The sequence below is a fragment of the Malus sylvestris genome, chromosome 9 (genome assembly GCF_916048215.2).
Source record: "Malus sylvestris chromosome 9, drMalSylv7.2, whole genome shotgun sequence".
NCBI classification, from domain to species: domain Eukaryota; kingdom Viridiplantae; phylum Streptophyta; class Magnoliopsida; order Rosales; family Rosaceae; genus Malus; species Malus sylvestris.
The window spans coordinates 14,824,793-14,958,931 of NC_062268.1; the positions used below are offsets into that span (position 1 = coordinate 14,824,793).

Sequence of the window (134,139 nt, forward strand, 5' to 3'; positions counted from 1 at the left end):
TGCCTTGCTAATTAGAACCTAAAAGATTGTTCACCAATACACTATTGTAGTGAGTAACTAATGGATGATGGAAATAATTAATTGGATTAATTAAGTGTTGTGATTAATTTAGAAAGTCTAAAGAAATCATAAAAAGCGATAAAGATCGTTTTGGGCTTAAAGAAACGTTCGGGTTTAATTGGGCCCATTGGGCCTAAACCCATTGGGCTTTTATTCAAGCATTGGATGACTTGAAATAAATGAAAGCCCAAAGCCCAAACAACACAAAGAGGGCTGGCCATTTTAGGTGTGGAAAGGGTGAGATATTTAGTCAAGTTGTTGGCTAGGTTTCTTATGTCTATATAAGAAACTTTATAGTGATATTGTTCATAAGGGTTTTTGTGTGGTTAAAAACAACAAAGAGGCAAAAGAATATCTCTCTAAAAACTACACAAAGGCCGGCCACCTTGGGGTGATTTTACTAACATATCTTTCACCCTTTGGTTATTCCTTCATCCTTCTCACTACTCTAGTGAGTGAGGATCTTTAGAGGTTTCCTACTTTGGAAACTTGAAGAGAACCTAGGAGCACTCATTCTATCAAAGTGGAGGAGGCAAGGAGGGAAGCTAGGCTCAAGGAGTTCAAGGAACAAAGGGCTTGGAGGTGGTCCATCCTTGGTCTCAAGTCTAGATCAAGAGGTATAAGACTAAACCTTCACTTTGTTCTTTTCTCTAAAATTTTATTTGATGCATTATATATATAACCTATGAACCTTGAAGGGGATTTGCATGACTATAGCTTTGTTAATATGTTATAAATGCTTCCGCTGCTTTCGTATATTAAATTTTGATTTGTATATGCATGATAGTCATTTAGAAATCCCATCCATGAATCTCATAGATTTCCCTTCATTAAGTAGTCAAATTTATCCTTTACATAAAAATCATAGTTCAAATTGAAAAGATTTACAAGCATGCTACTAAAACAATGTGTACCTTAGCAATCCTTGATTAACCTTCGTGGATCTAATACTTTCCATCAACAAGTCTCATGAGGAGACATAAAATACATCATGATGCAACCGATTTCCATGCCTTAAAACCAGAACCTATAATGGGGCTCATACTAGAAATATTTGTAACAGAAGACATGGAACTTAATCTGCAATAAACTCCATGAAATTAGATTAATTTATACTTGTGGGCAAGAAAATTACCTAGTATCTAGTACTAGATTAAATGTCACAAGAGGACCTTCATTAAAAACTTCAACACTTGTGGGCAGATGAAGCTTTCATAACTCCTATGAAATAAAACTCATACTTTGCCATCTTAATTAAACTAAAAGCAACAATCCACACCTTAAAACAAGAACATTATTCCTTTTATTCTAATTAAGATGCAACTTTGATAGAAATAACTCAAAAACACAGTCTCATCATCAACTAAGCCATTGCGGCTTGCTTAGTTGAAAGGACATTGATCAACTCCGCCTTGAAACAAAAGGTAACAAGGATTAATTAGCCGTAAGTGACAAAATTATGATAACCTGATTCAAGCTTCGAATCTTGCCAACAAATGGCATTAATTCCTTCATGACTCCCATTGACATTCAATTAATCTCAAGAAGCCTAACAACATATTTGAAAGAGATTAATCACATATAGAACAAGTTGTTTAAGAATCGTAATTATCACACTTACACTACAATAATGTCAATAATTACAAGAGAACATGATGGAGCTAATTGCTTCGGAATAGAAACACTTTACGTAATGTGAAAGAATAATACATTTGCTTTAATTCAAAAATCAATTTGTGATATCACCTAAATGCTTTCTTAAGTCAAACGAGTTCCTTTTCTTTTGTACGTTTCTTTCCATAGTACAAAACTACTAACAGTATTAATTAGCATTAAAAGCATGCATTAGTTTGGTAAATACCAAATTAAATAAAGGAACAACCAAAATTCTTTTCTTCAAAAGAAAACATCTCCAATACATGTCATACATTAGTCTTGAATAATTTCTTTTCCTCTTCAATTATGGCACATAAAATTTTGACTGATCAAGCATTGTTTAAATCCTTTAGGCATTAGGAAAAACTAACAAACTATAATACAAGTTTGGAAGCTCATGCTTATTAATCTGTTAGGTTGTTAGTTTTTCCTAATGCCTAAAGGATTTAAACAATGCCTTTTGCATTCATATTTTCAACACTAGCTTTGGATTAGTATTCACTAAAGAAGACCTTTTTATGTCTAAATAAAAGAGTTATTGCACTAGCTTTGAAGAAGAGCAAAACAGTAAGTTGTATGCTACTCAAGGAGTTAAAGTGAGAGAATATAATAAGGACAAAGTCTATGTGAGAAAAAATAAAAGAGATAATAGTTTAATTTTTGTTCTTTCAGGTCTTCATCAAGTACTAATCCTAGAGGCTTGGCAAGATAATTTATTGTACTCATTATTGAAATAGTGAAAGTTTGTTGTTGCTGCCCCGTAGACATAGGCACGTAGCTAAACCATGTAAATTCTTGGTGTTATCTGTCTTGGTTATTTGTTTTCGGTTTTTGAGTTTGTTTAGTTTTTTCCATTCTTGAAGGCAATATTCACAACAAGTGGTATCAAAGCCTCGTTTGGCTGATATCTAGTTTAGAATGGAGGGTGCGATTAGCCCTGTGATAAAACCCACCCGCTCTAACTAGTTGATGTGGAAATCAATAATGGATGACATGCTTTATTGTAAAGAACTCCATGAGCCAATTGAAGGTGTTAAGAACAAGCCAGCAAGTATGTCTAATACCGACTGGAGCAAGATGAATTGTAAAGCTAATGGTAGGATTTGATAATGGTGGATGAGAGCATCTATCCCCATGTACCTAAAGATTGATGTGCAATCTCTTTGGAAAAAGTTAGAATCTCTCTTTGAGAAGAAGACCACCGCCAAGAAAGTATTCCTTATCAAGAGCTTGTCAACGTGAAGTATGTAGAAGATGTTAGTATGATCGAGCCCTTGAACAACTTTCAGAGCATGACCTATTAGTTGGCCATTATGGGTTTGAATATTGAGATATAATATTTAGCACTATTGTTGCTAGGATCCTTGCCAGATGGTTAGGAAACCTTCATTGTAAATGTAAACAATCTAGCTTATAATGGTGTACTATATATGGACAATGTTAAGGATAACATGTTCAATGAAGAAACAAGGAGAAAAGCTTCAAGTGCAAACATTGGACAAATCTTTATCACGGAGAAAAAGAAAAACATTTTGGTGAGACAATGTTCGGTGGTGACTACTACTATTGTGGGTAAAAGGGTCGATGAAGAAGCATTGTCGTAAATGGAAAATGAACAAAAGGATGGGACATATCGTTGGTGTTGTGACTTACGAATGAGAGCTTCTTTAATGTCAATGAGCGATGGTTTCTGGCAAAGAAATCTATAATTGCCTTTGCCGAATGAAGATGAGAGTTATGGTCAGCAGGAGCCTGGTCAAGAGAAGTCTAATTAAGAGGAACTTGGTCAAGAGAAGTTCAATCAGGAGAAGTCTGGCCATGAGTAGTTTGATCAACGGGAGCTTGGTTATGAAGTTCGATCAATGAGAGTTTGGTCAATAGGTGCAATCCTACTTTCGTATACCTTCCTCATGGTTATCTTTTATTCATATTTTTTTCCATCAAGAATGTTTTATAAAACTCTTTGACTCCTAAATTTGGAGTATCCTACTTTCACGCAATTCACATTTACAAGGTTCAACAAGTAATCGATATTTCACCATAAAGGGTGTAGTACTATTTGTAGTAGTTGTCCTTATATATCGTATTAACAATCAAAAGATGGTCGAAAGAAAAAATCTCTAATTGACAGTGCTTCTTCCTATACCTATAAAAGGAGATTGTTGGATTTTTCCACCCATGATGAGTTTTCCTAAGTCTATTAGGAATCATAGTCTTCGAGAATTAAATTGTTTACCCAATTGGAGTTGGTTTCTATATTGGAAAACTATTGATAACTAGATTCTTTAAAGAAGTAATCCTTATTGAAGAAGACATTTATTATTTTTATATAAGGGAGCTATTGCACTAGTCTTGAAGGGGAGCAAATCAATAAGTTGTGGACCACTCAAAGAGTTAGAGTGAGAGAATATTGCAAGGACAAAATGTATGCAAGAGAAACGAAAAGAGATAAGAGTGTATTTCTTGTTCTTATTCTTTCAAATTTTTCATCAAGTACTATTGCTAGAGGCTTGGCAAGATAATTTGTTGTACTCACTATTGAAATTAAATAGAAAGTTTGTTGTTGCTACCCTGTGGACGTAGGCACGTAGCCAAACTACATCATTCTTGGTGTTATTTATCTCGGTTATTTATTTTCAGTTTTTCCAAGTGATTTTGTTTTTTCAATTCTTAAACGCTATATTCACAACAATAGCAGCCCGTGTTTCAGGTACATTGCAAAATCTCTCAAATTATGATTTCAAATTATCCCCCGAAAATAGTAAAAAAATACAAAATAAGAGATTTCATGTTAATAGGTTTTAGAACGTACAGACACAAGTTCACCATGCCCTTTTTTTATCCAAAAACACAAACCACATATTGCACGCGAGTTGGCAACACGGTATTTAGAAAACCTTTGCCAACCCATGGCCAGTTGCTTGTAAATAACGGTTGTCTCCATATTACTTAACACGGTTTTCTACACAATGTTCTAACCAACATTGTTTGAACCAGAGTACGAAATCTCCAACGCTCCAGGTCCCTTGAAATCCGGAGGTGGAAGAAGGTTCTCGGTAAGCAAAGGAGATCTGTTAACCAACTCTAATCATTGTTACAATATAAATCCCCTCGCTCTCCTCTCCTTAAACCCATCCTTCACTTCTCTGCCTCTCAAACCCTAAATAGTAAATACCATCTTCCTCACACACACAACTAAACCCTAAACCTTCCCTCTGACTCTCTTTCCCTATAATGGCTCACTCCACCGGCCTTGTTCTTGTTCTAATGGCTGCTCTTTTGGTGGCCTCAACAGGGGCACAATCCCCAGCATCGTCACCGTCTAAGTCCCCTGCGGATTCTCCTTTGAGGAGTCCACCATCGGCTCTTCCTTCTCCATCATCAGCTGTTCCTTCTCCATCAAGCAATCCACGTAAGGCTGCACCTTCTCCATCTCCATTGACCACTCCACCTGCTGCCACTCCTTCTCCATCGAGCACCCTACCAACAACCGCTCCCTCTCCATTTAGCACTTCACCAGCGGATGCTCCCTCTACTGCCCCTGCCGCTGACTCTCCACCTTCTCCTCCCTCATCTTCCCCTGTGCTATCTCCGGAGATTTCTCCCTCTTCAATATCTGGAGATGCTCCTGCACCCTCCCCTAACGGTGCCGTTTTGAATAAGTTCACCTTCTCTGGATTTCTGGCCGTTGGGGTTTGGGCTGCTTCTGTCTTGGTTATGTAGAGGACAGTCAGACTATGATTAACAATACAATGGTTATGTAGACGATATGTAACATGTACTCACAAAGAGCACTACTTGACTCCTTAACGGATCATTCCTTCCTCCCTGCAAATTTAACTCCAACATATATTATAACATTTCAAATTTGTTTGGAATTGCAGCCCATTGATTCTAGAAAACACTATTTGTCCCTGTATAAAGATTCATTTTCCTTGTATGATTCCAATTTCAATTGGTATGTTTTTTATTACATTACTAATTCATTTTCAATAATCATATGACCAGAAACGTACGATAATGAGGGAGGCTTTGAACAATAAAGTGGAAAACAAATACAAGACAGTACTTTAATGTGCTATACCACAATGTTCAACCAAGTGACAAACAATCTAATAATGAATATGTATCATACTTAGGGCTGCAAGTTAGAATGGTATTTTCGATTCCAACATAAAAATTTCTGAATCTGAATATTTCTAAAAATTTGAAATGGAAATTGGAATACATTCAAAGATTTTGAGAATTCCGAATTTTCACTTTGAAATTTTCTGAACTGTTTGAACTTAATTATTACGATAAAAAATCCGAATTTTTAATGTTATTTACTAAAATTATGTATTTTGTAAATATATTTGTATTTTATTGTTAGTTTTAGACACATTTTATTCAGGATAAGCATACTAGTATATCACAAAATTAAATGTATCTGTACACAAGCATATATCAAATACATTAAGAAAAAACAATAAAGTGCATGTACGAAAATTCAAGAATATTAAAACATGTAAAATATATGAATTTTCGACCTATGTTCTGATCTGATCCGATTTTGAAATTTGGAAAGAAAAGTAGAAACGTTGTTTCCTATCCGACCAGTTCTAAAATCACCCCTAATCATATTTTTACTTGCTAACCAATCAAATGGGGAGAAAATAGGAAAAAATAATGGCAAACTTTGTTCTTATTTCATTGACAATAAGACTTGTAACTCATTGAGACAGACATGCAGATTCCGAAGCTAGACAGGTTCATATGCCGAAGCTAGACAAACAAATTCAGATCATATACCGAATCTAGACAAACAAATTCAGACGCCAAAGGCAGACATAGAGATTCAAAAGTTGAAGACATACATACGGCAGACATAGAGATTCAAAAGTTGAAGGCATACATACAAAATTAGATTTCGAAGTCAGATGCAGACTTCATATACAAAGCCAAATGAAGATATCAAATGAGGAAGCCAATACTATTGCACCATCGTCACTATGTGAACATGATCCCCATGTTCATGTACTAATTGTTTTTGGTATAGTAAATACTTCAGTTGGCAGGGTATAATAATGGTATTCCCATTTTGATATTGGGCTATTTTATTTGGTCTCAGATATTTTTATGATGAGGTTTGGTAAGTCTCATATTGCCGATTAATTTTATAATAAAAGTTCAATTTTTTTCACTTCTAATATCATCCTTGAAATTATTGTCAGCACTAATTTTTCTTTTGTTGTATACATGATATTTGAGACTATAATTTTGTCTCTGAAACTATTTATGATCTAATTACATTGTCATAATTTTGACGAGTGTGGACAAGACATTTAAAAATACGAAAACGTCTTATCTAAAAGATGATGCACATCAGCAATTGTAGAAAAGACAGCAAAGGTCAGAGAAGGTAATTTGGCTCAATCACTCCATACCTTGGAGGGTGCATTATCATTGGTTTAAATAGTGTACAATGACTTGATTTACAAGTATAATTAATATACATATAATACATAAAGGGAATGTTTTAATAATACAGGAAATCGAGAAATAATGATGAAATAGGAAACAATCTCAAGAGATCAAGAAGATATCATCTTTCACGCCCTCGCAAGCTGAGAGTACGATTGAGTACCAGAAGCTTGGAAACCAAAAATCTAAAACGAGGAAGAGAAAGACCCTTGGTGAAGATATCAACGATTTGGTCATGAGTGGAAAGATAGCTAACATCAAGCTTCTTGCGAACAACCTTCTCACGAATATAATGGTAATCCACCTCAACGTGCCGAGTATGAGCATGAAGCACCGAGTTGGAAGCAAGGGAGATGGCACTGATATTGTCACAAAACAGAGTGGGGCAATGGAAAGGTAACTGAAGGTCACGAACCAACATACGAAACCAGGAAATGGTGGCAGCGGCAAAGGGCAAGTTGACGATACTCAGCTTCAATGTTAGAACGAGAGACCCCATTTTGCTTCTTTGCACTCCATGAGACAAGATTGGAACTCAGAAACAAACAATAGCCTCCGGTTAAACGCCGATCATCGAGATCCCTAGCATAATCGGCATTGAAAAAGGCCGTAAGACGAAGTGAACTGGGCTTGTAGGTAATACAGTGATTAGCAGTGCCAACAAGGTAACGAAGAATTCATTTGACGGCAGCGCAATGAGTGGAAATCAGCTGGTGAAGAAATTGGCATACTTGATTGACCGCAAAGTTGATGTCGGGACGAGTGAGAGTCAAGTATTGGAGGGCACCAACAACACTATGGTATTCGGTAGGATCCGGCAGAGGGTCACCATCATGAATGTTGAGTCGTCGCCCACTGACAGCAGGGGTAAGGATCGACTGGGCACCAAGCATTTTGGTGCGATGAAGGAGGTCAATGATATATTTGTGTTGGGAAAGAGAGACCAGATGGAGTATGGACCACCTCCATGCCTAAAAAATAATGGATCGGCCCAAGGTCCTTTATAGAAAACCATAGACCCAAATTCTTAATGAGTGACAATGTGAGAGGGATTATTCCCCGTGACCAAAATATCATCAACATAAATTAATAAATAAAATGTGAGTAGCGCCATGAATATAAGTAAAAAGCAAGTGATCCATTGTAGATGAATGAAAACTCAAATCTTCCAAATGAGTGGAAAAACACTGGAACCAGGCACGGGGCGCCTACTTGAGGCCATATAAAGAATGACGGAGGCGGCACACATGATTAGGAAACTTTGGATCGATAAAGCCATGAGGTTGGTGCATATAGACCTCCTCAGATAAAGAACCGTGGAGAATAGCATTTTAAACATCCAACTGGCGAATAGGCCATTTAAATTGAACTGAAAGAGCCAAAATTAACTGAATAATAGAGTGATTTACAACAGGACTAAAAGTTTCACCATAATCATGGCCGGGTTGCTGATGAAAGCCATTGACGACCAAACGAGCCTTATACCACTGAACAGAGCCATTGAAATTTTGTTTAATACGAAACACCCATTTGTTTGCCAAATATTCATAGAAGCAATACAAGGAACAAGAGTCCAAGTACCTGCATGCTAAAGTGCATTAAATTCATTGGCCATCATAGTATGTCATTCCGTGAATTTATTAGCCTAACTAAAACATGTAGGCTTAATGGGTCCATTAGAAGATTTAATTGCAGTAGAAAAAACATATTTGTGAGGCTTATAGGAAGCCATTTTGGACCTGGTCAGCATACCATGAGAATTAGAAGGAGCTGCAGATATAGCAGCAGCAAATAGGGCCTCTGGAAGCGCAGCAGATGGGGCTGCAAGGCTAACTGCAGGCATGGGCGTATGAGCTACAAGTTGGGCTGCAACTTGTGCAAAAGAGAGAACCCGTCAGTGAGGATCACGCCAATAGACCTGCAGGGCCTACTGTGGTGAGCTGGGTTGATGAGTCTCCAAAGCAGGAGACACAACCACCGGTTGGCTGCTGGATTGTCAGGGCACTCGGGAAAGGCCCAATGATTTATAAAGCAGGAAGAGGAGATGGGGCCTGTGAGGATTGGGCAAGAGAGCCAGAGATCTCCTTGAAAGAAAAAAAAACCTTCATCAAACACAACATGGTATGATAAAAAGATGTTATTGGTAGAGATGTCTAAGCACTGACAACCTTGATGATTGAGATAGTAACCAATAACAACCTTGATGTTATTGGCCATCATAGTATGTCATTCCGTGAATTTATTATTATTATAGGGCCTAAGGTAGGGAAAACGGGCACACCCAAAGGTCTTCAAAAAACTATAATTAGGTTCCTTATGAAACAATAAAACCAAGTACCTAATAGGGGAGCCGATTGATAAGATAAACCATGATGTGCATGTCCTCAGCCTAATAGGCAAGAGGCATCGACATGTGGGCCATTAAAGTAAGCCCAGTGTCAACAATGTGATGGTGTTTCCGTTCTGCCAAACCATTTTGCTCGGGATGGTGAGGGCATGTTAAGTACAATTAATTACTAAGCTTAATTAGAGAAATGTATATATATTGAGTTGTATTCCTTACACATTAAGAAAGAAATAATACAGACTTCTTTCTTTACATGGTATCACCGCCTCTCTGCTTCACCGTCTCCCTATCCTTCTTTCATTGCGATTCCTTCTTCAATCTTTGCTTCTCCGATCCTCACTTCTCGGAACTTTGATCTTTGGCTATGACGTCTTCAACTTCGTCTCCTGTGCAACCTGAAGTTGTTGCCCCTAATCCTGCAATTTCTTCTCCCAATTTTGCAGCGATGAACCCTAATCCTTGAAATTCTCTGATCTCGTCGATTTCTTCCATAACTGTTCAGAATATCAGTTGTATGATTCCTACGAACCTCAAGCATGACAATTATCTCATTTGGAAAGCTATCTTCGCTCCGATTTTTCGACAATACAAACTTACCAGCATTGTTAATGGCTCTTAAGTTTGCCTGCCACCTTATGTTCTTGATGAATTTGGTCAAATTACTAGAATTTCAAACCCTGCTTTCGAGATTTGGTATGAAAAAGATCAAAATATACTAATATGGTTAAATTCAACTCTCTCTAAAGACTTTATTTCCTTCACCGTTGGTGTCACATCGTCTCGAGATCTCTGGTTAAATCTTAAGCATCTATTTAGTGGCATTTCTGTAGCTCACGTTCATCAGCTCCATTCTTGTCTCCATTATGTGCATAAAGGCGATCTTTCTATCTCAAATTATTTACAGAGAATTGAAGGCATTGCTGATTCATTAATGGCTACTGAAGCTCCTATCTCTAATCATGATTTGATTACTGTTACTCTAAATGGATTACCTGATGAGTATAAGTCTTTCATTAACTCTACCATGCTCAGGATCTCTACCATAACACTGGATGAACTTCATGGACTGTTGATAAACAAGGAAGTTTTCATGAATCGTAAGAAGAAATGTGTGGCCTCTTCCACTTCTGAGCTTTTTGAGGCCTTTGTTGTGCAGTCTTAACCCCCTCTCCTTCCTACTACAATTTTCCTCAAGCTTATGCTACTCACCAGTCACCCTACAATGCTCCACCAAAGTTTCACAACAATAATCGTGGTCGAGGATCCTTTCAACGCAATAATCGTGGTAATTTTCATAAGAACTTCAATAATTCTTGTGGTAATTTTCACAATTATAGTGGAACTCATGGCTTGCAATAATTTTGGGGGAAATCATAACAATTCTGGTGGAAGAACTCCCTAGCAAATTTGTAACTCTTTTGATCATGAAGCTATTGATTGTTATGAGCGAATGAATCATGCTTTTGCTAGAAAAATTCCTCCTGCAAAGTTAGCTTCTGTGTGTGCTCACACCAGTTCTAAGCAATCTTCTCCCACTTGTTTGATGGACTCGGGTGACACATCCCATATTACTAATGACATATCTGCCATTCAATCTCCACATTCATACTCTGGCGAAGAAAGTGTGTATGTTTGTGATGGACAAGGTATGGCTATCCATCACACTAGTAATTCTACAGTTTTAACACCACTTGCTTCTTTCATATTAAGTAATATTATTCATGTTCCACGGATGAAATTCAATTTACTCTCTGCCTATCAATTCTTGAAAGATAACTATTATTCTTTGACCCTTGATTCTGATGGTTCTAAAATCAAGGATTGTTCTTCGGGGATGACGTTTTTTTAAGGGCCAGTTAGAAAAGGATTTTATCCCTTTCAAGGTCTCTCCAATGTCTTTTCTTCACATTCTACTCTTATCAGCACTAAAGCATCGTTGAAGACATGGCATAAAAGGCTCGGTTATCCTTCATCTGCTATGTTTAGGACAATATTAAATAAGCATAGTCTTGATCACAGTGGTGACAAGCTTGTATCTTTCTTTTGCACAAATTGTGCCATAGGTAAAAATCATAAGTTGATACATTGTGATGTTTAGGGTCCATCTCCAGTCACTTTTATTAGTGGTTACAAGTTCTACTTGCTAATTGTGGATGAGTTTACTAAATACACCTAGTTGTTTCCTATGAAAGCTAAGTCTGAGGTTTTCTCTATGTTTGTATCCTTCAAAGCTTATGTAGAAAACATGATTGGAAATAAAATAAAAGTCTTGAGATCAGATTCAAAGGGTGAGTTCACTAGTTCTGTGTTAAATTCTTTTCTCTCAAGTAATGGAATCTCTCATCAATATAATTGTCATCACACTCCAAAAAAAAATATATGTGTTGAAAGGAAGCACAGTCATCTTATAGAGATTGCAAGGACTTTTTTGGTTTCTTCTCAGGATCCTCACAAGTTCTGGGTTGAAGCCTTTTCAACTGCTCTTTATCTCATCAACAGATTGCCAATTTCTAAACTAGACAAATCTCCTTGGGAACTTCTATTTAGGAAACCTCCAGATTATTCCAAATTAAAGGTGTTTGGATGCAGCTGCTACCCTTGGCTTAAACCACATATTTCATCAAAATTGGATGGTAAAAGCAAGCATTGTGTCTTTCTTGGTTATAGCCTTCAACACAAAGGATATCGTTGTTTAGATCTTCAATCTCAAAGATTGTATATTTCAAGGCATGTTCTGTTCAATGAAGTTCATTTTCCTTTTCACTATGAACACTATGAACAGAAGCTTCACTTCTCATCACTGCCATATTACACAGTGTCTGCATCTACTCTAGCATTTACTCTTCGATTTCCAACCTCTCATAGTACTCCAGTAGCATCTCTATCCCCTACAACATCTCAGCAATCATCATCTCAACAAGTACCATCTCAGTCATCATTTTCACAACTCAGTCACTCATTACCTTTACAGTTAAGACTCGCATCTCATATTCAACCATCTATTCCTGCTAATTCTCATCTTATGATTAAAAGGTCCAAAGCAGGTATCTTTAAACCAAAAGCTCTCTCTGCAACAAAACATCCCATTAATATTGATACTTTCGTGCCTACCACTTATCTGCAAGCATCCAAGCATGCTCATTGGAATCAAGCAATGTTAGAAGAATTTCAGGCTCTAAAAAACACAAGTACTTGGACCTTAGTACCATCCTTTACACATCAAAACATTGTAGGTTGTAAATGGGTGTTTCGGATTAAACGAAAACCCGATGGTACAGTTTACAGATACAAGGATCACCTTGTGGTAAAAAGGTTTCACCAGCAAGATCATTGATTTTAAGAAAACCTTCAGTCCTATTGCTAAACCAGTGACCATTCACATCTTATTAACTCTTGCTGTCCAAAATGATTGGTTCTTAAATCAATTGGATATTAGCAATGCGTTTCTTCATATATCACTAAAAGAAAAGGTGTTTATGCAACAACCTCCTGGTTTTGTTGACGTTTCTCAGCCTTTATTTGTTTGCGAGCTTAATCGGTCTCTTTATAGCTTAAAGCAAGCCCATCGAGCTTGGTATGATAAACTTGGTCATATTTTACTCTCTCTTGGTTTTGCTAATTCGCAATCAGATTGCTCCTTATTTGTGCATACATCTCCTTCCCTTGTGATAGTATTAGTGTATGTTGATACATCCTAGTCACCGGTCCAAATGCCTCTCATTGTCAAGCTTTATTCACAATCTCAGTTATTTGTTTCCTGTCAAAGATCTAAAGCCTCTTCACTATTTCCTTGGTTTTGAAGTACATCGATCCTCTGAAGGTATCAAGCAAATATGCCATGGATCCTCTAGTTAAGACAAAAATGGAAGGATGTAAACCTTGTGCCACTCGTCTTGTCACTGCTAAATTGGATCACATTGGAGCTTTGTTGTCTGATCTAAATGAGTACACGTCCATCGTTGGTGTTCTTCAATACTTAACATGGACAATGCCAGATCTTTCCCTTACTGTGAACCAAGTTTGTCAATTTCTTCACTGTCCTCGAGATACATAATTTCAGGCAGTTAAACTTATTCTCCGGTTTCTCAAATGTTCAGTTGATTAATGACTCCGGTTTAAAAATGGTTTTATGCAACTTACAGCCTTTTTGGATGCTGATTGGGCTGGATGTGTTATTGATAGAAGATCTACCTCTGGTTATTGTGTTTACTTGGGACCAATCTTATAAGTTGGAGTGCTAAAAAGCAGCCCATTATTCCAATGACTTCAACCGAAGCTGAGTATCGATCTCCTGCTTTCACTGTTGCAAAAATCACATGGATCTGTAAGATTTTCAAAGACATCACTTTTCCTCTTCCTCATACTCCTACATTATGGTGTGACAATGTTTCTACCATCAATTTGGCTTCAAATCATGTGTTCCATGCGAGTACCAAGCATATCGAGGTTGATTATCACTATATCTGGGAACTTGTTCTTGCAGATTTAGTCAAAGTTTTGTATGTTAACATTGAAAACCAAATTGCAGATATTCATACAAAGTCGTTGTCCAAGGCATGGTTCAAGTATCTTCAATCCAAGCTTTCTCTGGGTTCTCCTCCATTTAGCTTAAGGGAGTGTAAAAGGATAACTCATAGCTAACAGCTTGTATAGTTGTCTTTTACAATTGTAACAGTTTTGTAACTAATCTATGTGTTTGAGATTTAATTAAGTACAATTAGTTACTAAGCTTAATTAGAGAAATGTATATATACTGAGTTGTACTCCTTACACATTAAGAAGGAAATAATACATACTTCTTTCTTTACAGTTCAAGTTATTGGCAATGTGCGTGGTGGCTCATCCACGCTGGACTTAGTTGCTGATGATATCAAAATTAGGCTACAAGGCTTCATTATATCTCAAATATGTCATTGGTAGATCCACCAATATGTGGCGCATAGATTGGCCAAAGTTGGCCTTATGTTCATATGTTGACTCTTGTTAGTGTGATGAGCCTTTAGATGTATTCCAGAATGCACTCCTTGAAGGTTGTATGTTTCCATTTACATGTCCAAACAACATGCACAAAGAACACTAAAATTGTTATAAAAATAAAAATAAAAATAAAAATAAAAAAAGCATACTATTAAACCCAAATAAAAATTTCCAACTAGAACAATTTTTAGTCTTAGGTCACTAACTAATAACTATAGTTGGTTTTCTTGGAGTCGTCCTAATCCATTATATCGTCTTCAATATCAAAATAGTCTGCCAAAGTAGCATAGTCATACTTTCTCTTGTTCAGCTTCTGAGAAAGAAGTGAATGGATATACAGACTTCTTAAACACCTTGGTAGTCAAACTATCATCCGGTTTTTCCACTTCTGCCAGCTCTGCTCAGAAGCACTTCTGGTAGGTCCTGAGACTTTCAACTTTAGACTGAGGGACCATCTACGCAAACGTCAAAGTACACTGAGTAGGTGTTTTTGAATATCTCAGCCAAAGTTTCAAAATAGTCGATGGATCTGGATGGCACCTCCGAATGCTATCACATCGCTGGTCCCCTTAAAGTAGATGATAACATTTTGCACATATAAGTATCGTTGTTGTTGCATAGCGCCATGGCATTCCGGTAATGCATGATGTGGTAGTCGAGGTTAGAATCGACGCGAAATGATTTGAACCTTGATTGAGAAAACTTTTCCGCTATGGGTATTTCTTTGATTATCATTGAAAGTGGTGTTCTAACCCGGACTGTTGCCTTGCCTGGGGTTTGAGGTTGGCTATCCATGACTAGGCTCGCATAATTTTCTCTATCCAGGATGTGTCATCGTTCTTAATCTCCAGAAAATTCAGGCTCGTCAAACCTCAGACGAAGAGGTTTTGCCCTTCGTGCTATTGTTGTACCTTGAAGAGGATTATGTAGATTTTTTTGTTATTCTCCAGTAACCATGTTTGTGACCTACTCATTTCTTATTGGGCCTCTTCTTGGATTGATGGCAATCGCTGGCGCTGAAACAGCATGAAACATTATGGGGTCCTCTTCAAGGGTATGGTACTTATGTTTCCATATTCGTAAACAGGGATCTGGGTTGAATGGGTCATCCCACTTAAATTCTTTAGGTTTTTCCTTCGCTTCTCCATGTCTACGAAGTTGGAATGGCTTTCTGCTTGAACAGCACATACAATCTGGCTCTTTTGCAACTTCTCGACATAAACGTTGATCTTCGTCAAGGTTTCTCAAATTTGATCCATGGAAGGAGATGGTCTGTTGACTGGGTCTTCATCATTTTCGAGCGTGGCCGTCACTCTTTATGGGCTGTTACTTGCCTCTGGAGTTGGTTCTTAGGCAACGGGCGATTCACTCCTGAAATAACGGACCCATCAAAAGGTAGGTTATCTCCACCGATGGGGTTAACGTTGGCATTGACCAAGCTTTCCTCAGCATACATGTCAATCAGCAGAGTGATCTGGTTGGAGGAATAAAAGTTCGCTCTTAATGAAAGTACCAATTGTTATAACCAAACTTGCGTACCTCCGTGAACGATGTTTGAGCACAAATTCGAGCAACTTGCAAAACAGTAAACAAACGTTAGCAAGCCTAGGACTAGAGAGGTGTGTCGACCAAAGGTTTTCCGACTGCTAAGTTAGGGAGTGATTAGACTCTAGTAGTGGTCAAGAGAATTGAAGTGTTTTGATTGCGTTACCCGAGATAAACCCTAGATGAGTGTATTTATAACGTGGAGAGATAGACCTTTTTAGGATGGAATCCTAGCTCTAAGCCCATAGAATCCTAAAGGATATTGAAAGGTAGATATTGCTTCTTCTTAGGAGTTATGATTACTTGCAGCACACACCATTTCCTAGATTTTAGAAATTCCAAGACTTATAGGACCTAATTGTGTCCGTATCTGAATCAAATCGCGTCTTACGAAACAAGTATGGTCATCTGGCGAAGTAGCTAGGACTCTGCCTTATGCCCTAGAGTGGAATGATACACCATCTGATACAGCTCCGCCCAAAACTAGTGAGTCTATGACTGAACTTTTGAGGTAACTGTATTCAGATCAGTCTTACTCCACTCCTGGAAAATCATGGTCCCACAATAACTTCTCATGTTTCTCCTTAGTCAATGAGTTTTTATCCCACATTGGGTTTTACCATAGCAAGATTTTGTGAGTTTTACCTTTTTATGCATTCTTCTGTTGATTTGAGACTCACATTTGCTTATTGTGCCGACGACTTCATCAACCGAACTTACTTCATCACCAAAGACCTAATGCACCATTTACTTGAGTATTTACACTCTAAGGGAGGAGTGTTGCGGTCCTAATTAGGTTAGGAATGTGATTGTGTAAATCAAAGGGGATTCTATAGTATCTTTTAGTTAGTATTTAAGTTGTAATACCTAAAGGGTAAGGGATTTATCTTCCCTACTACTATAAATAAAGGCACAATGAGGTGAGAAATCACACCTCATAATTCACACAATTCTCTCCATGCTTTGCCGCACCCTCTCTCTTAGTCTCTCTATACTTCTTTAATCAAATAGGCCTACAACGTATTCTTCATTGTGCGTGAATTTCTCTCTCTCTCTCTCTCTCTCTCTCTCTCTCTCTCTCTCTCTCTCTCTCTCTATATATATATATATATATGCATATGCATATTACATACCTATGTATGTACTATAGGTATGAGCTGAGACATTTTGTACCAAAACCTATGTACTGATACATTCACACTGAAATTTATGTACCTATACATCGTACCGAAACTTATGTACTGATGCAATCGTATCAAAACTTATGTACCAATACTTCCATACCTACAAGTTTTTATTTTTAAATACATTGTTTTTGTATTGCTGTTGAATTTTTTTTATTAAGAAATTGAATTTGAATAATGCTTTATCTATTAATATGATTGAAGCCCAAAAAATACACATTAATGATGGATGGGTAAAGAACTTTGGATGGTAAGTTTATAAATAATAAATGTGCCACAAATAATTAAATATGGTAAGTTTTTTTTTTTTTTGTCAAAAAATAGATTTTGTTACTGGGAAGTTCTCATGTGAGTTCCCATAAACAAAACCATGAGGGCGTGGTCGGGGCCCAAAGCCGACAATATCGTGCTACAACGGAGTTGAGCCCGAGATGTGACAAAATATGCTACAAATACTTAAATATGGTAAGTTTTTCTTTTTGTCAAAAACATAGATTTTGTTAGATTAGCCACCGACGAGGTTTGAACTCACGTCATCATGCAAGGGCTCAACTTTTTTCCATCACTGTGGTAAAAGACCACTTGCAAATATGGTAAGTTTTAATAATATGAAATTAAATTAGATTTATAAACCTTCCAGGTTAAAATCTAAAAAGAATCTTATTTAAGTCCTAAAGCCTAAAAACCCTTAAAATATATGATTCTTTCTACTAGTCTTCCAATCCTTTGAAGGGGTAGCTTAGTTGTAATGTACAAGCCTTTCTGTACGCGCTCATGCGCGTGCGAAAGGTTTTTTTTACATCACGGCGAGCTACGCGTGGCATGTGGAGTTATTTTTTCATTTTACATTTGTTCACACATAAAGACATTCTTATAGTTACCATGCACTAAGCGCAATGTGCAATGTTTAATTTTAATATTTGTACTTGTCAAGAGACATTCTTTCATTTTAATTTTTTTAGCTAAAAGTTTGTATGGACTTTTGCACCGTTAGATTTAAATTAAGAACCTGCAAGCCTCTCACCTTGAAACGAGAAAAGCACATAAATGAAATGAAGCTAAACATGATGATCCTGATCAATCTCTCATATTACAAATGCCACAAAAAATGAAACTTTATGTGATTGCAAAAAAATTTCAAACATTCAATTACCCGAAAAACAGATTATACAAATTAAAAAATTTCAAACATTCAATTACCCAGAAAACAACAATGAAAATCTTATTAAATTAATTAAAATAAACTCATTAGCCAAGTTAAAAAATTTCAAACATTCAATTACCCAGAAAACAACAATGAAAATTTTATTAAATTAATTAAAATAAACTCTTTAGCAAAAGGAACATAAAAATGCAAAATTCTACTAAATTAATTAAAATAAACTAATTAATGCGCAGGAGGAACATAAACAACCTTTTGAATTAATCTAAAGAGATACAAACTAAAAATATTAAGATTGACAGGAGGAAATGATTGAAATTGATAATTGAGAATAAAAGATTAAGATTGAGAGTTGAGAAGTTGTACCGAGGAAGACTCTTTGTTGATTTGGCTCTCTGTTTCATCCTCTGCCTCGCCCTCATTCTCTTCTCCTTGATTTCTGCAATGAACGGAGAAACAATTTGCTATAAAATATATTTGTGTAATCAAATAATATGTAGCCAACCTGGTTAAGAAGACATTTGGAATTTCGTAAGATGGAGACTCTGTGCATGTTCTTCCTTTCTGATTCTTGAATTTAAATGAGATTTGTATAAGTATATATTGGCAATTCATCTTGATAGAAACTACATTTTGATGAATGTGGGTGCAATTTTTCAATTTTCACATTCTATTTTTTATTTGAGGGTTTTAGCATGTCTCTTTTTTATTTGTTTTTCTTTTCATTTTTTTTCCAATAAAACGATTTTTTACAAAATCATCATGTGTTTTGTTTTGAGCCAGAATGGTTATTCAATATTTTGGCGGCTGATGTAAACGTTTCCGTTCGTATTTAATGAAATTTCTATTGTTGAAAAAAAATATATATGTTCAGTATTTAATGACTATGGTTTAAAAATGGTTCTATGCAACTTACAGCCTTCTTGGATGCTGATTGGGCTAGATGTGTTATTGATAGAAGATCTACCTCTGGTTATTGTGTTTACTTGCAACCCAATCTTATAAGTTGGAATGCTAAAAAATAGCCCACTGTTGCAAGGTCTTCAACCGAAGCTGAGTATCGATCTCTTGCTCTCACTACTGCAGAAATCACATGGATCTGTAAGATTTTCAAAGACATCATTTTTCCTCTTCCTCATACTCCTACATTATGTTGTGACAATGTTTCTGCCATATATTTGGCTTTAAATCCTGTGTTCCATGAGCGTACCAAGCATGTCGAGGTTGATTATCACTATATATGGGAGCTTATTCTTGCAGATTTAGTCAAAGTTTTGTATGTTAACATTGAAAACCAGATTGCAGATATTCATACAAAGTCGATGTCCAAGGCATGGTTCAAGTATCTTCAATCCAAGCTTTCTCTAGGTTCTCCTCTGATTAGCTTGAGGAAGTGTAAAGGGATAACTCATAGCTAACAGCTTGTACAGCTGTCTTTTACAGTTGTAACAGTTTTGTAACTAATTACTGTGTTAGAGATTTAATTAAGTACAATTAGTTACTAAGCTTAATTAGAGAAATGTATATATACTAAGTTGTATTCCTTACACATTAACAAAGAAATAATACAAACTTCTTTCTTTACAGTTCAAGCTATTGGCAACGTGCGTGGTGGCTCATCCACGCTAGACTTAGTTGCTGATTATATCTCAAATATGTCATTGGTAGATCCACCAATATGTGGCGCATAGATTGGCCAAATTTGGCCTTATGTTCATATTTTGACTCTTGTTAGTGTGAGAAGCCTCCAGATATATTCTAGGATACACTCCTTGAAGGTTGTATGTTTCCATTTACATGTCCAAACAACAAGCACAAAGAATACTAAAATTTTAAAAATAAAAAAATATAAAATATAAAAATAAAAAAGGCATACTATTAAACCTAAATAAAAATTGCCAACTAGAACAATTTTTAGTCTTAGGTCACTAACTAATAACTATAGTCGATTTTCTTGGAGTAATCTGGTTTGGTTGTTGTTCTCATGCTCTTGTCGTCCCAATCCATTAGATCGTCTTCAATATCAAAATAGTCCGCCAAAGTAGCATAGTCATACTTTCTCTTGTTCAGCTTCTGAGAAAAAGGTGAATGGACATACAGACCTCTTAAACACCTTGGTAGCCAAACTATCATCCGATTTTTCCACTTCTGCTAGCTCTACTCGGAAACACTTCAGGTAAGTTCTAAGACTTTTATATTTAGACTGAATGACCATTTACGCAAATGTCACGATACACTAAGTAGGTGTTTGTGAATATCTTAGCCAAAGTTTCAAAACAGTCGATGGATATGGCTGGCACCTCCGAATACTATCTCATCGCTGGTCCCCCTAGAGTAGGTGAGAACATTTTGCACATATAAGCATTGTTGTTGCTGTATAACGTCATGGCATTCCGATAATGCATGATGTGGTAGTCAAGGTTAGAATAGATGCAAAATGATTTGAACCTCAATTGAGAAAACTTCTCCGGTATGGGTATTTCTTCGATTACCATTGAAGGTGATGTTCTAACCTGGATCATCGCCCTACCTAGGGGTGCAAGGTTGGCTGCCTATGACTAAGCTCACATGATTTTCTCTATCTATGAGGTGTCATCGTTCTTAATCTCCAGAAAATTCAGGCTTGTTAAACCTCAAACGATAAGGTTTCGCCTTCAGTGCTATTGCTGTACCTTGAGGAGGATTACGTAGATTTTTTGGTTATTCTCCAATAACCACATTTGTGACCTACTCACTTCTTATTGGGCCCTTTCTTGGATTGATGGCAATCGCTAGTGCCAGAACAACATGAAACAGTATGGGGTCCCCTTCAAGGGTATGGTACTTATGTTTTCATATCCATAAATAGAGATCTGGGTTGAAGGGGTCATCCCATTCAAATTCTTTAGGTTATTCCTTCGCTTTTCTATGTTTACGAAGTTGGAGCAGCTTTCTACTTGAGCGGTACATACAATCTGGCTCTTTTGCAACTTCTTGACATAAATGTTTATCTTCGTCAGGGTTTCTCAAATTTGATCCATGGAGGGAGGTGGTCTATTGACTGGGTCTCCATCATTTTCGAGGGTGGCCATCACTCCTTATGGGCTGTTACTTACCTCTGGAGTTAGTTCTGAGGCAGCGAGCTATTCGCTCCTGAAATAACGAACACATCAAAAAGCAGGTTATCTACACCTGTGGGGTTAACGTTGGCGTTGACCGAGCTTTCCTTGGCATACATGTCAATCGGCAAAGTGATCTAGTTCAGAGGAATAAGAGTTTGTTCTCAATGAAAGTACCAATTGTTAGAACCAAATTTGCGCACCTTCATGAACGGTAGTTGAGCACAAATTCGAGCAACTTGCAAAATGGTAAACAAATGTTAGCAAGCCTAGGACCGGATGGGTGTGTCGACCAAAGGCTCTCCGCCTGTCAAGTTAGTGAATGATTAGACTCTAGCAGTGGTCAAAAGAATTGAAGTATTTAGATTGTGTTACCATAGATGAACCCTAAATGAATGTATTTATAACATGGGGAGACATACCTTTTTAGGATGGAATCTTAGCTCTAAGCCTAGAGAATCCTAGAGGATATCAAGAGGTAGATATTGCATCTTCTTAGGAGTTATGATTACTTGCAGTACACGCCATTTCCTAGATTGTAGGAATTCCAAGACTTAAAAGACTTGATTGTGTCTATATCCGAATCAAATCGCATGTCTTACGAAACAAGCATGGTCATCTAGCGGAGTAGCTAGGACTCTGCCTTATGCCCTAGAATGGAGTGATGGTGGCACCGCTACTCCATCTGATACAGCTCTGCTCAAAGCTAGTGAGTCTATGACTGAACTTTTGAGGTAACTGTATTCAGATTAGTCTTGCTCTGCTCCCAGAAAATCATGGTCCCACAACAACTTCTCATGTTTCTCCTTAGTCAATGGGTTTTTATCCCACATTGGGTTTCACCATAGCAAGATTTTGTGAGTTTTACCTTTTTATGCATTTTTCTTTTTATTTGAGACTCACATTTTGCTTATTGTGCCGACAACTTCATCAACCGAACTTATTTCATCACCAAAAACCTAATGCGCCATTTACAATGAAGTGACAAATCACACCTTAGAATTCACACAATTCTCTCTATGCTTTGCCACACCCTCTCTCTTAGTCTCTCTATACTTCTTTAATCAAATAGGCCTACAACATATTCTTCATTGTGCGTGAATTTCTCTATATATATGCATATGCATATTACATACCTATGTATGTACTATAGGTATGAGCCGAGACATTTTATACCAAAACTTATGTACTGATACATTCGCACCGAAATTTATGTACCTATACATCATACCGAAACTTATGTACTGATGTAATCGTATCAAAACTTACGTACCAATACTTTCGTACCTATGAGTTTTTTATTTTTATTTTTAAATACATTGTTTTTGTATTGTTGTTGAATTTTTTTATTAAGAAATTGAATTTGAATAATGCTTTATCTATTAATATGATTGAAGCACAAAAAATACACATTAATGATGGATGGGTAAACAATTTCGGATGGCAAGTTTATAAATAATAAATATGTAACATCCCACATCGTCCAGGGGAGTGGATCCTATAAGCCTTATATGTATATTCCTATCTCTACCTAGCACGAGGCTTTTTGGGAACTCACTGGCTTCGGGTTCCATTGGAACTCCGAAGTTAACCGAGTTTGCGCGAGAGCAATCCTAGGATGGGTGACCTACTGGGAAGTTCTCATGTGAGTTCCCATAAACAAAACCATGAGGGCGTGGTCGGGGCCCAAAGCCGACAATATCGTGCTACAACGGAGTTGAGCCCGAGATGTGACAAAATATGCTACAAATACTTAAATATGGTAAGTTTTTCTTTTTGTCAAAAACATAGATTTTGTTAGATTAGCCACCGACGAGGTTTGAACTCACGTCATCATGCAATGGCTCAACTTTTTTCCATCACTGTGGTAAAAGACCACTTGCAAATATGGTAAGTTTTAATAATATGAAATTAAATTAGATTTATAAACCTTCCAGGTTAAAATCTAAAAAGAATCTTATTTAAGTCCTAAAGCCTAAAAACCCTTAAAATATATGATTCTTTCTACTAGTCTTCCAGTCCTTTGATAAGGTAGCTTAGTTGTAATGTACAAGCCTTTCTGTACGCACTCGCACACGTGCGAAAGACTTTTTCTACATCATGGCGAGCTACGCGCGGCGTGTGGAGTTATTTTTTTCATTTTACATTTGTTCACGCATAAAGACATTCTTATAGTTACCATGCACTAAGCATGATGTGCAATGTTCAATTTTAATATTTGTACTTGTCAAGAGACATTTTTCATTTTAATTTTTTTAGCTAAAAGTTTGTATGGACTTATGCACCGTTAGATTTAAATTAAGATATCGCAAGCCTCTCACCTTGAAAAGAGAAAAGCACATAAACGAAATGAAGGTAAACATGATGATCATGATCAATCTCTCATATTACAAATGCCACAAAATATGAAACTTTATGTCCAAATGATAGCAAAAAAATTTCAAACATTCAATTACCTAAAAAACTAATTATACAAATTAAAAAATTTCAAACATTCAATTACCCAGAAAACAACAATGAAAATTTTATTAAATTAATTAAAATAAATTCATTAGCAAAATCAAAAATTTTCAAACATTCAATTACCTAGAAAACAACAATGAAAATTTTATTAAATTAATTAAAATAAACTCATTAGTAAAAGGAACATAAAAATGAAAATTTCTTCTAAATTAATTAAAATAAACTAATTAATGTGCAGGAGGAACATAAACAACCTTTTGAATTAATCTAAAGAGATACAAACTAAAAATATTAAGATTGACAGGAGGAAATGATTGAAATTGATAATTGAGAATAAAAGATTAAGATTGAGAGTTGAGAAGTTGTACCAAGGAAGACTCTTTGTTGATTTGGCTCTCTGTTTCATCCTCCGCCTCGCCCTTGTTCTCTTCTCTTTGATTTCTGAATTGAACGGAGAAACAATTTGCTATAAAATATATTTGTGTAATCAAATAATATGTAACCAACTTGGTTGAGAAGACATTTGGAATTTCGTAAGATGGAGACTCTGTGCACGTTTCTCCTTTCTGATTCTTGAATTTAAATGAGATTTGTATAAGATATTGGCAGTTCAATTTGATAGAAACTACATTTTGTTGAACGTGGGTGTAGTTTTTCAATTTTCACGTTCTATTTTTTAATTGAGTGTTTTAGCACGTCTCTTTTTATTTGTTTTTCCAATAAAACGAGTTTTTACAAAATCATCCTGTGTTTTGTTATTGTATTTTTTTTATGTATTAAATATGGTCAGTTTTAGATTTTTTTTTTTTTTTTTTTTGTATTAGGGATATTTTAATTCAATTATTTTGTGTGTGAAGTCTTGAGACACCAAAATTGACTTTTGACTTTCTGATATTAGAGAATAAAACGAATTTTAAATTGGTTTTTTTTTTTTTTACAAAATTACCCTTGTGCTTTTTTATGTATTTAGTCCCATTAATCTTGACTCTACCATGATCCAGGGGTGTGATCTTTTGGAGTGTTGGAATTGGTTAATTAGTCTAAGGAGATTATTCGGTGGGTGGTGTTTGGTTTGTGGAGATTATGGAAATGTAGGAATTGTATGGTTTTTAAGAAACGGTTGATACATCCAATGGAAGCACTAAATTTGCTTCACCAACAAGAATTGGAGTTAAGGGAGATGGAGCAGTGGGCTGCGGCAAAGGTGGATGAGCAGCGGAAGCTTTCAAAGTCACCTGCCGTGAAAAGGACATGGGAACGCCCTCCTTTTCGTGTGGTGAAGTTTAACTGCTATGGCGCTTGGAGTAAGGGGATGGGAGGTTTTGGATGGGTTGCAAGGGACTTCACTGGGATTCTTAAGGCAGCAGGTGGTGTCGGCAAGTACCCATGTGTGTCCAGCTTAGTGGAGGAGGCGGAGGCGGAGGCAGAGGCAGTTAGAGCCGCAGTAGGGGTGTGCGTGGAGCATGGCTTCCGGGACGTGCATAGAGTCGGATTCTAAAAATCTTATTGCGATGATAAATAGTAATTTGCAGAGTGCGGTAATGATAGAAGGCATCCTTTTCGATATTCGAATTCTGCGGCGGCAATTGAGGTCTATTGAGTTTCGTTATATTTGGCGTGATTGTAATAAGGTTGCCCATTTAGTGGCATCGTTTGTGTCTAAGGAGGGTGACTCTCATATTCGGTTTGAGTTTGAGCCAGAGTGGTTATTCAATACTTGGACGGTTGATGTAGGGATGTGATATCCAAATACTATTTTTTACTTCTCCCACACCCTTTGGGTTTTCGACCGTTGGATTGGATGAATTGAAGAAGATCAACGGACAGAAAGTAACAAAGGGTGTGTGAGAAGTAAAAAGGGGTGTGTGGATAACACACCCCTTGATGTAAACGTTTATGTTCTTATTTAATGAATTTACTATTGTTGAAAAAAATATATATGTTCAGTTTTAGATTTTTTTTTTTTTTAAGGAATATTTTAGTCCAATTAATTTTTAGGAAAACTAATGAAAAGGGTTTGAAAACTTTGAATTTTAATGATAAGGACAAAATAAAGGGTAAAGTGAATAGTACCATATTTGACTTTTTAGTGTAAAAATGTGGTTTTTCGTTAAAGTGAACAGTACCGTGGGCTTTTCGTTAAAACTCCCTTAATTTTTTGTGAAGCCTTTAGACACCAAAATTGACTTCTAGCTTTCTCATATTAGAGATAATCAAGTTGTGTGACTGGAATCCAGATCCTCGCCGTTCCGTGAATCGTGTCTCTTAATTGTACATCGTACGGTCATAAATTATTTTAAATATTTTTATAAAATATTTAAAATTAAAGAAAAACAGTATATGACAAAAACTAACTGCACGATGTACATGGACACAATTCACGAATCCCCATATCCTCATCAAAAGGATCCGGAGAATATCCTGTTGGGTGTGACTGAGTCTCAGAGTTCAGACCTCTCATGCTCAGCATATATTTGGAGGGAACCAATTTTCCATAAGCTCGATTCATCATGGCAAGTCTTAGATGCATCGTATACGTGTTAGTCATGAGCCTTTTCAACCCAATTAGCTGCCTTCTTAATTATGATCATTCAAACTCCAAGCCTGCATATGAGCCACAACAAAAGGCCTTGTTTGTGTTTGGGGCCTCACTATTTGATCCCGGCAACGATCAATACCTTAATTTGAGCGTCGCTGCAATGAACTGGCCATATGGGGAAACCTTCTTCCGCCATCCCACTGGAAGATTTTCCGACGGACGCTTAGTCCCTGATTTCATTGGTAAGAGGAATTTTTATTTTATTTTTTTATTTTGTTGCATTGGCAGGATCGAATTTTGACTCATCCTGATTCAGTTCTTCAGTCTCCTTGTCACTAAGATGTTAGCTGTGTTAGTAGATTAGTAACAATATTGGCATATTCAAGCATATATTGATACAAATTCTAGCGGAAGTTACAAATTTAGTGTCACCTAATGTTGCTTTGCAGCTAATTTTGCAAAATTGCCTATGCTTCCACCATACCTGCAATCGGGTCCGCATGTATTGACTGATGGCGCCAACTTTGCTTCAGCTGGATCTGGAGTTCTAGTTGAAACTCGTCCAGGAACTGTGAGTACTCGTCTTTCTCTGCAAATTAATCAAGCATTTTATAAATGAAATGGGGAATGATGGAGAATATTGAATCCCACGCCAGAAACTTCGACGTATTAACGGGTCATTTTCTGTTTCTTTGATTTTTCTCTTTATTTATGATGTACTATTTGTTTCTCAGCTAAGTTTTCCAAAGCAGTTGAGCTATTTTAAGAAGGCGACGAAGTTGCTGGAACAGCAACTGGGTCATGTAGAAACTAAGAGTTTGTTGAAAAGATCTGTTTACTTGATCAACATGGGAACGAATGATTATTCTACCTTCTACAATACTAATCCAAATGCCACTGAGTCCCACCGGCAGGAATTCGTAGCAACTGTGATCGGAAACTTGACAAGTGTGCTCCAAGTACGAAATAGTACTTTTAGACCAATATTTGACATGATATGTTGTTAGACTGTTGTGTTTAATCACGTAATTTCTCTATTTTGTAGGAACTGTATAATTTAGGAGGAAGGAAAATTGCATTTCAGAATGTAGGACCTCTAGGCTGCAGACCTGCAGATAAGCAAGGCTACCCTCAAGCTGATGGTGGGTGTGTTGAAGGACTCTCAGCTCTGGCCAGGTTACATAATAAAGCTCTAGCTAATATCCTCAAAAATTTGGAGAGCCAGAAACCAGGATTCAAATATTCAATATTTGAATATTATGATGCAATTGATGACAGGGTGAATAATCCTTCAAAATATGGTACGTCGCCTTATCAACTGGCTCTGACCGTTACAATATACATACAGGAATGATTTTACATGGGCCAAAACATATATTGGTTGAATTGCTCTTTGTTTCATTATTGTGAAAGGCTTCTACAATAGTACGGATGCCTGTTGTGGTACTGGAGCATATCGGGGATCAAATTGCGGCGGAAAAAATGGAACGGAAACATATGAACTGTGCAGCAACCCTGGAGATTATGTGTGGTTTGATGGTGTGCATACGACTGAAAGGTTAAACCTCCAATTAGCAGACCTAATATGGAGTGGAACACCAAATGTCACGGGGCCTTATAATGTCCAACAGCTATTTGAATTGGATTAGTTACCGTTCTTGAATCGTGTGCATATTTGAACAATTTGAGATTCCTTTGACATTAATTCATGAGTCCTTTTTTTTGGTAATAAAAGCTTTTGTTGTAATGGTTTTCGACGTTTAGAGAGCTAGCTAAGCTCCCTTCTTTACTAAGCGATTGTTGAGTAAAGAGGCAAATACGAAAACAAAGCAGAGAAAAGAAGAGCAACCTTCTCCTCCGCAGTGGTTGAAAATTAATGTCGACGGAGCTTTCTGTGCTGCCACTGACATTGGGGGTACTGGTGTAGTATTTCGCAACAAAGCCAGTAGCTATTGTTTGGGCAAAGATTTTTCTAGAGAAGGCTCCTTGGACCTCAGCACAGCTTCCGGCACTTTGGATGTGTATATTTGGTAGTCGGGCTCTTGCTTGCCTTGTGTGCTGCAGTAAGAGCTTAAAGTTAGTTCTGAAAGTTGCTATAGGCCTTGAGGCTCGCAATCAAAACTAACTAAATGTTTAAATGTGCCACTACTATCTCAGTATAGTAGATGTAGAACAAGAGTGTTTTAAGTTGATTGCTGGTGTCCCAAGTTACTCAAACTTCTTATTATCAAAGTATTGTCGTGGATGGGTTAAGTACACATTAATTTCTTTTTCTTGCCTTGTAAACAAGGACTTCTAGTTCATGATCTTGTATGTTCGAATGGAGGGAATCCAGAACCCCTTAAATCATTTGTTTAGTTCCAAATTGCTCTTAATGAAAACATATCTATCAAGTTAACTAGATCCATATGCAAATGGGACTCTCAAAATAGAAAAACTGGTGGAAATGACTTGAATACATACTGAAAAGTACATTAAGCAATAGATCTACTAATTTAGAGAACAAACAAAGAGACTCGGGTAAGATTTCACCTTGTATGGCTAGGTTAAACCTCTTGCAACCACTTCTCTTTGAGTTTACAGAGGTTGTATGCTAAAAAGGGATGGATGGTAAATAAGTTTACACGAGGGAATCGATACTACACCACTAAGGGAGGTAGTAGAGCTTTTATACTAGACAAGAATGTCTTTTGTAAGGAACTATCACTAAAAGGACTGAATCTAGGCTAATTTCAGCTTTTAGATGCAAATCTGGCTTGAGAGCAGAGTTTATAAGTTTGTTTGTTTGATTGGTTGAGAGTCTCTTGTCTCTATTGTTTCTTCTTCCTTTTATAGGCGATTTGGCTTAGCTGTTGTAGCTTTTGCTCTTGCCCTAAAGCACTGGGAGGGTAGTGAGTCATCAACTTTTTACTTGTAATGCCATTGGAATGTATTCTTTTGTTGATAGTAGGTTAATCTTCATCACTTGTCACTTCAGTTACTGACACGTAGCTTATGTCTTGGCTGAGAAGGCTTTAGTTTGCCTTTGGGCTCAATGCTACGCTTCGGGGGCAAGTCTCCCTCTTAGTTGGCATCCTTTGAGCTTTCCCTTATTTAAGCTCAATATTCAAATATTATATTAACCCAAATAGCTATGCTGCAGGTTTTGTTCACAAAGTATCTCATGTGACAGGTCCCGATGCGGTAGAGGTCTTAGCTGATAGGGAGAGGGTCCAGTTGGTGATCTAGAACGACAGCGGACTCAGGTCGCGCTCGAGAGTGATGCCCTCCAGTTTGTTCAAGCTACTGGCAGCCTGCGTGGTGGGTCATCCTAGCTGGACTTGGCTGCTGATGATATCAAAACTGGGCTACAATGCTTCGTTACATCTCAAGTATGTCATGTTGGTAGATCTACCAATTATAAGGAGGCGCAAAGATTGGCCAAAATCCTCCTTATCTTCATGTTTTGAGTCTTGTTAGTTTGAGGAGCCTCCATATATATTCTAGGATGCACTCCTTGAAGATTGACAAATTTTTAGTTTAAGGTCATGAACTAATAATCACGGTTACTTTAAGCAATTATTCTTTCAAATTGGACTACCATCAGCACCCATATCCCAGTAAGGACACAATAAGGTGCCATTTTCTCCGAAAGATTTCTCTTACTTGTGTCCAAATACATGATCAAACTGTAAGGGAAAATCATCTAATAGAAAATCATTCTCCTCCGTTGTACTGGGTTCAAACTTTACACATATTTGGCCTTCCTAAACTGAAAAATAAAAATTAAAAATTTTAAAAAACAAAATTTTAAAAATCACCGAGTCTTCAACGTCTATTGATAAGTTCTACATTTCGGAATTATGAGCAATCATGTCCCACTAACATGGATGCATGCCATGATCTCAAAATCTTTGACTTTGCAGTCCGCATTCAATTAACATGAAAGATTACACTAAGGCAACAACCTTACAAACTGAAGTATCAACATACATGATACAGGCACCACGAGGAAAGGCATCTCATATTTATTTTCTTTGTATTGGTAATAAGAGGAATTGAATTGCATTTGTAATGAAAGGAAATGAAAAGACAATGTTTTAAATCAATAATAAAAAGGATTTAATAGTTAATTAAAAATTATTTGAAGATGCTGTCAAATTTGATAGCAACCATCTTTGCTGTCATTCCACGTCATGTCACATATGAATTAACATTTCAGTTAGAAAACACTAGTGTTGTATTGATTTACTATTATTGTCGATGTGAACTTTATGAAATCTCATTTGGAGATGCTCTTTGTGTTGGGAGTGGTTATGTAAGAGGTTTTTGCCTCTAATTTTTTTTCCATAAAAATTGGGTATGGTTATTGGCATTTCACAAATGTCATCATACACTCCTCTCAAACAATTTTTTTTCTTTTATTTTTATAAACTTGGGGTGTATGATAACTTTTTTGAAATGTCAGTAACAACTTAAAGAAAATTACGAGGGAGGATTTTTTTATGAAGTTTCAATAACAACTTAAAAATACCTTGGGGTGTTATTTTAAAAACGATTTTAGTTCTATTTCTTTAAAAATACCTCGACAATGTAATATAACATCCACAACAAAAACACCAACTTATTGCAGTAACAATAATGCTTAATTTTAATTATTAGCTATAACTTTTAATTATTATTAATATATAACTCTGGACTGTAAACTTTAGTGATAATTACATTTCTCGTAATTGGAATATTGAATATTAACATCACACGTAGCACCATTAAACATGAAAGTATGGCACCCAAAAGTAACAACGATAATGGTCAATTCTAATACCTTTGTTTCAAAGGATACAGTAGAATTTTCCTAATTAAAAAGTAAAAATTAAATAGTCATGTGGTACAATGGTTTTGAATTTTTTTTTTTTAAATAAGAGATTTTAGATTCGATTCTTGTAGATGGTAAATTAAATATCAAATTATTATAACTAGTCTATTGTGTGACTCTGACTAATTTTACTTATTTGTATAAATATATGGTTGTATTATAAAAGCAGCTAATCATTAAGCTATAATGTTGATTAAGTGCTTCACAACCTCTGAAGGCTTGAACCTTACACATCCTACATGAAAGAGTTATTTTGTCTGTATGCATATAAAAAAAAGACTGGAGAAGATGTAGATGGGAAAATGAACTGGCAAAAGTGTTATGCCGCAAATGAAAAGATAAAAAGATTGATCATATGTAGAGAGAGAGAGAGAGAGAGAGAGTTTTAGAAGGTAAACACACACATATATATATACACACACACTTCACTTTTTGGAAAATACAGTCAGAAAACCATCTCCATGTTGTTTGTGTTTGTGCATAAAAAGTTGGGTGCTAAAATGCACAGGTGGAGATTAATCCAAACAACTCAAATCCACATCACAAATTCCAGATTGATCAGAACCATTAGAAAGAAAGGCTTTTCTCACAATTTAAGCAAACCACCTCTCTCTCTCTCAATTATTGTTATCTCTCTCTCTCTCTCTCTCTAATCTCTATCTCTCTGAGGTCTTTTTCCAAGGGACAGGCACAGACCCACCACGTGCATATGCTAGTCTCATTTAAGAAAACAACTCCCTGCCTAATTAGAGAACAGATGTGGTTTGCAGACAGAACCGGACGGAACGGAATAGAACCGGACGGAACGGAGAGGGTGCAAATATGTTATCGGATGGAAACAAGGAGGAAGAAGAAAGAGACGGAGAGGTTATAATTTTGTGTTCCACGAATGTGGAACGAGTTGTTTCAAGGGATGAGACGGAACGAAAATTCACCAAAAACTCGTTCCATGGAACATCGCGTTCCACTCGTTTTAGGCACACTAAATGTGGGACGGAACGCTTTGTCTCATTCCGTTTCGTCCTGTCCCACGTACCAAACTGTACCTTAGATCACTTCTAAATCTCAATTCCCCATCAAATCTTTTTATGGTAAGTAGAACAAAACTTGTCATATCTTTCTTCAAAAGTAAATGTCAAATTTTGTGGATTGTCCAAGTAATTCGGGTTTTTTTTTTTTAATTTACTGCTTTTCAAGTTCAAACAATTTCTTCTCTTATTAGCTTAGGAGAATAATATTGTTGTAAGAAGAATAAATGTAAACCCCCCAAACATATTCATCCAATTTTATTTTTACCTACACCAAAACAACCTAAGAATTTGTATACTAATTCATGCGGTAATTTTAATTTGTTTAATACTTGGTCCCATGCATCTTAAACTGGGTAAGTAAGAAATCATCGTGTAAACATGTTTAGGAGTTCCTAACAACAAAAAATCATGTTTAAAATGTTAAAATATTATTTACATTAGTTTGTGGAAGGAGGCAAAAGCGAGAACGAAAAATGGGATGAAGTGTCTGCGAGTATTGACAAAACACCCTATCGGATCCGCCAATCTGCGAATGATTGGTTTAACACGCTAGACACGTCGTGTCGCTGCCGAAATAAAATAAAATTCACGTGGAGGATATGAAAGCTCCACGTTATGCCACGGCATCTAGACGATATGGATGGGGCGACGTTGAAAAGTATTTCCCACTTGATCTTACCATATTTCCTCACAACCGTACTCATATTTAATTAAAATAATCCTTTGTTTATTTTTTTTCTTTAACAAACGATATTATGTACACTAAAAGAAAATATATGAATTTAACCTCACAATTGGTCACTAATAACGTGGTTCAAATTCGTATTTGATAATAATCGAACCTAAAATCTCGTTTACAAATAAAAAAGAATATCACTAAATTGCAATACTAAGTAACAAATAGATTCAGATAAGAGATAATGATAGATGAGACGGTGAATCGGTGAGGAAATATAAATTGACGTGTGGATGGAGGATACAGCTAACCATGTTGAATAGGTTGCCCACTTCAACTCAATTGAGTCATTTCTTATGTTTGGCAGGTTGAATTACACATCTAATCAATCTTTCTGTGCACATCCTATATATCAAACCATCATTGCTCCATGTAATTGACCAAAAAAAAGAATTTCCTTCTATTTTTTCTTTATATATGTAAAATAATATTCATAGATAAAATTCAACCATACATAAAAAAAATGACTATAAAACATCAAACACACCAGTAGTTAAAACTACCCCAAAAAAGAGAAGTAGAATGTGGCCAAACCGCATAACTATGGAAGACATCGCACTGATAACCACGTAGCTCATATCACCAATGTTGAGCCTAACTAATAGCCAAGCTCAGACAACCCATAAAAATTCAAAACCCTAAACCTATCACTCTAAACTGTGACTGCCACCAAAGATCGAAGATGCACTACCATTGAATATATCATATAAGTCCATGAAGAACCTGTTGATTAATTTATGGATCTATAGATTTGAACTCCAATGATCTAACTGCGCATAAAAAAAATAATAGTCGTTTTGAAAAAGAATGCCAAAAACATGACTATGTCATAGCAAAGCAATTCAAAAGGAAGATCGAAGTTTAGAGAAAATAGAAAATCAATGAGATAGGAATTGGGAGTAGAATTGGAATAAGGGAGGAATAGAAAAATAGTGATATATAGGGTACTCATATATGATCATGGCACAAGTAAAAGCAGGTGATTTGTTACACAATTCGTTAACTCGACACGGAACAATACGAAGATAATAGGTTTTGGTTCAACTCATTAACTAGTCGGGTTGTTATCGAGTCATCCGTTAACGGTTTTGGTTGTTATCGGGTCACATGTGGAGAGCCCGTTAGGATAAGGGGTATGACACGTAAACGACACAAACACGACCTATTGGTCAGGTCTAGACATTAGGCATGTCAATTTATTACATGCCTATTAACTCGACACGAATTGTTAACGAGTGGGGTCATTATGGGTCACTTGCAATGATGGAGCTAGAATTTTATAACAATGGATGTGACAAAGAAGTTCAAATATTGATTGTTCACGCATACTTTAGGTCATGCGCATAGCTAACATAGATATAACTTTAATCTCAAATTTAGTTTCTTATGTATCTTAGATCTTTTGAAACTTCTGTATCCTGTCTAATTTTGAAAAAGTTCTCGAATTCGAATCCCAGCCTCCATGGTCGAAAACAAAGTCTTTGTGCTCCATAGTCTTCTTCCAAAGCCAAATATGAACTAAACAAGTATGTTTATTTTAGAGAGCTGTTATTGACACTCCTAAAATCTCAATCCATACTCCTTCTATATTTCTGATTTATTTATTTTAATTCTTGTAATGTAATTTCCGATTTTACCCCTATATTACTTTTAATGTCTACAATCTTGAAAACCTTATTAAGTATGATGACATAAATATGGGTTGTTGATGTACAAAACCGGAGGGGTCTTGGGACAACGTAAATCCGACTGTGAATCTGCAAGAAAGTAAATAACACAAGATGTATCGTGGTTCACCCCAATGTTTGGGTTACGTTCACACTGATATTGTATTTCTCTAACTGCATGTATGGAATACAAGGGTGAGGGGGAGTCCCCCAGAGAAAGAGAGAGTTTGAGAGGGTTCTCTATTTGTGAGTATGAGAGCTTGAGAGAGATGAGCTTTGTGAGGGTAAGAGGGCATGAGGATTGTGAGGGTGAGGAGGCCCTTTTATAGAATAAGGGCTCCTCCCCTTTTTACATATTTGCCCCTTTACTTATTACATAATTACATTTGAGTCCCCCGAGTATTTATACGAGATCTAAATACGGAGGCCCTAAGTATGGTACAAACATGGGTAAATATTTATAGGGAGTTGTAAAGACCTTTTGTGCTCTAGAAGCAAGTAATCTTTTACTCTCGAGTCTGAGCATATATGCAAAAGACTCTAGCTCCATACAGAATCGGTGGTTGCTTTATCAAGTCAGCCATTTCTTCGTCCTCACCTCTTAGTTTGAGCAAAATTCTTCAATTTTTTTTCCGGGTAATTCATGGATGAACAACCATATATGAACCCGATACTACTGGAAAGTTTTGACGAAATTTACAATGGTGAAATGGAAGAAGTGTCAAACTTGAGTAATCCTTCTAACTCTCTTGAATCAAAATTTCATGGTATGTCTTCTCATGACTTTTTTTTCTTTTTATTTACTCGTTTAATTATTTTTATTATTATAGGCGTTTCATTATGAGTTTGAACATATTTGTATTTCAATCTCAATAACATGAATTAGATATTCAATTTCATGGATTAGAATTGGGGTTTTCCGGTAGACAAATTTATTTATTGGTGCAATGAAATTTCATGAATAAGTTTTTTTGTTGCTACCCTTTGAATGCTTGTTTTTTTTTTTACCCTGATTTGCTTTTCATGTAATTAGTTCTACCCCCCTTATCAATTGACTTCTCATTCGACCAACTTCTTTTGTTTTATTAACTAGTATGATAGCTTCCATTGTTAGTAAGTTATTGTAGATTTATGTTGAAATGAATGGTTCACATGCTATAAAACTAGGTTTATTTTTATCTAGGGAGTCAAGTAGAGATCAATGAACATGACACAATGCTTTCTTTGACTGAAAAAGAACTTTCAAAGTCGGGAAGACCTCTTTGGTATTGTTCGTGAAATTGTATTAAAGTAAGGGTATGCAACTGTTATTCAGAGATTGAAGGCTGATAAATATGTTATCATTGGTTGTGTTAGAGGTGGTAATTATCGAAATACCAATCTTTCGTTAGAGGACAAGAAAAGGAAAATAGCATCTCGATTGATAAATTGTCCTTTTGAAATTTGGGGAAAGAAGAAACAAGAAGGATTTTGGAAGGTGGACACAAAAAATTTGTCACATAACCATGATCCTTCAGCTGACATGTCTGGGCATTCCTATTGTCGTCAATTTTTAGAAGATGAAAACTTGGGCATTAAACAAATGAATATGGCTGGTATACCACCTTGCCAGATTCTTTCTTCACTTCGTCAAAGTAATCCTAATCTTCAAGCAATTTTTCAAAGTGTGTATAATGAAAGGTATAAGATTATGGAGCAGAGTTTAGGAGGACGTACGGTTGTTCAAGCCTTGTTGGATGAACTTGGTCAAGGTGGTTTCACTTATAACATTGAGTATGATCAGAATGGTCATTTAACTCATTTGTTATTTGCCCATCCCATTTCACTTGCACTGACTAAGAGCTACTCAAATGTTTTTGTGATGGATTGCACCTATAAGACTAATAAGTACAAGATGCCATTGTTGGATATCATTGGGGTCTCAAGTTTCAACACATCATTTTATTCTTGTTTTGCCTTCATGCAAAAGGAGGAGGAAGAGGATTATGTATGGGCACTGACAATGTTTAGTAAACTCTAGGGAATTGATAATCATCCAGTGGCGATTATATCAGATAGAGAATTGGCATTGATGAAAGCCATAGAAAATGTCTTCCCTAGAACTACAAATATTTTATGTGTTTGGCATATTGAGAAAAACATTCTTACAAATTGTAAGTCTCATTTTGAAAACGAAGATGATTAGGTTAATTTCATATCCACTTGGACTAGTTTAATATGGTCTCCTAATGAATCATCATTCCACGAAGCTTAGAGTTGTTTTGAAGTAAAATACAAGGACAAGTACAATAATTCTGTTCTTAAATATATTACAGCTACATGGCTACCTTTCAAAGAAAAATTTGTAAGTGCATGGACTGAGCAGGTTATGCACTTTGGTAATCGTGTTGGTTCAAGAGTAGAAGGTGCACATGCAATGTTAAAGAAGTATCTTCAAGTTTCAACTAGAGGCCTTCGTGAGGTGCAAGAAAAGATTTTTCTTGCTATTGAAAATCAATTTCAAGAAATCAAAGTTCGAGTCTCAAGTGAGAAGATTCGTGTGTCACATAGACTTCAAATTCCCTTCTTTAAAGAACTTGTTACTCATGTATATATGTTTGCACTGGATGAGTTACATAAGCAATATGGATTAGCAAAATCCAATGATGTTTTATCTCAGTGTAAAGGCCATTTTTTTTAAACAATGGGCCTTCCTTGTGCACACATGATTAGAGGAATGAGAAGTGAATTGCAATTGAAGGACGTACATGAGCAATGGAAGATTGATACAAGATTGTTTAGTGATGTTTGTGATGTTAACTTGGATGGTGATAGAGATGAAATAAGTGATCTTCTAGTAGATTTTAAATCGAAGTACGAAAAAAAATGCCCATTTCCGAAAAAGAAGGTACCAAAAGGTAGCTATCCCAATTTCTTTGTGCTTCTTTTCCTTTAATTCTTGAGCCTACTATTCAATCTCATAAAGGTCGTCCATCAAAGTCGAAGAAGAGAAAGGAATCTAACTCTACGTAGTGTGAGCCTTCCTCGTTTAAGATAGTTGAGAACTCTCGAAAATGTAGCATTTGTAACGGTGTTGGCCACAACCGTCGGACCTGTGAACTCAACGAGAGAGCTGCATGATTTATGTGGTATGATTGCAGATTTTGAACAGAGACATACTTGTAAGTTCTCTTTTTATACTTACTCTTTAAATCATGTTCATCTTGGTTGGGACTTGAAATTAATTTGTGTTCCCTCAATTGAAATTTCTCTTGTATGTGTAACAACTAAAGTCTACAAATAAACTACACCTTTAATCATTAGTATTTTAATGTGAGTTTGAATATATAGGACATATTTATATATCTTTTCTAATTGTTTTGGTATATTTTATTATGATATACAGGTTTTGCACTTTGCTGATACATATTTGTGTGTTTGATTGAGATGTGGAGGCAATTGAAGATTAGAGTTTGATTATCAAGGAAATGGAAACAGGCTTCAAGCTTGGTTTGAGATGTGGTGGCAATTGCTGATATATATGTTTGGATGCTATGTTTAGAATTATTTAACTTTGCATTGACATAGTTAAAATTCCAGAAAAAGAACATGAGATTATTTCTTGCTATGTTATTCAAGATATGAATTGTGATAGCCACAACTATTATGTCGTATTTTAGAAGGATTGCTTGTTGCCTTTAGCAACAATTTTATTTTGTTGAAAAGAAGAAAGAAAGATGCTATTTGTGACATTTGCTATGCTATTTGTTTCATATGAAATCTAGAAAGAAAACAAATCTACCAGAAATTCCTCCAATTTTTTTCGTCAGCAAAATCAATTCCAAATGAAAAACTAATGAGGCTTTCATCCACGAATTGCCCAAAAAAAATGAAGAATTTTGCTCAGACTAAGAGGAAAAAAATCTGAGGACGAAGAAATTAATGGCTGACTTGATAAAGCAGCCATCGATGTTGTATAGAGCTAGAGTCTTTTGCATATATGCTCAGACTCGAGAGTAAAAGATTACTTGCTTCTAGATCACAAAAGGTCTTTACGACTCTCTATAAATATTTACCCATATTTATGTCATCATACTTAATGAGGTTTTCAAGATTGTAGACATTAAAAGTAATATAGAGGTAAAATCGGAAATTACATTAAAAGAATTAAAATAAATAAATTAGAAATAGAGGAGTGTGGATTGAGATTTTTGAAGTGCCAATAACAGCTCCCTTATTTTATTGTAGTTACATATCAAATACTCTAATCAATGCACGTTAATTTATACTGGTCTTAGTGTATATCATGTTTGTCCTTAATTATTTGCAAAAAATAGTATCAAATACACATGAGCTTTATTATCTATGTATGAATTCCTTGGCCAAATACTAAAATTTAGTGATAACAAAGGCATGTTGTTGGAGCTAGAGGCATGCATTCCCCCCACGCTGCCTCCGGTAGTGGTCACTTGTCAAGAACCCTTTAAGATAAGAGGTTTGAATTGAGACAATTCGTTAAGATAATGAATATGATACGAAAACAATACGAACACGACAAACACAACTCATTTGTTAGGTCTAGCTCAAATGAAGTCATCATAATGAATAATATTATTCATTACGAACGAGGAGCGTGAAACTTAAACGAAGAAGAAAAGAGAAAATGAAAGAAAGAAGGGAGTTCTAATTTTTCTTTTTCTTTTTAGTCTATTCTTTGATCATCTCATTTATTTGTTAAATGATAATGTTCATTAAGTGTACATTCATGAATTCCTACGACAAAGTGGATCAAACAGTCATTTAATGGACTTTCAATCATTTCATTCACACGTTTTATGTTAAACAAAAGTTTATTGACAATGTCATCGATATAGTATTATGGAGACTTAAAAATTGCTGGAGTTAATTACATTTGATTTTGTACATGCAGCACGTTGAGCTCACGAATGTTAATTAATAAAAAAACAAATGAAATATCGAATGCTTTGACGAAGTTGATTGAGTCGTAAAATATACGATTCCTCCTACTAGTCTTCCACTCCTCCTATAGGGTAGCTTAGTTGTAAGGAATGGGTTTGCTTGAGAAGGGTTGTAATTTTTATTTATTTAGCAAAGAGAAGATTTTAATCTTTTCCCTTAATTTTCCTTCACCAATTACCCCATTTATTGCTTGTCCTCTTATTTATTTACATCTTTTTTATTAAACAAACGATAAAAATTTTAATATACGTGGCGATATGTTTTCTTACTTAAAATAAGGTATAAGTTATGCATAAAGAAAGACGTAAACATAAGAGAGAAAGAATATGATTTCTTTAAAAAGATGATAATGGATTAGACGAGTCGAGTTATACACAAATAAAACAAAAATCCCACCACAAACTACCTGGATGATCAATTCCATAATTGGCTAAGGCACATCATCAAGTCGAGCCGAAAGAAAATGAACTACAAGAGAAGAATTACATTCCATCCATAAAAGTGCAAACCCTTGTCCCAAGCAAGATTATACTGTCCGATAAACATCATGACCAATAACCATCAGGACTAGGAGCAGCATCTGGGGATCGATGGAGAAAACAGTAAGTCGAACCTCATCAAAAGATGGAATAGCTAAAAGCGAAGAATTATGATCATCATTCACCAAGTGAGGAATTTAACGTGAGACCAAACATGTGTCAGTAGTAAACCCATCATCACGAAAGATATTTGAGAAATAATCAACTACATGCATGGGATCGAAGAGTTTTAACATTACTAACAAAATCCGTCCCAATTTTCAGAAAGAAAATCTACACTAAGGGGATGAGGAAGTGAACTAAATCTTACAATGGATTTACCATAATAATATGGTTCAACTTCGCCTTTGGCGAAAATTGAACTTAAAACCTCTTACTTACAAGTGAAGATGAGTACTACTAGACCGTTGTACTAAGTGATATGTATAGGTTGAGCTTTTGCCATAAAAAGTACTCAGTGTTACGATCACCATCCTTTAGCCATTTCACACAAATTTTTGCCATAGAGTACAATTGTTTTGATTGAGAAGTTAGACCAAAGCGCAAACCATAACACAAGTCTAAACACATTTTGTCTATTGACAGCCTCCAATAATAGCAAGTCTATTCTCTTTTTCTCTCGAGTCATTCTGTGGCATTGAGAGTAAAAACAACACTTAGGACAAATTCGATGTTCAACCCATTCAAACTCTATCCGAGTTTTGACACCAACACATTGTTTATGGATGAATTAATGATCGATGAAGAAGCACTAGAACAAAGTGATGATCATAAAAAAGAAAATTAAATTCAATATTAATAAGTTAATTATCTTGAAATGAATGATTAAACATGATGTTAACGTGGCAGTTGCATGCAGCAGCAATGGGTCGGACTAACTACCAGAGTCTGAATTTCTCTTGTTGCATTTGCTTTCCATTGATGGGAACATGGAGCGAGTGTTCTCACCTCTCCGACCACTTTGCCCAATCATATAAATAACAATTACCTTGGGGTCAACTAGACCTGTAAACGGGTCGGGTTTATTGGGTTTGGGTCGAGTTCAACCCGACCCGTTAAGTTAACGGGTCACCCAAACCCAACCCGTTAAGCTAACAGGTCACCCGAACCCGACCCGTTAAGCTAACGGGTCACCCGTTTCACCCGTTATCACCCGTTAACAATTATTATTATTTTTTTTTTGCATAAAGTTTATTTTTTGTTATCAAGACTTTACTAAAATTACTAAAATATCCTCAACTAACGGGTGTTAACGGGTCCTAACGGGTCTAACGGGTCTAACGGGTTGACCCAAAGTGACCCGTTATTTAACGGGTTGTTAACGGGTTCACCCGTTAGCGACCCGACCCGTTAAACATCCACCCAAATACAAATATTAACGGGTCGGGTCGGGTCGGGTTAACGGGTTGGGTCCAAAATGCCAGGCCTAGGGTCAACTATGCATGGGTGCTTTAATCACTTATCATTAATTGGTTTTTTATTCTCCAAAATATTTGTTAGGCCAATTTCTTAACCAAATAATTAACCAAAGTAAAGATCTCTAGAGATGCATGTGGCAATGACTTGGGAGGGGGCCAATCAAATTGGTCAATTGAAGCTAATTGTTTATGTAAAACTTCTCTAGATTACAATTATTATCAATTTTTTTTGCTTAATTCAAACATTTATTTCTTTCAAACAAGTTGATTTTGGGAGGCGAGTGCTTGTTTTATAGGTTTTCTTTTAATATAACGATATCTTTACACTAAAGTGTGAAGAAATATATTTGCATCGAATTACTATTTATGAGTTTCGAACATAAGATCTATCATTAGTTCAAAATCAAAGTAAGAGATAAACAAAAGAAATACAAAACTTTATTAATAAAAAAAACTGTCAAGAAAGCTACATAATTCGAAGAGACTACATCTTGACCGACTTATTTTCAAGTGAATAACACAACACCCCATTTATAATAAACTAACTTTGATTCTATTGGCAAAGCCCGAAACCCAAATAAAAAAAATAAACCTAATTATTAATATTTTTCAACATCACATACAAGTGGAGAATAATCAGACCATACTAATAGGTGGCAAATAGGTTAAGTTTTACACCAACTAATTTTTGATTTAGTAATATTTGCCTCTACTTAGTTGGAAGATATATTATGTTCAACTCATATAAATGGCCTATCATAATATTTATTTATGATGAGTTCGATCTAGTGGTGGTGGTACTTTTATTATGGCGCCTAGCCCGGCCATTACGGTTCCTTTTTCTTGTTGGGGAAAGGCCACTACGGTTTGAATCGGCTAGTTCTGTCGGATTAATGCCTACTCTAAATTACATTATACGTGAAAAGATAACATAGTTTTATATACGTGAAAAAGGTAACATGTCACAACATTTTTCTGTGTTTGAAAAAAAGAAAAAACAACTAAGAGTATATTAAAAGAAGATGTTAAAATTAGGGGTGGGTTCGGTTTAAATCGGTTCGGTTTTTTACCAAAACCGAAACCAAACCGAAATTTCGGTTTGGTTCGGTTCGGTTCAATTTTTTTTCGGTTTTTTTCGGTTCGGTTTTTTCCGGTTCGGTTTCGGTTTTTTGTTTTTATTTTTTTTCAAAAAATGAAAAACATTGAAATTTTAAATTTTAACATATCCAACACAATTATAACATAAACATTCTAACTAGAATCAAAGACAATGAAAATAAACATTTATAGTTGAACTAAAATCATCAATCAAGTCTTTCAAAGTCCAAACTAACAACCTCACAACACAAAAATCACACAAAAATCGTACAAATGACTTAGAAAAGTTAAATTGTATGATGTTGTTCAAAGATCAGTGTTGTTTGCTTGTAACTGCATGTTGACAACTTGATTAGTAAAGGTAATGCGTGGGTGGATTTATTTAGTGTGTGTTGGATTCTTTTCCATCACAAATTACCCAAGTAATCTACCCGAAATAAATGTTTATGGATTATGTTACATGTTATATGAGAGTAGATTTGGAAAAGAAAGCTGGCGCAGAAGTAGACAGTGCTATGGAGATGGATGTAGGTACTTCGGGAAGAGGTTTGGTTCCGGAACCTTATATGGGGGAGAAATAATAGGTTAGGGTTTAGAGTTTTTATAGGCCTTTTTTTAATATTTTGAGCTTAAAGTTTGGCAACACATTGGGTTAGCACATTTTAACTTACAAATTGGGTTTAGAAAATAATAACCAAAACAAATAATTAAATAAAAAAATTAATTTAATTAATTCGGTTCGGTTTCTAGATCACTAAAACCGAACCGAACCAAAAGAATTCGGTTCGGTTCGGTTTTTTCAATTCGGTTTGGTTTTTTCGTTTGGTTCGGTTTTTTTGGTTTCTGTTCGGTTTGGTTTTCGGTTTTTTTCGGTTTTCGGTTTTTTGAACCCACCCCTAGTTAAAATGTTCAAATCAATACTATAGTAAAAAAAAAAAAAGTAGCAACTATGTTTTCCAGCCGAAAATCCAAATTTGATGTGGCATGACATGGATTCACATCACTCAAACTTGCCGTGAAAATTGACAGCATCTTCAAATCTTTTAAAATTGATTCTTAAATTCATTATATTAATTGATTATTATTAATTTTTTTTTATAATAAGTTAATGAAATAAAATAATAATTTAATTTGACATATCCAATAAATATATTTTTTTAAAATAGCAAAATTACAACATAAACTGTTAAATAATAATTTTTTTTTTTAAATTTAACATATTCCTTAAAGATGCTTTAAGAAGTAAAGTAATACAACAACACGCCGTATTGTGTAGAAGTATACTTTTGGTTTTGAGTTTTTGAAGTGGGAAAGGGATCCTCTTCGGATTCCGTCCATCAAATCCATCAATCCGGACCCTTGAAATTTGATCCAACGACTAAAGTTATTATAGCTTTTAAAAGGGACTCGTGTTTTTAGTCGTTGGATCAAATTTCAAGGACCACAATTGGTGGATTTCATAAGAATGATCTAGAGATAATCCCTTTCCTTAGAAGTGTATTAATTGTGCGGCTCTGCATCAGTACTAAGATGGCCAAGAGATTCAAGAGAATGTAATTTGCTTATTTGTCGGCAGACCCGAAAAATGAAGGTAAAAATTGAACCCTAAATTTGAACATCCTGAGTTTAATAAATTTGAGTACTTTTCTTTTTTAATTGGGTATAGATATTTTGTCAAAAGTAAATAATTCATTCATATTTGACCATAAACATTTACATTCGAAACTTAAATATTAAAAACTCATTCAAGTTCAAATGCGCACTAATTTGATATTCACGTGCCTAGAAACATATGCCGAGATTGCATGAGCCGTTTTATTACATACTCTAGATGCATAATGAAAACTCATCGATCCAAACTGAATCACTCTCACAGGATATAATGGACTAAAAATAACGACAAAGTATAAATTGTTTTATTATATATAATTCCGTAATTTGTAGAGAAAGAGACTAGTTGAGCAAAACAAAGTATATCTCTATTTTAGTGTCGTCATGAGCATAAGTTCTTTTACAAACATAAAATACACAAACTTAAATATTTCATTAAAAAAGCTTTTGTTAGTGTTTTCTTGATCTCGTAAATTGACATTTTTAATTTGAGCTCTTACAAAAACAAAATACAAAAATTTGAGATTTATGAAAAATACAAAAATTTGGAAAGTAAGTATTTCAGTACAAATTGATATGTAATTCCCCATTCACAAGAAGGAGACCAACTTGAGAATAGGCAGCATATTATTGTTAGCATATTCTCTCAAGTCACACCCCATAATATATCATCTTAATATTTTTCTTTTTTTCCTAATTTAATATTGTTTTCCTTTTAAAAGTGAATAATTATTGGAAATATACGTCCCTCCACCCCCACCCAAGTGAAAATAAAAAATGCAAACCATAGGCCAAAAAGACAAAATTCCTCAAACACTGGAAATTAAATAATTTCTTCCCCTTTTTTATATTCACAATAATTACCATATAAAAATTCCAAAATAAAAATGGTAAATCATGTGTTGACTCGTCGGGTCACGAATTTTTTGAGAAAATTAAAACAAAAAATAAAAAAAGAAGAGAAATTTCAAAATCAGCAAGAGAAATCAGATTTTCTTTATTTAAATATAAAATAAATGTGTATCTATATATAAACAGATGAGGCATTATTATCAATTATTGTTAATATTGTTTTTTTTTTGTGTGGATACAGAAGCGGAAGCTGTCATTGCCTTTCTCTGTGTTTCCTGAGAATCTGAGAAAGACTCTTTCTCCCTCTGTCTGCTTTGCTTGATAAACAAAACACAAAGTCAGAGACTTTCAGAGAGAGAGAGAGAGAGAGAGAGAGAGAGAGAGAGAGGAGAGAGAAAGATAGTTTCTTTGTTCTTCCAGCATCTTAGCTTTTTTGTTTGTAATTCTAGTTTCCCTTTTGCTCTTTCAAAACGTTGTTGTACTCTGAATTTCAGAAACATATATGTACATACATATATATAATTATTGACTCTCCGTCTCTCATTGTGTACGTTTATATATATATATATATATGTATATGTATATGTGCTGTGTGTACAAAATTTGAGGTTTTTGGAGCTTTTGAGCAGTGAAGGGGGTTGGGTTTTGAAATTCAAGTGCTAAACAGGTTTTGAAAGCAAGAAGCTTTTTTGCCCGTGCTTTTTGAGGCTCGGGTTGATCCGAAATCATGAACTCCGGGACAGGGCAACTCCCTCCTAATCGGGTCGACCCGGAACAACCCAGTTCCTGCTTTTTGCAGAAGTTCAAGCTCTACGAAACCCGCTCGGTACTAGATTTTTGCTAAATATAATGTTTTCTGTATATGCTTTGAATTGAACGTGTCTTGTTTTTTAAGGTTTGATCTGCTTTTGATTTTAAGGAATGCATAACATGAATCCTGTTAAATTGCTAATGTTAGTTTTGTGAAGCTGGAGACTTGAAGGACAAATATTTGAGATGTGAACAGTTTTCAAGTTTTGATTTTGATTGTTCAGAACTTAACTTTAGTCAACTTTATGATTTGGGTTTATGAGTATTATTTAGTTTGAGTTCGTATTCATCAAATTTTGTTGATGCGGATTTCTTGATGTGTTTTGGTATTGAATCTGCTAGTTTTTTTGTGCTGCTTCAGGAGTCTTTGTAAATCTTGACCCACTGTCAATCTAATTTGATTCGTTATTGAAAATTCCGGCATTGAAGCTTGAATATATTGCTAATGATATCTTTCCATTCCTGTTTGATTCCGGAATCTCATGTATTTTCAAATCTTTCGGATAGAAACTGGATGTTGATGGATTTGGTTGTTGAAAGCTGTCTGTTTTGTTGCTCTCATTTTAGGAATATAGAAAAAGTAGTGTAAATTCGTTGCTTAGTTTCTTTGTTTCACCTCTTTGTTGTGCCAATTGTTGAGACTACCGATTATTAATGACGTTTTGTATGCAACAGAATTTTTATTTGATAGGAAGAGACAAATGCAGAACCTTTTGGAGGGTTCTAAAGATTGACAGATTGGATCCATCTGAGTTAAACATTCTTGAAGATCCTGCAACATACTCGGATAATGAGTGCTACGACCTCCTGAAACGGATAGATGAAGGAAACAAGTCAATGGGTGGACTTAAACTTATCACCATTTGTTATGGAATTGTTGGTAGGACTTCTTTGCATGGTTTTATACCTTTTCACATCTTTTGGTTTTAATTTAAATTTGAAGATATTTTCTTCTGATTTTAGGGTTCGTGAAATTTCTGGGACCTTATTACATGATAATTATTACAAAAAGAAGGAAAATTGGCACTATTTGTGGCCATACGATCTATGCAATTTCCAAGAGCGAGATGATTCCAGTTCCAAATCCCACCGTGCGGTCAAAATTGGCCAATTCTAAGAATGATGAGAACAGGTCTTTTGTCCATTTTGCATGTAAATGTAATATGTACTTGGTACTTTTAAAGCGATTTAAGGGAGTAGTATTCGGAGTTTTAAATTGCCAATTTGTATTTCTATAAGAATTGTGCCATGGTGTTACATTATTTAGGTTTCAATTAACTTGGCTAGTATAGTAGTAGAAAGTTCTTCACTGTGGAGGTAATCTCTGTGCTCCATTGTTAATAGTTCATACACCCTTCAATGCGATATTAATGGTGTGGAACTTCTCAATTCAGACCTGGCTCCTGTTCTTCTGCTACCTTAGTTTGTCTTTTGCTAAGATAAGGCAAATAATGAATCTTGTGGACTATTAATTTGGCATATACGAAATCTTCGTTGTTAGATCCTTCATTGTTAATACTGCTTTTTAGGGGCTATTTCCACTTGCCTTTCCAGTCCATTTCCTGCAAATATGCAGGGGCAAACTTCATTGCCATTGTGATGTAAATGTAATGAGGCAAGGTATCATCAGGTTTTCACGGGGAAAACCGCTTTCTTTCCTTTTCTCCTTTTTTCCCCCTTTCTGGTTAATATCTTTACTTCAAATATTTGTTTCATCAGTATATTTTCGCTTTTTATTTATTTTTTTTATTTTTTTATTTATTTTAAATTATAAAGTTAATTATCGATATACATTATTCCTCATTTTCCTTTTCTTGTTGAAATAGATACAAGAAGCTCCTATGCACGGTGGACCTCACAAAGGACTTCTTTTTCAGCTATTCATACAATATTATGTCTAGTCTTCAAAAGAATATATGTGACAGGAAGACAGGATCGTCCCTTTATGAAACAATGTTTGTTTGGAATGAGTATTTGACACATGGAATCCGATATTGTCTGAAGAATACTCTCTGGACAGTTGCTTTAGTGTATGGATTCTTTAAACAGGTAAGAACGCCAAATCCATCGTTGGCACTGCTTCAAACTAGAAATTTAATGATCGCTTGCTGGAATTTTGTTTTGCATTTAGTTCTAAGCTTTTATTCCTTTATGTGATGTGGCTTTTCTAACTGTTCAAAGTAATCTTGGTTGCTGTTATGATATGTAGTGATTAATGCAAAATTTCTTCCTTAATAGTTTTTCTTAAAAAAACTTTATGCGCATTGTTTGGTATATTTTTTGGTAATATTTTTGGCTTCGTGCTTTGGTATCCAGGTCAATCTTTCTGTATCTGGCAGGGATTTCAAGTTGACCCTCATTGCCAGACGTTCACGTCACTTTGCTGGCACCAGGTTTGGACACTGCTATTGCCTGTTTTCTGTATTAATTAATGGTTACTGCTAAGTTCCTTACAAATATACATTTGCATTCCCGTGTGTGCAGATATCTAAAGCGAGGTGTAAATGAGAAAGGTAAAGTAGCTAATGATGTTGAGACAGAGCAGCTTGTTATTGAAGGTGCTCCTGAAGGACACCCAGTACGAATAAGTTCTGTTGTGCAGCACCGAGGATCAATTCCCCTTTTCTGGTCCCAGGAAACCTCTCGACTAAATATCAAACCTGACATAATACGTATGACTCCGGCGAACCCACTTGTTTTATTCTCTGTGGTGGTTCTCATATATTAGCCGACCCCACTTAGTGGGAAAAGGCTTTGTTGTTGTTGTTGTTGTTGTTGGTTCTCATATATTCCACTGATGTTTTATCTTTTGCCAGTATCAAGGAAGGATCATAACTACGAGGCCACAAGACTTCATTTTGAAAATCTTGTCCAGAGATATGGAGACCCAATAATTATTTTGAATCTGATTAAGGTAGCACTTGTTTGTTTTACAGGCATCGATGCTTCTAGTCTTGCTATCCTTGTATATAAATTTTAAACTAAATCTGATCATCCTTCCAACTCTATTCTCATATTTTCTCCTCTAATTGATCGTTCTTTTCAGACAAATGAGAAGAAGCCTCGAGAAACAATTCTCCATGCAGAGTTTTCACATGCCATCAGATTTATCAATAGGAGTTTACCAAAAGAGAGTCGCCTGAGGTTTCTCCATTGGGATCTGCACAAACATGCCAGAAGGTACTTGACTTTCCCTTTTCCTATTATAGGTAGAGAGAACGTCTTTAGTTAAAAGTATGGTTGGGATTAATTGAACTATATCATTTACAGCAAAGCTACCAATGTATTGGGACATCTCGGAAAAGTTGCTACGTATGCATTGGGATTAACCAGAATCTTCTATTGTCAAGTAAACCCCAATTTAAGGCCTGAGGGATTACCTGGCTTTGAGTAAGTTCTTATCAAGACTCAAGATATTGCTTTTTCAGCTTGGTATTCCTTGTTATAGGCTTTGTTGTTCAGTTTTATATATCATTATATACAATAGTAGGCATTTTGAAGTATTGTGTGCACAAAAGCAATTGCAAGCTATTTACAATGCTGACAATTTTGATGCGATGCAGGAAAAATGATGATGCCAATGACTGCTTGTCACATAGCTGTTCAAGTAAAGATGAGGATGCTGATAGCCGAGAAACAGAAATTAGCAATGGTAGTGATGGTGACGATGCAAGCATGAATTGCAATATCACAACCAGGATGTTTCAGAAAGGAGTCCTGAGGACCAATTGCATAGACTGTTTAGATCGCACAAATGTGGCCCAATATTCTTATGGGCTAGTTGCTCTTGGACATCAGCTGCATGCTTTAGGATTTATAGAATCTCCGGATATTGATCTGGATAACCCTCTGGCTGAGGACTTGATGAGAGTTTATGAGTCAATGGGTGACATACTTGCACTACAATATGGCGGTTCTCCAGCACATAATAAGGTAACTTAAAATACATGATTCTAGATCTCAACTTCCACTGCAGGTATCCGGTAAATAAAAGTAACGTAATGGATTAAAACTGGGAAGATGGAAGTAGTAAATTTAACTAAATTACCTTGAAATCATTTATGTATCTTATATTTGTTTATTGGTGGATCCTCCCCTGTGATATTCTGGTTACACGTTCCAGGGTTTTAAGGTTGCTATGCCTTTTCCCAATACCTTGGCCCTATAAATGGTCATATTGTGTTGGTTGATTTTTATGTTTTTTGTTGATCTGAAACAGATATTCTCTGAGACTAGAGGCCAGTGGAAGGCAGCAACACAGTCCCAGGAGTTCTTTAGAACTATACAGCGGTTCTACAGTAATGCTTACGTGGATGGTGTGAAACAAGATGCTATTAATGTGTAAGTCAAATGATGCCACTCTTATACTTGGTCCATCTGCATTTGAGTAATGTAAGCTAACAGGAGCACTATTTCACTGTATAATTCTGCAGATTCCTAGGTTACTTTCAACCACAACCGGGTAAACCACAACTGTGGGAATTGAATTCGGATCAGCAATACAATGTTGGGAGGTATGACCCTAATTTTGCTAATGACAATGCTATGTGTTTGTTCTTTGCAGTTGAAATAGGGAGACCACCATTGTAAAAAGAAAATATACACACACGTATCCATATGTCAATGTTTTTCTTTTGTTGGAGAATAGTGTTCCACATGGGTGGGAGAAGGAGGTTAGTTGGGGCAATACTGGTATTTTGGTGGTGGGTTATGATGGGCCTAAAACGTTTTTCACTTTTAAGTTCAAGATATCTGATATCTCGGTGGATGATATTTAGGGTGACAATAATTTTCAGCTTATGACTCTATTAGAAAGATGAGTAGATTAATATTATGGTTTCTTATTAGCAGAAAAGAAGAAGAAAAAGAAAAAGAAAAAAATCAATATTGTGGTTTCTGTTTGTTTGATATTATCACAAGGAATAAATAGCCTATGACTTGACTTGATCTACATATGACATTCAAGATGACTTTCTATGTATTTAGGTCGTTTATCAAAAGGTCACTATCCGAGGGCCATATTCTCGGTGAAAGTGATTCACCTATGGCAAGCACAGATGTTGGGTACAATCAACCTTTGTCTGAAATCGCACAAGGAAGTAACAGAGCAATTTCAGAGTCAGCACCAGCAATCTCAACTTGCGAAAGTGAGATATCCTATTGCAGGTATGCTTGCATTGCAATTCATATACTCGTTTACCAATAAAAGCTGTTGTAACAATATCAGGTTTCTAATGGCCAAAGAAAAACATTCTAGTTTTTCTAAGCCAATAAATTTGATGGTTGTTCTATCTTTAGGCCTACAATAATTCCTTTCTTCCGGTCTAATAATCGCTGTTGTAGGTTTACCCCCTCAATGCCTTGCAAGCAGCTTTTTGGTGGGTTGCAAGAAGACGAATGTCTCCAGAGTGATCATATCATTTATGATGAACACGATGATGATTGCAACTTGTCAAATTTTCTGGATGTGGATTGGTTGTCCACATCAGGAAATTCCTGTGAAGAAGAATGTGGAAGGTACTTATTCCTACCCTCTAAAAAATGCATGCAGATTAGACTTGGCAATATATCATGTGAACTTTCTAGTTATGAGAACTGACAATTGATTCGCAATAGGTCTATGACCAGCCTTTCCTCGGAGAATCTTGTGAATGGACCAAAGATTGAAACGAGCACATCTGCAAGTGAATCTGGATCCACGAGAAAGGTAAACTACTTGCTGGGATTGGCACGAAATATTGAAATAGTGAAAAAGTGTACCATTTGCTTTAATATAAAAAAGATTAACAGATTTCCTGATGAAAAGACGGAAGATTAGTTGGTTATACCATTCTACTGCCCTTACATAAGTAGAACTCTGTCGTAGCATCTTTTTCTCAGTAGTGACCAAGTGGCGATGGCTAGTTTGCTTAATAAAGTTGGAGGAAAAGAGTTGGACCTTGGACTTTATCCATTGACGTTGCGTATTATTCAAATTTTAGTGTTAATTGGTTTCTATCGCTGCAGAACTGTTGCCTTCATAAGATGTTTTATAGACTTCCATATCCTGTTAGACTTGTCATCTTTGTACTCCCTATGTTAGAGCAGTAAACCAAATTGTTTAACGTCTTTTATTTTTCGTGATTTATTAGGGAAAAGAGCAATACGAATCAGAGGTCAGTCGTGATAATGTGACACCCACATATTCAGAGAGCTTCATGGACTGGGTAGCTAATGGGGAGTTGCTGTTTCTTTGAAGCTAACTAAAAGGTTTTGCCTCATAACTTTAACTCAACCCGTCCGAAGGATTTGGGTTCTTGTACAGAAAATAAATGGTAAGAATGTCACCAACCAAAAGAACATAGTACTGGGATTTGCTGAGAAATTGATTCTTCAAGGTGAAAACTAATTCTTGGGTAGACTTTACAGTTTACCTTGTCATATGATCCATTGTCATGATAGGGGAAGTAGCAATAAGCAACCCGTATAGTTCTCAACTCCGCCGCTTCTTGTAGGTTCTAATATCTCTAAAAATGATATACTTGTGAATTTTATTAGATAGCAACAGATTTCCTCCTCTCAATTCAATATGCAGGTTCAGATTTGGTTTCATTTCATTTTCTTTCTCATGTTTATTTATCGAGCAAACTTTGTATTACCCATCTGTGCACGTCAGCGCTGATGTTCATATCATGTAGTGTCAGGGAAGTGATTTTCACACACCCCATTTTCTCCCTACGCACTTTCTTTAATTCTGCTCAATTCATTCATTCTAAAGGCGAGGGAAAAGGAAGGAAGATGCGTAGAAGGAGAAATGGATGTCTGAAATCATTTTCCAATATTTATCTCCTTGAAAAGTAAAATGCTATTGGACTGCATCTACACTTGTATGCGAATGTCAAGTAAAGTTACAGGGCATCGGTTGGAAATGTTAAGAAAAGCAAATAGAGTTTCGAAGCAAGCGAAGTGAAGCTGAAACGTTGATCGGATTGGATAGCTCTTCGTCGACCTACTCCCGCGCATCAAATTCCGACCAACAACTTGGAGGTATAGTTGTGTGGCATTGGTTTGCTAAGTTGGCACACTAGCAGATTGTGTCCCGGTTGAACCCCATTTCCGAGTAGTCTGCAACATTTGAGAGTGCTTCTTTCTGTTCATTTTTTTTTTTTTTTTTTTTTTTTTTTTTTTTTTGTTAGAAGGGGATGGTCGTTTCATGACCCTGCTGCATTACGTTCACTTGTACGGGTTGGGCACGTTGCAAGGTTAACCCGATCCTAATCATCATTTACGGGTCGGGTTAAACTCAACCCAACCTGTGGGTGAACTTGGGTTAAACTTGGGGTTGCCCAATTTTATCACAGGGTGGATAATAAATGGATTCAACACAATCGTGATAATTGGGGTTAACCTCCTTCCAAAAAGGATGGCTCATCCAAAACTAAGGGCTCGTTTGGAAGTATATTAAAATAGTTAAAAACGTTTTTGATGAAATGGTTTTGGGATAAACACTTGAAGTGCTTTAGAAACTCAAAAATATTTTCTTTAAAAACTATTTCAGTAATTTTAAAAGCATTTCTAAAGAAACCCTAACAAACTGAACAAGTTATAAAATGATGAGTCACTAACTACCTTGAAGAGTTGCAATTGAGAAAAAAGGAACGCGAAAAAAGAAAAAAAAGAAAAGATAAAGAGTCCTGCAACCTAACCCAAATTGCTGCTCATAAACATGTTGTAGTAAGAAAAAAATTGGATAATTCACAAAGTCCTGCAACCTAACACATTGCTAAATATTACCCAAGTCTCGTATTAAGCAAACGACACGCATGAAGAGTTTTTCACCATAAAATTAACTGGCAATACAGAGATGTTCAACATCAATCCACACTTAAAATGCATGCAAGGTCCTTTGTTTTTCCGACGTGACATTCATGCCCTCGACAAAAACATTGAGCAAGACAATCCACAGTTTTGAGTGTCCTTTCATGACAGGGAAACCAACTCTTATGCAAAGAGACGTTTACGCAGGCAAACGGCGACGGTAGCGGGTGCAGTAGTGGTGCAATAGCAAGGGAGTGACCGTCGAAAAATCACATATAAAATGCTTAAACAAGGTTGGCGCAGATAGCACAGTTGATTATTATTTGCAACAATATAAGATGGTTAAGAAAGCATATATATTAATACGGATAACAATGTCAACATCTCCAACAAAACTCAATTCTACAGCTTAACAGTCTAAAAACCAATCCATTTTTCAGAAATGGAATCTTAATCCCTTTTCTAAACCCAAAAAAGAAGAAATCTAGCCGATTACAAAATGATTCAACACATTGTGGTGACCAAAATTTCCTTATTCCCCCCAGCCGGTAGGAGCGGGAACTCCACCTTCAACAATGGGGGCAGTAGCCAGAGCCTGTGGTGGTGGAACAGCCGAATCCCATCCATCTGCTACTATTGGTACTGCAAAACATAAACGGGATAAGTCAGAATAGGTACACGGGCGAACAAAGAAGTTCAAGGAAATCCCAGGTAGCAAGCATAAATATTTCTAACATCCAGCAAAGTCCGCAGGGAAATGAGCCTAACCACAGCAAATGGATAATTTTCTTAGAGCGTGGCAAAACAATAACAGTTTAGAAAAAATAAGCAGCAAAAACAGGGGTAGATAATACAAACTCAAGCGCAACAATTTAAGCACAAACTTTTAATAATAAAAAGGTTTGAGAAGTGAAACCTGCTTCTACGGTCCAGCCAGGAGCTGCAGGGATGGGTGCAGATGCATCCGTTGGCCACTGAGCATCAGATATTTGGGCAGACCAATCACCGCCAACAGGTGCAGAGAAATCGTTTCCATACTCGATTGCTGCAGTTTCTTCTTCCTTTTCCTTGGCCTCCTCAGGGTCTCTATAGAAGAATAGATCAACCTACAAAAAGAAGTTTGGGCGAAGATGAAGCTTAGAGACAATTCTAAATAAGCTCAATTACAAAATAATGCTCAAATATTGTTCAGCAGTGGTATTGTGTGCTTACCATAACATCCCACTTGTGTCCAGGAAGGAGTGAACCACGCATTTGCAAGACCATCCTTGCTAGGAGCCAGAAAAGACATCCTATGCTGTGCTTGCCCTTGTTATTGGCTGGGATGCCAATATCAACATAACGCATAGGAGAATCGGTGTCACAAAAAGCAATGGTGGGAATGTTTCCGAGAGCAGCTTCTTTAATAGGCTGCCAATACATAAAGAATATTAGTACACATTGAAAAAAAAAGCAGAACAGAAGTGGGGAATAAAAGAACTACATAGTATCACATACATGATCACAAATAAATTACAATTCAAACTAATTGACGGTTGCAACTGTCTACAAATGAACATCTACAAAACACGCAAAACCACGAGAAATGAAAGAAGATCATCACCTGGCTGTCAGTTCGTGGATCGGTCAAAATGAGAAGACGGGGTTCATTGAACGATGTCTGGAGCTGATTGGTAAAAGTACCAGGAGTGTGCCTGCCAGCAATTGCATTGGCACCAGTGTGCTGAGCAAATTTCAGTACAGCCCTCTGACCGTATGGCCTTGCGGATTGCACAATGATATCCTTTGGGTTTTCAATCGCAACAATCACTCTGGCTGCCAGCTGCAGCTTGTCCCATGTTTTCCCAAGATTAATGATATAGATTCCTGAAAATGACCAAATAAGTGATTGAGAACTAAATCAGTAATAAGACACTAAGTTCGTATAACAATCAACCGCTTAAAAACAACAGGGAATAACACATACGGCGTATCATCGCACTTCACAACTAAATCATGACCACACAACCCAAATCATACAGTTCCTTGCTCGTGCAGCTTGACAACAAACCCGTGCAATCGAAATATAAAAAGATAACCTTTACAGCAACGAATCGATATTACATACACAGCCATTTTCTAAAATCAATTACTACAGTGAACACAATGAAGCTGCTTAAATAGGGAAAAATGAATTCTAATTCAAAGAAAAAGAAGAGCAACAAAATATACCAACAAGAACAAATGACACTCTAGCTATAATACCAATATACCAGATCTAGCAAAAACATATTCAGCATAGATTAGAAAATACCCCCATTTCGAACACCACAAAACAAACAAAACATATTCAAAAATCTGAAATTTCATATTATATTACAAAAAATAAGCATAAATATAAGTAAATATGAGGGAGATTAAGGAGGAGATATGATGCATACCATCGTTGCGTCTCTTGAAGACGTATCTTTCCATCTGAAAGTCGCAGTTTTTGGTGCCCAGATGGACTTCGGCGGCCAACATCATCTGAATGTCAGCCTCCTTCTGAGAGAGCTGACGCGGTGCTGCGGCGGTGGTAGCCATCGTCGAGACTTCAACAGATAGAGGGGGAAGATGAGCCTCCGGCCGGTTTTCTATGCGAAAGTGAGACGAGGCCGCGAGAGTTGGGGGCTGTGCGGGTTTGCTCGCTTTATCTACGGGAGTCTGCGAGCGAAAAACCCTAGGAGGAGAACTAAGATTTCTACTTCCGTACTATCTCAGCCGTTGGATAACACCAACGTCTAGATTTGTAGACGTCAATGATCTACCGGTCTAGAGTTTTTCACCTTTGTTTTTTAAATTTAAAGAATTGGTGATGTTTCTAAACATATTAGTGAATCACTACTACGTGGTATTCCTTTTTATCTACCTGTAAATGAAAGGTTTTAAGTTCGAATCTTATAGATGACAAATTTGATACCAAATTAGGCTGCATCATAAGCGGAAAACAATCACATTTATACACTCTAATAAGAATCGTTCACTTTTCCTTCCTCAATATTTCACAAAACATATAATAAGTATCTAAAACTCCTTCATTTTTCAATGTTATTTTAAATTGATCTTAATATTTTTAAACATTTTAAATAAGTACTTCTTATTAAAAAAGTCGCATCTGGCATCTATTAAGCTAGAAAATATATTCCTAGGCCCACAATGGCCTAGCCCATCAGATTGTGGTCCACTTTTAAATTTACCCGGATCCAAATCAAAAGCCCATTTTCTTAAACCCTACAACCATCCCCGACCCTTCCGTCTGTTTTTTCTGGTAAGGCTTCATTCCACAGCCAGCCATGGCGGATTCTAAATCAAAGAAATCCGCTAGCAACCCAGAAGACATAGAGCACCTCCGGTCCGACGTAGCCTCCTTCGCTTCCTCTCTCGGTCTCGCAACCTCTCTCCCTTCCTCCGGCTTCAACGATGTCGATTTTCGCAATCCCGGTCCCAAAAAACCCCAAAGGAAGTCCAAACCAGCTCCAATCCCAAACCCCACCAAAAACCAGAAGTCAAACAAGCCGAATTTCAAACCCAATGAAAACCAGAAGCCGAAACTCACACTTTCTTCACTGGAGGAAAACAGCAGCAAGGACAAAGCGAGAAACTTCGAGAAGTTCAAGAACCTCCCGAAGCTGCCATTGATGTCGGCGAACAAATTGGGGGTGTGGTATGAGGAAGCTGAGGAATTGGAAGGCAAAGTGCTTGTGGGTGGGAAGAAAGTGGAGGTGAAGAATGCGGAGGAGTGGAAGGTTGTGGTGGCAAAGAAGAGGGAGCTTGGAGAGAGGTTAATGGCGCAGTACGTAGCGGACTACGAGTCATCGAAAGGGAAGAGTGGGGATATTAAGCTTTTGCTTACCACACAGAGGTCCGGAACTGCATCGGATAAGATATCGGCATTTTCGGTGTTGGTTGGGGATAATCCCATTGCCAACATGAGGTCCCTTGACGCACTTATAGGTAATATTTCAGTTTGCAATTAGTAGAATGTGTTTGAAAAAAAAGAATATGAAAGTTAATGACTGCTTTAAATCAAGCATTTCCCAACTTGAATTGTGTTTTTGTTGATATATGCCGGAAAATATTTGTTGAATCTTAGAATTTTAGATTGTTCGTTTTGGGACTGTTTGTTTTAGCAAGAAAAGAAATGCTAATAATGATTCAATGAATGTTTCCAAGTTATTTTCTACCTATACCTATGTTCCATTTGATTCGAGGCTAATGTACTAGAATCAACATAGAATTCTAAATTTTATTCATGTCGCTGTGTATATACAGTTCTTGATGAACTTTGATAGATTTTTGGGATTAAAAAAAAGTATTCATATCAATTTATCAATCTGACCAAGAGCTTTGGTTCTGTTGGAAGCTGGGTGTGGATTCGATCTTTCTATTTGAACCTTGATTGGCCTTATTCTGTTGAATCTTACTTTTATTGGGACTTGTATTTGTTGTAGGAATGGTGACATCCAAAGTGGGAAAGCGATATGCATTTGCAGGTTTTGAAGCATTGAGAGAATTGTTTCTTACAAGGTTATCTCTCTCTCTCTCAATCCTTGTGTGTGCGCACACATTATTAGTCTTGAAACCTTGGAAATGACTAACCAGTCTTTGATCCCTCCATGGTCACTCAAGCCACGGGGGATTAAAGGTGTGAGGTCTGCTACAGAACTACTTTTTTTTAAAAGAACGACAGAACTCCACTGACAAACAACACATGAAAGCTCATGAATCTCACCAAACCAGAAAGAACAGTTGTAATACTAAACAAGCCTGTCCGAAACTACTATCAATCTATGACCTTGCTGCAAAAATTGAAAATAGTCCAATGCCTCATTATAGAAATGATCATGTTTTATGGTATACTAAATTTATTGCCCTCCTTTGCTCCATGAAGTAAGTGAATTGTTGGTTTTCTAGTTTGGCGTGTTTCATGATGAATGGTCTAGCACTTCTACAGAAATTTGATGCTCCTGTAGGGTTTAGTAAGAAGCCATTTTCCTTGTGATTAATAATGATCAATGGCATTTGTTTGTCCACTTGAGTTTGTTTTAGAACTTTGACTTCGTATTTGTGAGTTTTTGCTCCTTACTTTGCTCTGATCTGCATATATGTCTCTGTTGCCAGCTTATTACCTGATCGCAAGCTTAAGAACCTCATGCAGCGGCCATTAAATCATGTTCCTGAAACAAAAGATGGTTATTCTCTTCTTCTTCTATGGTATTGGGAGGAGTGCTTGAAACAAAGGTATTTGTTTTTAATCTTTGTTCCTTTTGCTCCACAACCTTATTGTGTGCATCTATTTTAAATATAATGTCTCTCTCAGGTATGAACGCTATGCTTTTGCTCTTGAGGAAGCATCAAAAGATATGTTACCTGAACTTAAAAACAAGGCATTGAAGGTTGGGTTCTCTCTATTTTTCTCTTATTGTTAATTTGCTGCCTGTTTAAAACCCCCCTTTATGACTATTAATTTTCGATTGTTCCTGAAGCTACAAAGTTCCAATATTCATTTTTCTCCAGTGAAACAGGTTTTTTTTTTAATTTTTTTTAATTTTTTATTGGGGGTAAGGCTAGCCGACATTCACCTCTCCCAGACCCTGCGTAAAGCGGGAGCCTTGTGCACTGGGTACGACCTTTTTTTTATTTTTTTAATAAAGTTCATGCCTCCTCTTTAAACCAACAGTCAAATTGGAATTTGAGCAGCATTTTTGTTAAAAGTTCGCATAGATTTTCATTTGTAAGCATGTTACTATTTCAGATATTGATTTGCTGTATGTAAAGTTTAAGGCTTGGGTGACAACCGGTATGTAGGTTGATTGTTGTAAGAATATACACATAAGAGATTAGTATTTTCTGTTCTCTGTTCGCTCAATGTTATTGATATAAAAACAACAGTGGAAACGCATGGTGTAACTCATGTGGTTTTCTGAAGTTTCACATTTTGCTTAAAACAACATTGAAGTGACCACAAACTGAAAAGACTAAACCACACTTTCCTATCTTTTTTTTTAAGTTTATTTTTTTATTTGAAAAAATTATACAAAATTGAAGTTACCACAAACTGAAAAAAGGCATGATATAACTTGTATGATTTTCCGAGGTGTAACTCATATCTTTTTTAAATTTAATTTTTTTAGTTATAACGCACGTGAAGTTGTCTGTAACATCTATAATATGCTGATGTGAGAATTTTGATCCATACTCTCCTATCCAAATAAATGCTTCCAGACTATATACGTGCTGCTAAAGAATAAATCAGAGCAGGAGCGTAGATTACTGTCTGCGCTAGTTAACAAAGTAAGTTTAACCTGGTTTTTTACCTCACTTACCTTCATATACCATTTTTTCCCCTTACAATTGTCAACTCGCTTCATTGTCTGCTTTCTTCCTTTTGGTTGCTTACAGCTGGGAGATCCTAAAAATAAGGGGGCATCTGATGCTGATTTTCACTTATCAAACCTTTTGTCCGATCATCCAAACATGAAGGTATATCCATTGAGCTTAGCTAAATCTAATTTGTGGATCTGAGTAGTCCTCCCAGTGCCTTTGCATCCCATCTTATACTAAGAACTCCTTTGAACAGGCAGTGGTGATCGATGAGGTGGACTCTTTTCTCTTTCGCCCACGTTTGACTCCACAAGCAAAATATCATGCAGTATGTCCCATTATGAACACTACTATTAATTTAATCGCTACCATAATCTGGACTAAGCTAGTAGCATTACTACTTGTTTCAGCTTCCACATAACATTTTGTTTGATTGTTTGCCCATAAATGTTATTGAAATATTAAAGTTTTAGTATTTATGATGGTGGATCTTTAAACCATATGCAAGGGCTAAAGCTGTCTTACCAAAGTAATCAGACAGTGAGAGGAATAGGCTGCATCTGACAATAAAATCATGAAGCATAGAAACATCTCTAGATGAGATCATGAGACACTAATATGTTTCCTCTTAACATAATTACATATGAGCATGCATGTCTTTGTCGGAGATCCTATGCTATGACCAAAGTGCATCAGTATTTAATGATTCTGCTCATTGACATACTGTCTGAAGCGTGTTTACATGTTGAGGACCTATTAGTCTGAATTTTCATATAGCAAATAGCAATTTTCTTCTTGTTCTTGATCATGCCCATCTTGCTTGTTTTTGTATTTAATTCTTAGTACTTGAGGAGCCATGGATTTGAACTCAAAGTCAATGTACTACCTACAACAACAACAACAACAACAAAGCCTTTTCCCACTAAGTGGGGTCGGCTATATGAATCCTAGAACGCCATTGCGCTCGGTTTTGTGTCATGTCCTCCGTTAGATCCAAGTACTCTAAGTCTTTTCTTAGAGTCTCTTCCAAAGTTTTCCTAGGTCTTCCTCTACCCCTTCGGCCCTGAACCTCTGTCCCGTAGTCACATCTTCGAACCGGAGCGTCAGTCGGCCTTCTTTGCACATGTCCAAATCACCGGAGCCAATTTTCTCTCATCTTTCCTACAATTTCGGCTACTCCTACTTTACCTCGGATATCCTCATTCCCAATCTTATCCTTTCTCGTGTGCCCACACATCACATGAAGCATCCTCATCTCCGCTACACCCATTTTGTGTACGTGTTGATGCTTCACCACCCAACATTCTGTGCCATACAACATCGCTGGCCTTATTGCCGTCCTATAAAATTTTCCCTTGAGCTTCAGTGGCCTACGACGGTCACACAACACGCCGGATGCACTCTTTCCATCCAGCTTGTATTCTATGGTTGAGATCTCCATCTAATTCTCCGTTCTCTTGCAAGATAGATCCTAAGTAGCGAAAACGGTCGCTTTTTGTGATCTTCGCTAGATTGCTCCGGTCATTAGTGTGGATAAGTATATAAATGGATAGAGATAGGAAAGCAAACACAAGATGTACGTGGTTCACCCAGATTGGCTACGTCCACGGAATAGAAGAGTTCTCATTAATTGTGAAGGGTTTACACAAGTACATAGGTTCAAGCTCTCCTTTAGTGATTACAAGTGAATGATTTAGTACAAATGACATTAGGAAATATTGTGGGAGAATGATCTCGTAATCACGAAACTTCTAAGTATCGGAGTGTGGTGTCGTCTTGACTTGCCTTATCTGTCTCATAGGTAGATGTGGCATCTTCTCTGGAAGTACTCTTCCTCCATCCAAGGGTGGTATCTTTAACTGGTGGAGATGCACAAGGTAATGTATCAATTTCACTTGAAGCTTACTTGTAGTTTCAGGCTTGGTCAAGCGCGATACAAACCATGTAGTAGGAGTCCCCCAAGTCGCCGAGCTAGGGGGTCTGCTGAAAGAGGTGACAGACAAGGTAAGCAATCAGAGCTCCGACTGATTGTTCACCTTCTCCCCATCTTGAAGCAGCATGAAGGATAAAGAGAAGAAAAATGAGAAGAGATGATATGAGATACTTTTGCTTTTGAAGAAGTAACTTTCCACAGGCTTATTCTTGAACTGAGCTGGAGGGTTTTCTGGTTTCCTCCAGAGTATAAGGCCGACTGAAGAATTTGAGGGTCAAAACAAGTCCATCAAATCTAGAGTACGTTCCACCCTGCTGATATGGGATACTTTTGCTTTTGACAGAGTAATGGATGTATCGGCACGTGTGCTGTTACGCTTGTCTCCACATGCTTCCTTGTATCCTTCGCACTTGCCCTATCTGTTCCTCAAGCAGATGCGGAATCTTCCCTGGGAACATAAGATGTTGAAGATGAGTACTCGAGAGCAATGTCAGGTAAGTAATCAGGTAAGGGGTTCCAGGCAGTCAGTTCCTGGCTGGAAGCTTGATTCCAAGTGCTGACTGATTGCTCTCTTTCTCCTTGTCTTGCACGTAAAAACAAGGCCAAAAGAAAAGACAGGGAAAAAGCATGATATGGGATACTCTTGCTTTTAACCCTGATGATATGAGATATTCTTGCTTTAGTATAGCTTGTTTGCAGAGGTATTATCGGGGGGAAAGAAAGCTGAATATTTCGAAAGGCTTCGTTGGGAGTGCCCTCTCAGATATGATGAAGGGTTGAGCATTTTTGCAGGTCTGCCTGTCCGTTGGGGATGGAGGTCGACATATATAGGAGTCTCCCTAACAACAAGTAGTAATGCTATTCCTTTACCCTGCTTGGTCATAGCACGGTAGTGGGAGCTGCCAGTTTCACATGTTTTAACTCTGTCAGAGCACTTTGAAAAAGTGGTCTGTGGTATCTGGCTCTCGAGATTCGGAGAACGATGCCTCTTCGATTTTTGAGAAAGCAATCATGCTGGGGGTCTGACTCTCGAGATTCGGGGAGCAGTGTCTCTTCGATTTTTGAGGAAGTAATCATGTTGGGAGTCTGGCTCTCGAGATTCGGAGGGCGGTGCCTCTTCGATTTTGGAGCAAGCAAACTTGTTGGGAGTGTTGTCTCGAATGTGAGTAAAGGTTGGGCATGTTTGCTAGTCTACCTTGCCACGAAGCACAAAGGTAGTGGGAGCTGAGCTGCAAGCTTCACGTGCTCAACTTTGGCAGAGAACTTTGGCAAAGTTATCTGTGGTACCCATGAGCTATTGTTGCGTGTGGGAAGTGGGTGATTGAACAGTAAGATTCATGTGCTTTCTACTTCACCAGAAGTCTTCGACAGAATGCCCATAATTTCTGCAAAGCTGAGTGTGCGTGTGACAGGTGCTGACAAGGCTAGAAAAGTAGGTGCCTCTTCGAATTCTGAGATCGGCCCTCGTGGTCTCTGAGCAGCCCAGCTTTTGAGAAAGCGAGCGCCTCTTCGATTGATTCGGAGAACGATGCCTCATCGATTTTTGAGAAAGCAATCATGCTGGGGGTCTGGCTCTCGAGATTCGGGGAGCAGTGTCTCTTCGATTTTTGAGAAAGTAATCATGTTGGGAGTCTGGCTCTCGAGATTCGGAGGGCGGTGCCTCTTCGATTTTTGAGCAAACAATCTTGTTGGGAGTGTTTTCTCGAATGTGAGTAAAGGTTGGGCATGTTTGTTAGTCTACCTTGCCACGAAGCACAGAGGTTGACACACAGGGACTTTCCAATTATCCAGCAATGGTACTGTTCCTTTACCCTCTCTTCGATTTTTAAGAAAGTAGTCATGTTGGGAGTCTGGCTCTTGAGATTCGGAGGACGGTGCCTCTTCGATTTTGGAGCAAGCAATCTTATTGGGAGTGTTTTCTCGAATGTGAGTAAAGGTTGGACATGTTTGCTAGTCTACCTTGCCACGAAGCACAGAGGTTGACACACAGGGACTTTCCAATTATCCAGCAGTGGTACTGTTCCTTTACCCTTGTGGGTAATAATATGGTAGCTAGACCTTCAAAATTTATGGGTCTAAACTTTGTTAGTGCTGTTTCTTTGCTATTCTTTTACCCTTCTTGGTCAGAGCGATGTAGTGGGAGCTGCAAGCTTCACGTGCTCAACTTTGGCAGAGAACTTTGGCAAAGTTATCTGTGGTACCCATGAGCTATTGTTGCGTGTGGGAAGTGGGTGATTGAACAGTAAGATTCATGTGTTTTCTACTTCCCCAGAAGTCTTTGACAGAATGCCCATAATTTCCGCAAAGCTGAGTGTGCGTGTGACAGGTGCTGACAAGGCTGGAAAAGTAGGTGCCTCTTCGATTTCTGAGATCGGCCCTCGTGGTCTCTGGGGAGCCCAGCTTTTGAGAAAGCGAGCGCCTCTTCGATTTCTGAGATCGGCCTTCGTGGTCTTTGAGCAGCCCAACTTTTGAGAAAGCAAACGCCTCTTCGATTTCTGAGATCAACCCTCGTGATCTCTAAGCAGCCCAGCTTTTGAGAAAGCAAACGCCTCTTCGATTTCTGAAGCTCCGTCGAGTGCCTATTTTTATAGGGGCTGGCATTAAGTTCCAAAGCACACTTGAATCTCCACCAGTAGAAGCTTCATTCTTGCACTTCTAAGATCTTGATTTGTCCGACCTCTTCTCTCTTCAACACCTTTGAAATGTCTGGCCCCTCCGACCGTCGTTTTGACTTGAACCTTGTTGAAGAGGCAGCCCCGCCTTCTCCAGACAACATATGGCGCCCATCCTTCGTCTCCCCTACTGGTCCTCTTACCGTTGGGGATTCCGTGATGAAGAATGATATGACCGCTGCGGTGGTGGCCAGGAACCTTCTCACTCCCAAAGATAACAGACTACTTTCCAAACGGTCTGATGAGTTAGCTGTTAAGGATTCGCTGGCTCTCAGTGTTCAGTGTGCAGGTTCTGTGTCTAATATGGCCCAACGCCTATTTGCTCGAACCCGCCAAGTTGAATCATTGGCGGCTGAAGTGATGAGTCTCAAACAGGAGATTAGGGGGCTCAAGCATGAGAATAAACAGTTGCACCGGCTCGCACATGACTATGCTACAAACATGAAGAGGAAGCTTGACCAGATGAAGGAAACTGATGGTCAGGTTTTACTTGATCATCAGAGATTTGTGGGTTTGTTCCAAAGGCATTTATTGCCTTCGTCTTCTGGGGCTGTACCGCGTAATGAAACTCCAAATGATCAACCTCTGATGCCTCCTCCTTCTAGGGTTCTGTCTAGTACTGAGGCTCCAAATGATCCCCCTCCGGTGCCTTCTCTTTCTGGGGCTCTACTTACTGCTGAGACTTCTCCTAAGCAACCTTTGTGAAGGCTCCCTCTTGTGTGTTTATTTTGACTCATGTATATGTACATATTTGTAGCTTATCGGGGATATCAATAAATAAGTTTTCCTTCATTTCAACGTATTGTGTTAAATACACCAAAGCCTTCTTCGCTAAGTTCTTTGAATTTTCTTTTGTTGAAGCTTGTATGTTGAAGCTTTCTGAGTGGAGCATGTAGGTTGGGGTAGTGTTCCCTTAATTTCCCGAGTGAGGAAAACTTCTCGGTTGGAGACTTGGAAAATCCAAGTCACTGAGTGGGATCGGCTATATGAATCTTAGAACGCCATTGTGCTCGATCCTGTGTCATGTCCTTCGTTAGATCCAAGTACTCTAAGTCTTTTCTTAGAGTCTCTTCCAAAGTTTTCCTAGGTCTTCCTCTACCCCTTCGGCCCTGAACCTCTGTCTCATAGTCGCATCTTCTAATCGGAGCGTCAGTAGGCCTTCTTTGCACATGTCCAAACCACCGTAACCGATTTTCTCTCATCTTTCCTTCAATTTCGGCTACTCCTACTTTACCGCGGATATCCTCATTCCTAATCTTATCATTTCTCGTGTGCCCACACATCCAACGAAGCATCCTCATCTCCGCTACACCCATTTTGTGTACGTGTTGATGTTTCACCGCCCAACATTCTGTGCCATACAGCATCGCCGGCCTTATTGCCGTCCTATAAAATTTTCCTTTGAGCTTCAATGGCATACGGCGGTCACATAACACGCCAGATGCACTCTTCCACTTCATCCATCCAGCTTGTATTCTATGGTTGAGATCTCCATCTAATTCTCCGTTCTTTTGCAAGATAGATCCTAGGTAACGAAAACGGTCGCTCTTTGGTATTTCTTGATCTCCGATCCTCACCCCTAACTCGTTTTGGCCTCCATTTGCACTGAACTTGCACTCCATATATTCTGTCTTTGATCGGCTTAGGCGAAGACCTTTAGATTCCAACACTTCTCTCCAAAGGTTAAGCTTTGCATTTACCCCTTCCTGAGTTTCATCTATCAACACTATATCGTCTGCGAAAAGCATACACCAAGGAATATCATCTTGAATATGTCCTGTTAACTCATCCATTACCAACGCAAAAAGGTAAGGACTTAAGGATGAGCCTTGATGTAATCCTACAGTTATGGGAAAGCTTTCGGTTTGTCCTTCATGAGTTCTTACGGCAGTCTTTGCTCCTTCATACATATCCTTTATAGCTTGGATATATGCTACTCGTACTCCTTTCTTCTCTAAAATCCTCCAAAGAATGTCTCTTGGGACCCTATCATACGCTTTTTCCAAATCTATAAAGACCATGTGTAAATCCTTTTTCCCATCTCTATATCTTTCCATCAATCTTCGTAAGAGATAGATTGCCTCCATGGTTGAGCGCCCTGGCATGAACCCGAATTGGTTGTCCGAAACCCGTGTCTCTTGCCTCAATCTATGCTCAATGACTCTCTCCCAGAGCTTCATTGTATGACTCATTAGCTTAATACCCCTATAGTTCATGCAATTTTGTACGTCGCCCTTATTCTTGTAGATAGGCACCAAAGTGCTCGTTCGCCACTCATTTGGCATCTTCTTCGTTTTCAAAATCCTATTGAAAAGGTCAGTGAGCCATGTTATACCTGTCTCTCCCAAAAGTTTCCACACTTCGATTGGTATATCGTCTGGGCCTATTGCTTTTTTATGCTTCATCTTCTTCAAAGCTACAACCACTTCTTCCTTCCGGATTCGACGATAAAAAGAGTAGTTTCTACACTCTTCTGAGTTACTTAACTCCCCTAAAGAAGCACTCATTTCATGTCCTTCATTGAAAAGATTATGAAAATAACCTCTCCATCTGTCTTTAACCGCGTTCTCTGTAGCAAGAACCTTTCCATCCTCATCCTTGATGCACCTCACTTGGTTTAGGTCCCTTGTCTTCTTTTCCCTTGCTCTAGATAGTTTATAGATATCCAACTCTCCTTCTTTGGTATCTAGTCGTTTATACATATCGTCGTAAGCCGCTAACTTAGCTTCTCTGACAGCTTTCTTCGCCTCTTGCTTCGCTTTTCTATACCTTTCACCATTTTCATCGGTCCTCTCCTTGTATAAGGCTTTACAACATTCCTTCTTAGCCTTCACCTTTGTTTGTACCTCCTCATTCCACCACCAAGATTCCTTTTGGTGTGGGGCAAAGCCCTTGGACTCTCCTAATACCTCTTTTGCTACTTTTCGGATACAACTAGCCATGGAATCCCACATTTGGCTAGCTTCCCCCTCTCTATCCCACACACATTGGGTGATTACCTTCTCTTTGAAAATGGCTTGTTTTTCTTCTTTTAGATTCCACCATCTAGTCCTTGGGCACTTCCAAGTCTTGTTCTTTTGTCTTACTCTTTTGATATGTACATCCATCACCAACAAGCGATGTTGATTAGCCACGCTCTCTCCTGGTATAACTTTGCAATCCTTACAAGTTATACGATCCCCTTTCCTCATTAGAAGAAAATCTATTTGTGTTTTTGACGACCCACTCTTGTAGGTGATCACATGTTCTTCTCTCTTCTTAAAGAAGGTGTTGGCTAAGAAGAGATCATATGCCATTGCAAAATCCAAGATAGCTTCCCCATCCTCGTTTCTCTCCCCAAAACCATGGCCACCATGAAAACCTCCATAGTTGCCTGTCTCCCTGCCCACGTGTCCATTTAAATCTCCTCCTATAAATAACTTCTCCGTCTGAGCAATTCCTTGCACCAAGTCTCCAAGATCTTCCCAAAATTTCTCCTTCGAACTCGTATCCAACCCTACTTGAGGTGCGTACGCACTAATCACATTGATAAGTTCTTGTCCTATTACAATCTTGATTGCCATGATTCTATCTCCTACCCTCTTGACATCTACAACATCTTGTACCAAGGTCTTGTCCACGATGATGCCAACACCGTTTCTCGTTCTATTTGTGCCCGAATACCAAAGTTTAAACCCTGAGTTTTCTAGATCCTTTGCCTTACTACCAACCCACTTAGTTTCTTGTAGGCACATAATATTTATCCTTCTCCTCACCATAACTTCCACTACTTCCATAGATTTTCCCGTTAAGGTTCCTATATTCCACGTTCCTAAACGCATTTTGCTCTCTTGAACTCTACCCTTCTGTCCTAGCTTCTTCACCCTCCCCCGTCTAATAGGATCAAAGTACTTCTTTTGTGTGTCCCGGGTAAAGTTGATAGGAGCATATGCTCCCAAACAACTTTGAGTGGAGTCGTTCGAAAAGAAGTTTCTATGGCCCCCTTGCTCATTTAACACTGCATCCGGGTGCCGATGGAGATACAGCGACCCTTGCTCACTTATCACTGTGCTCGGGCCACACAGCGCGCCACTTACGGGTGACGCCCTAGCTTTAGCGCGATTTTGTTCTGGATTCATTTTCATAAGGATTCGACGTGATCATGGAGTGCCGGCTGTCGACTACCTGACGCCCTCCCCCTCCTCCTTTATCCGGGCTTGGGACCGGCCATGTAAGACATAGGCGGAGTTGTCAATGTACTACCTACATTTGGTTTAAATTGGTGCAACTTACGAACCTTGTTGAACAAAAATTTTACATATGCAGGTTAACTTTCTGAGCCAAATGCGTCTAACTCATAAAGGAGATGGACCAAAGGTGGCAAAACGTTTAATTGATGTTTATTTTTCACTTTTCAAGGTAATGATGAACTACATTATCTTTTGAATGTTTATTATCTATAACACTTATGATTTCTGTCCCCCTAATCCACATTCTCTACATCCCTGCATTATGATGTTTTTGTTGGAGTACACAAGGCCTAAATTATGGAAATAGAAAATGAACAGTCACAAAATAAAATTTCAGGTACTTATTAATGAGGCTGCTGCTGGTGAAAAGATGGATAAAAAAGGGAAAGCATGGTCTAAAAAGCCACTCAGTTCTAATGAGGATAAGAGTTCATCGGATTCTCATGTTGAATTGGATTCGCGCCTTCTGTCAGCTCTACTGGTGGTTAGTACAAATACTTGTTGGGTCTACAGTATATATAGGATGCATCCTCAGCTTTCATAACAATGTAGCTATGTCATCTCACTATCTCAGAGGAACATCTTGGTGTGTTTACAAGCTTTTAGTTACTCATAGAGAAAAAGAATAAAAGAAAGAGAGAGCAAAAGGCTAGGCATAAATTTGGGATTAGAAAAACATTGTCCAAGGAACTTACTAACTACTTCTGCGTCTCTTTTACAGGGAGTCAATAGAGCATTTCCCTTTGTCTCTAGCAATGAGGCTGATGACATTGTTGAGGTCCAAACACCAATGCTTTTCCAGCTGGTAAGCTCAAAGCTTTGCTAGTCATTACTTGGAAGATTAGCTATATCTTTGATTCTGTGCATGGAAATTAATCTGGACACTTGTACAGGTCCATTCTAAGAATTTTAATGTAGGAGTTCAAGCATTGATGCTTCTCGATAAGATCTCTTCTAAGAATCAAATCGTCAGTGATAGGTTTTACAGGGCCTTGTACTCAAAACTACTACTTCCAGCTGCCATGAATACTTCCAAGGTAAGTGGAGCTGGATTTGTTTACGCTCTTTTTAGTACTTTTGCTTACGCTCTTTCTTAAGACTCGTCTCTCGCACTTTCTTACAGTCTTTGAGAAGCTTCTTTTTAGATCAATAATTTCACTTTACTATTAGCTTCAGCAGGAGCTGGGTAGCAGGCAACAAATTTGACTCCTTTCATTCAATTATATATCTTACTGTCATTATATGACTTTCTTTTTAGGCAGAAATGTTTATCGGACTTATTCTGAGAGCAATGAAAAATGATCTGAACTTGAAGCGTGCAGCTGCTTTTGCAAAGCGTGTATTGCAGGTATGTACTTAATTATGGTCTTATGAGTTTGCCACACGTACCACAGTTCCTCCTAGACAGCTCTACATGTATTTCATTTCTGTTAATTACCTTGTTAATAAAACCCACAAAATGGAATTTGCATCTGTTGTGCTACCACGATTGGAGATTTTTGGAGTTTCGGATCTTAGTGTAAGCTTCTTTGAGGAAACCATGCATTGTGAAATAGAGGTCGATGATTGTTATGCTGCACTTATGTGGATGATGTAATTTGAACAGGTTGCGCTTCAGCAGCCACCTCAATATGCATGTGGATGCCTCTTCCTCCTTTCAGAAGTTCTTAAGGCAAGACCCCCATTATGGTAAGCTAGTGCTATTTCGGAGATCTGTGCCCTAGATTTTACTCAACATGGTCAAATAAACATGTTTCTAATTTGCCATCCCCACGCAGGAACATGGTGCTCCAGAATGAGTCACTTGATGATGAACTTGAGCATTTTGAAGATGTTCGAGAAGAAACTGATGATAACCCCACCCCTGTCCCAGAGAAACAGGAACTCGATGTTGAGCTTGTACACAGCAATGCTGCTGCCAATTCTGACCATGATTCTTCAGAAGATGATAACGAATCCACTGCCTCATATTCTGAAGGTGAAGGTTCTGATGAAGCAGAGGAGTTTTTTGTGACAAAAGATCGAAATGATTCCAAACCAATCCCTGCTAGTAATGTGCAACCACCACAAGCATCATCTGAGAAGCCTCGCTTGCCTGGAGGCTATGATCCACGATGCAGAGAACCTTCTTATTGGTTAGTTGTCTTTAACAGGCTAGCATCCATATTCGTGTGGCAGAATATAGAATAAGTGCAACCATGTAATACTTTGTTAGTAAAAAAAGAACGAAGAGAGAAAGTAAAGGTCAAACAAAATTTCTTCTATAACAACCCACTGCAGGAATTCTAATGCTTTGCACCCTTTATTTTTGTTTATATTTTCTGTTAACTTCCGAATTCCCATTTCTATATGAGCAAACAGTAATGCGGATCATGTGAGCTGGTGGGAGCTGACAGTACTTGCTTCACATGTGCACCCTTCGGTTTCAACCATGGCAAAGACCCTACTCTCTGGGGCGAACATTGTCTACAATGGAAACCCGCTGAATGACCTATCACTTGCTGCTTTTCTGGACAAGTTTATGGAGAAGAAACCAAAGCAAGGCGCATGGCATGGTGGTTCACAAATTGAACCTGTGAAAAAGGTCTGCTTGTTTCCTGAACTTGTATAGAATTGCCCTGTCTCTTGTTGTCTTATCTCATGCTCTTGAATGATTTGAGTACCATAGTTATGGTCAGTGCTGAAACACAGGCCCCTTAAATCTGCAATGCTGACTGATTTTTCTCGTTCCAGCTTGACATGACCAACCAATTAATCGGATCAGAGATTCTCTCATTGGCTGAGGAAGATGTAGCCCCGGAAGATCTTGTCTTCCACAAGTTCTATATGAACAAGATGAATTCTTCAAAGAAACCAAAGAAGAAAAAGAAGAAGGCAGCAGAAGATGAAGGCGCTGCAGATTTGTTCGACGTGGATGGTGGTGGTGGTGATGACAGCGATAACGAAGAGATTGACAATATGCTGGATTCCGCTGGTGTTTCTATTGAAGCAGATGGTGACTATGATTACGATGATCTGGACCAAGTTGCCAATGAAGATGATGAAGACTTGGTTGCTAATCTCAGTGATACTGAGCCGGACCTGCCCTCAGACTGCGGGGAGGGAGAAGACTTTGATGGCATTGTGGACGATAGCCAGAGTGACGATGACGACAACATTGATATAGGAGATGTAGACGACAACGACATTGACATAGGTGATGCAGACGACGACGACATTGACATAGGTGATGCAGACGACGACGACATTGACATAGGTGATGCAGATGACGGCATTGACGAGGATGAGGGGAAGAATGTGAAAAGCAAAAGTAAACGGAAGCGAGGGAAGTCTGGAGCATCCCCGTTTGCTAGTCTTGAAGAATATGAGCATCTGATGAACGACCACGTTCCTGCTGATAAGGAATCTAGAAAAAAGAAGCCGAAATCACGAAAGAAGAGAAAGTCATCCGACTGAAACCTCCCTCTCTTCGTCGGACTCCTCCATAAAACCATCAGGAAATTTTGTTTCGAACTCATATCCGATTGTACCCATAGAATTTTTTGCCGTTGGCTTTTACTTTTTATGAAAAATTAGAATTCAAGATTACAATAGAGACAGAGATGTAGGTCTGGACAAATTGTTCCAATTCCATTGCCTAAACACATAAACCCTAAACCCTGGAACTAGAAGCCTAAATGTACACAAGGCACATGAATCCAGCTGCCTTTCATCTGCTTCATGATATGGAGACTTCAACTGGTTTGGGGTTGGGAGGCGGAGGAAGCTTCTCGACAACCAGAGTCAGAACCCCGTTCTCACATTTAGCGGTAATTGCTGCTACATTGGCATTTCCGGGCAACCTCAACTTCCTCAGCAGCTTCTGGACCGCTTTCCTCCCCAGCCTTATATACTTGCACCCTTCCTCCTCCCCGTCGTTGCGCTTTCTCTGCCCGTTGCTTCGGATCACCAGAGTGTTGTCATCTTCAACTGTCACCTGAATTGCGAAATCAAATTTGTTCACTCACAGATGTATCAACCAGAATGCAGGACACACCTTTGTTCTCGTTAACGGTCTCGTGAGCTCGAGGAAACATGAACTTCTCAATGGCCTCTGGGAAATTCAGCTGGTGGTTCACCGCTTTGAACGCACTCGAATCCGCAGCTCGGATCATTTTTCACCAAAGATTCAGAATCCGCAGAGTACAATCTGGGAAAAAATCAAGAGAAAGTTTACTTTAGCAACCCATGAGCAATGAAGCGATCAAAAGTAGAGATTTGATGGAGAAATATGGGTAAAGTTGAAAGATTTGGTGACCCATTGGAGATACAAGCTTGTATGCTTGAATTTTTTTAGCTTTAAGGGCATTTGAGCTGTTTGTTTCTCGGGAAAATTACAGAGAAAGCAAAGGAAAATGCTCTGTTTCCCGCGAAAATGGGAGCAGAAATTAACAAAACCAAGTGAAGAAAAATAAAGTACAGTTTTCGAAGAGGGACATGGAAAATATTTTTACATGAATAAAGTTGTTGATTCGCGCGGGAAGGCGTTTGATAGAGCGAGAGATTGCAGCAACTGATTCCGATTGTTTGGTTGGCGAGAAAATTGTGGGATATAAAAAAGGGAACTTTAATGAAAATTCGGTACTGTTTACTTTATCGAAAAATCATATTTTTACATTAAAATCTCAATCCTGGTACTATTCATTTTACCATTTATTTTACACTTTTCTAATTTTCATCGTTGGATTGGATGAATTGTAAAAGATTAAAAGACAAAAATTAACAAGAGATGGGAGAGAAGTAAAAAGAAATGTATGGATAGCACAGCCCATCTTGCAATTGTCGGCATATAAACATTATTATATATGAGTTACCTCCAATAAACGTCGATCAATATTGGAGATCTTTTCATCTATTTCTTCTCCGTTGCTTCATAGGATTTACTACTATTTTTAAATGGATTCAGTAGTTGTATGTGCTTAACCTAAATGAAAATCAAGATGTTTACAACTACTTAAGTTGTGTACTACCACTTATCAAGATGGTAATTGGTATAGATAATATTCGTCAGACTCTGTTACGAAAGATTCTATATGATGGCCCAAAATGAAGAGAAAGTCTTAGGTCCGCTATCCGGACCACCTCATTCGTTCGGCCTAGATTCAAAAAATCCCTCATGGGCCCTTTGCTCCCTGATTTGAGGCCCACCACTACCTCACATTTAGATTCCACCCCATCTCCCACCACACCATTCCGTACGCTACACTCAAGAGAACCTCTCCCAAATGAAACCACAAAAACATAGAAATAGAATATTTTTTCTGGCATATCTATTTATATGGTTGAGTTCTTTGTATAAAGGGTTTAGTTTTCTCACTTTGTAAGAAAACCTATTGAGTCATATAGTGTTTAATTAGGGTAATGTTAGTGAAAATATCTAATTTGAACTATTTCTCTAAACCATCTGATGTGGTAGCTGACATATATATACCATGTCACTTAATTAATTAAATTTTCATTTTTTTAATCAAAATTGATTATTTAAAAAAAAAAAAAATTTTATTTTAACCTTTTCATATTCCTCATCTCCATCCTTTGAGATAGGGATGGAGAATAGAGATCTGAAAATTCTAGAAGTTATTTTCCATTCTAGAACCATCAATTTGGATTAAAAATTTGTAAAGTTATTAATTAAGTGATGTGACATGTATATGTTGGTTGCGGTTTAGATTGAGGCTTCAAATTAGATTGTGTTCCAAACATTACCTTTATATTTAGTAATAGTACGTATAAATATATGAGTAATGCTACACTTATTATATTTTTCATATCACATTTGTACCACTTCTTTAATAGATTTATGTCTCACCAACTCATGTGGTTCTCATCTCTATTAAAAATGTGGTACAAATGTAGTATAAAAATATGATAAGAGTAGCATTTTTGTACATACATAAACTGAAAAAGGTTGTAAACAATCGTCTATTCATAAATTTTTTTGTTTTTTTGTTTTGGCCAAACTGCCCCATTTCCTGCGGAAAATGTACGTATGAAGTGTTCAAATTGAATGTGATTACATGACTGAAGATTTTTATATTACAAGGCACTTTATTTTGTATATCTCCCTCTAAAACATTAGAGATTTGAACATCAGCTTTTGGCTTTTCATCATCCTCATCCCAATTAGTGGTCTTGTAGTAGGTTGCATACAAGATGAGCTGCACCCACGCCGGAAAGCGATACCAAAGCATTTGGAAACTACCAAATTATTCAGAAAAAAAAGGTTAATTAATCACAAGAAATCAAAATTAAAAGTATTTTTTTAGTTCTTTGAGGATAAATTGAAAACTTCTTGTTTACAATTTTAATTAATTACCAGAATATATGGATCCAGTTTAAGGAATACTGCATAGATGGACCAGACAATTCGATTGCAGAAGTTGGCGAGCGAAAGCAAAAACGGCATGTACTTGACGCTCTTTGTCTTGATCACCATTTTCTGTCAACCAAATAATTAAAGTAATGAAATCTTTTTCATCATCCAAACATTGTCCAAACACTCAAAACCTGGAATAATTTATGAAAATGAGTGATTCTTACGTACCATGACTGTCAAGGGTGAGGCATACATAATGATGTTGAAGACAATACATAAGATCCCAATTATCATACAGCGGATTTGAGGGAGCTTAAAGAAGTGTAGAGTAACGAAAACCACAATGACAAAGAAGGCAGCTTCAACTAGAAGAGCAATGATAATGTTTCGCTGAAAGAAAAGAAGACAGATAAATTAATAAGATGCGGACGTTAAGTAAATTTGTAGACATCGAATTTTCAGTGAAATAAATGTTGACCAATAGTTACAATTTCAATGCTCACGTGTCATATAAATTTTACACGTAGCGTGTGACTAAATGAAAAATCAAAATAAATCAGAAAAGTCATCAAGCAGGACACGTGTCAACACTTGGCAGAAACGTTTTATTTCATCTGAATATTATATTCAAAATTAGGCCTTGAAAAATTCTATAAATAGAAGCCAATTTCATTCATTTAGGGGGACCAATTGATATCACACTAAAACCTTGAAGCTTTGAAACTCTAAAGCTCTCAAGCAAATTCCGAAGGATCGAGAAAACTCTCTTCGTTCTTCGCCAAATCCACCTTCAAGCCCAAGCCCCAACGGCCCCTTGAAGAAAGTGTTCATTGTTCATCAACTGTTCATCCTCAAGGATCAAGCCCTAACGGCCCCTTTGGATCGACAACATCAACAAATCCGTTCATCAACTGTTCATCAAGCTTAAGCCCCGACGACCCCTTGAAGAACTTCCACCAATTCAAGATCAAGCCCCGACGGCCCTTGAAGAAAGTGTTCATCATTCATCATCCGTTCATCCTAAGATCAATCCCCAACGGCCCTTTGGATCAACAACGTCGACAAATCTACACATCCAACCGTCCTTCAAGATCAAGCCCAAAAGCCCTTGAAGAACTTCCACCAATTCAAGATCAAGCCCCGACGGCCCTTGAAGAAAGTGTTCATCATTCATCATCCGTTCATCCTAAGATCAAGCCCCAATGACCCTTTGGATCAACAACGTCGACAAATCCACACATCCAACCATCCTTCAAGATCAAGCCCAAAAGCCCTTGAAGATCCGTTCATCACTGTTCTTCAAGATCAAGCCCAAAAGGCCTTGAAGATCCGTTCATCACTGTTCTTCAAGATCAAGCCCAAAAGGCCTTGAAGATCTGTTCATCACTGTTTTTCAAGATCAAGCCCAAAAGCCCCTTGAAGATCCGACCGTCATTCAAGATCAAGCCTCAACGGCCCTTGAAGAATCTTTCAACCGTTCATCCAAGATCAAGCCTCAACGACCCTTGGATCAATCGCACGTCCACAAATACACACCTTAAGGAGATCGAATCAGATGATCAAATTTGAGAAGAGATTGTAACCCTTAAATCATTTGTACAAATATTATTTTGTACACGTTGTTCTTGTCTCGTTTGTTTCAGGAAAATTTCGTGTTTACAAATTTGGCACGCCCAGTGAGACCATCTCTACCTCTCATCTCTTTCTCCGTTCAAGAAATTCAAGCACACTTCCAAAATCAATAGCATTAAGGAAGGCTCAAACTGTTCCCGCAACCGACGCAAAGAACAAGAGCGTCCTCGTCGTAAGTGGTGTCACTTTGGGCATCACGACTCGAAGCAAGGCAAGAGCTACTTCTGCCGTCTCTTTCACCTCTGCATCAACTCCGCCAAGGGAATAAGAGCACCCAAGGCACGAGCCTGTGATCACCTTAGCCTCATTAAGGGCACCAAGGGGGGAAAATCTAAGGAAATACTCCGAATCCATGCTCTCCGATGTCGATTCAAGCGGCAGTTCAGCCATGCAAGTCATGACTACTAGAACAACTTCGATTGATGAGCAGCTGGCTCAAATGAATGAAGCAATCACAAGGCTAACCCGAACTGTGGAAGAAAAAGACTTGCAAATTGCAGCACTAGTCAACCGATTGGAGGCGCAGGACGACGAGAAACCCGACCCAGAGGATGATCCACTAAAGAGAGGAGCTGGCGAAGAAGAGGAGCCTCCGGTGAAGAAAATCGATGTGAAGCCGGAGCCAGACCAATGAGCAGCACTCATGGGCTCATGGGATCTCTTTCTATCCAGCAGCTGCAAGAGATGATCACCAACACCATCAAGATACAGTACGAAGGGAGCTCACATGCCTCCACGTTGTACTCGAAGCCTTACTTCAGGAAGATCGACGCCTTAAGGATGCTGAGGGGTTATCAACCGCTGAAGTTTATGCAATTTGATGGAAAGGGAAACCTGAAGCAACATGTCGCACATTTCGTTGAAACCTGCAACAATGCAGGGACGGAGGGAGATTACCTCGCCAAGCAGTTTGTGCGCTCATTAAAAGGAAACGCCTTTGAGTGGTACACGGACTTGGAGCCCGAGTCCATCAACAACTGGGAACAGTTGGAAAGGGAATTCCTCAACCGCTTCTACAGTACCCGTCGTACTGTGAGCATGCTAGAGCTGACGAGCATGAAGCAATGGAAGGAAGAACCAGTCATGGACTACATCAACTGCTGGCGTAATCTAAGCCTCGACTGTAAGGACAGGCTCTCCGAGATTTCTTCAATCGAGATGTGCATCCAAGGCATGCAATGAGGTTTACAATACATCCTTCAAGGTATCAAACCACAGACTTTTAAAGAATTAGCCACCCGTGCCCACGACATGGAGCTGAGCATCGCCCACTATGGAAAGAATGAGCCAATCACCGATTTCAAAAGGGATAAGGTGTTTACTTCAAGAGCAGACAATCATGGGAAAAAGCCTACCAAGGAAGCTTTTACCACCAATACCACCCCTATCAAGACCTCGTCCGCACCCGTCAAAATCTCCTCCAATAACAAAGCAAAGGAGATAAAAAGAAGTGAGCCTTCCCACACCCAAGATAGGTACAAAAACACCTTGAGGGAACTAGAGCAGAAGGTATACCTTTTTCCGGACTCCGACATGGACACAATGCTGGACGACCTGCTGGAGAAGAAGGTGATTGAGTTACCTGAATGCAAATGCCTCGAAAAGATGAATCACGTTAACGATCCCAAGTACTGCAAGTACCATCGTATCGTGGGTCATTATGTGGGCAAGTGTTTCATCCTAAAAGAACTCATCATGAAGTTGGCACAGCAAAGGCAGATTAAGCTTGACCTAGAAGACAGAGCTGTAACGCACACCACTACGATCGTGTTCGGATCATTTGATCCTTTGCCTCTTCAAGAAATGCCCGACCATTCCTATCAATGCACAAGCTACATGGCACATTCTGCACAACCATCATTGGGAGAAAACGACCAGGATGCACCTATCGATAATGAATAAGGGTGGACATTGGTGACCTATAAGAAGACGAGGAAGCCAAGACCACAAGCTATAAGGCCAAAGGGGAAGCAAGCGAGAAAGCATCGCCGCCGCAACAATAGGAAGCTTAAAAGAAACATAAGAGCTGCTAAGCCAACATATGTTGGGGAACTTATGGAGCAAGAGCCACGTATTCCCTTCTCCTTGCACGAATACTTCCCGGAGGACTTCTTCCAACAGTGCACTATCACTGCATGTCACATGGTTGAAGTAGAAATGGAAGAACCCTTAAAAGGCAAAGCTGTCACCACTGAGGGGGAAAAGACTCTTACAACTGAAGAAGGTCTGCCAACACACTTTAGCATCAAGGGAGCGCTCCGATTGCCAAAAAAGATGCGAAGAGCACTGGCAACGGTCTTGGCAAGTTCCGACGACCATGAAGTGCAAAAAAGCAAGAACGAAGGCTTGAAGCTTCGGCCACATGAATGTGCCACATGCTGTGCCGCCGAGGACGCAATCCACTTCATCGACGAAGACTTGTTGCTAGGATCCAAGCCTCACAATCGACCTTTCTTCGTCTCTAGGTACGTAAAGGAGCACAAAGTCAGCCGCATGCTTGTGGATGGCGGATTAGCCATAAATATCATGCCAAAGTCAACAATGACCACAATCGACATCAAGGTGGATGAACTATCCCTAAGCCGTCTACTAATCCAAGGTTTTAACCAAGGAGGACAAAGAGCGATGGGCATGATCCGAGTGGAGATGACCATTGGTGAACTCAAGTCAAGCACAATATTCCACGTGATTAATGCAAGAACTTCCTACGGTTTGCTCTTAGGAAGGCTTTGGATCCATGCGAATGGTGTAGTACCGTCCACCCTTTACTAATGCTTAAAATTTTATCGAGAATGAGTGAAGGTGATCTATGGCGACACCAAACCATTCACCGAAGCTGAATCATATTTCGCAGACGCCAAGTTCTACATGGATGAAGACATGGTGCCCGAAACTCTTTCAAAAGAGATCAAATCCATGGGCAAAGCAACACCTAAAAAGCAGGAGTGGCAAGCCGTGCCCAAGAAGCAAGAAAAAGAAGCTATGCCATCTTCAAGCAAAAACAACGATGAGCTTGCTAAACCTGCAACAACCAGAGGGAGTAAGATGCCCTCAAATGGACCAAACATACCCATTTTTCGATACATCTCGACGTCGAGAAGAAAGAATGGTCAATCCCCGTTTGAAACTGCAGCAAGCAAAGCCGATGCACAGCGGCACATGGATAATGTAAAGTTGCTCAAAACGAATGCAGTTTTATCTTTGACACAGCTAGGCGACACTAAGGTTGCAAGACCATCACAAGGTTTCATAAAAAACCTGCCAAAGGGGGTAGAACCAAGCTTTCTCTCAACTAAAAGGACCGAAGAAGGTTTTGATCCAAACGCATACAAACTCATGTCGAAAGCTGGGTACAACTTCACCTCCTCTGCAAATTTGGGAACGAAGGATTTGAACACCGTCAAAGACAACGAACGTGATCTCACTAAAACTCAGAAGAAGTTGGAGGAGCAAGGTTACGGGGTTAACAACAACAAAGCTGGACTTGGCTTCACACCAAATGCACCGGTGAAGATATTCAGCAAGGCAAAAAATGCTAGCGCTCAACACATCAGCGTGAGCGTTATACAAGATAAAGAGGAGCCTCAACCTGCCCCCCCAAACATCAGTATTCGATAGAATGAATCGTTCAAGGCCCAGAGTTTCAAAACCTAAACTCATTGGCGATCAAAATAGAACTTCCGTCTTCAAAAGGCTTAACACGTCAGCATCTCGAAGCTCTGTTTTCAAAAGGTTGTCGAAACCTAAGAAGTAAAGTAATACGACTAGCTTTCCTCCACGACAGTCAGTTATGGAAAGACTTGAAGAAGCCAAAGAGCCTTCCAGAAGGAGAAAGACAACACCAGAAATAGAAAAGATCGATTGTCTGGCAGAAAAGGATGACGTTCGAAGTTTCATTCCTTCAAGAATGAAGCGCCAAGCAATTTTGGAGGTTAACACAGTTGGATCATTAAAAGTGAAAAGGCGCACCATCATCCACACTGGACAATCTTCATGCCAACAAGCTCGAGAGGTCAACACCGAAGAAGAGGCCCAAGACGTCTTCCACATCACAATCCAAGAAGGTGAAGAAGATGAAATCTTCGAGGAAGATGTCATTGCAGCGCCGTCACAACTCGAAGATGGGGGGCAAGCCATAGTTGACGATCTCAAAGAACTCAACTTAGGCACAAGTGAGGAACCAAAGCCTATCTTCGTGAGTGCATTACTAAGTGCAGACGAGATAGAGAAGTATTACCAGATGCTATTAGAGTACAATGACGTTTTTGCTTGGACCTACAAGGAAATGCCCGGCCTCGACCCTATCATTGCTGTGCATCATCTTGCAGTCAAGCCTAGAACGCGACCAATAAAGCAAACTCAAATATGCTATCGATTTAAGCTCATCCCACAAATCGAGGCCGAGATTGACAAGTTGATCGAAGCAGGCTTCATTCGAGAGGTGCAATACCCCAAGTGGATCTCCAACATCGTCATAGTCCTTAAGAAATCTGGACAAATACGTGTTTGCATAGACTTCCGAGACCTCAATGGTGCTTGCCCAAAGGATGACTTCCCCTTGCCAATCATTGAAATCATGGTGGACGCGACCACTGGCAATGAAGCACTATCATTCATGGACGACTCTTCTGGATACAATCAAATTCGTATGGCTTTTGAAGATGAGAAACTAACAGCCTTCTGCACTTCAAAAGGTATCTACTGCTACAAGGTGATGTCCTTTGGTCTGAAGAATGCTGGACCTACATATCAACGCGCAATGCAGAAGATCTTCAATGACATGCTACATAAGAACGTAGAATGCTATGTAGACGATGTGGTGGTCAAGACAAAGAAAAGATCAGATCACTTGAAGGATTTGCGAGTAGTGTTCGAAAGGTTGTGAAAATACAACCTCAAGATGAACCCGTTAAAGTGTGCATTTGGCGTCACATCTGGAAAGTTCCTTGGCTTCATTATCAAGCATCGTGGCATTGAAGTGGACCAATCAAAGATCAAGGCCATTCAAAGCATGCCCGAGTCAAGAAACTTGCACGAGTTGAAAAGTCTACAAGGACGGCTAGCCTTCATCAGACGCTTCATCTCCAACCTTGCAGGGCGTTGTCAACCGTTTAGTCGACTCATGAAGAAAGATGTTCCGTTCGTATGGGACAAAGCATGCAACAATGCTTTTGAAAGCATAAAGAAGTATTTATCAAGTCCACCTGTCCTGGGAGCACCTATACCAGGGAAACCGCTCATATTGTACATCGCTACTCAGGAAAGTTTAGTTGGAGCACTCTTGGCACAGGAAAACGAATCCCAGAAAGAATGAGCGCTTTACTACCTCAGTCGAACGCTCACCGGCGCTGAGTTGAACTACTCCCTAATAGAAAAAATATGCCTTGCCTTGATGTTTGCCATCCAGAAGCTCAGACATTACATGCATGCTTACACCATCCACTTGGTTGCTAAAGTTGACCCGGTCAAATACGTCATGTCCAAGCCAGTTTTGACAGGGCGACTAGCTGAATGGGCATTGCTTCTCAATCAATATGAGATCATCTACGTCCCAGCTAAAGCCGTCAAGGGACAAGCGCTAGCAGACTTCCTTGCCGACCATCCAATCCTAGCCGATTGGAAAATCTCAGATGATTTACCTGACGAGGAGGTGTTCTACATCGACATATTCCCGACATGGACGATGTTCTTCGACGGATCTGCACGAGCAGACGGAGCGGGGGCATGAGTAGTATTCATGTCGCCACAAAGGCAAATATTACCTTATTCATTCCAACTAAGCGAATTATGCTCCAACAACGTCGTTGAGTACCAAGCACTGATCATCGGGCTCCAATTGGCGATCAACATGGAAATCACAGCCCTTGAGATATATGGCGACTCCAAGCTCATAATCAATCAACTCTTGACTGAATATGAGGTGAGGAAAGATGATCTCGTCCCATACTTCCAATTGGCAACGCAATTGCTACAAAGGTTTGAGGCCGTAACACTAGAACACGTGCCAAGAAAAGATAATCAAATGGCAGACGCTCTCGCCAACCTAGCCTCGAGCATGACATTAGGAGAAGACAAAGCTGCAAACGTGCCAGTTTGCCAAAGATAGGTAATCCCGCTTGTCACTGAAATGGTACTAAGTGATACAAACGTTATTTCAATACTTTCGGTCAACGTTGAAGAATGAAGACAGCCTCTGATTAACTACTTAGAGCATGGAATACTTCCAGATGATCCAAAACACCGCTCTGAAGTACGTCGACGAGCACATCGCTTCCTCTATTACAAAGGGACACTCTACTGGTGATCTTTTGAAGGAGTACTTCTGAGATGCCTAGGCGAGAAAGAAGCCAATCAAGCCATGGAAGAAGCACACTCAGGAATATGTAGGGTGCATCAGTCCGGACTGAAGCTTCATTTCCATCTCAAAAGAATGGGTTACTACTGACCAAGCATGGTAAATGACTGCCTAGAACACGCCAAAAGATGCCAAGCCTGCCAATTTCACGCCAACTTCATACATCAACCGCCCGAACAATTACACCTCATAGCTGTTTCATGGCCATTCGATGCATGGGGATTGGACGTCGTAAGACCAATTGCGCCAAAATCATCTGTAGGAGAAGCTTACATCCTAGCTGCAACAGATTACTTCTCCAAGTGGGCTGAAGCCATACCCTTGAAGGAAGTCAAGAAGGAAAATGTCGTCCGTTTCATTAAGGAACATATCATCCACTGATATGGTGTGCCTCGCTACATTGTCACTGACAACGGAAAACAGTTCTCCAACCGACTTATAGACGAGCTCTGCGAGAAATACAAGTTCAAGTAGCACAAATCCTCCATGTATCATGCTTCGGCCAATGGTCTCGCAAAAGCATTCAACAAGACATTGTGCAACCCTTGAAGAAGGTAATCGGCAGAACAAAGAAAGACTGGCATGAAAGAATAGGCGAAGCACTTTGGGCATACAGGACGACATATAGAACACCTACCCAAGTTACACCTTATTCTCTCCTATATGGCGTGGAAGCTGTTCTACCGCTCGAAAGTCAAATCCCCTCGTTAATGATGACTATACAAGAAGGCTTGACTGACGAAGAGAATGCAAAGTTGGGCTTTCAAGAGCTGGAAGCGTTGGATGAGAAAAGACTCGAAGCCCAGCAACACTTGGAGTGTTATCAAGCACGACTCTCCAAGGCATTCAACAAGAAAGTTCTCCCTCGTACTTTTCAAATAGGAGATCTCGTCCTTTCATTGCGTAGGCCTATCATCACAACTCACAAGACAAAGAGCAAGTTCACGTCAAAATGGGATGGACCATACGTAATACAAGAAGTCTACACCAATGGTGCCTACTTAATCATGGCGGAAGACGGCTTGAAGATTGGCCCTATTAATGGCAGATTCTTGAAGCGCTACTACCCCTAAAAGGTGACAACTCCTGCTCTTTGTTCACACGAGCCTAAACTGCATGAACCAAAGCTCATGGCCCGCAAGAGCATAAATTGTGTACGACAAAATCATCATCAAAATCATCATCAAAATCACCATAAAAAAAAAATAATCGCTCATTCGATCTACGTCATGACTTGATCCCTCCTCAACCGAGGGTACGTAGGCAACTTGAAACTTCAAAACTTCAAGTACAGTCACATCATCAACACTTTGAAGAAAGCGAAGAAGGTAGCTACAAGACAGTCATTCCAAGCGGCGGCAAGAGGCACATCAACGTCACCACTAAGGAAAGCCGTGATCAAAAGGCATTACACAACGAAGTCTCGCTGTAGGCTCTTGCACAGCTCCACACGACAGCGCACCACCGAGGGAAAAAGACTGTGAACAAATGGCATTACACAATGAAACCACGTTGCAGTCTCTTGCACAAGCACTACAACGTCTCTGAAAGCTTCGTGAGGTCCTGGTATCATGCTCTGTCTTCTCAAAATTAAAGATTCCTTTCATCACATCAAAATAAAAAAATAAACGTTTTATTAAAGAAAGTCAATTTTATTACAAAAGAAAAAAAAATGAATACATATGTTATTATGTATTTATAAAAAATAAATTTAAAAAAAAAAAATGAAAGAAGAAGAAAACAGGGCCCAAGCCTTTCTCCATTTCACAACCATTTGATCCCATGCCCAATAGGCCCATGAAGAGGCCCAAGTCTCTCCCTCTCACAGTTTTTTTTCCCTCTCTTCTTTGGACCTGCCGCATCTCAACCCTAACAGAACCACCTCCCGTGTTACGACACCAGCTCCCTAGTCGTCCTCGGCATCGGCCTCAATACCAAGCCTGATCTTACCATCGAGACTTGGGCTAACCAGAAAGCCCTCGAACAACTCTAGATTGAGCAGGTCGGCCTCTCTGTTACCAGGTCGAGCGAATCTGACTGAAATGCGATATGGATATTTCGAGACGGAGGGGGCACGGAAGTCAAGCGCCAGCTTAGGGTTTTCATTCTCCTTCACCGGCTTCACTGCCCCGTTGAGGATATCGCCACCCTCTTCTCCCTCTTCACCTCCATCATGTACCTACTCGGCTTCTTCGACATTGACTTTATCTAGTCCTTCACCTCACCTAGCCTACCTCCGTCGCCTTGCTCGGATTAGGCACGAAGCTCCTCAACGCCTCATTTTCTGCTCTACAAGTAGCGGTCGTGGTCCCTGGACGATGAGGCGTGGAACCACCGTAAGAGAATCAACGACAGATCAAACCTCCTTCACCACTAAAAAATTCAACTTGATTGTTGGGACTCTTCCCCCAAACACTGGCTTCTCATTTAAACTGGACCAATCATCATCTTCATCACCATGGTGTTGGCTTGGCTTCTGTGCATCAGTGCTCTTGGCTTGTATAATATAATCCAATGGAACCGGTTTCTATATTGAGCGATGTTGTTCGAATGATAACTCAATTACGTGGGAAAGCCCAACAACTAAAGAAGTCAAGTGCAAAAAGGTAGGAAATGATATGCCAGGAGGCATAGCGGGCGCTGATAAAGTTCTTGCAGATCAAAGTTATTGATAAACTGAAGAATAATGGCATGCATTTCCCTCTGTGGCAAAAAGCTGAGTATATGAGCGCCTGGTGCTTCTCTGTTGGCAACCCTTCACTTCGAATAGGTTCAGACAAGCTGACTACGATGCAAGCTGCGTCCCAGCTCTAGCGATTTCCTCCGCGTGTGGCGCATTTCGGGGGATAAGGACGACTCAGCCTCCTCTCTGCCTTCTCCATTATTGCCTCTATCAAGTTCCAGCTGCTCTTTCCATCCCTTGCTAGGTATCGCTGCTGCCTTCGTCTCCTCGCTGCTCGATATGCTTGAAGTCGGGGAGGCAGCATCAAAAACATCAGCACCACCAACAATCTCATATGTGACAAGCTGGGTGCCTCGACGCCAGCCTTAAGCCTCACTCCTCGCCGTGCGTTCTTTCGGTTCCAAAACCTCGTCCCCGTCAACGCCGTCACTTCTGAAGATTCTGACGGTGATGGTGCCACCAAAGGCTCTGTCTCTTTCACTGCAGCTGCAACTTCACTTGACGATAAAAAAGATGCGACTTTGGGAGTTGGATACTGTCTTCCTTCGCCATGGCTGCTGCCTAAAAGTAGCTATCATTCTCAGCATCCACCAACTTCAGTGACCGCCGTCAAACGACTAGCCGGTCATGAAGCCTCAACTGTAGCTCTCCATCTGTGGCAAACAGCAATGGCGAAGAACTTCAATAACCGTCGTCAAACGACTAGCCGGTCATGAAGCCTCCATGCTGCCCCCCTCGACTTCGTCTTTCCTTGCAAGTTCTTCATCCCATCACCAGAATTTATATAAAAAAAATATATAATAACAAAAAGATAGTGGATGAAAGTGGCAGGCACCATTAAAAAAAAATATATATATATTTATATAATAAGAAAAAGGAGGATAATGGTGCCACACCATTCTGAAAGCAAAATGGTGGTGGTCACCACTGAAAGCAAAGAAAGGAAGGAAGAAAATAATAATAATAATAATAAAAGTTTTGGAGTGGGGGGCAACACCATGATAAAAGAAAAAAAAAATATATATATATATATATGTAATAAAAAAGGATGAGGGTGGACGAAACCATGAAAAAAAAAAAAAAAGAAGAAAGAAAGTCCTTTGGTGCTTCTGGCACCATGTGAAAGAAAAGAAAAGAAAGAAAAAATATATATAAAGAGTGATGGTGCATCTGGCACCACGTGAAAAGAAAAAAGGGAATGGTGGATCAGCACCATGTGAAAGAAAAGAAAAGAAGAAAAAAAAATACACTGAATGAAATAAAAGCTCGTTTATTGATTTCTCTGGAAAATTACAGAGGGAACATATACATGAGCGAATAAAAAAAAATAAATAAAAAAAAGAAAAAAAAAAGAAAAAGAAAGGAGCCTTCACGAAGGTTGCTCGTGTGAAGCCTCACCACTCGGCGAAGCTCCAGGAAAAAAAGGCGCCAGAGGTTGATTATTCAGAGCCTCAGTACTAGGCAGAACCCCAGGAGGAGGAGACACTGAAGGTTGATCATTTGGAGCTTCATTACACGGTACAACCCCAGAAGACGAAGGCAAATATTGTTGGAACAAACCCACAAACCTCTAATGATCAAGTAAAATCTGACCATCAGATTCCTGCATCTGGTCAATTTTCCTCTTCATGTTTGTAGCATAGTTATGTGCGAGCCTATGCAACTGTTTATTCTCATGTTTGAGCCCTCTAAGCTCCTGTTTAAGACTCATCACTTCAGCTGCCAATGATTCAATTTGACGGGTTCGAGCAAATAGACGTTGGGCCATATTAGACATAGAACCTGCACACTGCACACTGAGAGCCAGAGAATCCTTAACAGCTAACTCATCAGACCGTTTGGAAAGTAGTCTGTTATCTTTGGGAGTGACAAGGTTCCGGGCCACCACCGCAGCGGTCATATCATTCTTCATCACCGAATCCCTAACGGTAAGAGGACCAATAGGGGATATGAAGGATGGACGCCATATGTTGTTTGGAGAAGGCGGGACTGCCTATTCACCAATGTTCAAGTCAAAACGATGGTCGAAAGGGCCATACAGTTTCAAAGGTGTTGAAGAAAGAAGAGGTCGGACAAATCAAGATCTTAGAAGTGCAAGAAAGGAGTTTCTGCAAGCGAAAATTCAAGTGTGCTTTGAAACGAACTGCGTGCCTCTATAAAAATTAGCACTCGACGGGATTTCAGAGATCGAAGAGGCGAGCTCAAAATTCGAAGAGGCCAATTCAAAAATCGAAGAGGTGCTAGCTTTCTTAAAAGCTGGGCTTGCTCATAAACCACGGGCCAATCTTCATTTCTAGATTTGTCCGCACCTGTCACATGCAACCTCTGCACTCGACGGAGCTCAAAACTCGAAGAGGCAAGCTCAGAAATCGGAAAGGCATCTGCTTTTCCAGACGTGTCAGCATCTGTCACATGCACACTCAGCTTTGCAGAAATCACGAGCAGTTTGTCGAAGCGTCGATCCCAGATATCGAAAAGGTGCCAATCTTTTCCAGATATGTCAGCATCTGTCACATGCACACTTAGCTTGGCGAAAATTACGGACAATTTGTCGAAGATTTCTGATGAACAAAAAAGCACGTGAAGCCATACTGATCAATCACTCAATGGTTGCCGACACGAGTGAAAGAATAGTACCTCTACAGGTATTAAAGAACTTCCTATAACTGTCCACCTTCACCCTCCATAGCAAGGCAGACATACTCAACGTTTCCTCATCTCTAAGAATGCATTTCCAACAAACCCTCTCGAGTCACTCAGTGTTCCTTATTCCTTGGGGTACCTCTACAAACAAATGAAACCAAAGCAAAAGTATCTCATATCACCAGGGTAGAAAGCAAGAGTATCTCATATCATGCGTTCCACCTGTCCTTTCCTTTGTCTTTGTTCTTACCTGCAAAGACAAGGATAAAGAAAGCAATATGCCGGAACCTCCACTCAAACTCGGGTAAGGAATCGACTACCTGGAACCTTTGCCTGGTTGCTTACCTGGCATTGCTTTCGAGTACTCGTCTTCAGCTGCTGATGTACTTTTGAAGAAGATGCCACATTTGCCTGGAGAACAGATAAGGCAAGTGAAAATGATACCTTGCAGCATGTGGAGACAACATGCAGAAGGAACAAGCAGAGAAGAATGCGGCCTCCACAGTCAACTCAACAGAAGGAGTCTGAGTTGAGAAACTCAAGAAGCTGCCACATCTACCTAGAGAACAAATAAGGAAATGCGGCATGCATAATCAACTTAGCAGAAGGAGTTTGAGTTGAAGAATTAGAGAGAAGAAGGGGTCTGAGTTGAATCCAAGAGCTCGAGAAGCTTCAACAACATATTGACGGCACCATCGCCGAAGAACAAAGCCTCGCTGTGCAACGTTGTCAAATCGCCACCACTTCTTCGAAAGTAAGAGTATTTCATATCATGATTTCTCCTTGTCATTTTCTTTGTCCTTGTTCTTACCTACGGGACAAGGAGAAAGAAAGCAATCAGCCAACACTTGGTATTAATCTTCCGATCTGGAACCGACTGCTTGGAACTCTTCCCTGATTACCTACCTAACACTGCTCTCGAGTACTCATCTTCCACTGCTGCTGTACTTCCAAAGAAGCTACCACATCTGCATGGAGAACAGATAAGGCAAGTGAAAATGATACCTTGCAGCATGTGGAGACAACGTGTAGAAGAAACAAGCAGAGAAGAATGCAGCCTGTACAGTCAACTCAGCATAAAGAGTCTAAGCTGAGGAACTCGAGAAGATGCCACATTCTGCCAGAAGAAAAGATAAGGTAAGGGAAAATGATACATTGAAGCATGTGGAGACAAGCCCAACAAAACACGTGCCAATTCAGCCGCTACTTCTTCAAAATCAAAAATATCTCATATCATCAAGGTTGCAATCACTATGGGTGGATGACTCACTTTGACCCTCAAATTCTTGGGTCGACTCACTAGGAGTTGTGGGTTATACGTGCCGATTCACCACTCTTGAATCAAATCCTTAAAGATTAAGTCACCAACTGGAAGAAAAGCCCATCAATCTTGAAGATCATACCGTTGACCAAACTGCTCAGGTGTGAATTAGAAAGATTGAACAAAGCAACAAGTCGTCACCTTCACCTCGTGCCTGCTTGCCATGTGTTTGAGTCAACCTTCAAGAATCAAGCCTCAACGGCCCTTGAAGAAGCTTCCAGCCAAATTCAAAATCAAGCCTCGACGACCCTTGAGGAAATCACAAGTCCGATTCAAGATAAAGTGTCTACCACCCTTGAATCAAACCCAGTTCAAGATCAAAGCTATGGAAAGTCAACAAGCGCAACAAAATACGCGCCAATTCATCCATTACCAAAGCCAAAGATCATCTACTACATGAAGCTCCTTGTGGTCCAATTTCAACCTTCAAGATCAAGCCTCGACAGCCCTTGAAGAAATTTTTAGCCCAATTCAAGATCAAGCCTCAACGGCCCTTGGATCGACATCTACATTAAGGGACTTTAAAACGCATCTCCTACACGCGACAAGCACATGTATACGACGCGCCTTGAAGTGGGGGCATTTGTAAACATCGAAATTTCGGTGAAATAAATGTTGACCAATAGTTACAATTTCAATGCTCACGTGTCATATAAATTTTACACGTAGCGTGTGACTAAATGAAAAATCAAAATAAATTAGAAAAGTCATCAAGCAGGACACGTGTCAACACCTGGCAGAAACGATTTATTTCATCTGAATATTATATTCAAAATTAGGCCTTGGAAAATTCTATAAATAGAAGCCAATTTCATTCATTTAGGGGGACCAATTGATATCACACTAAAACCTTGAAGCTTTGAAACTCTAAAGCTCTCAAACAAATTCCGAAGGATCGAGAAAACTCTCTTCGTTCTTCGCCAAATCCACCTTCAAGCCCAAGCCCCAACGGCCCGTTGAAGAAAGTGTTCATCGTTCATCAACTGTTCATCCTCAAGGATCAAGCCCTAACGGCCCCTTTGGATCGACAACATCAACAAAATCCGTTCATCAACTGTTTATCAAGCTCAAGCCCCGACGGCCCCTTGAAGAACTTCCACCAATTCAAGATCAAGCCCAGACGGCCCTTGAAGAAAGTGTTCATCATTCATCATCCGTTCATCCTAAGATCAAGCCCCAACGACCCTTTGGATCAACAACGTCGACAAATCCACACATCCGACCGTCCTTCAAGATCAAGCCCAAAAGCCCTTGAAGATCCGTTCATCACTGTTCTTCAAGATTAATCCCAAAAGCACTTGAAGAACTTCCACCAATTCAAGATCAAGCCCCGACGGCCCTTGAAGAAAGTGTTCATCATTCATCATCCGTTCATCCTAAGATCAAGCCCCAACGACCCTTTGGATCAACAACGTCGACAAATCCACACATCCAACCGTCCTTCAAGATCAAGCCCAAAAGCCTTTGAAGATCCGTTCATCACTGTTCTTCCTTGAAGATCTGTTCATCACTGTTCTTCAAGATCAAGCCCAAAAGCTCCTTGAAGATCCGTTCATCACCGTCATTCAAGATCAAGCCTCAACGGCCCTTGAAGAAACTTTCAACCGTTCATCCAAGATCAAGCCTCGACGGCCCTTGGATCAATCGCACATCCACAAATACACACCTTACGGAGATCGAATCAGAGGATCAAGTTTGAGAAGAGATTGTAACCCTTAAATCATTAGTACAAATATTATTTTGTACACATTGTTCTTGTCTCGTTTGTTTCAGGAAAATTTCGTGTTTACAAAATTAATTCGTAAATCAAATTTGGCGACTTTGACATTATTATTTTATGGTGTTACTTATCCGTCTTCTCCCAGGAGAGTATGCTAAGAAGATAGCAATATAGATTAATTCGATGACCAAACCAGTGCCATTGATTTTGAGGACAAGAAGGCTGTCTGGATGGACGTTTGGGCAGCCATAGAAGGACCGCAAAGCACTATTAAGCAAAGTTGCTATGCAAGGATCCGGCTTGAATTCACCAACTGATTTTTGCTTGATGATTTTCACAAATGTTGGGCTGCAATATTTCCATTCATCATTAATTTAGGGTAAAGAAACGAATTCATCATTTAACACAATTATATTTATAATTAAGTACGTGGACATATGAGAGAGAGAGAGAGAGAGAGAGAGAGAGAGAGAGAGAGATTTACACTGGCGAGATAAATAATCCAAAAGAGATGATATTTCCTGAGCAGGAAGGAACAAGAGAAACTGTAGGCTAGCTAGATGTATATCTCGTTAACCATTCGAATAGCTCGTATTTATGTATGTTTTTGAAGTTGCAAAACTTGTTAGTTTGCCCCATATGCATAACTAGAGAGAGGACGATAAGAGGACATGTTCGAATTTGAATTGGAAATCTTTCTCATGTGACAGGAAGTGAAATCCACATATAAAAATTCCTCTATTGTGAGGGATTGTTGCATGAAGTGATGTCACATACGATAGTCCCTTCAGAAGACTTTATCCTCCATGCACATGCATTCCGAGTACTTTTTTTTTTTTTTTTGAAATTTGATGATGACTAATAGTGTATTAATTTGCAAAAAAAAAGGAATTTTAACGAAAAACTCATGTTACTGTTCACTTTAACGAAAAATTATATTTTTACACTAAAAAGTCAATTACGGTACTATTCATTTTACCCTTTATTTTGTCTTATTGTTAAAACTCAAAGTTTTCAAACCATTTTTGTTAGTTTTCTTTAGAAAAAAAAAAGGGAACTTTAACGAAAAACTCTCGGTACTGTTCACTTTAACGAAAAACCACATTTTTACACTAAAAAGTCAATTATGGTACTATTCACTTTACCCTTTATTTTGTCCTTATCATTAAAACTCAAAATTTTCAAGTCATTTTCATTAGTTTTCCTAAAAAAAAAAGCAAGAAAACCAGATGCTAGAAAGCTAGAATTAATGAAAATATGGGGACAATAAAATAAAACAAAATAGAAAGTAAGCCCAAATGCCAATTAGAATTACTGATCAATAATGCCAACAATAGCTCTGATCAGGGCGGTTCACCATTTTTGTGGACAAAAGGTAGACGATGAGAGAAAAAATTAACCCCAATGGTGACATGCTTGATGATGATTAATTTGAGAATTTTAGGTTTATTTAAAGGGGTCAGTCTACCAAAATGTAGTTTTTTTTTTTTTTGTTTTTTTTGTTTTTGTTTTTCTGTACAGCTTTTCGTTTCGAAACTAATGTGACAGAAATACGCTGTGTAAGTGACATGCCTCAAACAGTATACGTCCATAGTTGAAGGTTTGCTCAGTTTTTTCTGTTTCCTTTACTTCTACTGTATTTTAACTTGATTTCTGTTTCTATTAACCAAAAAATGTTTAAACTGGTGACGAGTAACGTCTTCTGGAACTTTTCTTCAAAGAGAAAAATGGTTGTACGTGACGACGCGCAGACTGCCCAGCAGAAAAATGGTTTATTTTTATTTTTTATTTTTATAGTTTTTGGTCAATGAAATTTCATTCCAAGGGCAAAGCAGATACACCAAGGAAGTTCACTCCCGAAAGGAAGGAGAAGCCGAAGCAACTATTCTCCAGCACAAATGTGAGGTTACAATAAGACCAATATACAAGGTTAAAACATAACCAATTAACCACCAACTGACATGAAAAACTAAACACAGATTGTTATTATGGCCACCCAAAAATAAGGCTCAGCTAAAAGAACCAGCCATCAGCAACAAATGTGTATTATTATCTTTAGGGAGGCAAACTTTGTTACTGATGCCTTTGCTCGTCAGGGTCTTCTAATAGTTGGTTATCATTTGTGGGAGCATCATGTTCCTCATTTTGCTTTAGATGCTCTTCGTTTTGATTTTTTGGCAACAAATGTGTTTCACTTTCAAGTAACGGAAATTTTATTCAAACCCATATAACCTCTTTCTACACTCAACTTACCCTCTACACCCATATTACATTTCTTTTGAAACAACGCCATATTACTTTTAACTAAACTATTAATATCAGCCTTAAGCCACTAGCCTGCAATCAAATAGCCAGCCCAGACTGCTGGGCTTATTTCCCTAGGCACAAAACCAAAACCAGCATGCTGCTGGGTTTTCATGCGCACACCCGCACGCCCTTTGGGCTTGCCCCGTGTGTCTGACCCGACCCAACACGTCAACCTTCACGGCTGGGCCTACCCCAAATCGGACCCATGGCCTGCAACCATGATTTGGGCGGCTCCTAGCAACCACCCAAGCCTAATAAACCTTATAGGGCCTTGCCATACTCACGACACCCATGCCTACCATGTTTGGGCTATGGTTTTTCTAATCCAATGCTAAGTTTTGGCATTCTCAATAATTTTAACCCGCATGTTATAATTATTATTGGCCTGAAGCTCACTTTTTGGCAATTAACGATTCAATAAATTATTTTGTCCCTTTGAATCGTTGACTATCGTTCATAGTCCCGAAGCACTGACACTTGGGTTCCTGAAGCAATCCACAAACCCACTACACTTTATTGTATATTGTATTCTGTATTCTTGCAGGTACCCCTATATATGAACCAAAAGTTCATAACTAAATTGAACATATAGTTTCGAATTTAGTGCCTTTGAAACCCGAAGTTTTCATTCAAAACTTACCACATGAAACCCGCAGCTTTCATGCATAAATTAAACCAATACATGTTTATAGAAATCGAATGTTCTACGATGTATGTTTATGGCTTTCCATATGACTTACCACGTTTTGTTTTACCCTCTGTTTAGGGACATGTCGAACTTGAACAAGTTCAATTTCACCTCTCTGGAAGTCTCCGGAAGAAACTACCTGAAGTCGGTTAAAGACGTGAAACTCCACCTCATTGCAAAGAGTCTTAGAGCTACCATCGAGGAACTAACCGATGATGCACCTGTCGACGAAGCTCAGAAAACTACTGCTATCATATCCATGATGCACTGCAGATTGAGTACCTCACAAAGGAGGATCCTTGTACCCTCTGGCTCGCCCTGGCGGATCGCTTTGATCACCAAAAAGACATCTTCTTGCTTGAAATAAGACACGACTGGCAACATTTATGCTTCCAAGACTTTAAATATGTAAATAAGTACAACTTTGAAGTTTGTAGAATTCGATCACTACTTAAGTTCTATAATGAGGATTTAACCGAACATGATCTCCTAGAGAAGACCTATTTGACCTTTAATGCCACAAATATTGTCTTGCATCAACAATATTGGGCATAGAAGTTCACCAAATTTTTAGATTTGATATCTATTATACTTTTCGTTAAAAAGCAGAGCCGGCTTTTGATGAAGAATCATCAAGCTTGACCTCTTGGCTCGCACGCCGCGCCTGAAGCATACGCGACAACTTTTAGCAGCCACAACTGATGAAGATCCCGTCATGGCCATGGGAAAGGGCAGCAAGCCCCACCATAGGCCTATGGCCCACCGAATAGAGGCCCATCCAAAGGAGAAAACTTGACCCAGAAGTGCCAACATCTTGCCCCGAAGGCCCCAAACTTCAAGAACAAGGGAAAAGCTACCGTTCAATCATATTCCACTGAAATGGACATGTGCTACTTTTGTGGATCAAAAATCATTGGTCACGCGTATGCCAACCTACCCCCAAGGCCATTGCCAAGTATCATTCTCGTCATAAGACTAACTTTGTGCATGTAGAACTTCTCGAAGATACTACTACATCTATGGAGGTTTCAGATTTTCAGGAGGCATCCACTCATTTGGAAGAATACATTTTAAACATGTTTTAAGGTGTTTAACCCCTAGTGGCTGAACCCACTAGGAGTGGCCGAACCCCCCCCCTTAAATTTTCTAGGTTTATGGTTTAATTTCGGACAATTTTTCTAAGTCTTTGGAATTATTTCTTTGGTTTTGGTTTGTTTTGAACTTTGGATATTATTTCTCAAATTGATTAATTGAATGAATAGAATTACATTTATGCATGTGACCGATTCAATTAATTTATTTTTAGGTATGACTAGTGGGGAAGTTAGTTGTTTGGCTGATAGTGCAACTATGCACACCATATTGCGTGAGAAACACTATTTTACAACTTTGTACCTAAGAATGCACCTTTAACAACCCTCTTAAGTCCATCCAACCTGATACAAGGATACGGAAAGGTCCGTATAATTTTGTCCAATGGTACTGAATTAACCATTAAAGATGCACTATATTCTCCACATTCCAGAAGAACGCTGTTAAGTTTTAGAGACATTCGAGATAATCACTATCATGTTGAGACCCCTGAAGAGAATGGTTCTGAATTTCTTTGTATCACTTCTTACGAATATGGCCGGAAGCATATTCACGAGAAGCTGGAACGTTTCCTGAGTCGGTTGTACATAACAACCATTTGAGCGTCGATACACACCATGTGGTTGGCCCTAGTGCTAGGTTCCTGGACACTTTGCTGCTTTGGCATGATCAAATAGGACATACCGAATGAGATATGATGCGCCATATCTTCAAAGTATCTCATGTGCATCACTTAAAATCTTATCCTGGCCATCCGCTTTGCAAAACATGTTCTTTGGGGAAGTTGAACATTCAATTCTCAATTACAAAGATTATTCACGACCCCCATAAATTTCTTCAGAGAATTCAAGTGGATATTTGTGGACCTATCCAACCAATGTGCGGACCATATAGATACTTTATGATGTTGGTTGATGCATTGACACGATGGTCACATGTCTACTTATTGTCCACACGCAATGTTGCATTTGTGAAACTCCTAGCATAAATTATTAAGCTTAGGGCTCACCACCCTGATTATCCAATCAAGTCGATTCGACTGGATAATGCTGGAGAGTTTACGTCACAGACATTTGACGATTATTGCATGTCTGTTGGGATTGGAGTTGAACATCTTGTACCCCATGTTCACACCCAAAACGGCCTGGCAGAAGCTTTCATATAGCGCATTCAAACGATAGCTCGGAATTTGGTTATGAGAACCAATTTGCTGGTATCTGCCTGGAGTCACGCAATATTACACGCAACTATATTGGTCCGCGTGAGACCCACCGTTACCCAACCTCATTCACAGTTACAGTTGGTTACTGGATATGAGCCTAACGTTTCGCATTTATGTTGGGTGCGCAGTCTATGTGCTAATAATGCCGCCACTACGTACCAAAATGGGTCTTCAGAGAAAAATGGGAATATATGTCGTTTATGATTCTCGCACACCCTTGACAGGAGATCTCTTTACTGCACATTTTGCGGATTGTCACTTCAATGAGATAGTCTTCCCGTCGTTAGGGGGATATAAGATCACTAACGTTCCTGTAGAATGCTGCGAATTGTCGTGGATTACTCTCACCATGTCTCATTTAGATTCCCGCATTACTCAATCTGAAACTGAAGTGCAACGCATTCTAGATCTTCAGAGCATTGTTCAAAGCATGCCGGATGCTTTTACTGATCTAGTAAAGGTGATGAGATCAAATTACTCACTACAAATGCACCTGCAAGGATGGACGTACCGATTATACGGCGTAACACCGCTGTGGAAGGTCGAACCGTCTCCGAGGGTGGGGCGGCCGCACCTCCCACAGGGTAAGCTACAATGGCGGCTAGCCAATCACCTGCTTTTACCCTGAAGCGTGGCAGGCTTCCTGGTTCAAAGGATTCACAACCCTGGAAGAAGAAAACAACACAAAGTAGTGAACCTAGTTTGAATCCGACCATTGCTTACTCATTTGTTCCAGCGCATGAGGTTATTCTAGATTACAATGATGTTTTAGATAAGACATATCGACCTATCGAGAATCGTGAGATTTATGTCCATTACGCAATTTTGGATGAGATTTAGAATCAAAATGGGATGATAGTCGATGATGCATTCGCATATATCGTTACTTCTGAAATTATGCTTAGCGATGACATTGAACCACGCTCCATTGACGAATGTCAACGTAGAACGGATTGGTCAAATTGGAAACAAGCAATCCAGGTCGAACACGATTCACTCACGAAACGTAAAGTGTTTGGGCTTGTAGCTCCTACTTCACCACATGTGAAGCCAGTGGGCTACAAATGGGTTTTCGTGAGGAAGCGTAATGAGAAGAATTCCCCCGTAATGGACGTTATAACATTTCGTAGTGCAATGCTTCTCTCAACGTCCTGGGATTGATTACGAGGAGACTTATTCCCCTGTAATGGACGTTATAACGTTCCGTTACCTTATCAGTTTGATAGTTTTTCGAAAAACTGAATATGCAGCTTATGGACATGGTAACTGCTTATCTTTATGGGGATCTAGATATGGAAATGTACATGAAAGTTCCAGAGGGACTTCTATTGACTGGTTAAAATAGTTGTAGACCACGGAACACTTTCTCAATTAGGTTGAGAAGGTCACTCTATGGATTGAAACAATCCGGGCGGATGTGGTATAACCGTTTGAGTGAATATTTGACAATTCAGGGATATGTGAACAACGAACTATGCCCATACGTGTTCATTAAGAAGTCACATTCTGGATTTGCAATCGTTGCAGTTTATGTCGACGACATAAACCTTATTGGAACTCTTGCAGAGCTTGAGGAGATCGAGCATTGTTTGGATTGAATCCTAGTACATCAATCTAACTACATCAAGAAGGCGTTGCGACGTTTTAATGAAGATAAAGTGAAGCCTTCGAGTACTCCTATGGTCGTTCGGATTTTAGATGCTAAATGACATCCCTTTCGTCCGAAGGAGGATGAGGAAGAGATTTTAGAGCTGAAGTTCATACCTAAGTGCAATTGGTGCTTTATTATACTTGGCTCAATGCATTAGGCCTGACATCTCCTTTGTTGTTAATCTTTTGGCTAGTTATAGCAACGCGCCTACACGCAGATACTGGAATGGTGTTAAAGACATTTTCCACTACCTCAAGGGTACGACAGATTTGGGCTTGTTCTACACCCACAAATCCTTGAGAGGAGTCGCCGCCCCCCTTCGGTCCTTGGGTTGATTCTCGCCTTGTTGGTTACGTAGATGCTGATTATTTGTCTAACCCACATAGAGCACATTCTCAAACAGGCTATGTCTTTATCGTTAGAGACTCCGCTATATCTTGGAGGTTCACCAAGGAAATGCTAGTTGCAACTTCTTCGAACCATGTTGAGATTCTCGCCCTGCATGAAGCTTCATGAGAGTGTTTTTGGTTAAGAGAAATTATGGAACATATTTGAAGCACTAATGGTCTTTCTTCCCTCATTGACCTTCCTACGACGATATTTGAAGACAATGCATCATGTATCAAGCAGTTAAAGAAAGGATACATCAAAGGAGACAACACCAAGCACATAATACCGAAGTTCTTTTACTCTCACCAGCAACAACAACATCAGAACATTGAAGTCAAGCAAATCCGTTCCTAGGACAACTTGGCCGACATCTTCACAAAGTCACTGCCTAAGTCTACTTATCAGAAACTCGTCCAAGGAATCGGTATGCGTAAATTATCTGAATTGAATTGCTTGTAGTCTTATTTGTAAGTTATGTCTAACTCAGGGGGAGTATCCTGAAGCATACTCTCTTGATCTTAATGTACTCATTTTCCAATGATTAGGAGCATTTTTCCCACTAGGTTTTTGCTACCTAATGAGGTTTTAACGAGGCACCTATCCTGGGATGATCATACTCCGTTGAGTTCACTACTTTCGTCATGTTTGACGTTTGTTTTAAACATTATGCATACTTCTCACTTTTCTCCTTAGTCTATGAGTTTTCCCCATGCCTTGGGTTTTACCATAGCGAGGTTTTGTGAGTTTTACTATTAATGCATACTTATGTTGTGTTTGAGACGCACGTTCACCCTTTATGTCGACGACTTCATCATCTGTTCTACCTCATCTGCTGAAGATCTGATGCGATGTTTTGTTTGAGTATATACATATTCAAGGGGGAGTGTTGCAGTCCTATCGGATTAGGAATGTGATTGTGTAAATCCTAGTATATCTAATAGTATCTTGTAGTTACCTATTAGGAGTTGATTACCTATTAAGAGATGTAATCCTAAAAGGGTTGGAATTCTACCCTTCCTACTACTATAAATAAAGGCATAAGGGGGTGATACAACACACACCTCAAAATTAAATCTCTCTTTTCTCTCTTGTTGCCGCCGGCCCCCACTCCCTCTTTGTCCTTATATAGTTCAGTCAAATAGGCCTACAATAAATAGTAATTTTTACAAAAGTATTTTTCGAATTCATAGTTCCGTAAAACCTCCATCGTAACTCCGATTCGATTCCGCTTGCGCCTACACATTTGTATAGTTGAGTACATTGACAATACAATATAACAATAGTTCATTAGCGTCACAAAATGACAGTCAACGAAAGTTAACAATCTCGCCTCTAAGGGAATTTTCATCAATTCAATCTTTTAAAATTATCAAAATCATAAGATTAGAGACGGGTTGTTACAATCCCTCTCATGAGTAATAAGATTCTAAGAATATTGACGCAACCAGATATATCAAGTAAAATCGAACGATAATTCTTCACTAGAAAACAATTAACAAATCCTACAAGTCACTAGCTAGGAAGAAAGAGAGAAAACTCATGATCATTGAATAATAAGAAAGAGCACAAATTTAAAGCCAAGATGACCTATTTGTAATGTTCTTAACCCTAGAAACCTTAGTTATCTAAATGGGAAGGGAAATAAACAAACAAACACAATATTAAAACATCCTAAAATATTAAAATCCGAATTAAATATAGTAAACGACTTATGTCATTCATATTCCGTATGAACTCATTGTTCCATCTTGTATATCTCGTCGTTCTCTTCAAATCCGTACTTTACGAGCTCAAAACAAACATACCAAACCATAGTTGTGTCAATCCTCACATCACGAAAAGTCCAAAACATCCACTTTCGAGATATAGCATCAACAAATAACCTATACCACGTGAACTACCAATTCTCCAATCAATTTTTTAATTGCTCTCTGCTTTTTATTTTATTTTTATGTGATAACCTAATTTTTGTCCTACATCAAATCTTGTGAATTATAATAAGCTAAGTCATAAGACTCATAACTCAGAAGTGAGTCTCCAATGAGTAAGACTACATGTGCTTAAGGAAATCATAAAAGATTTTGAGTCATGTGCTTCAGAAGAAAACATATTAATTGATTAATGAAGATTTGGAGGATGTGGTGTGGGCACAATATATTCGTCAGATCGAACACTGCTCATCAATTTAATTGAATGGGGAACTGAAACAGGGGAATATGCTGTCTAATAACTGCTTAGTACTAATTAGCAGACATAATATGAGATTAAGAGATCATGTAGCAAACCAAGAGATCTGCATGATCAGTTTTCTCATTGAAGTGCACAATATCACAATAACTTAACACACCTCGTTCTTTATAAATCATAGGCTTAGTATGGCTCACCATCAGCATTACTGATATTGTTTTTAACTTAATCATCTATTACTAGGTGTGGAGTTTTATTATCTAAAACAAATAAAAATGATAAATTAGATTCTCATATTTAACTTTCAAAATCTTTGTCAATGTATTAGTGCTAATATTGCCCAATTATCTTACTATCATGCAATATGAGATGTGACTAGAGAAACTGCAATGTAGAGTCTAAATCCGGCGAAATGCAAAACAAAAATTGCAATGCAACTCACACATAGGGATTAATTCACAAACGCGACTTCAAGTTTTATTAGCACAATTGTAAATTTGCCACTCTCATTAAGTAAAAGAGTCATGAGCTTCATAACAAACTATTTTTATGCTTTCTAGACTATATGTTGTCTATTCTATGTAACTTAACCGTTGAATATAATTTTGGGAAAGTTTGGAGTGCCAAATGAGATTTTTGGAGTGCTAATGACAATTCTCATAATTTATACCTAGCTCTAATTAATTAAGGTTGAACTTGACAAATGCAGAGCAAGGATCGAACATTAGCACTGAGATGACACAATTATTTAAAACTCAGACTTAATTGTATATCAGAGTGACAAGTACTTCACCATTTCTAGTATCCACTAGGTCCTTGCCTTTGTATATCCGAGTGGCAAATATGCAGCAGAGATTAAGTATGAGATGAATAGGTAAGAGATATTACTCTCTTTACGCCTTGAACGAGTTGTAGAACATTGATTTCGGATTTTTATCTTCCAATTAAATGGGTGTAAAGATAAATTTATATTGAAGTGGGTTTGTGAGGGTAGTTCAGTTAGTAAATTCACTAATTATGATTCTTATTCAATATTTACCAAGTAAGAGGGACATATAGAGTTGGTATACAACTGGATTAGCTCCGCCTAACCCAGCCATATTAAAAAGAGAACAAGATTGAGACATAACAAGTGGTTTAGAATACTGGCCCTTTTGCCTTGTCCCTTGTTATGGCGCCCCTTGTATACCATATTGGACCACAAACAAACAACTAATGTACCCGATCAAACTTTATTTTGGTTTTTTTGTTTGCTTCCTTTCTCCCCGTGTACTAGCTCAATTATATTGTACCTATTTTTTGGCCACTCAATCACTGGACATTGTAATTGAAACACTTACAGTTTAAATTACATGTCATTAATCTTCTAATAAGCGCCATTTGAACTAGGGAACTTTAATGAAAAACTTCTGGTACTGTTCACTTTAACGAAAAACTACATTTTTACCCTAAAAAGTAAATCCTTGTACTATTCACTTTACCCTTTATTTTGTCCTTATCGTTAAAACTCAAAGTTTTCTAACCCTTTTCGTTAGTTTTCCTTTTGAACTATGGTGAAAAATATCGACATGCGTAATCGTAAATTGAACTTAGAAGTGCAATTGAATGATTAATCGTAGATATATAATGTTTTTTTTAATGGTGATTTTAAAGACTATCCATTGTAGCGTTTGAATGAGCATGGAGGATGAGTATATATAATATATAGCAAACCTTAGTATTTTATAATTTTATATCCAAATTAATATGGAATCTAATAGTGGATTAAGGGAAAGAAGGTTGGTACAACAAGTTGAACTGTTGGACAATTTCATCAAGGTCCATACGAGAGCGCTCATCAGAGGCTTCTTTACAGTTCATGATTCCATGCATGAATGACATCTTGCGCGCGGAGGTTTGTTGGTACAAAAAGCTGGTAGTATAACGCATGCAAGAATATATGTCAAGACAAAAGTAGGTACTAGTGGTCAGGAAAAAACGATGAAATAGAAAAGATGCCTTGCCATCTCTTCTTGTTTTTATCCTTTCTTTTCCGGAAACACAAACACCTACGGTTTGAAAACTAGCAGGCTGCTTACCAACAAACAGCTTAAATTGTTGTTGTTGATAATTATTAAATATCATGAACAAGAACAACAACCAACAACGTTAACCTAGCCAGCAACCAATATATCTTGTTACATGATTACCCTCGTAATCTTAAAGCTTAATCAAAATAATATACGCACTGTATATATATGCTACATAATTACTCTGCATGCGTATATACTTGGTGCTAATTAGATGGAGCCCTATGCCATTAATTATAACTTGGTTAATTACTAGGCAAGTTATACAATTGAATCGAGTACGTTGTCTTGCTTGCTAATATATTCTGCTACATATTAAAAAAATAAAATAAAATAAAATAAATAAAATAAAATAAATAAAAAAAACATCACAGCCATTCCTAATACTCTAACACCAAAGTGGTTGAGAATTTTTCAATAGATACTAAATAATCCAAAAAAATAAAAATAAAATATGAATGCTGTTAAACTAAGATTGTTTCATACAATTTCTACAGAAATAAGAAAAGTGTCCATGCAAATTCTTATTTATTAAAGCTGGATTAGCTTGAAAATTAAATATAAGTCTAACAACTAAAATGAAATTATTTATGCACCTGCCATGGTCCCATTTAAAAAACCAAATAAATAAGTATTTTTCAACATTGAGCTTCAAGCCTACTACTCTATAAAAATTAATAACTGGTTGGCAAAAGGTACTTATGTATTATATATCCCCACAATGGAAATATGCAGAAAATTAAACAAAATACATAAAACAGAAAATCCATAAGCAAGAAAGGTCATCTATCAAGCTAATTGTAAGGCACGCCAATTGCCAAACAAGGTGCAACTGGTTTTGCACCCAAATATCTCTTTCTTAGCTGTTATCAAACAGTGGGCCATGCAAGTAGGGTTCTCTCTCTAGTTTCTCTCTCCCTCTGTCCTCCACATTTATACATGAACCTTCCCTCACACTTTCCTCGCAGCACTCAATTTTTCACAAACCTCTCTCTCTCATCTAGACTTAAGAGTTTCAGAAAATATTATGGCAAAAGCCGGGAAGCTAACGAAGCTCAAGTCAGCAATAAAGAGATGGCCTTCGTTCACCAAGCTCACTCGCACCACAAGCTCCATTGCTGCAGCCACAAGTGATGACCAATCAGATCATGTCAGCAAGGGCTCCAAGGAGCTTCATGCTGTGTATGTAGGCAAGTCAAGGAGAAGATACCTGGTCAGCTCGGAAGTCGTTGAACACCCCGTCATTCAGGAGCTGGTGGACACGTCATCCGGCGAGGTTGTGGTGGCTTGTGAGGTGGTGCTGTTTGAGCACTTGTTGTGGATGCTTGAGAATGCAGAGACTCAGTTGGGGTCCATGGACGAGCTAGTTGAGTTCTACACTTGCTGAGTTTCTACATTAAGCTTGCTAATTAAATTTGTAAATTGAGATTGTGGTAGGAATTAAAATTTGTTTTTGTAGTTTGTGTTTATGTGTGTGGGCTGGCTACTGCTATGTGTGTACGTATGTATGTCCATTTGGGACAGTGAGATTTAACCCATTTCATTTACAACGAATGGAGATCGATCGACCATGTTAAAGAACTTGGTTAATTATAAACTTTCATATTATAATTTACAACATTTTGTTTTACTTTACTCATTTTTGTCTTGTTTAATATTTGATTTAATATTTGATTTTTGGTTTGTTGCAATTAATATTATTATTTTAAATTACACTAAAGAAAAAATGAAAATTTGAACTAAGAACCCAACGACTTAAAGAGAAATGTCTTTATTTACTACTTACCGTTTATTATTTAATTTAACTTTCACATTTTACATATTTCGTATGTGTTATGCACACAATGTATTCAATGCATTACTACGGTGTGTAATGGCTTTTGTTTTTCCTTTCTATACAAATTCAAACTCAGGTATTTTTGAGAGAATAGTTAATTAGTTAATTGTGTTGCCGATACATTTGTAAATACATCATTTTCCGTAATGTGAGAAAGTTTAGATTCATCATATTCAACGAAATGCATTTTAACTTCATTTAAATTGTTATCGAGATTTTCTTGATACTTTTTTTTTTTCAGCAAAAACAAAGAAAAAAATTGATAAGAGGTATTTGTAGATGACACATCCAAGTAGGAATTTCACATGTATTTGTAATGCTCATATAATCCATTTCTAATTCATTCTATCAACATTTACTCATCTATGTTTTTACTAATTTGATCTCAACGTCTTGAAAACTTAACAAGCCATTTGAGAAATTGAGAGATTAGACTACAAGCGCAAAATTAATAAGGTCGCCGATTTGGGATATAGAATCCTCAGCCTTTGCCCCAATTGGTAAAAAAAGGAGCTCTGGCAAGGTCTCGACAATGTTGCAAAACATCAAATTCATGTCAACCAAAAGAAAACATATGCAAATTTGGTATTGTTGATGTGATGGTAGCTAGGAAAAATACAGCCCACAGTAAAATGGCATCTCATTGGTCCCCCCTAATTTTGGTCCTAGCTACTACTTGGACAATGTGAATCTCCCCTAGATTTTCCCTTGCAATAATTTTTACATTTTCCATGAAATAAAGAAAATAAAAACTCTATTTATTCTCCCTCTACTTCAATGTGCATGTTATTTGAGCCAAACTATAGAGTCAAGTGGCCATTAAATTTAATTGTTCACTTATAGAGTAGAAGAAAGACATAGTTTTATGGTGCAAATCAATTTTTTGGTGCAAATGATTAGGAATTATACAATTGCAATCTTTCTATTTTATATCTTAGGACAATTTGATTGGTCCTTTGGTAGCACGCAAGATATGCCTTTTTTGTTTGAGTAATGTTAGGTAGATTAAATTTATAAACTAAATGATGTGTCACCAATAAGAAATAAGCATGTTAATTAACATTTAAATAATAATCCAATTATTAACTTTTATGTCATTTAGTTTACAAAATTTAATCAACAAATTTAGTCCTTTAACATTACCCTTTGTTTGAGACAATTGAAAAGGTAATATGCCTCCCAAAAGAAGAAATAAGGGAAAACACAGATCATTAAGAAAGAGTTAGAAACTGTAAGTTAGACTTCACGCTTTAACATCATCAGTAGCGACATCAATCCCCAGACATCTAATTATAAAAGAGAAATGCTAAGAAGACTCTCCTAAAAGTATGGCTCTTTATGGTTTTTTCATCATCTCATATTTTTAGTAAAATAATTTATAATGTTGGCACAAAAATTGTGCAAAAAACATAAGGTGGCAGAGAGTCCATAGAAAGCCTCACTTTGAGAGAGTCTCCTTATCATTAATCATTATAAAAACATAGCTCATTTCCCCATTTATAGGTTTTATTTTTAACTTTTATAATCAACTTATATCTCATGTTAATTATATTTATCTAATATATGGTAGATTCCTTTTTATAATCAACCTGTATCACAAATTAATATGTCTTGCTCATAAGTATATTATGTTTTTGGGTAAATTACATAAAACTACCTCAACTATTGGATCATTAATAGTTCATACCTCATCTTTAAAAAGTTTCAATGTCATACCTCATCTATGAATTTTTTACAATTTCATACCTTCCGTTAAATTTCTGTCAATTATTCCGTTAAATAGTGACATGGCATGAGACGGGACCCATTATTTATTAAAAACTTCATTAATTAAATATTAATTTTTTTTGGCATGGGGACCCACCCTTTCTTCCCCCGCCCCCCTTATCCCACCCAAAACCTAGATCCCTTCCCTTTCCCCTTCCCCTTCCTTACAACCCCCGACCCCTTCCCCACCCTTTCTTCCCCCATCCCCTTATCCCACCCAAAACCCAGATCATTTCCCCTTCCCCTTCCCTGCGACACCTGACCCCTTCCCCACCCACGCCAACATCTCCCCCCCCCCTGAGAGACCCACCTTCTCCGTACCCTTCTCCCTAATTCGTGCCTTTTCTAGTGATGGGCGTTTTGGGCATTTGGGTTTCGGTGGTTGAAGAAGAAATCGTACTCCAATCTTTATGTTTTGGTCTCGAGAGGCTTTGTCTCTCTATCGTTTTCGTCCGAATGTTCCGGGCCGAGATGGTGGGGGATTTTTGGTGTTGGAGGGATTGGGATTGAGTTTTTTGGCGTTGGTCGAAGAACTCGGAATCCGACAGCGACGAAGGGTAGAAATTTTTCCAGTTCCACATGGAGGACGCCTGCCCTGGTGTTGGTGAGAGGTGGGGGCGGAGGAGGAAGAAAGGATGTAGGGAAGGTTAGAGCTGTCGGCGTGGGTGGGGAAGGGGTCGAGGAAGGAGGAGATGGTGGCGGGTAGAGATGTTGGCGTAGTTGGGGAAGGGGTCAGGGGAAGAAAAGGTGAGGGAAGGGGTGGGTCCCCATGCCAAAAAAAAAAAGATTTTATTTTTTTAGTTTTTAATTATCTTCCTTTTTTAATTTTTTAGATTTTATGTTTTTTTTTCTGTTTTTTTAATCTTTAATATTAGTTAAAATCCACATAAGCATCCATGTCATTTAATGAGTAAATAAGAACCATTGGATGTCATTTAATCAAAAGGATGAAAAAGAGTGTAAAAGTATTTGTAAAAATATTTGTCCCTTGATCCTATCCCTTAGTTAAAATACACATAAGCATCCATGTTATTAAATGAATAGATAAGAACTGTTGGATGTTACAAAATTTAAATGCTACAAAGAAGTGTAAAAATGTTTGTATATATATATATATATATAAAGCAAGAAGGCATGTTGAATGGCTCATTAAAAAAACAACAACAATAATTTGATAGTATGACGGATTGAGGGACCAATCTATAATTTTAAGGGTTGTTCTTGTCACCCTAATTAGACCGATAACCAGTCTCTATTATTCTTCACCAATCAATCTTTGAGGTGCATTTTCATTACCATCCAAATCTTTTGTCATTTTCCAGTAGAGGGAAGCATCAAATCGACTTCACCCAGTTCTACATCCTCCTTTTCCATATAGCAGGATCATTACCAACAAAGTTACTTCTCAGGAAGGGAGCTCAGAAGAGCCGATACCTTAGATTCCGCACGCACTCTAGATTTAACAGTCCTGAAAGCACCCTACACTAGTAAAAAAACCCTTGTGCGACGAAACACACATCGTCGTGCATAGTTACTTTGCACGACGAAACAAACATCATTGCTCAAAGTTACTTTGCGCGACGAAATTTTAAACTTTGTTGCGCAAAGTCTTTACAAAAATAAAAAATTATATTTTAAAAACCTGTGCGCGACGAAATTCAAATATTTCATCGCCTAATGCATTTATTTTCTTTTTTTATTTAATTTTATATTATAAATTTTAAAATATAGTTATTTTCATAAGTTTTTATTATTTTTTAAAAATGATGAATATCAATATTTCGTCACTTAAACCCTATTTACTTGTTTTTTATTTAATTTTATATTATTAAACTAAATTATTTTTTTGCCCTACGAATCAACATTTGGTCGCCTAACCCCTATTTATTTTAAATTGTAAAATAAAGTCATTTTCTTTTTTATTATTTATACAAATTTTAAAAAATAATTTTTCGCGATGAACATATATTTCGTCACACAAAATCCTTAAATTTGGGCGGGTGCCAAAACTGGGATGCAGGAATATATATATATATATATATATATATATATATATATATATATATATATATATATATATATATATATATATATATATATATATATATATATATTTTTTTTTTTTTATGACTTTGCGCGACCAACACTTTGTCATGCAAAATCCTAAAAATTTGGTGGGTGCCAAAAATGGGACACGGGAAGTTTTATTTTTTTAATTTTTTAAGACTTTGCGCAACCAATATTTCGTCGTGCAAACTCGTATCCTTCGTCATGCAAAGTGATAGGTTTTTTAAACCAAAATAACTCCTCCACAATTTTCTCAATGTCTTTCTCAATTCTCTTACCTCTCCTCTCTTTCCCTCTCCCCAAATCCAACCCTCTCTCACATTCACTTCTCTCACTTAATCTCTCTTCTGTATCTCTCACTCTCACTTACTCTCTCTTCTCTATCTCTCCCTCTCACTCGCTCTCTCATCTCTCTCTCACTATCTCCTCTAACTCTCTCACACTCACTCCTATCTCATTCTCACTCACTCTCAATCTTGCCAAAAGTTATTTTCTCCCCAAATTTTAATTTTTTTTTCATTAATATGTGTTTTTGGAGTTAATTAATTGGGTTTAGTGTGGGGTGGAGTTTGGGGTAGGATTTGAGGTAGGCCAATTTTAGGAGAGATTATGTCGATTTTTTGGTATTATTTTATGTTGTTTTTTGGTTATTTGACCATGCATGTTTGTTTTGTTCGTAGGAAATCGTTGAGACTTTGACGGCGAAAGTTGAGGATTAGGATGCTATCGGACCATATCCCCCGCCATTACCATCACATTAGACTTGTATTAGGATTTTATTATTATACTTTGTTAATTTATGTGTACATTTTTAATATAATATATATTATGAATAATTTGATCACTATTTTTCATATGTAATTTTATTGACTATGTCAACTTAAATTAAAGTAATTAAAAAAATAAAGGTACAATTAAATTAAATTAAAAAAGTAAAAATTTGAAAAATCTTGCGCTACCAAATATTTCGTCGCCCAAACAATTACTATAACCAAATTAAAATAAGATAAATAATAAAAAAATTATACCTTGCGCAATAAAATATTTCGTCTCGCAAACAATTAATTTCGTCGCGCAAAATATTAAATTAATTTAATTAAATAAATAAAAAAATAAAAAACAAAAAACTTTGTGCGACAAATATTTATTTTTGTCACGCAAACCCTATCTTAATGAGCATTGCACGACCAATCATGCGCGAAAAAAAAATTCGTCTCGCAAGGTTTTGAGCGACGAAATCATACTTTGCGCAAGAAATCTTATTTTGTCGCTCAAAGTGTTTTTTGTAATAGTGCTATTAAACTTATATTCAGATGCATGGTCATTCATAGTAGTTAATTCTTTCGTTTATGGTTAACTTGTACATGCAACTATTGCATCTTGAGAATGATCATTTTAATAAGTTAACCCTCCGTCACTAGGATATCCCCTCACCCTCACTTGCCATGTTCTTCCAATCAATTTTTTCGACTTGATACATGTTGACATACTTTAAGCATATCACAAACTTGACCAGAACTCTAATTTGTAACGAAGGTTATATATATTGCCCTCATGTCGTCGAGCTTTCCTAAAGAAAACGGTTTATATGATACCAATTAACATTATGGAGTTTATTAACACTAAATTTCCTAGCCTGGACTCGAAATCCAAAAGCTCGAAAAGAACAGAGAGGAACACCAAATTTTTGTGTTACAATTAATACACCAAATACACCCAAAACTCACAACTCACGGACCCCATTTCTCAAACTTGATGACTCTCCAAAAGCATTCTAATTCTTCTTTCAAGTTTGGTGACACCAAATTGTTGGATGCCGACTATGGGCTCATTTGGTTGTACTTTTTAAATAACTGAAAGAGCTTTTAGAGAAAATATTTTTGGGTTCTAAAGGCACTTTAAGTGCTTTCTACAAGAAGCACCAGTTATGTGATTCTTCCAAAAAGCACTTTAAGTGTTTTTCCAGGATTTACTAGTATTGTTTCCAAAAATATTTTCACCAAAAGCGTTTTTAGTCATTTTAAAAACACATCCAAACGAGCTCTATACTTCTAGAATTCTATTTAGCTAGGGTCTTTTCAACCTCTCCAAGTTGTATAATAGGAACAATGAAGGTTACCAAAACTTTCCTCTTTCCCCTCTCTCATAATTGGAAGGGGATCATCTCCGGATCCCTTCCACCTAATCCTCCTCATCAAACAATCCGGACCCTTGAAATGTGATCCAACGGCTAAAGTTATTTTAACTTTTAGAGTGCGCCTGTGTTTTTAGTCGTTGGATCAAATTTCAAAGGTCTGAATTGTTTGATGAGGAGGATTAGGTGGAAGGGATCCGAAGAGGATCCCTTTCCCTCTTAATTAGCTGCATCTTTAAGGGGATGGAGGGAAGAGAAATTAATTGGATACTTGAACTTCAAATTAGGCATATAAGAGCATCACCAAAAGAGATGCCAAATTTTGAATATAAAATTTAAATTTGACAGTCAATGTAGCATTTTGACATCTTTTAAAGTTTTATTTCCACCTGATATGTCAAATTAAATTATTATTTTATTATATTATAAAATAATTAATTAATTTAATAAAAGACATTTAATAATTATTAAATCAGGACCATTCACATTTTTTTTCTTTAACAAAAGAGGACCATTCACTTACCTCGATTGAACAAAAGAGAATGGGTCAACAACAACACTAATTGCAATAATGATTAAACCAATAAAAAATTAATAGAAAGTATTAATAATTAATTTTGAAGCTGCTGTCAAATTTAACAGCAACCCTTTTATTGTCAATCCATGATATCATCACATAGGATTTGACATTTCAGTTGGAGAACATTAGTGTGGTTTTTTTTTTACTGTTATAACTTATGTTGACATTTTAACATCTCCTTTAAAGATGTTCTAATTAACATCAAATAAAAATTTGACTCATCAATGGCTCCAAGCCCTACTAGCCAATGTATGTCGGGGTACCAACAAACGTTTTGCCAATGCCACCATGATCGATTTGCAAATTGGTAGAAAATTGAGCACAAATTTTGTGTAAATCAAGAAAGATAACTTATTTAATTTGATTTTTTTTCAAAACATTTATTGAGAGGTGAAGCAACCCATGGGATAGTACCTGTTCATCAAGAACAAGTTGGAATATAAGAACAAAAATGAAGGGCTAATCAGCCTTTTTATTCACAGAAATTAGTAAAATAAATTAAAAATAAAGATGGGTATATTAGAAGAAATGGTTTTCTGGCCCACGGCAATATGGGCAAAACAAAGGCTGGGTCCATGACTGGCAACAACCGGTACAAGTTGTGACAAGGTTAGAATGCGACATCAAATGCTTGTGCAGACAAGGTTGGAGAAAATAAAATTTTGCTCACGTAGATGCCAACTGTTTCTTCTGCATTTTCGAGCTTGATTTTTCATGGGTTTCTTTCTGCTGTCATAAAAATAGGAATGTAATATCCACACATATTTTTTTACTTTTCACAAACTCTTTATTAATTTCTGTTATTTGATCTAATGATCACCGGAAATTAAGAAAGTGTGTAAGAAGTAAAAAATGATGTGTGGATAGCATACCGATATCCACACGCCTCATTTTACTTCTCACACACCTCTTATTAATTTCTATCCTTTAGTATTCTTCAATTCATCTGATTCGACGATCGAAAATTAAGATGATACGTGAGAAATAAAAAATGATGTGTGGATATCACACCCTTAAAATTATAACAAATATTAAAGGATCCAATTCCAACTGCCATATACATATAGTTCTAGAGTAACGCTCAAGTTCTCCGTTTATCCTCATTCCTACTACCATGCCCACTAGTTGGTAAATATTGTGTGAAGATTGACCATCAATTCGGGTTGGCTATATTTTTATACATTGACATGTAAATCGAAACGTGATAATATTTCGTAAATTTTTCCTACGAAGATTGTATTTTACGACCATTCTTCACACGCTAATTACGTAAACAATTGTAAGAGAGAAATGTTGCATGTGCTCGTAGTATGCAAGAATTTTTCTGTAATGCGAATTGCTGAGCTACCGCATATAACTTTATCGTACATTATAAAAATCTGATTATTATCCTTTTGTTATATATTTGTGAATTTTGAGTTGGTGATGATCATTTTGGGCTCTGAATTATATACTTTCCATTTTCAAATAAAATAGGCAATTGTTTTTTACTCACTAAAGTAAGGGTAGTACTATTTACACAGTTCTTTTTATTTCTCACACACCCTCTTAATTTGCAGTCATCAAATCGAATGAATTGAAAAATATCTATGATAAAAAATTAGTAAGAATGTGAGAAGTAAAAATGAGGGTGTGAATATCACTGTCCCTAAACTAATGCCTCAAAGAACAAGCACAGTTTGCTCTCCACTCCTTGAAGACTGTAGATTAAATATGCAGAGTCCGCATGGTTTTCGAGCAGAACCTGCAGATTAATGAGCAGACCTGCAGGCCATCTATCAAGATGCAGAACATCCAACTCATGAAAATTATTAGCTAGAAAAATAAGCCGGCCTCCAACCGCTTGATTAATAAGTTTATGAACACGTAAAAAATACAAGTTCAAGTAATTAATCCTTGCACAAATAAAAAGAATGAACATAATTTTCATTTCACAAGCCAAAACTCAGAAGAGAACAGCGCAATTTGACACCAGCATGTTAATCCCCAGCTAACATGAAGGAACAACGAAAATATGTAACTGATATATAAAAGCATTTTTAAAATACATCAAACAATGTACTGAAAAACTCATGACTAACTAATTAAACTGGTTCAACCTTGTAAATTTTGGGTTTGGACCGTTTGATCATCCAGTACTCTTCAAAATCCTTGGCCTCGTATGGAATCCTCAAAACTCCATCATTAGGAAAACCATATTCTTCAGCTGATCTATGCAGCAGCTCAGAGAATTCCACATGATGAAGCAACGTCGTATGAACCATGAAACGCTTCGTATCACCATATACTCCAACACAAACAGGAACATAACCTTTTGGTGTCACTGAATTATGGCTTTTTAGTCTTTTTAATCTTTGTACTCTTGGAGCTCCGATCAATTGGCTCAAAACCTTGCTGCTCCTCACCCCCATTAGCAAATAGCTAAGTTCTCTCTTCATCTTGAGTTCTGGATCACTACTTCAGTTATTTTAGTAGTGAATTTTAAAATATATAGGTATACTCCACTAGTACAAATTTAAGGCCGTGCGTACTTTGCGTCCTTTCTTACATTCTGATGAATTAGACGTTGATCGATGATTTTTTTTATTGGTCATTAACTTGATGATTTGTGATTTGTGACATGCATCTGGTCAATATCAAATAAATTGGTAAATGTTGATGTACATTTGTCTTAAGTGGAGGCAACATGCCGTGACTATACAATTGAAAATAGCTTTGATAATTTAAGAAAATAATGTTTACACTCTTTTTTTATCCTTTCGTATATATCTGTTTATTTTTTTTATTTATTTTTTTTACATTTATTCAATTTAACACCTAGTGTATACAAAATCACACTTATAACAAAACAAAAAATTGTGTAGAAGTCATTTTCCTAATTTTATTTCTGTGCCTACTATTTTACTCTGTAGTTGACACATATATTGATCTTGAATCAACCAGATTATAATATTTTATGTCTTTGCCGTCTACGTTGCCGACCGTCTGTCTAAATATTTCGAAATCTTAGGCTATATAATCTTCCAAGGTTAATCATGCAGATAACTAATACAAAACTGTAAGGGTGCATATAAGACAATTGAGTCTGTTTCCTTTAATTTGTTCACATATTCACCAAGTACAAGAAGGAACCTTATTTGTACTGAATGAAAATTTGTTTAGGACAAACCTTCTTCTTCTTTTCCTTTCTTTTTTAGGAGTTTGGGACAAATCTTAAGTTCAAAGTATTAAATATTGGATTTGTCAAAGAAAAAAAAAGGTATTAAATATCCCAGCTAGCTACATGAGGGGTGAGGTGATAACAATAGAGTTGCAATCAAAGTTCTGAAAAACGTTAGACACTAATTGAGCAGCAGGAGCCTTGGTAGATTTACATAAACAAATTTATTATATATTATATAAATTAGTTAAATTTACTATATATAATATACAAACAAATATTTAATAACATATTATTTTAAAGGATTCTTACATATTATAACATATAAGTTTTTTTTTTGTCAGAAAATAAAATTTTTATTAAAGAGAAAATTATACAAACATAAAAAAAATCCAAGCCGAAAGAGATCAGCAACTGAAAACATCTAATAAAAGAGTCGCAGCAAGTTGGGTGAGTTGCAGCAAAATAATATGCCTAGACTGCCACATAGCACTGCCTAAGGGCTGGTTTGGTATTGCTGTGCTTTGAAAAAAAGCTGCTGTGAGAATAAGCGGCTGTGCTGTGAGAATAAGCGGCTGTGAAATAAATCAGCAGAGTGTTTGGTAAACTTTTTTGTAAAAGTGCTTTTGGGAAAAAAAGCAGTCTAATAGTGGATCTTTTCATTAAAGAAGCACTGTAGCTCCGTGTGCTTTGAAAAAAAACCAGTTTTCCAAAGCTACAAATAGCAGCTTCAGCTTTTTCCTTTGATTTCAGCTTATTCTCACAGCAGCTTCCAAAATAAGCCATTTTTTTTCAGTTTACCAAACACCTAAAACCCTCACAGCCTTTTTTCATGGGTGCTTTTTTTTTAAGCACCTCACTCCCAAACTAGGTCTAAATCATCTTCGCCTTAGTTAAACATTTTAGCCCAATTGTCTTAATGGAGTTTTACTAATAGATCCCGTATGTACAAACGAAACCCAAAAACAATGCCCCACTTATATATAAAAACATAAATACAAGCATTTACTTGCAAATAAACCCTACACTCGCCTCTTTGCCTTAAAAGCATATGGAGCAGCCGTCTCCATTCTCATCCCTCTAAACCCTAATGATGCCGTTTCCATTTTCTCCTCTTCCACTATTTATCTCTCTCTTCTCACTCTCTCTTCCCTCTTCTATGCACAAACAATGAAATGTAGAAATTTCACCAATACAATATGAGATTGGGACTTCCAGATCCAGTAAAAAAGTTGTAGCGAGTTGGGACAGTTATAGCAAAATAATCCCCCTAAATTGCAGCATGGCACCACCTAAAGTGCCTAGGCAACCGCCTAATCCTCTCTGCCTTAGTTGAACATTTTCGCCAAATTATCTTAATGTAGTTTTACTAATGGATCCCTGTATCTACTTACGTGCAATTGTTATTAGTGACCCTGTTCCTCTTAGTTTGGGCAACTCTTGCAGACAGAGTATCTTTGAGTGAGTCTTTTCTTTCAAAAGTAGTATTATATATAGTTTCCATATTTTTGTTTGTGTTTATTTGTGTGACATATGCCATATAACTTGGAAAATAATAAATGCCTACGGTTACTACCTTATTTATTATATTGCAAGTATAAACTATGACATGTACACATTTGTGATTTTTCTACTCATTATTAAAAGTATGCAAGGTGTCACCTTTAGTTGTATTGTCCAGGCCAATGATAAGCTTCATGTGTATGTTCACATGCACCGTTTATGCTCACTTTTAATATAGAGTAGGTGTCAGCCTGTCCCTAGTTTTGCATTAGGCAACTAGGACATGTATGTGAGCGCATAAAGCTAGCTTCATGTAGTACTAGAATGTAAATTACACAGTCAACCTATTCATGTAGTGACTTTACATGACTTGTGTGCTTATATGATCCGATGAGCAATGACTATTTCCTATAAACATTGCTTTTACTATTCTATACCCGTATCTTTTTATTACTACATTTATTGGGTGCTGTACAATATACTTATGAATAGGATGTGATTTTGAAAAACTATACTTGTTTTATAGTGAGGTATCACCATTGCTTTAACTATTCTATACCCGTATCTTTTTATTACTACATTTATTGGGTACTATACAATATACTTACGAATAGTATGTTATTTTGGAAAATTATACTTATTTTACAATGAGGGGTTACAACTTTACGAGAACAACAATTTTTACAAAATTTAACTTTTCGGTCCACTCACCTTTGTTTTTCGTCTCTCCAAGACTTAGTATGAGTGTTCTTGTGTTGATGAAGATTACTGGTAAATTCTGACCTACACTTCTGTTAATGTAGGTTCCTTCAGTTGTTTAATGTGTCCATCATCTGGGGATGAGAATATTCTTCACTTTATTACACTCTTATCTATACTTTGACACATCTATTTTGTAATAAGAGCCTAACCAGCATATTGCAGATTCTTGCTTTGTTTACTTAAGTTTTTTATTTATTCACACCCTATCACTTTATGGCTTCGTCACCTTCCAGGTGTCACCTAACACAACTCGACTCAGGTGTCCATATGGACATTTAAGGTCAAGATGTGTCACCCAAGTTGGGATCAGAATTTTTTATGAGTTTAAGAAGGTTATTCAATTGTAGAGTATTACTTTAGAGAAATTTTACTGTATCCAACTATTACCATTTTGTAAATATGTTTTAGTTAATGTGGCGGAAGATATATTTTGCTTTGATGATAATGATGTCGATGACTTGGGACTTTGAATTATACTCTCCTTGGTAAAATTAAAGAAAATATTAAGGAGACCATATTTTTAGACCATATGTTGTAAACCATATGATGTGGTTGTGGAGCAAAAAATAATCCAAAAAATCTTGGAGCTAACACGTGAACTTTTTCCCGAAGAAGTCAAGTATGACCTCATTAAATTGCCGATACCCACATTTAATCCACGCATACTTCAGCATTCCTGAAAAACCTAGGTAGCTGACTACAATCTCATCAATCTTGCATACCCCTGGCAAAGAGAAAAGTCAAAAGTATTAGAGATAAGACTAAATCCTATCTTTAAACTCCCCCAATTGAAGATCAACTCAATTAATCAAGGAATCACAATCATATCCATTACAGGATCTTTCAAAGATAATCCCATGATATTCCATCCTACAGATAACTCATCTTGGCCAATCAGATGGATACACATGTCAAGCCAAACCCTACACATGTGGCCGACCTAGCTCCTATAAACACCCCATTTCCATCAATGTCTGATAAACTTTTGTTATGCACTTAAGCCCCAAACTTCCTCTCTTTTTAGAGAAACTGACTTAGGCATCTAAGATCCATTGGTTAAATCCCCCCCCTCGGGGGCCACTTCTTGGGTGCGTGAGGCTTTGGCCTTGAGCAAATGTGTTTATTTGTTTTATAGGTACAAATTCGTCAAGATAGAAGATGACAAATTTTTGCTACCACAGTAGCAATTAATGGTTGGATTCCTTTTTTAATGATTAAGGCAAGAATCCAACGATCAACTGACACATCTTGTTATTTAAAATACATGGTTTAAAAATATGATCTCTTTAACATCACCCTAAAATTACTATGCAATTGTTTGTTACTCACTAAAGTAATGTCTCAAAGACCAAGCACCATTCAGTTTCTTTCTCCACACCTTCATGAAGACTTAGATTACTGTGCAAAGACTGCAAGGCTTTTGTGTAGAGCCTACAGAGATTATCCAGCAGAGTCTGCAGAGTATCATGATAGAAAATATCCCAGGGAGAAATCCTAAACCCTCTTTAACATTAACAGCTAATGACTTTTTTGACTTTTTTGACACCAAAATCAAATGCAGATAATTAATCCTTACACAAATGAAAAAGAATGTACATAATTTTCATTTCACAAGCCAGAAGAGTATAGTGCAATTTGACACTAGCATATTAAAATCCCCAGCCAACATGAACTTAGCAATGAACATATGTAACTAGTATATACGATCAATTTTTCTAAATAATTTCATCAAACAATCTAACAGAGTAATTGAACTGGTTCAACCTTATAAATCTTGGGTTTGGACCTTTTGATCATCCAATGATTCTCAAAATCCTTGGCCTCGTATGGAATCCTCAAAACCCCATCGTTGCAGAAACCATATTCCTCAGCTGACTTATACAGCAACTCCGAGAAGTCTGCATGGCGAAACAATGTGGTAGGAACCATGAAACGCTTCGTATCCCCATCCACGCCAACACAAACAGGAACATAACCTTTTGGTGTCATTGAAGGAGTGTTTTTCACTCTTTTCACTGCTGGAGCTCCGATCAACTGGCTCAACAACTTGCTGCTTCTCACCCCTGTTAGCAAATAGGAAAGTACTCTCTTCATCTTGAATTCTAAATTAGTGCTGCAGTATTTGTTTGAGTAGTGATTAGTACTTCAACTATATATATATATAATGGTACACTCCCTAGCAGTACAAATTTAAGGCCAGCCGTACTCTGAGCTCTTGCTTACATCCCTATTAGACGTTGATTAACGATATTTTGTTAGGTCATTAACTTGATGATGGTGATTTGTGACATGCATCTTAATTAATACTCTATAAATTGTAGATGTTGATGTGCATTGTCTTAAGTGTAGTTAGACATGCCGTGACTACAATTTGAAAATAGCTTTTATAATTTTATTTCTGGAACTAATATTATTTTACTTTGTAATAGCCCGCATCTTGAATCTACAAAATTATAATATTGTGTTTTTGCCATTTGGGTTATCTATATGATTAAATCAATGAGATTAATTAATTCAACCTTGCCGACCTTCAATCTATAAATTTCGAAAGCTAGGCTAATAATCTTCCAAGGTGTCTAATCATGCATATATAACGATAAGGTGCATATGAAACACTTGAGCCTATTTCACGTATTCACCAAGACCACGTACAAGAAGGAAGGTCCTTATTTGTACTCGATGAAAATTGATTAGACAAATATTAAGTGACAACTGACAAGTATTAAATATTAAGGAAACGATATGATTTCATTAATGAAAGATAAAAGGTATAGAAGCCAAACTACAAGAGGTTCGGTGGACAATCAGAGTGGAGAATCCAAACTAATCTGTTGTTATATAAGGTACCGATAGGTGGACAATCAAAGTGGAGGATCCAACCTAATCTTTTGTTATATAAGATTAGTTAGCTATTGTTAAGTATTAGTTGTCTAGTACAGTTGCATAAAAAGCCTTGTAATTAGTTTATTAAGAAAATTGAGGATCCACTAAAAAATCAATTGACAATATGAGAAGTAGATCAACTTATAAATACATGTGAGTCCCTCTTCTCATCAATGTGGGATTCATTTTCAACACCCTCCTCACGTGTGTGAATTTTCAAACCTAACAAGTGAACAACATAAAACGAAGGTGGCGTTGGAGCGCATGTGGCCATTGGGTTTCAGAAACGGGACAACCTATATTAATACCATGAAGAAAGTTGAGGTTTCATTATAAAACTAATTAACAATATGGATAATAGCCAAACTTACAAGCACATGCAGAGTCTGTCCTCCCATCGTGTGAGATTCATTCTTAATACCTCCCCTCTCATGTGCGACTTTTCAAGCCTAAGAGCACATCCACCCCTAAAAAGTCTTCTGAGCAATAGGCAACTTAATCCATCCAAGTGAACAATAACTACCCTTAGTGAATTTCCATCCTGTAAAATGATTGCCTAGGCAATTGATATTAAAAAGTGAATAAAAATAATAATATTGTTGTAGGCATAATTTATTGAACAATTATGGAGGCCATAGAGAAAGGGGTGCAGCGGCAACAGAGAGAAAGTGAGAGATGTGTAATTGTGAAGTGTGTGTTATTCTACCCCATTGTGCCTTTATTTATAGTAGTAAGGAAGGTTAATTCCTTACCCTTTAGGATTACAACATTTAAAGGTAATCTACTCCTAATAGGAATATAAGATACATTCCCATATCTACTAGGATTTACACAATCACATTCTTAATCTAATATGGCTGCAACACTCCCCCTCGAGTGTAAATACTCAAGTAAATGGCGCATCAGGTCTTCAGTGATGAAGTAAGTACAATTGATGAAGTCATCGGCACAATGAGCTAATGTGAGTCTCAGATCAATGGAAGAATGCATAAAAAAAGTAAAACTCACAAAACCTTGCTATGGTAAAACCCAAGGTGGGAGAAAAAACCATAGTCTAAGGAGAAAAGTGAGAAGTTGCATTAAGTCAAAACTATACGTCTTTTGGACACAAGTAAAAGAACTCACAAGGGTATGATCAGCTCAAGATGGGTGCCTCGTTAAAACCTAGTTAGGTAGCAAAAACTTAGTGGAAAAAATGCTCCTAATCATAGGAAAAAATAGTACATTAAGATCAAGTGAGTATACTTCTGGATACTCCCCTGAGTTTGACATAACTTCCAAATGAGAACTACAAGCATTGCATATGAATAGTTAGGCATACCAATTCCTCGGACAAGCTTCTGGAAGGTTGACTTTGGCAGTGACGTCATGTAGAGGTTGGCAAGGTTGTCTGGGATCGGCTTGCATGACTTCAATATCCTGATGCTTTGCTAATGTGATGTAGACGCAATATGTCTTGGCGTTGACTTCGTTGATGTATCATGTCTTGGTCGGGTGGATACATTGGCATAGTCTTCATGGATCGACGTTGAGACTCAACGATGGATGAAAACAACAAGTACTTCGAATATGCTTAACAAGAACTCATAACCATGTCTCACTTGTGCCGTAGTGAAGTGAGGTGAGTCTTGGAACGATTCGAAGGTTTCACAACTAAGGTCACATCGTGGACCTCCAAGATATTGCGATATCCTTAACAGTAAAAACATAACCATTTGGGGATTTTTCCTTGTACGAGTTTGATAAGTAACATGCGTCAGCATAACAAACAAGGCAAGCATCATTTCGAGGATCAGGGGGGTTGGATCTGCTAGAGTTGCGTTGGGATTTGCCCTCGTAGTACCTTCTGGGTACGTCTTTAATACCAATTCAGTGGTTGCGTGTAGGCACGGTGCTGCATCTTTACCAAGATTAACAGCGAATGAGATGTCCTGCCTAAATACAATGAGCTAAGTACAACGAAGCGCAAAGTTGAACTTTAGATATGGAATTTTGGATTCCATAACCTCTTCAAGGGTCTCATTTACATATAAAGTATGGACGATCAAAGGTATACTCAAAAGGTGACACTTTCGGGGTGTAGTTCAACTGGTAGACCAAAATACCGTCAGAACAACGCTTGAACTTCAGGTCAAGACATAAACGAGTTTTCCTAATATCCTTCATCTCAAATTCCATCTTCAGGTGTGAGGCAATTTTCTCAAGCTCTTCTAGAGTTTTAGTAAGATTTGTGTTAACGACATAAACTGTAACTCTAGTAATTTGGAATAAGACTTCATAGTTTAACATGCAAGAGAATAATTCATCCCTGACTGATCAAATAATCAAGTAGACGGGTATACCACATTCGTCGAATTTTTCAATCCATAAGTGAACGCCTCAAAACGAGTTAAGAGAGTGTTCCGTGGTTTGGAACTATATGAACCAGTCCATGTCAATCTCCGTATCTATATCCCTATGGAGAAAACACTAACCACATTTCATAATGTTGCTATCAATCACATGACGTTTGAGAGAAACCTTGCGCCGTAAGGCGTGCATTATATCGCATTATTTCATTCATCTCATAATACTTTATTTCCTACTTGTAACATAATAGGGTTACCTTGGGTAGTGTAGGAACGACAAGTCCAAACACACTTTGGTAAGGAATTTGACCTGGATTGTAATTTCGATTGTCCAATTAATTCTACGTTGTCACTTAATCAACATAATACAGTTCGATAGCATCGCTTTTCATTTATGTCGGTAGCTACCATATAAGTGAAAACATCATCGATGGTAATCTCATTTCAATTCCATTTAGCTCACCCAAACTAGTATACTAGACCAAGAACTTCAAGTCTCGGGAGTAATCCGGATTAATCTCATAAGATGGAAATGATTTGAGAGAGCGATCAAGTATGGATTTATTGTTATGTCGTGTCTTCCTCTTCTAGGGGAGTGAATCCTATGAACTGAGTGATATGTCGTGCTCCAGGCTAAGACAGATTGGTTGGCTATCAACCAATGTACCGAACCATCCAATAGGGGGCGTCCAAACCATCCAACATGGGCAGCACACCCTCCAAGGATGTTGACTCGATGTCCGTTAAGTACGTCTATCCTTCCAGGCATGTTTGCAGCTGGTATATGATCTTGTCACTTCAGCTAGATCAAAGGAATGCGTCTGGGGCAACATTCTGAAAGCTAGAATTTATCGCACTTGCTTATCACACTTGTGCGGTATGGGGATCAATATGAGACATAGTGGGCAACCTCCACACAAATTTGCGTCATTCTATAGGAACATTGACGTTCTTATCTCCCCCTAACGGCGAGAAGACGGTCTCATTAAAGTGACAACCCGTAAATGAGTGGTAAAGAGATCATGTACAAGGGCTCGAAGAAAGCTAGTGTGAAGGAGAATCATAATCGACAAAGATTCACACCCTTCTTTGAGAACCCATATTGGTATGTTGCGGCAACGCAACTTAGCACATGGAATGCACACCCAAATGCGTAAATACAAAAATCACCATGTTCATACCCAGTAACCAACTGTAACGTCATATAGGTTGGGTGGCAATGGGTCTCAAGGCAGACCAACATAACTGCATACAAGATTGCATAGCCCTAGGTAAAAACAAAAAACTTGGTACATTCATTAAAATTCAGGCGATCATTTAAATTGCACTTTATGATTAGTAGGCGAGGCTCTTTGGGGTGAACATGGGAATTTGATGTTCAATTATTAACCCAAAATACATGCAATACTTTATCGAAAACCGTCGATATAAACTATTCGGCATTATCCAGTCTCCTGGACCTTAAAGGATAAGTATGGTGGTGAACCTTTAACGGCCAAAGGGTTTAGCAGCAATATGTGTGGACAAACATATGACCAGTTTATCGATTCATCAACCAAAACCATAAGTATTTATATGGTCCATATTTTGGTTGGATTAGTCCACATATATTCCCTTGAATCCACTGTGAAAAAAGGGGTGATTTTGTATCTTTGCGAGGAATGATATAGAAAATCAATTTTCCTAATGAGCAGGCTTGGCAAAGTGTGCTAGTAGGCACAAGATCCTTACTTCGGGTAAGGAGATGCGTAGTAGCATCATTGGTCGACCTAAGTGTCCTAAAAGGTCATGCCAAAGCAACTAAACTGCTCAACCACCAGCTCTAAGCCGGCCATATGTGGTGTATTCCCAGTTGGGAGACAACCTATTTGCCCCAAATCAAAGTTTTAGGCTTATTCTTGGAAGTGGTGCAAAGATATTCACTCTATTTTCTTCAGTGGTTTCATTTATGATCATTATCATCTTGAATATCCTTAAAAGCTCAACGATGGGGAGAATTTAAGGTCCCTTAAATGGTAATTCAGTACCATACAACGAGGAGCGTGCCAATGCTCTTAATCAGGTTGGATAGACCTGAAGTCGTTGTTAGAGATATGATTTAGGTGTAAAGTTAATGTGCGTAGTACGCATTCGCCCAGACAACTAGCTTTCCCACATTCCTACCTAATCACGTGTTGAATTGAATTGGTCACATGTATTAAGAAACATGGTTCAATTAACTCATATTCGAAGGCAATATCAATAAGATTATCTATAAGTAAAACATACACCAAAGTTGAATCCAAGAACATGGAAAAATGTTCACAAAGTAAATGGTTTACTGAGGGGATTTGGCCAACAAGGCCATCCATGTCAAAATTCTTCTCTTCCAACGATGTTTGGTGGAGCAAAATTAGTCTCACATATTGACTACTAGAATGGTACTCCTTAACAACATTGGTAGGGGCACCAACATGTGCATAACCAATGATCTATTCCATCGATACTAAAGTAGATACTACAGGGTTGAGGTTCGAGAATATTATCCTTCATTCTTGAAGTTTAGGTCTTAGGTGCCAAGGAGCACGCTTCGGGAATGATGCCACACATTGGCAGTCCCTGATTCTACCATAAGTTTGTGACAGTAATCTGATCCGAGAATTTGGTAAACTTCCACTTTCTACACTGCTGCTTCAAGGGCAAGTTAGAAACATGGAAGGACGAGAAAAGTATTCTCCAGTCAAAATTCAATCGGATTTATAAACTTCAGAATTGTACTCATTCATGGACATAATCATGGTGTGCTTCAGGTAATGTCTTCCATTATTAAAAGGTACATAGGAGTGAGCCAAAGAGCCATGAAATCCTCATTTAGGAGGTACTTCCGTTTATAATGCTTCGGGCATAAGTCTTCGAGTGAAAATCATGGCAAAGGCTTATTCAGCTCTTTCATGCCATTGTTGGCTACAATGGTTTCTCAGTTTCTTGATAGTCAAGTAGAGATTCACATCTTGTACCCCACACAAAGTGGTTTCTGTTAAAAATGTCCAAATAAGAGAAATCGAACTTGTGACGATTCAACAATCCATCGAATTGGAGGGAACAAGATTGTGATTAGTGTTATGGGAAGGAATCATCCATAAGCATTAAAGTTAGAACATTCAAGTTTTAAGACATGGTTTTCATGAAAAACGTCTAGTTTTCATGGGTGTATTGTTTTATGAAATCTTCAGGTTTCAAAGGCACTAAATTTGAAACTATAGGTTCAATTTAGTGTATGAACGTTTAGTTCATAAAAAAGAGGATCATGCAAGAACACGGAATGTAATATGCTGATTTAAATGTAGTGGATTTGAGGTTCTTCGGGAACTCAAGTGTTAGAGCTTCATTACTATGTCAACAGTTCAAAGAAGAGAAATAAAATATTGAATCGTTAATGTCCAAAAGTGAGCTTCAGGCCAATAATTTTGGATTAATTATCAAATTAATAGACTGCAGGTCATTTTTAATTAATTCAATAAATCGAGACCATTTAGGGTCGATTGTAGAAGTAAAAATATAAAGATTCAGGCCATATTTTGAGCTAGATGGCTGCAGGCCATACAAAAGAAAAAGCCTAAAAAAGATTGGTTAAGACCATGAAATTGGGCACCAAAATAATATGGGTGTGGGTTTAAAAAAAATAAGCCAAAATATGGCTTTAGGCCAAGAACAAGAGGCAACCCAGCATTGGATTGCTGGCTGTTATCCAATTTGCAAAGCCCAGCAGCAGCAAGCTGCGAGTTAGGCCATGTGCGGTTGTTGTTGGCAGCCCAATATCTTGCCAAAGCAAGCAGGCCGCTTGCTGCAATCAGAGGCCAAAAAGAAAAAAAACAATATATATATATATATATGTGTGTGTGTGTAGCCCATAAGACAGGGCGGCCCAAGAAGCAGAAGCTCACAGCTACAGGCTGATTGAGGTGGGGCACGGCTACTATGCAGGCCGAGATGGTCACAAGATTTAGCAGGCTGAGGGAGAACAAAGGAATAAGCCCAGTGATAATAACCCAGGCATCAAGCCTGGTTTGTAACACTTGCAGTATACCCAAAGGGATGTTGCTTTCACTGGATGTCGAAATGACGTCGTCCCAATCGTGGCTCAAGGCTCCTTCAAGCCGAGGCTTCGACATCAATTCCCAATTTTTTTCTTTCTTTTTTTTTCAATTTTTTAGGGTTTTTAGAACCCCTAAAAAATCATGCTTCTAATTTTTTTTTTTTTTCAATTCTTTGACTCACAAATTCCACATAGCATAATTGCGTATTGCATGAACAAATATATATATTGACAAAATATATGAAACATATACAATATATATATATATATATATATATATATATATATATATATATATATATATATATATATTGGAAGGAAAATATAAACATAAGGGAGGTTCATGCATCATGGAGAATGTTTTCATGCTTCAAGGTCATTTCAAATATCTTACTTTATTTTAAGCATACCTGATTGGCAGAAAATAACAAAAACCTTTGAATTTGTAGAATTTCCTTCTCAGAAAGCCAAGATTGCATCTCTATTGCGTTGTATCACGTTCAACATAGAAAAATTAAATTGAATCAATATCATGTAGATCAATCCAAAATAATAAATTCATCATAAAAATAATGATTAAAACGTAATACTCACCTGATTGAAGATCAAACTCTATTTAGCGCAGCGTCAAGAGCGAGCTGATAATGTGTTGTTGGCATAATTTATTAAACAATTATGGAGGCCATAAGGAGAGGGGTGCGGCGGCAATAGAGAGAAAGTGAGAGATGTGTAATTGTGAGTGTGTGTTATTCTACCCCATTGTGCTTTTATTTATAATAGTAAGGAAGTTTAATTCCTTACCCTTTAGAATTACAACATTTAATAGGTAATCTACTCCTACTAGGAATATAAGATAGATTCCCAAATCTACTAGGATTTACACAATCACATTTCTAATCTAATAGGACTGCAACAAATATTTTATTATTGATTTTTTTTCTCTTTTTTCTCTTTTTCTTTTTTCGTTTCCTCTTTTTTCTTTCTTCTTCTTCGTTCTTCATTCTTCCTAGGTTCTCGACAACGAAGGCTTGACCTCTTCCCCTTCGAAGGTTGGGTTTGCCAAACCTTCTCTAGGTTTCCCGAAGGTCGTTGCAGGAGGGAGAAATTTGTGGGAGGGGGAGGAGAATCCGTCGAGGGGAATTATAAATTGATGTTGACGTCAGTCTTGCTTCACATGGCCTAGAGGCTTGGCAATAGATAATTGGCTAGCTGAGTAACTGGCCTCCGCCAGAGCCTAGTGGACTTATAGGGCTAGAGGTGTTTTTGTTTGGGGGGAGGGGAATAAATCCACTATCCCTAGGGGATTAGAGAGGGGAGGAAATGCTCATGTGTGGTCGTTGGGCTTCACACGCATGACAATCTGCTCTAATATCATGAACAAAGTAGAGGTTCCATCATAAAACAAATTGGCAATATGGGGAGTAATCCAACTTACTTATAAGCATATGTAAGATTCCTCTTCTTATCAATGTGGGATTTATTCTCAACAAATTCTTATGAATGAAATGAGAAATCAGTTTTTCACTTTAATATCTTTGTCTCTCTCTTTGTTGCTTTAATTATCTGTAAAACCAATGGTTGCTTGGAGGTTTTTATTAACAATACGTTTGAAGATTATTTCTTCAAAAAATCATTTGAATCAAATATTGTTTATGCATCCACGCGTATGAAATAACTCGACGATTTGAGTAAATGTTCTCTAATTTGAATGTTTTTTATTCTTTTGTAGGGATGATCTTCAAATATATAGTAATTCTTTTGTAGGGATAATCTTCAAATAGATAGTAAGAAAATGAACGATTTTGATTATGAAACTTACACGATAAAAAAATGTTATTCGCAAATGGTGAAATATGACATTACATTGTGGGGATGCAAGTATTACTATGTATATTCTAATTGATACATCTCCACAATAAAGATATTCAGATAAAATAGGCTTCCATCATCTTCACATTAAGAACTATTAATTTATAGACACAAAAAAGAAATAAAAAAAATCTTACACAAATAAGAAAGAACGAACATAATTTTCATTTTACAAGTTAGAAGAGTACAGTGCAAGTTGACGCCATCATATTAATCCCCAGCTAACATGAACTAGCAATGAACATATATAACTCATATGTAAAATCATTTTTCTAAATGGTTTCATCAAGCAATCTAATAGCAGACTCGTTGAACCGGTTCAACCTTATAAATCTTGGGTTTGGACGTTTTGGTCATCCAATACTCCTCAAAATCCTTGGCTTCACATGGAATCCTCAAGACCCCATCGTTGCAAAAGTCATATTCCTCCGTTAACTTAGACAACAACTCCAAGAACTTTGTATGGCGGAGTAATGTAGTATGAACTATAAAACCCTTCGTGTCACCATCTACACCAACACAAACAGGCACATAACCTTTTGGTGTCATTGAAGGATTCTTCAGTCTTTTCACTCCCGGAGCTCCGATCAACTGGCTCAACAACTTGCTGCTTCTCACCCCCGATTAGCAAATGGCGGAGTACTCTCTTTGTGGAGCCAAAAATATTCACAAGGCGACACGTGAATTTTTGACAAAAGAAGACAAAACTACCCTTGGGGCATACCAGGATTCCTACGCGCAAGCAGCAGACAATTATCCCTCAACCAAGTCAAAAGTGTCCAAAATAGGTATCAACTTAAAACCTAATTTATTCATATATTTCCTATTTCATTATTTAGCTAATCAATTAGCTAAATACTATACTTATTCCATAATTCCTAAAACATTCCTTCTAAAATAATGATAAATAGCTAATTAATGGGTTAATTATCTAATTATTCCCTTAATTAGCATTTAGACCCTTCACTTTACCCTAACTCCCACAAAAAGGCCGGCCATCTTTCATCCCCAAACGAAATCAGCCTTTCCTTCTACCTTTTTTCCTTTGTATGACAAATAATTAGCCAAGTTAATTAGGGAGTTATTGGCTAATTATTTTGTAACTCCTAATTAAATCTAAATTAAACCCAAAAAACCCTAGCTAGGCCGGCCACCTCCTATTCCTATAAATATACTCCCATTCTCACCAAAAAGCCAATTCCAACACACTTGCAAAATTCTCAATACTCTCCAAACACTAATTCTAACTTTGGCATCGGAGGTTCTTCGGCCAAAGCCCCCCCCCATTCATGGTGGGCGCATGAGGCTCTTGGCCTTAACCCTAAGGTGTTAATTGTTTTGTAGGTGCAATTTTGTCCAAGATCAAGGAGGAAGAAATTTGCATCCACACTCTTCATCTTGAATTCCGATTACTAGCTACTACAATCTTTTTTTTGGTAGTTATCAATAGTTCAATTAATTTCAAATAAATAAAGGTACACTCGACTATTAGTACAAATTTCGCTCTTAAATTTGTGGCCCAACCTGCTCCCGCCGAGTAGCTTGCTCATGCGGCCCAGTCTGCCAGTGGCTTTCCAAGCAGCCCATGTCGGCCCAAGACTACCACCCTTCTATTGCCCAAGGAGGCACATTCCTTCCAAGCTTTTCCAATCCAAGTGGCGAACAACACTTGTCTCGACAAGTCATAAAGTTGACTAGTGCCTTCGTACAGCAGACGACCTTGGTGAACCAGCTCTTGCAGCGCACTGAGATGCAATATGCCCCAGACGAGGTGTCACGAAGTAGGACAAGGGCAAACAAAGAACCTCTCCAGCAACGTCCCGGCAAGCAGTCACTCGACCAGCCATAAACCAAGCATTCAGGTAGTGTACACTCCCGATTGGACCCCCGAGATAACATATACTCCCTTCTTAGAGCACGGAGAAGCGTGCACTCTTGATTAGGCCCACAGGCGAGCATACATTCACGGTTAGGGTCATACTTCAATAGTCAACATGAACAACCTTTCAGGCGAAGTGTTCATTCGCGACTAAGCCCGCGAAGAGCATCATCCACCTCACATCGAAGTAGGCAGCATGACGGACGGAGAAAATAAGTCACTCAATCCGGCTCAAGTTCAACAGGCAACTTACGAAGAATTCGCTCACCTGCTAGGAACACACCACACGCACTGTATCCGTGGCATAGACTAGCCAAACACATGGAAGAGTAGCCTAGACTAACAAGTCACAGCTGGAGGCAGTCGAAAGCTCCGCTACCCTAACAAAGGTAAATTCATGAAGAAGTAGAGAGACTCTTGACTAAGCGATTACGCAATTTCCAATGCAATGAGGTCACCGATAAGGCACTACGACGGAACATGGCCAACATAAGTAGGTCACCCTTCATGGACAAGATCAAGCAGGCAGAGCCTCCATGCGAGTTCAGCATGCCATATTTCACATCTTTCAAAGGGAATGAAGACCTAGAGAGACACTTAAAGCACTACCAAAACGCAATGATCCTCTATCGAAACAACAATGATCTCATGTGCAAGATATTTGTCACCACTCGACAAGGCGAGGCACAAGATTGGTTCTACACCCTGTCGCCACAATCCATCCGGAATTTTGACGAACTTTCTTTGGTTTTCACCAAAGAATATTCATCCTATCGCTCGATCAAAAAGAAGTTTGGCCATTTGTTCAACATCAAGAAGAACATAAAGGAGTCACTTCACGATTATGTGAGGAGGTTTAAAGCAGATAAGACAAAAATAGTCGGATGCAACGACTCGATAGCTAGAGCAGCCTTCCAAAAAGGATTTACAGCAGACCACCCATTGTTCGGAAAACTGATAATGAAAGAAGATCTAACTCTGGCAGACTCTTTCACTCTGGCAGAAAAGCATGCACTTTGGTACGAAGTTCACTGATGCCCATTTAAGGCAAATCCAAGCGATCTTGAATATGAAGTTCCCCACTACTCTGAAAGAGATTCAAAGTCTGACTGGACGAGTAGTTGCATCTAAAGCAGAAATAAGTTCTACCATCATACGAGAAGAGCTGGGGGCTCGACTACCTGTATTCCACTGTTTAAAAGCTCTCATCGATGCTATCAGTTGTATTCCACAGTTTAAAAGCTCTTATTGATGTTATCAGAAATTCAAAAACTAACTTTGGCGATAGTTGTTGTAACCCGGAAGCACAAGTTTTACTTTCAAACGCATGCAGTCATCCTCATGACGTACTATTCTGCCCAATCCAGATGCGCGACAATAAAGGCGTAGACCTTGGCGGATGTAAAGTTTTCTGACGAACGTAACAACTCGGCCCAAAAGACACACCAAGGGTAGACGAACACCAGAAGGACACACTCGGAAGCAAGTTTTATCCTTGTCACTCTAAAAGATTCTACATAGGAGCAACATGTACCGACAGTTGAGTACCACTTCCTGCTGCGCACCACATGGCCCTAGCCGACCCTTGCTCAATGATTCAACTCTAGAGTGGCCCAATACTGGCAGTTGAGCATCTCCTGCTGCGTGTGACATGGCCTCATCTCCACAGTTCCCTACTGCGCCTTCACGTCGAGCCTAGGTGACGCAAAAAAGTGACCCAACGATGCCTCAGAAGTAGCCGAGCACACTCTAGCCGTGCCTACTCCACCCGATAGAAACTTCTAGCATTTGCATGTCGACGGCGCATCCAACTACAAAGGCTCGTGAGCAGCCATGATCCTTGTCACCCTAGACATCTCAATGCTCGAGCAGGTGATCACTTTAAGCTTCAAAGAATCCAACAACAAAGCAGAGTACGAGGCCCTACTAGTAAGGGATTAAATCAACTTCGTTTGGACATTCTTATCCAAGGATCCTACACCGAGTCGTATCTCCACTGCCTAACGCCTACCGATGTCTTGAAGGTTCAAAGCTCAATCCACAAAGGCGTTTGTGGGAATCACTCTGAAGGCCAATCCTCAGCACAGAAAGCTCTTAACGTAGGCTACTACTGGCCTACCATGCACCCAGATACTAAGGAGTTAATATCAAAGTGTGATCATTGCCAACGTTACAAGTCAGTACCAGCATTACTTGCTAGCAAACTATATCCGTAGACGAGTCTTAGGCCATTCATGTAATGAGTGATCGACCTGGTAGGGCCAATGCCTCCTGCTACTAGGGAAAGAGGCATGATGATCGTGGCAACCGTTTACTTCACCAAATGAGTAGAAGCTGAGCCCATGATGATCACGACTTAGATGGACATAGAGTGCTTCATATGGAGGAACATCATTTACCGATTTGGCATCCCTCAATCCATTGTCACCGGAAACGGCCCGCAATTCGTGGGCAAGGATTTGGCGAAGTTCTTCCAAAGGTACGGCATCAAGCAGCACATGTCCACGCCGAAATATCCTCAAGGCAATGGGCAGGCCGAAACATCGAACAAGACGATCCTCGACTACCTCAAGAAATCCCTCACCAACAAGAAAGGAAAATGGCCAGACGAACTCCTCGGATGTCTATGGGCATATCACACCACCAAAAGACGAGCAACGGGTGAGATTCCTTTCTCTTTGGCATTTGGCTAAGAAGCAATCACTCATCCCAATGTCATCAAGCCAAGTATCATCGCTCTACTACGAAGCATTGAGCATAATAGTAAGGAGATGGCCACAAGCTTAGATCTAGCAGAGAAGAAGCGCGAGCAAACCATCACCCGCATCGCAGCTTACCAACATCAGCTCCTCATTAGCTACAACAAAAGGGCTAAGATCCCACAGTTCAACCCCGAATATCTAGTCCTAAGAAAATCCTTCATCACTGCTTGCAGAGAAGGCTCCAAAAAGATGGATCTCATCTAGGAAGGTTCGTACAAGATCAGCAAAGTAGGCGTCAAGAGTAATTACACGTTCGCCAATATGAAGCGACAAAAAGATTAAAAAGCCGTGGAGCGCCTACAATCTGAAGAGGTACCATGTGTGACCTCCCACTACATCAAAGCCCGAAGACTCAAGAAGCTCGATGGGCACCATTACACAAGCTGAGGACTATCCAGTTGTTATGCAGTTCCTACCTTACAGCTGAGTTCTCGTTTGTTTCACTCATTTTTCAATGAGGAATTTAAAAGTAATCACAACTTGGCTCGGTTGCATGTTTACAACAATTAATCACTCCTGCACTTCAAAAGAAGACTACGCCCTTCTTAGGGACTCATCGCAGGAATTACGCCCCCCGATGGACCAACCATGCTCTCCAGTGTGAGAGGGTAAACTAATTACTCTCAAGTGTGAAAGGGTAAATCAATTCCCTGACACCCATATGGGTCAACTCTCTAAGACGGGAAGATAAACTTTACACTCCGAATATCCAGACGTGGATGAGCCTGGCTGCCCTAGTATAACTAGAAGCACGATGGCTTACGCCGAGATTCCTAGAAGTAGCCACAATGGTCTTTTTCAAGGCTTAGCTAACTGAATGACTTTGGGTTTCTTGGCCTAATCCATGGGGAACCGGGCCCTAGAGACGGAGGGGGCACATTATGCAGTACGCCCTATAGACAGCTACTTTAGAACCCTAAAGTTGCTACCGAGTGCACTAAGGTAGCCTACGGATTCCATAAGACTGCCTACGGTTTGCCCTTCAAGCAGTAAAGCCTTGTTAGACTTATATAACCGCACATTCTTGTGAAAGGTTAAACAAGCTAGTGCGTATATACGAAGCTTTATCCACTGCCGACATGCTACGTAGTCGATAAGCTTCACCTCTGCCAAGTGCGGAACAACCTACACCAAGTCCTAAAGTGTTGTGATACT

At 38.0% G+C, this 134,139-nt stretch overlaps 8 protein-coding genes, 1 long non-coding RNA gene and 2 pseudogenes across 11 annotated transcripts; 5 read left to right on the forward strand and 6 right to left on the reverse strand.

Annotated features, from left to right (window-relative positions):
• The first annotated feature begins 4,675 nt into the window (after window positions 1-4,675).
• LOC126634394 (classical arabinogalactan protein 9-like) lies at window positions 4,676-5,677 on the forward strand. The gene has a single exon (XM_050304903.1). The coding sequence runs from the start codon at window positions 4,951-4,953 to the stop codon at window positions 5,437-5,439; it is 489 nt and encodes a 162-aa protein (XP_050160860.1). The 5' UTR covers window positions 4,676-4,950; the 3' UTR covers window positions 5,440-5,677.
• Window positions 5,678-9,727: 4,050 nt separating this feature from the next.
• On the reverse strand, window positions 9,728-24,525 carry LOC126582918 (uncharacterized). The gene is made up of 3 exons (XR_007609626.1): window positions 24,324-24,525; window positions 18,761-18,833; window positions 9,728-10,020 (listed from the first exon to the last, which is right to left on the reverse strand). It is a non-coding gene; the product is annotated as an uncharacterized LOC126582918 (long non-coding RNA).
• Window positions 24,526-26,375: 1,850 nt separating this feature from the next.
• On the forward strand, window positions 26,376-28,752 carry LOC126582917 (GDSL esterase/lipase 1-like). The gene is made up of 5 exons (XM_050247145.1): window positions 26,376-26,736; window positions 26,944-27,065; window positions 27,229-27,453; window positions 27,540-27,795; window positions 27,908-28,752. The coding sequence occupies exons 1-5, from the start codon at window positions 26,466-26,468 to the stop codon at window positions 28,141-28,143; spliced, it is 1,110 nt and encodes a 369-aa protein (XP_050103102.1). The 5' UTR covers window positions 26,376-26,465; the 3' UTR covers window positions 28,144-28,752.
• A 16,719-nt stretch (window positions 28,753-45,471) lies between these two features.
• LOC126581871 (phosphoinositide phosphatase SAC2-like) lies at window positions 45,472-52,661 on the forward strand. 2 transcript variants are annotated; one of them, XM_050245799.1, is made up of 16 exons: window positions 45,472-46,086; window positions 46,746-46,950; window positions 47,034-47,202; window positions 47,897-48,119; window positions 48,387-48,463; window positions 48,555-48,742; window positions 48,887-48,984; window positions 49,117-49,250; window positions 49,341-49,460; window positions 49,634-50,003; window positions 50,290-50,411; window positions 50,504-50,584; window positions 51,057-51,236; window positions 51,414-51,587; window positions 51,687-51,777; window positions 52,202-52,661. In XM_050245799.1, the coding sequence occupies exons 1-16, from the start codon at window positions 45,988-45,990 to the stop codon at window positions 52,304-52,306; spliced, it is 2,436 nt and encodes an 811-aa protein (XP_050101756.1). In that variant the 5' UTR covers window positions 45,472-45,987; the 3' UTR covers window positions 52,307-52,661. The 2 variants fall into 2 exon arrangements, with proteins under 2 accessions (XP_050101756.1, XP_050101758.1); XM_050245801.1 differs by lacking the exons at window positions 45,472-46,086; window positions 47,034-47,202 and having other exon boundaries at window positions 46,803-46,950.
• A 1,545-nt stretch (window positions 52,662-54,206) lies between these two features.
• On the reverse strand, window positions 54,207-56,554 carry LOC126581872 (40S ribosomal protein SA-like). The gene is made up of 5 exons (XM_050245802.1): window positions 56,288-56,554; window positions 55,471-55,733; window positions 55,080-55,277; window positions 54,784-54,973; window positions 54,207-54,509 (listed from the first exon to the last, which is right to left on the reverse strand). Exons 1-5 carry the CDS (start codon window positions 56,427-56,429, stop codon window positions 54,400-54,402), a joined length of 903 nt encoding a protein of 300 aa, XP_050101759.1. The 5' UTR covers window positions 56,430-56,554; the 3' UTR covers window positions 54,207-54,399.
• Window positions 56,555-57,129: 575 nt separating this feature from the next.
• LOC126582476 (protein SLOW WALKER 2-like) lies at window positions 57,130-72,636 on the forward strand. Of its 2 annotated transcripts, XM_050246637.1 has the most exons (17): window positions 57,130-57,839; window positions 58,337-58,412; window positions 59,007-59,126; window positions 59,206-59,281; window positions 60,111-60,179; window positions 60,288-60,368; window positions 60,466-60,537; window positions 69,120-69,212; window positions 69,381-69,527; window positions 69,765-69,848; window positions 69,937-70,080; window positions 70,302-70,391; window positions 70,650-70,732; window positions 70,822-71,178; window positions 71,405-71,627; window positions 71,777-72,239; window positions 72,270-72,636. In XM_050246637.1, exons 1-17 carry the CDS (start codon window positions 57,179-57,181, stop codon window positions 72,497-72,499), a joined length of 3,069 nt encoding a protein of 1,022 aa, XP_050102594.1. In that variant the 5' UTR covers window positions 57,130-57,178; the 3' UTR covers window positions 72,500-72,636. The 2 variants fall into 2 exon arrangements, with proteins under 2 accessions (XP_050102594.1, XP_050102593.1); XM_050246636.1 differs by having other exon boundaries at window positions 71,777-72,636.
• Window positions 72,568-73,380, reverse strand: LOC126582478 (17.4 kDa class III heat shock protein-like; annotated as a pseudogene).
• Window positions 73,381-74,906: 1,526 nt separating this feature from the next.
• LOC126633823 (bidirectional sugar transporter SWEET5-like) lies at window positions 74,907-93,105 on the reverse strand (annotated as a pseudogene).
• An 11,186-nt stretch (window positions 93,106-104,291) lies between these two features.
• On the forward strand, window positions 104,292-104,993 carry LOC126634268 (auxin-responsive protein SAUR78). Its single transcript, XM_050304774.1, has one exon. The coding sequence runs from the start codon at window positions 104,386-104,388 to the stop codon at window positions 104,743-104,745; it is 360 nt and encodes a 119-aa protein (XP_050160731.1). The 5' UTR covers window positions 104,292-104,385; the 3' UTR covers window positions 104,746-104,993.
• Window positions 104,994-113,688: 8,695 nt separating this feature from the next.
• Window positions 113,689-114,154, reverse strand: LOC126633824 (auxin-responsive protein SAUR71-like). Its single transcript, XM_050304372.1, has 2 exons — window positions 113,843-114,154; window positions 113,689-113,733 (listed from the first exon to the last, which is right to left on the reverse strand). Exons 1-2 carry the CDS (start codon window positions 114,152-114,154, stop codon window positions 113,689-113,691), a joined length of 357 nt encoding a protein of 118 aa, XP_050160329.1.
• A 4,586-nt stretch (window positions 114,155-118,740) lies between these two features.
• LOC126583917 (auxin-responsive protein SAUR72-like) lies at window positions 118,741-119,285 on the reverse strand. Its single transcript, XM_050248460.1, has one exon. It carries the CDS (start codon window positions 119,260-119,262, stop codon window positions 118,906-118,908), a length of 357 nt encoding a protein of 118 aa, XP_050104417.1. The 5' UTR covers window positions 119,263-119,285; the 3' UTR covers window positions 118,741-118,905.
• Between the last annotated feature and the right edge of the window lie 14,854 nt (window positions 119,286-134,139).

What these genes read in the sequence shown, in the direction of transcription:
- LOC126634394 (XM_050304903.1), top strand. Translation starts at nt 4,951, where the DNA reads ATGGCTCACTCCACCGGCCTTGTTCTTGTTCTAATGGCTGCTCTTTTG.
- LOC126582917 (XM_050247145.1), top strand. Translation starts at nt 26,466, where the DNA reads ATGGCAAGTCTTAGATGCATCGTATACGTGTTAGTCATGAGCCTTTTC. An exon ending in CTTAGTCCCTGATTTCATTG is followed by an intron (nt 26,737 to 26,943) that starts GTAAGAGGAATT and finishes GTTGCTTTGCAG; the next exon opens with CTAATTTTGCAAAATTGCCT. An exon ending in TTGAAACTCGTCCAGGAACT is followed by an intron (nt 27,066 to 27,228) that starts GTGAGTACTCGT and finishes TTTGTTTCTCAG; the next exon opens with CTAAGTTTTCCAAAGCAGTT.
- LOC126581871 (XM_050245799.1), top strand. Translation starts at nt 45,988, where the DNA reads ATGAACTCCGGGACAGGGCAACTCCCTCCTAATCGGGTCGACCCGGAA. An exon ending in CATTTGTTATGGAATTGTTG is followed by an intron (nt 46,951 to 47,033) that starts GTAGGACTTCTT and finishes TTCTGATTTTAG; the next exon opens with GGTTCGTGAAATTTCTGGGA. An exon ending in TCTAAGAATGATGAGAACAG is followed by an intron (nt 47,203 to 47,896) that starts GTCTTTTGTCCA and finishes TTGTTGAAATAG; the next exon opens with ATACAAGAAGCTCCTATGCA.
- LOC126581872 (XM_050245802.1), bottom strand. Translation starts at nt 56,429, where the DNA reads ATGGCTACCACCGCCGCAGCACCGCGTCAGCTCTCTCAGAAGGAGGCT. An exon ending in CTTCAAGAGACGCAACGATG is followed by an intron (nt 55,734 to 56,287) that starts GTATGCATCATA and finishes GGTCATTTTCAG; the next exon opens with GAATCTATATCATTAATCTT. An exon ending in GACACAAGTGGGATGTTATG is followed by an intron (nt 54,974 to 55,079) that starts GTAAGCACACAA and finishes TTCTTTTTGTAG; the next exon opens with GTTGATCTATTCTTCTATAG.
- LOC126582476 (XM_050246636.1), top strand. Translation starts at nt 57,179, where the DNA reads ATGGCGGATTCTAAATCAAAGAAATCCGCTAGCAACCCAGAAGACATA. An exon ending in TTAAAAACAAGGCATTGAAG is followed by an intron (nt 59,282 to 60,110) that starts GTTGGGTTCTCT and finishes AAATGCTTCCAG; the next exon opens with ACTATATACGTGCTGCTAAA. An exon ending in CACCAATGCTTTTCCAGCTG is followed by an intron (nt 69,849 to 69,936) that starts GTAAGCTCAAAG and finishes ACACTTGTACAG; the next exon opens with GTCCATTCTAAGAATTTTAA.
- LOC126634268 (XM_050304774.1), top strand. Translation starts at nt 104,386, where the DNA reads ATGGCAAAAGCCGGGAAGCTAACGAAGCTCAAGTCAGCAATAAAGAGA.
- LOC126633824 (XM_050304372.1), bottom strand. Translation starts at nt 114,154, where the DNA reads ATGGGGGTGAGGAGCAGCAAGGTTTTGAGCCAATTGATCGGAGCTCCA. An exon ending in CCAAACCCAAAATTTACAAG is followed by an intron (nt 113,734 to 113,842) that starts GTTGAACCAGTT and finishes CCTTCATGTTAG; the next exon opens with CTGGGGATTAACATGCTGGT.
- LOC126583917 (XM_050248460.1), bottom strand. Translation starts at nt 119,262, where the DNA reads ATGAAGAGAGTACTTTCCTATTTGCTAACAGGGGTGAGAAGCAGCAAG.